This window comes from Prionailurus viverrinus, chromosome D3 (assembly GCF_022837055.1).
Source record: "Prionailurus viverrinus isolate Anna chromosome D3, UM_Priviv_1.0, whole genome shotgun sequence".
NCBI lineage: Eukaryota > Metazoa > Chordata > Mammalia > Carnivora > Felidae > Prionailurus > Prionailurus viverrinus.
Genome location: NC_062572.1, coordinates 21,574,386 through 21,700,722, shown reverse-complemented (window position 1 = coordinate 21,700,722; position 126,337 = coordinate 21,574,386). Strand labels below are relative to the sequence as shown.

General features: G+C 46.2%; 2 long non-coding RNA genes and 8 gene segments (V, D, J or C); 9 read left to right on the top strand and 1 right to left on the bottom strand.

Annotated features, from left to right (window-relative positions):
- Positions 1 to 4,119: 4,119 nt before the first annotated feature.
- On the top strand, positions 4,120 to 4,733 carry LOC125148959 (immunoglobulin lambda variable 5-37-like). The segment is given in 2 exon segments: positions 4,120 to 4,253; positions 4,375 to 4,733. Coding segments are annotated over 2 exon segments (390 nt in total).
- Positions 4,734 to 14,960: 10,227 nt separating this feature from the next.
- LOC125149380 (immunoglobulin lambda variable 1-40-like) lies at positions 14,961 to 15,609 on the top strand. The segment is given in 2 exon segments: positions 14,961 to 15,070; positions 15,182 to 15,609. Coding segments are annotated over 2 exon segments (486 nt in total).
- An 11,001-nt stretch (positions 15,610 to 26,610) lies between these two features.
- On the top strand, positions 26,611 to 28,113 carry LOC125149377 (probable non-functional immunoglobulin lambda variable 1-50). The segment is given in 2 exon segments: positions 26,611 to 26,668; positions 27,755 to 28,113. Coding segments are annotated over 2 exon segments (417 nt in total).
- A 4,180-nt stretch (positions 28,114 to 32,293) lies between these two features.
- On the top strand, positions 32,294 to 32,589 carry LOC125148971 (uncharacterized). Its single transcript, XR_007145747.1, has 2 exons — positions 32,294 to 32,367; positions 32,489 to 32,589. It is a non-coding gene; the product is annotated as an uncharacterized LOC125148971 (long non-coding RNA).
- Positions 32,590 to 44,701: 12,112 nt separating this feature from the next.
- Positions 44,702 to 45,343, top strand: LOC125149376 (probable non-functional immunoglobulin lambda variable 1-50). The segment is given in 2 exon segments: positions 44,702 to 44,729; positions 45,006 to 45,343. Coding segments are annotated over 2 exon segments (366 nt in total).
- A 5,052-nt stretch (positions 45,344 to 50,395) lies between these two features.
- Positions 50,396 to 70,020, top strand: LOC125149373 (immunoglobulin lambda variable 5-37-like). The segment is given in 4 exon segments: positions 50,396 to 50,557; positions 50,679 to 50,999; positions 64,921 to 64,926; positions 70,007 to 70,020. Coding segments are annotated over 4 exon segments (387 nt in total).
- A 44-nt stretch (positions 70,021 to 70,064) lies between these two features.
- Positions 70,065 to 70,663, top strand: LOC125148942 (immunoglobulin lambda variable 1-40-like). The segment is given in 2 exon segments: positions 70,065 to 70,217; positions 70,329 to 70,663. Coding segments are annotated over 2 exon segments (447 nt in total).
- Positions 70,664 to 79,996: 9,333 nt separating this feature from the next.
- LOC125148994 (uncharacterized) lies at positions 79,997 to 92,331 on the bottom strand. Its single transcript, XR_007145772.1, has 3 exons — positions 92,318 to 92,331; positions 84,625 to 84,627; positions 79,997 to 80,131 (listed from the first exon to the last, which is right to left on the bottom strand). It is a non-coding gene; the product is annotated as an uncharacterized LOC125148994 (long non-coding RNA).
- A 10,167-nt stretch (positions 92,332 to 102,498) lies between these two features.
- Positions 102,499 to 103,626, top strand: LOC125148945 (probable non-functional immunoglobulin lambda variable 1-50). The segment is given in 2 exon segments: positions 102,499 to 102,641; positions 102,763 to 103,626. Coding segments are annotated over 2 exon segments (450 nt in total).
- A 4,506-nt stretch (positions 103,627 to 108,132) lies between these two features.
- On the top strand, positions 108,133 to 108,687 carry LOC125148958 (probable non-functional immunoglobulin lambda variable 5-48). The segment is given in 2 exon segments: positions 108,133 to 108,228; positions 108,320 to 108,687. Coding segments are annotated over 2 exon segments (399 nt in total).
- Positions 108,688 to 126,337: the final 17,650 nt, after the last annotated feature.

Here is a 126,337-nt window from a genome sequence, read left to right as displayed (position 1 = left end):
ATTTACTGAATAGTTTTAAGATTTAACCAGTACTGACCACACTTAAAATTCCTTTCCAGGTCTTTCCCAAAATCCTACTACAGCTTTCTCTTAAACATTTAGATCTCGATCTAAGGATTCTTTGAATAACCGGACTCATGTTAGGACAAAATTATTTTTCTTTTCCTTCAACACAAAATGTATTCCCTGTCTTCATACTTTTTCCCCTCAAAAAACATATGTCTTACTTTCCTGGAGCACGTAGTTGTTTTCCTTTAGGTTTTTAGTAGCCTAAGTTATATTTATTAGAATTCCTAACTCTAGAGACCTTAGTTTTCTAGTGAAAATGAAATAGGAAGCAACTGTGAACTGTTTGCTATGCCAGTATTCTTTAGATTAGCAAATTTATGAGTACCTTTCACAATTTCTAGAAACATAATAAAATATTTAAATAAATAACAACCCAAGTTTATTAATGGACCCACATTTATCTTTATAGTTTTTCTGTACTAAGACAAAAGTAGATAAACAGATGGTTCATACTTAAATGTTTTATTATTTTATCTTATTTACCTTACAAAACATAAAGAACTATAATTGTTAGGAAGCAATTAGTAGCAATTAGTAGATTAAACGCAATCCCTATCAAATGCCCACATGCCTATTTTGCACTCTAAGAAAAGATGATCTTAAATTTCTGTGGAATTGCAGGGACTTAGAACACCCAAAAAATCCTGAAGAAGAACACATTTTCAGGACTGACAATTCTAGTTTTCAAAACTCACTGGGGCACCTGCGTGGCTCAGTTGGTTGGGCATCCAACTTCTGCTCAGGTCGTATTCTCACGTGAGTTCGAGCCCCACATTGGGCTCTGTGCTGAAAGCTCGGAGCCTGGAGTCTGCTTCGGATTCTGTGTGTCCCTGTGTCTCCGCTCCTCCCCTGCTCGCACTCTGTGTCCATCTCTCTCTCTCTCAAAAATATATAAACATTAAAAAAATTTTTTTTTAGATTTCAAAACTCACTAAAACTTACTTATGAAGCTATAGTCAACATGAATGTGGTACCTGCCTAAGGATAGACATAGGGATAAGTAAAACATATCTCAGAGGCCAGAAATGAATCATTCATCTATGGTCAATTGATTTTCAAAAGGATGCTCAGAGAATGTACTCTGAAAAAAAAAGTTCTCTCCAACCAATGGTGCTGGGCCAACTAGATATCCACACACAAAAGTATGAAGTTAGACTCTTACCACATACTATAAACAAAAATGGATGTAAAATGGATCAAAGATCTTAATTTTAGAGCTAAAACTATAAAGATCTTAGAAGAAAACAAGAAGGAAATCCCCATGATTTTTGAGCTTGGCAAGAGATTCTTCACATAGGATATCATAAGAAACACCCAAAAAAGGGGGAGGGATGATCATCAATTGGGCTTCTCAAAAGTTCCTATTTTTGTACACCCAAAGATACTATCAAGAAAGAAAATGCAACCCTAAGTACAACCGCATTTCCCAGAGGCCACTGAAGGAGATAAGAAATGCCTGGGACAGCCTAGCTCTAGCCATGGGTTCTCAGTAGGACTGGGACCACCATGGTGTAACCTCTTGTCCTTGTGTTCTCTTCTTACCTCACAGGTAAGGACGGTCCTCGGTGACCCAAAGCAGCCTCTGAGCCTATGTCCACACCTTTGGATCAGACCTCCAAGCAGCTTCACCTCCATCCCTGCCCCATCACCCATGAGTGTCTGTGTTTGCAAGTTCTTTCTGCCAGCTTGTGCTGACTCAGACACCCTCCTTCTCCGCATCTCTGAAGAATCAAATAGACTCATTTTCACCCTGAGAAATGACATCATTGTTGTTTTAAGAAATATGCATAATGGTGCCAGTAGAAGCCATGGAACCCTCCGTGATATCTCCTGTGATTCAAGGCAGGGTCAAATATCACACCAGAGATCCCGGTGCCCTGTCATTTTCTGGATCCAAAGATGTTTTGACCAATGCATCTGTTCTGACGTCTCTGGAATCTCTTGTGCAAGGAAGTGACTCTTAGTGTCATATATGCCAAGATAGTACCAATGCTTACACAGTGCTTTAGATCCATAGGGAAGTGAGAGAAATTCTCCCTCCACTCTCTAGACCTGGTGGCATCCCCTGTCAAGAGGTTCCAGGAGTGACTTTTGTTGTCAGATCTTCCAAAAGATTATTTGTTGTCCGGGAATAAGATGATCTGAGAGTGCCATATCCCTTCCTTCTGTTATATCTTCAGAGTGATCCTTATTCACCCTGTGTTCATATTTTCGAAGGCAAACTAGCTTGTTCAGAGTTACAAATGACTCAATGAAGAAGAGCCTGGCTGTCTCAGTGGTTAGAGCATGCAACTCTTGACCTTGGGTTCGTGAGTTCAAGTCCCACTTTAGGTACAGATGTCACTTAAAAATAAACTGTTGAGGGTCACCTGGGTGGCTCAGTTGGTGGAGCATCCAACTCTTTGATTTCAGCTCAGGTCATGATCCCAGGGTGTTGGGATCGAGTCCTGTGTCAGACTCCACACTCACTTTCTCCCTTTTTCCTGTGATAGAGCTCTGCTGAACTCCTGAATTCCCTGGTGCTGGGCAGTGCCTTCCCAATGAGCAGATCTGAACAGATCCCTTAACAAGGAAGATAGACAAAATGACTATTACACATGCAAAGTGATTTCCAACTTCATGTGTCATTGTGGTATTACAAATTGAACAAGGACGTACCAGAGCCTCCCATGACCATGGCTAAAGTTCAATACAGTGACAGCACCAATACTACCGAGGATGTGGGGCAGCAGGAACTTTCATTCACTGCTGGTGGGAGTGCGAAAAGCCCCATCACTTGGGAAGATTCCTTGGCAGTGTCTTCCACGGCAAACAAAGCCATAATGATATAATGCAAAAAGAACAGTCCTACGGATTACTCTATATGAGGTTCTTGTGTGCAACTAGAATATGCACCTAAATGTTTGTTGCTGTTTTATTTATGATTGCCAAGACCCCAACGTGATCAATGCACCCTTTAGAATGGATAAACAATATCTGTATGTCCACACATGCCATAGGATGCAGGAGAAAGAAATGAGTTATAAGGCCACAAAACACATGGATGAAACTTCCATGCATATGTGTTAGTGTCAGAATCCACCATGAAGAGTCTGCAACAGTGAGTAGGGGGGATGAGGGGCAGGGATCCAGGCCCCAGCTCCAGGCCCTGGGTCGCTGTGCATCCCGTGTCCACCAGACAGCACTGGTGCTCCCCCAATCCCTCAGCTGGTAGGTTCCCTCTCCTTGTGTCTAGCAGGTGCTCTTGATGATTTGCACAGACAGGATTTTAAATCTCCCCGAACACGGAGGTGAAGTCGCAAGATGTCCTTGCAGTGGTCCCTGCTGGATGCCCAGCCCTGCTCTGTCCCCACACCTGCAGCACCCCCATCAGGGTTTGCTGTGTCTTGTCTCCCCTGCTCTGGAGGGACCCAGCATGCCCACATTACCTGTCCTCCTGCGTGAGTGTGTGTCCCCTAGGTGAGCTCCTGTCCACATCCGGCACCCAGAGCCAGCATGCATCGTCGGAGCTGTTCCATTGGGATAGATGGTTTCTCTTCCCTCTCCCGTGTATCTTGTCCTCAGCTCCATAGTGGTTCACAGGTTGTACTGAGTCAGGACTGCATGTGTCCCTCTCATCAGACCCCATCCATGAAGGATGCCTGATGTAGAGCAGGACCTTTCTCTTTCCCTGGAGGGTCACTCTCAGGTGGTGGAAACACAGGCACCAGGGAAGCCTGCTTTGGGAAAGGAGACGTTCACCCAGACACCAGCAGGGGGCACGGTGACAAGGTCACCCTTTCTACAGGAAGGGGGCTCCCTGCTGAGTAGCCCTCCAGAGTAGAAAGCCCCAGGGCTGAAACCCTTGTTTCCAGTGGGGACAGGGCAGGTGTCTTCTCTGTTCCTAGCGGAGTCCCTGAACCTGGGCCTGTATGTGGTCCCAGCAGCTGCTTCTTCCAGGCCCACCCAGGGGGAAACTAGTGCATCACACAGTCTTCCTGTCAAGGGGCTGCAGACCTCTAAGTGCACAGGAGTGAGCAGCAGAGGTGTGTCCCATTTGCATGAGCAGCCCCTCCTTTTGAGCTCTGTGGACTGGGGATAAGACAGGCCCAGGGCAGCCCAGCCCCGGCTCTGTGGTCTAGGAAGGGCGTGTGTCACCATGGCCTGGATCCCCGTCCTCGTCGTGCTCCTCTGCCACTGCACAGGTAGGGACAAGACCCAGTGTCCCAGGGTGGGCCAGCAGCCAGAGTGAAACCCCTGTGGCTCAGCTCCCTAATCCCATGTGCTCTGTTCCTTCTCTTCCCTCTGCTGTGTCTGTGTTTGCAGGTTCCTTGTCCCAGCCTGTCGTGACTCAGCCAGCCTCTCTCTCTGCATCTCTGGGAACAACAGCCAGACTCACCTGCACCCTGAGCAGGGACATCAATGTTGGAAGCTATAGCATATACTGGTACCAACAGAATCCAGGGAGCCCTCCCCGGTATCTCCTGTACTACTACTCAGACTCAGATAAGCACCAGGGCCCTGGGGTCCCCAGACGCTTCTCCGGGTCCAAAGATGCCTCCGCCAATGCAGGGCTTCTGCTCATCTCTGGGCTGCAGCCTGAGGACGAGGCTGACTATTACTGTGCAATCTGGCCTAGTAGTGCTGGTCACTGTGACACAGACACATGAGGAAGTGGGACAAATACCCAGCCTGCTTAGACCACTGTAGTCTGAGTCTCTGAAGTCTAATGTAAATTGAATGCACAATTACTATACTTGGGTGTAGCTACTGGATCTGAATGTCCTTCTTCCCAGTTTCCTATCAAACCTGTGTGAACTCTACGAAAAAAAGAAAAAAAAAAGGAAAGAAAAATGACAACAACAATAAAGCAAACCAAAGACAACAAAAAAGTTATAATGATGCAGAAATTTTGCCTAGTGGTTCACACGTAAAAATTAGAGCCTGTGGATTTCGCTTTTTTTCTCTTCACAAGGATCCATCAACTTGCCTTAGTTTTCTGATCAGAGTCTACAGACCGTGCCCACAGCAGACAGTCCTCCACAGCATGGCCTGTGTTCCTCCAGGGGTGAGAGCAGAGGCCCTCCCTTCCCTCCAGGCTCCTGTGCTCAGGGCTGACTGAGTAGCTCTGTGTCCCAGCGAGGAGACACTAAGGAATCACAGACACACAGCTGGCCTGGCCCACTGGCTGGGTACCTGCCATTCATTTGTGATGTCAGGAGAGGGTGACTGCCCCTGGGAGAAACTGTGTGTGCCAGTCAGCAAACTTCTCAGTGGGGCTTGTGAGGGACAGGTGGGAGTGCCACCAGTGCAGCAAAATTTTTAGTCTGCTTGGGTGATTACACCGACGTGACTTCCCTACAGCTGACACCATCAGGGCCCATGGGCAGCATGTGGCTGGTTTCTGGAGCCCAGAAGAATGGACTGTGTCTTCCTCTCCTCTCCTGCCGCATCGGGGTTGTCCGTGATCCATGCAGTAGAGGGGCTGCGGGGCACTATGTTGTATAAAGGAAGTCGATCCCATGAGCCCTTCCAGGAGAATGTCTTGTCATATGTGACAACATGGACGAACCTGCGGGACATGACCCTAAGAGAAATAAGGCCTACACAGAAAGGCAAATGCTTTTTTATCTCATTTATATGTGGAACCTACAGGAAAAAGATAATAAAATCTCTGTCAATTTTTAGTGATGAGGATGAGTTAGAATAGGGTAACACATATAAAGATGGGAAAGAGGTTGGTGTGAGTGGAACTTCTTTAACATAAGATGGATTTTCAGCTAGTAATTTTTAATTATGAAAATACACACAACAGGAAATTTACTCTTTTCATCACTTTCTTGTGCAATTCAGGGATACGAAATATATTCGTCATGTTGGGTGACCATCACGACTCTCCATTTCTCAAAGCTTTTTATCATCCCAAACAGTAACTGTGCACCCAGGAAGGGAGTGGGTCAGCTGGGTGTACAGAGAAGCCAGGGCCCCAGGAGCTCAAGCCAATGCAGGAAGCAGCAGAGGGCAGAGGGCAGCTCCCATGGGGGCTCTTTGCGGATGTGGTCGGACCCAGGTGGGAGCGTTCGTTAGGCTGTGCTTCTTACCCTGGAATGACCACGTGGGTGCACGCTGCAGCCCATGGCATGGGGATCCGTGTGCCTGCTGCAGGGGGTCCAGAAACTCCAGCTTTCTTTCCCAAAGTGTGTCAGGGAACATCCGTGAGAACTGAGGACCTCCTATGAGGCATCTGCTATATAATTCATGCTTATTCTTCTCTGAATTCCCTGCAAAATCCATGTGTGCTCTCCTCCAGAGACTGAGGAAAGGCCTCATTCTCAGTCTACATTCTCTGTGCTTGTCAAGGGGAACTTGCACTTATTTCTGACCTTTTTATTTATATTATTTGGGTATTCTTAGGTTTATTTATTTATTTTGAGAGAGAGAGAGAGAGAGAGGAAGGAGCAGAGAGAGAGGGAGTGAGAATCCATAGTAGGCTCAGAACCCGGCTCAGGGCTCAATCACAGAAGTGGAGATCATGACCTGAACTGAAATCAAGAGTCTGACACCCAACCGACTGAGCCACCCTATGTCTGGCCTTTTCAATCTGTACCATTGATATATGTGTCTGTTTGGGGACTGATACCATACCAATTATAGGTAATGTAGAAAATGCAAAGTGTGATAGATGATAGAGACATAGAATATACTCACATGATCTATAGCCATGCACCGTCATTGATCTACCTCATCGAGGTCAGTGCAGAGGGTAATGGGGACTGGCCCGCCAGAATGGTAAGTGAGATGAGAAAACTGAACTGTCCCCCCAGGTCTCCCAAAAAAGGTTGTGGAAGGGCGTGCATGCTCTCCGCTCTTGTGCTCACTGGGCGGAAACATCATCCCCCAGTGGTCGATGACTCTTGGCCCCAACAACACAAGTCTCTAAGTAGTGGGAGGAGTCCAGGGTGATTCATGCTGAGGAGGCCCTGTGTGTGCATCAAGGACTGAGGTGTGGTGGCACCTGCAGAAGCCCTGAGGGAGGAGAAGATCTGGCCCTGTGTGGGAGTGGACAGTATGCCAGGCTGACTGAAGTCCTTAGTGCCCTGGTGTCTCTCTCACAGCTCCAGGATGTCCCTTCCAGTCATGGGTGCGGCTGGACACTGAGACAGCAGGGGGCGCTGTAGGCCTATGCCTGAGTGGTGTCTGCGTGAGGAGGGGTCCCAGCTGAGCACCCAGGCCTGGAGCCCTGCCTGGTGCCCCCTGCAAAATTGTGCCTAGAGGAGTTTCCCTAGTCCCACCCACCCCACACTCAGCTGTCACCACATTCAGTCCCAGGGGAGGGAGAGATTTGCATGAAGGCTTCCTCTCTCTCTTCCAGGAAGGGAGAGGATAAGAGAGGCTTTGTGCAGGTCTCTCCCTTGAGGGCTCAGGACCACAGCCTGGAGTATCTCCACCCTGGCCTGGACCCTTCCCCTCCTCACCTTCCTTGCTCTCTGCTCAGGTTACTGGCTGTGGAAAGCTGAAGAATTGCTTTCGGGGGACCCCTAAGTTGCTTGTTTCCCCCATTTTGAGAACACACTGTGAGTAATAACCTGATACTGACCTGTGTCTCCACTGCTCTGTTGCTGGGTCCCGGGCACTGTCTGTGTTGACACAGGAAGCCTCTTTATCAGGGTCTGTGGGCTAGAAGGTCACCCTCACTCTCACTGGAATCAGCAACAATGTTGGGTCGTATTATGTGGGCTGGTACCCACAGATTCCCCACCGTGTCCCCAAAGCTGAGATGCTCAGAAGCACTAGGCCCTCCGGGATCCCAGCTGCGTTCTCGAGAACAGGGCCTCTCTGATCATCTCGGGCCTGCGGCCTGAGGACGAGGCTGGTCATTACTGACACAGTGCTCTAAGCCCGTGGGCAAATGATACAGCAACGTGCCCCAGTTTCCCATGGTCAGTGCCAGTGACAAATAAACAGGGAGACCGAGGACACCCCGGAGGGTCTGAGGGTCTGACTCTCTGAGCACAGAACAACTATGAAGAGTCAGTGACAGTAGCTTCATCTCATGTTGTTTTCTTCTAAAAATAAGACAAATCTCTTAAGATAATTTACAGGCATAAAGTGCAGTGATTTAAATGGTACGATTCAGTGGTCTGTAGTATGTTTCCTGAGTTTGGCAAACATCATCAGGATCAAATTGACAACATTTCCATCACCTGCAGAAAAACCCCTGACCCCCGAGCAGTGAGTCCATGGCCCCCCTGCATCAGCCCTTTGGAGCCAAAAATTCCTTTCTGTCTGCAGTGATTTTCCTGTTGTGCACATTTCACAGGTGCTGAATCACAGACCACGTGCCCCCGGAAGCACACCTTTCAGTGGTATCAGCGTGTGCATTGTTGTAGGAACATCACAGGCACCATGTTTAAATACAGGGAACGTTTCATCGTTTCATCTAGAGACGTGTTCATCTTGTGCCGAGGACACGCGGATCTATCTAGATGGCTGCAATTTTAATAGAGGCTGTCGAAATAACATAATTATTTTCCAGGATGGTGTGTAATCACAGATTCTTTTTTAAAAGTTTATTTTCCGATGAATATTGTCCCCCATTGTCATTTTTTATTTTGTAGATTTCTGCATGCTGAAATTTTCTTCAATAATTTAGCCGGTGTTGTTTATTATTATGAAAAATAATATTATGTGTTACGGTCCATATTTCAAGTTTTTGTCTCATACATTTTCTCTTTCCTCGTGGTGGGGTGTGGGCTCTGTGGCCTTTCTCTTTTTCCCATTCTCTCATCCCGGCAGACTGTACATGTCTCCTCCCCCTCTTTTTCCTTAGTGAGATGTTTCCAGAGCGTCCTTCCTGACTTGGCTTTCTCACCCATCTGCCCACAGCACTGCATCTGAGACCTCCCGTTTCACTATTGCTCGCCCTGGATGCCCGTCTTGTGGTCAGGGCTTGGGTCTCTCAACTTGCTGTCCTGTGTCTTCACTCTCAGGGGCTTTTTCCAGTGATGGTGGTTCAGACCCACGGCTAGCTTTCCCCTTCTGTCACCCCAGCCTTTTCGGGAACTGACTTCTCTTTCCACTGACTCTCATGATTTGTGGTGTGAGCTTGGGAGTGAGGCCACCAGGGATTCTGGGCTGGTTTTGTGTTCATTTATCATTGATTTTCACTTCCAGGTTGGAGAAGTTGATACATAATAAGTCTCATGTGGATATTACTTCAGCTACTCAGAATTTTTCATGAAAAATATTAAGTCTAAACTGATAACAATAAAAGGAGACCTCCCTTAACAACACATACCTTTAAAATTATTTCATTTTTTTCTAACTTACTTTGATATAAAGGGTGAAAATGAGCAGACAAAGATAATTTTAAGAAAACTGTTCCTCAATATTTTCTGAAATTTCTTATTAATAGACTTAAATGTCACTAAAACCACAGGTAGAGAATAGAGAGAAGGCAGGTTTCCAAGTTAAGGGATGAAATATATTACTTAGAAGTGTTGGAGCTCCTTTGAGTTCTCTCCTTGGTGAGGTACAGGCAGAGGCTTCAGCAGATGCTGTCACACAAAGGAAACTTTATTTGCCACAGATAAGGGGATCAGGGACAAGAATTACCAAAGCTGTGTCTCCCTGAGTGGAGGCAAGTGGGTTCCTTTCAATCAGGGCTAGGATGGATACCCAAAAAAGGGAGTTTTGTCATCTTATGCAAGAGTGGGCATGAGGTTGTGCAGGAATATGGAGAACAGGAGCTTGTGTCCCCATCATGTGGTAGGTTAATGAAGCTTGTCCTCCTCCTAGGGCAGAGACTTAACGTTATAAAGAGGCAGAGGTCCCTGGAGGACACTCCCTGGTCCATCTGCACTGGTGAAGCTGTTGAAGGAGATAAAACTGGTCTAAGCTCCCAGGCTCTTTCTGCTGTTTGCATCTGCAATAGATGAACTTCCTGTGAAAAGAAGGGGTGTCAGTGGGGGTCCTGCTGGTGACTGTTTTAACCTCATTACCCTGTGGGGCAAGTTTTCAATCCTGCAAAAACAACTCAAGCATGTGCTTTAGGTCAAAGTTTACTTTTGTTCCTGCACTGGGACTTTTCCTCTGGTCATTGTCTCTGAAGCACTCAGGCTATTTCCTGGCCTGGTGGAGACTGGTAGTTTGGCATCCCCTTTGTTCTCCTCAAACCCTGAACTTCTGACCTTGTTGCATTTCTGTTTTCTTTTCCTCCCAGGAAGGTGCTCAGTATGGGTGTTGGGCAAGTAGAACCTGCAGGGCACAGACCACATAAAATAGCTGGGGGCCTCAAATGAGTGCTCTTGGGGCAGGAAAGCTGTCTCCTCTTTATATACAGAGATTGTTTTCCCACCTGGGGACCCTTCAGTTCTGCTTTTAGACGGCTCAGGGTATTTAGTTTAAAAACATTGTGCTTGGGGCGCCTGGGTGGCGCAGTTGGTTAATCGTCCGACTCAGCCAGGTCACGATCTCGCGGTCCGTGAGTTCGAGCCCCGCGTCGGGCTCTGGGCTGATGGCTCAGAGCCTGGAGCCTGTTTCCGATTCTGTGTCTCCCTCTGTCTCTGCCCCTCCCCCGTTCATGCTCTGTCTCTCTCTGTCCCAAAAATAAATAAATGTTGAAAAAAAAAATTAAAAAAAAATAAAAATAAAAACATTGTGCTAACAAGTGGCCCTGGATGGCTTAGTCAGTTAAATGTCTGACCTCAGCTCAAGTCATGATCTCCTGGTTTGTGATTTCAATTCCCAAGTCCACCTGTCTGCTGTCAGCAAGGAGCCAGCCTAGGGGCTAAAGCAGACAGGGGAAACAACCTCAGGGTTAACAAGGCACCTTTTCTTTTGTTAACAGTCTTTGCTCTGGGCTGCTTTGCCTGCATTGTAGAGGTCTGTAGCTCAATTTACCTCTTTACCTAACTTGGTCCTTTCCTCCAGTGAAAGCAGTTTTTCTGCTATAGTACTAAGTTCGAGAGTGCTTCTGCCTTGAACGTCTAATCTTGCTTACCTCATATACCTTTGTATGGGGAGCCTTTGTGCCTGTTCTTATTTTAGGCCTTTTCCCCTTCCTCTCTACTGTGGGGGTTCTGCACCCCTTTCTATTCTGGGGTGCCTTTACATCCCCCTAGTCTTGGGGTGCCAATCTGTTTTGCCCAAATTCAGTTGTGAGCATCCTATGGCTTTGTATTTCTTTATGTCATATTAACCCATTGGTGTAAGCCCAGGGAACTCCTAAGCTCATCCCCCATAGTGAACATCATCTTTTGTCGTCAATAAGGAAACAAAACACGAGCCTGCTAACAATTAGTGGGTGATGCCATGAAACTTATCTTCTAGCTTCTACTTTCCAGTGTGGATTCTGGATGGAAGATATTTTCTCACTTCAAGGAGACTGAGAAAGTCTGTGCACTGTAGATACAGACAGCCCTAACAATGGACGACAGACAGGAATGTGAGAAATGAAGGATCACAGGGTGTCTGACTTGGGATGCCCCAAAGAGCAGCAGGGTCAGTCATCATGGCCATGTGCACCTGCAGCCAGGCAGCTGGGGGCTCAGCTGCAGCGGGAGCAGTATTTGGATTTGATGGGGTGAGTGGTTAGTAAGGCGGGTGGGATTAAACCTTGAGGGGTATGTGGGATGGATTGTGATCATGCTAATGATGACCCAGGATTTTAAGAAAGTGAGGAGGGATAGGGAGTCTAAGGAAGTGAAGAAACCAGCAGGAGAAGGGCGAGAGAAAATGCCATTTTTTCCATGTCGTAAGTATCCTCTCACCCACCCTCATATTGGACAAGAGGGAGTGGTATCTGTCTCACCAGGCCTCCTGCCTTGTCTCCTTGTCACCAATGTAGAAGTAGAAATAAACCAGTCGTGATAAAAGTCAAAGTATTAAATGACAGATGAGGGGCCCCTGGGTGGCTCCATCACTTAAATATCTGAATTCGGTTCAGGTCAAGATCTCATGGCTACCGAGTTCAAGTGCCATGTCGGGCTCTCTGCTGACACCTCGGAGCCTCCAGCCTGATTCCCATTCTGTCTCCCTCTCTCTCTGCCCTTCCCCCACTTGGGTTCTGTCTTTCTCTCTCTCAAATATATATAAACTTTTTTAAAATTATTTATTTATTTATTTTTTATTTTTTTATATATATATGAAATTTATTGACCAATTGGTTTCCATACAACACCCAGTGCTCATCCCAAAACGTGCCCTCCTCAGTACCCATCACCCACCCTTCCCTCCCTCCCACCCCCTATCAACCCTCAGTTTGTTCTCAGACAAATATATATAAACTTTTAAAAAAGTAAAAAAGAAAGACAGATGAAAGCATCTCCCTCACTCTCTCAGGTAGGTTTAATTCTCTTCCACTTCCTGCACAGCTTAAAACCTATTTGTGCTCATGGAAAAGAAAGAATGAATATATGAATGAGAGTGATAAAAGTTTTCAGAGAACTAACTATAAGGAGTACATCTTCAGTTTGGTAAAGAGAACTATCAAACACTTTCCCTTCGTTGAACACACAGAGATGGAGCACTGAAAGATTTCCCACCACGGGTAGGGAGCAAGGCCACCATGTCCTATCTCAACACTGCTGTTTCACATAGGACTGGATGTGCTCGTCAGAACCATAAGGCAAGACAAACAATGAGAGGCATACAGATGAAGAAGAGCAAGAGACAGTTGCCCCAATTCCAGGTGAGAGAATGATCTCCACGAAAACTACAAAGGAAGCTACAATTAATTATGCAAATATATAAATTCAAAGAGTAATAAATAATTTTGGAAACATTTTAGAATAAAGATCAACATAGAAATATCATATAGATGTGTATATACTAGCAATAAACCAGTGAAAATAATTTTTAAAAAACCCTTAAAACCACTCGATGCAGTGTTTAGGGGCATGTTTATTAATACAGGTATAGGCCACAGGTGCTGAAATCTGGACAATGCTGGTAAATGTAATCAGAGTGGACCTAAAACAATGGAAAGATAAGTTCTGTTCATGGATTAGAAGACTCATTATCGTAAATATGCCAGTTCTTCCCAAATTGTATAAAAGTGTAATTCAGTTCCTGTCCTTGCAAGTCAGAGTGGTATGGATAGAGGATAGACCCATTGGCCAAGATAACAGAACATACAACCCAGAAATGGGCCCACAGAACTAAGGATAAACAATTTTTTTTTTACAAAGTGAAGAAGCCTTTCCGAGGAGAAAGGATGGACTTTAGGAGAAATGGCCACAGAACAATTGGATATCCTGAGAGAGAAATGAATCATACATAAAACTCATTTTATATATATTAAAAAATCACTAAAAGGATTATAGAAATAACTGTAAACATAAAGCTGTAAACATAAAAGGAGAAAATATTCAGGATCTAGGGTTTCTATAAAAAAGTGTAGACAAGACACTGTCAGGATAACCCATGAAAAAACAAAAAAAGAAAAACAAAAAATGACACTTGTTAAACACGACTTCATCAAATATAAATTCATTGTATTGTCTTTTCTTCTTAAGGTAGTAAGCCAAGGATATTACCTAAAAATATAGAAGATTAACATAATACTCAATTTAACGGACAGTAGCTGGAATCCATTGCTTTAACGCACAGGAGTTTTCAAACATTCACGAGATAGACATATTCTCAATTGTAGGCCAGAAGAGGGACATGAGGTCTGGAGTATCTTCTGCAAAGAACTGGCAATTTACCATTTAATTGAGGTAAATGCCTCCAAATCCTATGGACTAGGGCTTGTTTGGAGACTGAAAAATGCTACATTGATCACGGGCAACACTAGAGGATCATTATCCAAGATTCAGCTCAATGATGTGTGAATAAACAGAAGTGAGGAAACCCGCTGGGCTCTCAGGGTTGTGGGACACAGTGGGGTGTGTGCCTTTCAGCCAGGAGGGGGCGCTGTGGGACTGCCCTGTGGTCCCTACACAGGGCCTCAGTGGGGACCATTCACTAAAAGGAACCTGGGACTGGGGACTGGGCCCTGTACTTCCTGAGGGAGACTCAGCAGCTGCGTCCCTTCTGGTGTGGCAGAGTCCCCACTTGAGCAAGGACATGTGTGTTGTCTCAACAGGTGCTTCCTTGCAGGGGTCTCCCCAGGGGTGAAGCCAACCTCCATCGTCCCCAGTATGTGATGTGAGGTGGCAAGAGTGACAGCTGAACAAAGATTTTCAGTGTGGAACCCTGTAGGAATGCACACGAGGGATGTGGGCTTCTACCCACGACCTGGAGAAAAGGTGTCCCTGTGTCCTCAGTGCTGAGGGAGCTTCTGGGAAAGGAAAACTCTCAGACCAGAGAGGAAGCAGGGAAGGGGGAAGAAATCGGCCTCCTGCACAGAACTGGCCATGTGTCAATGTGGACCCATCGCTCTGTGGCCCTGATCCTCATCTGTGTGGTTGTACAAGAGTCACCACGTCAGTCCTGCCCCGTCAATAATAGCCAAGAGCGCTGTGGACAGACTCACTATGCAGAGCCAGAGGAGAGCACAGTGTGTCCTCAGGGGATCGGAGGCCACACAGGGGACACCTGTCCTGTCCCGAAGGAAGGGGATGGTGGACAGAGCAGTGGGAAGGCAGGAACTCTGATGAGATCTGCTCACCATGTCACATATGCTGTGTCTGGGCCTGGACACCAGGGGGTGGTCGTCACCTGCTTCTGAGAGTCGGCCATGATTAGAGCTGGGACCAGTATGTGGACAAGCCTGTGCCCTCTGCTCAGGACTCCAAACTGTGACCTCCCGTCTCCTGGCATGGCCCCAGAGACCACCTCCCCGTCCAACCCACCTGACATCCTCAGGCAGAGGGACTTGACCCAGGGTCAGTGAAGTGTCAGAGAGCTGCTGGTCTGATTTGCATGGATGGGCCCTCCCTCTCTCAGAGGATGAAAAGGGGAAGGAAGGGATTAGAGGAGATCTGCTCAGCTGTGGATCCACAGAAGGCAGGGTCGGTGATGACCTCCACCATGGCCTGGTGCCGTCTTCTCCTCACCCTCCTCATCTACTGCACAGGTGACTAGATGAGGGAACAGAGGAAGTGGTCCAGGGAGCACACGTGGGTCTTGGATTCTCCTCTGGTCTCTAGACCCCAGCATCATGCTCTCTTTGTCTCTCCCCTTCCAGGTTCCTGGGCCCAGTCTGAGCTGACTCAGCCGCCCTCAGTGTCTGGGGGCCTGGGCCAGACGGTCACCATCTCCTGCGCTGGAAGTGCCAACAACATACGTATTGTTGGTGTGAACTGGTACCAACAGTTTCCAGGAAAAGCCCCTAAACTCCTCATCTCCGCTTATAGCAATCAACCCTCAGGGGTTTCTGGTCGATTTTCTGGCTCCACGTCTGGCAACACAGGCTCCTTGACCATCACTGGGCTCCAGGCCGAGGACGAGGCTGATTATTACTGCACGTCTGCTGACCCTATTCAAAGTGCTGACACAGTGCTCCAGGCCCGTGGGGAAGTGAGACAAAAACCTGCTGTCCCCACACTGATGCACTTTCCTTGTTCAGCCCCCACCTTCTGCCAACACAGCTGCTTCCCTAAAACGGATGTCTGAAACCCAAACCAGTGAACTTTCTCTTGAGTATGTGTCCTTGTCCTCTCAATTCAGACACCAAACCCTGTCCTTGTAGGAGCACATTTTCTGTTTTATGCAAACTGAGAAGAAATTCCTGGATGCTGGGGCCGGTTGCCCTGGGGACAGAGTCCTTGAGGATTGTGCCTGCCTGCTGGGGCTGCCATAACATCATACCACCCACTGGGTGAGCAAATCAAGATATTTATTTTCTCACAGTTTTGGAGGCTAAATGTCCAAGTTCAAGGTGGTGCCAAGTTTGATGTCCCCTGAGGTCTCTCTCCTTGTCTTGCAAGTGGTTACTTTCGTCCCGGGTCCTCACGTGGCATTTCCACGTTTGCTCACCCATGCTGTGTACCTCTTCTATAAACTCTATGAAGTCACAGTGTGGGTTTCATATAGGAATCTCCGGGGATACAGTTCAGTCCATATTAAAGCACCAGGACAGAACCAGCGACACAGAGCGTAGCTGTGCCTGACTGAGGATAGTCAACAGTCCACATGCTCTACATGCGTGGCATTGAGAGAACCCTCACTACATGACCTTTGTGGGCTTGGAGCTCAGATCACAGTACAGAAATGACAGGGAGGGTCCCCATGCTCAGAGGGCTGACACCGTCTTGGGCAAGAAAGAGGACACATAAGCCAAACGTACTGTGTCTCACACTGACTTCCCACATGGGGAAAATGTGTCTGCAGTCCCAGGTAATGTCCACACAGCATAACATCTGGATGACAGAGACTGGCCATTATGGACCCACTGGTAAGAAACCCCAGCTTTCAGGATGACTGGATCAAACCACCCCACCCTCTGCCCTGACACCATCATGGCAACAGGGAAAGGGGCACCTATTGCTTTGGGTAACACAGTGACTGTCTGGTGGGACCTGGACTCACTGACTAGCCATGTAGTTGGGAGATTTGGGGTCCAGGTAGAAGAAAATGATGGAAGCTTTGCCAAAGAAGTCCCAGCCACCTGAATCATCTTCCTTCCATCCTCCGTGTTGTTCAGGTCGTAGCACGGACTATGGACAATCTGCACAGGGGACCCAGGCCAGGGTCTTTATGTCTCATAAAACTACAGCTCAGCCCCCAGACCATTCTGATGCCCTTGCATCAGATCAACCCAGCCCAACACACCCTCAGAGGCACGAGGTTCTGGCCTGAAATGCAAACAGTCCCATGAAGAGTAGAAAGCAGAAAACATATTCCTACTCTGATGGCCTCTTATTCCCAGAGGTTGTTAGAAGGTACAAAGTTTTCCAGAAACCTTAATGGTGACTGTTTCCAGACCGCCATGCACCTGAGACCTTTTCTTTTGCTTTCACTCTGTCGGGTGAAGAACAGACTCAGGGGCCAGTACAAGAACCACTCCTTTTTTTCCACACACTCCATATGGGACTACTCCTGCTCTCAGGCTCCCTCAGTCACCTCTGTGTCATTGCTGAATGCCCTCACTTCCCAGGGTCCTGGTCACAGGGAGTCAGATCACTGTTTGTCTGATTCCAATTCCACTGTGACTCTGCCTCTGAAAGACACAAAGCTTACTATTAAGAGTCAGAAGGGGCGCCTGGGTGGCTCAGTTGGTTAAGCGTCCAACTCTTGGTTTTGGCTCAGGTCATGATCTCATGGTTCATGAGTTCAAGCCCCATGTCAAGCTCTGTGCTGACAGCATGGAGCCTGCCAGGGATTCTGTCTCTCTCTCTCTCTCTACCCCTCCCCTGCTCTCTTTCTCTCTCTCAAAAATAAATAAATTAACATTAAAAGAAGTTAAAAAAAAAGAGTCAGAAATGAACTCTCTGTTTTTCCCACACTTGGAACACTCTTTGCCAGTGTCCCTCCTGAATGTTCTTTCTCTATTCATTAATGTCATGTTATATCTCCAGGTCTAGGGTCATTTCTTTTCCCAAATTTCACTCTTCCCTTTTTCCTTCCTCCCCTTTCATTAATTAGTTCATGAACCTATACCGTCATCTCCTGTCTGTTGCCACAGTAATGTGGGGTGCATTGCAGGAAAAACACAGGGTCATTAAAGAAGAGTTTACTTCCTAGGAATCACTCTAGGACGTAAGAGAAGTCATTCATTTTAAAGAATTTGTTAATGTGTATTTATTTTTTGAGAGAGAGACAGAGAGAGAGGGAGAGCATGAACAAGGGAGGGGCAGACAGAGGGAGACACAGAATCTGAAGCCGGTTCCAGGCTCTGAGCTGTCAACACAGAACCTGAAGCGGGGCTCAAAGTCATGAACAGTGAGTGTGACCTGAGGGAAAGTCGGACACTTAACCTATTGAGCCAGGCAGAAGCCCCAGGAAAAGTCATTCTTCCCTTAAAGATTTCAGCCTCAAGTGACTTTTTTTACATGTCCAATATTATTTTATGTATTTTTTTATTTTTCTAAAATATGAAATTTATGGTCAAATTGGTTTCCATACAACATCCAGTGCCCATCCCAACATGTTCCCTCCTCAATACCCATCACCCACCCTCTCCTCCCTCTCACTTCCATCAACCCTCAGTTTGTACTCAATTTTTAAGAGTCTCTTATGTTTTGGCTCCCTCCCTATCTAACCTCTTTTTATTTCTTCCCCTCCGCATGGTCTTCTGTTAAGTTTCTCAGGATCCACCTAAGAATAAAAACATATGGTATCTATCCTTCTCTGCATGACTTATTTCACTTAGCATAACACTCTCCAGTTCCATCCACATTGCTACAAAGGCCATAATTCATTCTTTCTCATTGCCACATCATATTCCATTGCGTATATAAACCACAATTTCTTTATCCATCCATCAGTTGATGGACATTTAAGCTCTTCCCATGATTTGGCTATTGTTGAACGTGCTGCTATAAACATTGGGGTACAAGTGCCCCTAAGCATCAGCACTCCTGTATCCCTTGGGTAAATTCCTAGCAGTGGTATTGCAGGGTCATAGGGTCGATCTATTTTTAATTTTTTGAGGAACCCCCACACTGTTTTCCAGAGTGGCTGCACCAGTTTTCATTCCCACCAACAGTGCAAGAGGGTTCCCGTTTCTCCACATCCTCTCCAGCATCTATAGTCTCCTGATCAGTTCATTTTAGCCACTCTGACTGGTGTGAGGTGGTATCTCAGTGTGGTTTTGATTTGCATTTCCCTGATGAGGAGCGACGTTGAGCATCTTTCCATGTGCCTGTTGGCCATCTGGATGTCTTCTTTAGAGAAGTGTCTATTCATGTTTTCTGCCCATTTCTTCACTGGGTTATTTGTTTTTTGGGTGTGGATTTTGGTGAGCTCTTTATAGATTTTGGATACTAGCCCTTTGTTCGATATGTCATTTGCAAATATCTTTTCCCATTCCATTGGTTGCCTTTTAGTTTTGTTGATTGTTTCCTTTGCTGTGCAGAAGTTTTATATGTTGATAAGGTCCCAACAGTTCATTTTTGCCTTTAATTCCCTTGCCTTGTGTATGTGTCAAGTAAGAAATTGCTGCGGCTGAGGTCAGAGAGGTCTTTTCCTGCTTTCTCCTCTAGGGTTTTGATGGTTTCCTGTCTCACAGTCAGGTCCTTTATCCATTTTGAGTTTGTTTTTGTGAATGGTGTAAGAAAGTGGTTTAGTTTCCTCCTTCTGCACGTTGCTGTCCATTTCTCCCAGCATTTGTTAAAGAGACTGTCTTTTTTCCAGTGGATATTCTTTCCTGCTTTGTCAAAGATCAGTTGGCCATACTTTTGTGGGTCTAATTCTGGGGTTTCTATTCTATTCCATTGGTCTGTCTGTTTTTGTGCCAATACCATGCTGTCTTGATGATTACAGCTTTGTAGTAGAGGCTAAAGTCTGGGATTGTGATGTCTTTCGCTTTGGTCTTCTTCACAATTACTTTGGCTATTCAGGCCTTTTGTGGTTCCATACAAATTATAGGATTGCTTGTTCTAGCTTCGAGAAGAATGCTGGTGCAATTTTGATTGGGATTGCATTCAATGTGTAGATAGCTTTGGGTAGTATTGACATTTAACAATATTTATTCTTCCAGTCCCTGAGCACAGAATGTTTTTCCATTTCTTTATATCTTCTTCAATTTCCTTCATAAGCTTTCTATAGTTTTCAGCATACAGATCTTTTACATCTTTGGTTAAGTTTATTCCTAGGTATTTTATGCTTCTTGTTGCAATTGTGAAGGGGATCAGTTTCTTTTTTTGTCTTTCTGTTGCTTCATTATTAGTGTCTGACAATGCAACTGATTTCTGTACATTGATTTTGTATCCTGCGAGTGTCCTGAATTCCTGTATCACTTCTAGCAGACTTTTGGTGGAGCCTATCGGATTTTGCATGTATAATATCATGTCATCTGCAAAAAGTGAAAGCTTGACTTCATCTTTGCCAGTTTTGATGCCTCTGATTTCCTTTTGTTGTCTGATTGCTGATGCTAGCACTTCCAACACTATGCTAAACAACAACAGTGAGAGTGGACATCCTTGTCACGTTCCTGATGTCAGGGAGAAAGCTCTCAGTTTTTCCCCATTGAGGATGATATTAGCTGTGGGCTTTTCATAAATGGCTTTTATGATGTTTAGGGTACGTTCCTTCTATCCGACATTCTCGAGGGTTTTTGTTAGGAAAGGATGCTGAATTTTGTCAAATGCTTTTTCTGCATCGATTGACAGGATCATATGGTTCTTATTTTTTCTTTTATTAATGTGATGTATCCCATTGATTGATTTCTGAATGTTGAACCAGCCCTGCGGCCCAGGAATGAATCCCACTTGATCCTAGTGTATAATTCTTTTTATATGCTGTTGAATTCGATTGGCTAGTATCTTGTTGACAATTTCTGCATCCATATTCATCAGGGATATTGGCCTGTAGTTCTCTTTTTTGTTGGGTCTCTGTCTGGTTTAGGAATCCAAGTAATGCTGGCTTCATAGAATGAGTCTGGAACTTTTCCTTCCCTTTCTATTTTTTGGAATTGCTTGAGAAGGATAGGTATTATCTCTGCTTTAAATGTCTGGTAGAATTCCCCTGGGAAGCCATCGCCTCCTGGACTCTTATTTATTGGGAGATTTTTGATAAGTGATACAATTTCTTCACTGGTTACGGGTCTGTTAAATGTTCTATTTCTTCCCTTTGAGTTTTGGAAGTGTGTGGGTGCTTAGGAATTTGTCCATTTCTTCCAGGTTGCCCAGTTTGTTGGCATATAATTTTTCATAGTATTCCCTGATAATTGCTTGTATTCCTGAGGGATTGGTTGTCATAATTCCACTTTCATTTATGATTGTATCTATTTGGGCCATCTCCCTTTTCTTTTTGAGAATCCTGGCTAGAGGCTTATCAATTTTGTTTATTTTTTCAAAAAAAACCAACTCTTGGTTTCATTGATCTGCTCTACAGTTCTTTAAGATTCTGTATGGTTTATTTCTGTTCTGATCTTTATTATTTCTCTTCTTCTGCTGGGTTTGGGGTGTCTTTGTTGTTCTGCTTCTATTTCCCTTAGGTGTGCTGTTAGATTTTGTATTTGGGATTTTTCTTGTTTCTGGAGATAGGCCTGGATTGCAATGTATTTTCCTCTCAAGACTGCCTTTGCTGCATCCCAAAGCGTTTGGATTGTTGCATTTTCATTTTCATTTGCTTCCATATATTTTTAAATTTCTTCTCTAATTGCCTGGTTGACCCACTCATTCTTTAGTAGGGTGATCTTTAACCTCCATGCTTTTGGAGGTTTTCCAGACTTTTTCCTGTGGTGGATTTCAAGCTTCATAGCATTATAGTCTGACAGTATGCATGGTATGATCTGAATTCTTTTATACTTATGAAGGGCCATTTTGTGACCCAGTATGTGATCTTGGAGAATGATCCATGTGCAGTTGAGCAGAAAGTGTATTCTGTTGCTTTGGGATGTAGAGTTCTAAATATATTTGTTGAGTCCATCTGGTCTAATGTGTCATTCAGTGCCCTTGTTTCTTTATTGATCCTGTGTCTAGATGATCTATCCATTATTGTAAGGGGGGTAATAAAGTCCCCTGCAATTGCCACATTGTTATCAATAAGGTTGCTTGGGGCGCTTGGGTAGCTCAGTCGGTTAAGCGTCCGACTTCAGCTCAGGTCATGATCTCGCGGTCTGTGAGTTCAAGCCCCGCGTCAGGTTCTGTGCTGACCACTCAGAGCCTGGAGCCTGTTTCGGATTCTGTGTCTCCCTCTCTCTCTGACCCTCCCCCATTCATGCTCTGTCTCTCTCTGTCTCAAAAATAAATAAAGTTAAAAAATATATAAGTTTGCTTATGTTTGTGATGAATTGTTTTATATATTTGAGGGCTCCCGTCTTCAGTGCATGGCCATTTATAATTGTTAGCTCTTCCTGATGGAGAGACCCTGTAATTGTTATATAATACCCTTCTTCATCTCTTGTTACAGCCTTTAATTTAAAGTCTAGTTTGTCTGATATAAGCATGGCTACTCCAGCTTTCTTTTGACTTCCAGTGGCATGATAGATAGTTCTCCATCCATTCACTTTCAATCTGAAGGTGTCCTCAGGTCTAAAATAAGTTTCTTGTAGACAGAAAATAGATGGCTCTTGTTTTTTTATCCATTCTGATACCCTATGTCTTTTGGTTGGAGCATTTAGTCCATTTACATTCAATCTCATTACAGAAAGATATGGGTTTAGAGTCATTGTGATATCTGTAGGTTTCATGCTTGGAGAGATTTGTCTGGTACTTTGTGTGTCCTTGCAACATTTCTCTCACAGAATCCCCCTTAGGATCTCTTGTAGGGCTGGTTTAGTGGTGATGAATTCCTTCATCTTTTGTTTGTTTGGGAAGACCTTTGTCTCTCCTCGTCTGAACGACAGACTTGCTGGATAAAGGATTCTCAGCTGTATATTTTTTCTATTCATCACATTGCAGATTTCCTGCCATTTCTTTCTGGCCTGCCAAGGTTCAGTAGATAGATCCGTCAGTAGTCTTATCAGACTCCCTTTATATGTTAGAGTGTGTTTATCCCTAGCTGCTTTCAGAATTTTGTCTTTATCCTTGTATTTTGCCAGTTTCACTATGATATGTTGTGCAGAAGATCGATTCAAGTTACGTCTGAAGGGAGTTCTCTGTGCCTCTTGGATTTCAGTGCCTCTTTCCTCCCCAGATCAGGGAAGTTCTCAGCTATGTTTTGTTCAAGTACACCTTCAGCCCCTTTCTCTCTCTTTTCCTCTTCTGGAATTCCTATTATACGGAGATTGTTGTGTTTCATTGCACCACTTCTTCTCTAATTCTCCCCTTCACACTCCTGGATTTTTTTTTTTATCTCTCTTTTTCTCAGCTTCCTCTTTTTCCATAATTTTATCTTTTAATTCACCTATTCTCTCCTGTGCCTCTTCATTCTGAATGTGGTCACCTGCATATTACTTTGCACCTCATTTATAGCACTTTTTAGCTCCTCATGACTGGTTCTTAGTCCCTTGATCTCTGGAGCAATAGATTCTCTGCTGTCCTGTATACCTTTTTCAAGCCCAGCAATTAATTTTATGACTATTATTTTAAATTCATGTTTCGTTATATGGCTGAAACAGTTTTTGATCAATTTGTTAGCTGTCGCTTCTTTTGAGGAGAGTTCTTCCATTTCATCATTTGGATAGTCCCTGGTGTGGTGTGGAACTCCAGGGCTCTTCCTCTGTGCTGTCTGGAGTAACTTGTGTTGGTGGGCGGGGCCGCAGTCAGACCTGATGTCTGCCCCCAGCCCACCGCTGGGGCCACAGTCAGACTGATGTGTACCTTATCTGCTCTTCTCCCAGGGACAGGACTCACTGTGGAGTGGTGTGGCCCCTGACTGGGCTACTTGCACACTGCCAGGCTAGCGGTGCTGCTTAGATGAGATCTGGTGTATTAGCCCGGGTGCATCGAAAAGTGCACCAGGGTGGAAGGGCCAGGCTCAGCTCGGTTTGCTCTCTGTGGTCCCCTGCAGGAGGGGCCCTGCAGCACCAGGAGGGAAGCAGGCAGACTCATCAAAGGGATGGATCCACAGAGGCACAGCGTTGGGTGTTTGCGCGGTGCAAGCAAGTTTGGTGACAGGAACTGGTTCCATTAGGGAGTTCGGCTGGGGATGGGAGAGGGAGATGTCGGTGGCCAGAGCCTTTGTTCTCCAGAAGCTGAACTCTGTCTGCCAGGGCTCAACAACTCTCCCTCGTGGTGTCTTCCTGCCCTCCCCACTGTCTGAGAGCAGGGATGTTGACTTTTAACATTCCAGATGTCAAGTCCCGCTGGCTGTCAGAACTCACGGAATCCGGCCCCTCCAATCTGCAAGCCAGACTCGGGGGATCTGTCTTGCTGGGTGGGCTGGCTGCCCCTCCACCGCCCCAGCTCCCTCCCACCAGTTCGTGTAGGGCACCCTGCCTCTCCACCCTTCCTACCCTCTTCCATGGGCCTCTTGTCTATGCTTGACTCCAGAGAGTCCATTCTGCTAGCCTTCTGGTGGTTTTCTGGGTTATTTAGGCAGATGTGGGGGGAATCTAAGTGATCAGCAGGACGCGGTGAGCCCAGCATCCTCCTACGTGGCCATCTTCTCTGATTGGCCTGCCTACGTGTATAAAATTCTAAAGATTCTACCAAAAAAACTGTCAGAACCGACAAATAAATTCAGTAACGTCACAGGATACAAAATCAATGTACAGAACTCTGTTGCATTTCTATACACTGATAATGAAGCCACAGGAAGAGAAATTAAGAAATCAATCTCATTGAAGATTGAACCAAGAATAATAAGATACCCAAAAATAAACTTAACCGAAGGGGTGAAAGACTTTTACTATGAAAACTATAAAGGATTGATGAAAAAAATTGAAGATGACACAAGAAATGAACAAACATCCCTGCTCATGGATTGGTAGAACAAATATTGTTAAATTATTTATACTACCCAAATCAATCTACAGATTTAAGTATTCCTATCAAAATGCCCAAAGCCATTTTCATAGAACTAGAACAAACAGTCCTAAAATTTGTATGGAATCACAAAGGTTCCCAAATAGTGAAACAGTCTTGAAAAAGAAAACCAAAACTCGAGGTATCACCATTCCATATTTCCATTCATATTAGAAAACTATAGTAATCGAAGCCGTATGGTAATGACACAAAAACAGACCAAAAAAATGAAACAGAATAGAAATCCCAGAAATAAGCCCAGGATTATATGACCAATCAATGTCTGACAAAGGAGACAAGAATACAGAATGGGAAAAAGACAGTCTTGTCCACAAATGGTAGTGGGAAATCTGGAGAGCTACATGTAAAGAGTGAAACCAGACCACTTTCTTCCCCCATACATAAAAATGAACTCCAAGTGGACTAAAGACCTAAATGTGAGGCTTGAAACCATAACAATTCTAGAGAGAACAGGCAGTTATCTCTCTGACATTGGCTGTAGCAACATTATTGTAGGGGTATCTCCTCAGGCAAGGGAAATCAAAGAAAAAATAAACTATTGGGACTACATCAAAATAAAAAGCTTCTGCAGAATGAAGAAAGAAATCGACAGAACTAGAAGGAAACCTGTTGAATGAGATTGGTCAAGGCCACTAACTTTTCCAAAGGAACCCTACATGCACTAGCTGACTCATGGGTGGTTCCATGATTTTTCCCTCTGACCCGCTCTCAGAATGTAAAAGGCCTTCCCAGTCCCAGACTCACCATAACAGGGGATGAGCTCATTGCCGCTGTATTACAAGAAAAGTTCTCCCTTTTAACCTTTATTCATTTTTCCTCTTGAGCAGCTGGTGACCCTGTGAGGGCCCCCCATCATCTCTGTGGACAACGTCTCCATTACAGTTACTGCTGCTCAGAAAGTGATGGGGACGAGGAGAGTCTGATACTTACAAGCATGTAGGCTGGAGAATGGCTCTTCCATCGACCCTGAAGCTCTGTTCAGGGTGTTTTGAGAGCCCTTAGGTACAAGAAGGAGGTTCACCATCCGTGAGGGGGAGTAAAGACTCCATTTGGATACATGTCTTCTTATTTCAGGGAAGTCACAAAATACATGTGACATATGTTTGCATCCAACAAAGCATTGCAATAAGGAGGAAATTCGTGGCATAGTCTTCTTTATACATATTCTTTTCTACTGCAAATGGAAGGTGATTTAAGGAGAGAACTATTTGGGTTTTTTTTTTTTAATTTAAAAGATAAGACTTCTCAATAGTAAGGAAACAATGTGAATCTAAAAACTGCAGATTATTTCAACAAAGGTGATATTCACGTGATATAAATAAACTTGAGAAGAGCTGTTCAACATCATATGTCAGTAAGAAATTGCACAAAAACACAGCAATGACATAGTATTACATACCCATTAGAATGGCCAAAATCAAAACCACAGATGACACCAACGTCTGGCCAGGAAGTGGAGCAATGGAACTCTATTTCATTGGTGAGGGGAATTCAAGATGGTACAGCTACTTTGGAAAAGATTTTGACAATTTCTTTTAAAACTGAAGATTCTATGAGTTGTTGCCATTTTCAACAAACATGGATGGAACTAGAGGTTAGTATGCTAAGCGAAATTAGTCAGAGAAAGACCAGTATAATATGACTTCACTCATATGTGGAATTTAAGATATAAAACAGATGAACACAAGGGAAGGGAAGCAAACATAATATAAAAACAGTGAGGTGTACAAAACATAAGAGGCTCTTAAATATAGAGAACAACCTGAGGGTTGCTGGAGGTGTTGTGGGAGGTGGGATAGGCCAAATGGACAAGGGGCATTAAGAAGACATTTGTGGGGATGAGCATGGCCTGATTTATATAGGGATGAACCACTGGATCCTACTCCCCAAATCATGATTATTGCTAACTAACTTGGATGTAAATAAAAAAAATTTTTTTACACCCAAAAAACAAAAACCAAACAAACCTTGTCTTTGTCTTACTTTAAAATCCAGGGATCATGCATCTTTGCATTTACCTAAAGGAGTTAAATACAATGTGTACAAAAAAACCCTGCACAAGTATGTTGACAGTGGCTTTATGCATAACTGTCCACACCTGGCAGCAGCCAATCGCAATGCCTTTCAGGAGGTGACAGGTGAGTAAACCCCAACGATAGAATATTGATCAGAGCTACAAAGATATGAGGCACCAAGACATAAAAAGACACAGAGGACATTTTGTTGCACGTTGCTAAATGAAAGCAGCCAACGTGTAATGGCTGCACGCTGTGTGACTCCAAGCATGTAACATTCTCCAAAAAGACAAATCTATTTAGACGATAAAAGAATCAGTGGTTGCAAGGGGTTGAGCATAGGGAGGGATGCACAGCTGGAGCACAGAGGTTTTTTGTGGGAGTAGAAGTTTTCTTTGTGGTTCTAAAATGGACATATATCAGTGTATAGCTCTTGAACCTATTGAGTGAACAACCTCAAGAGTGAGCTTTGCTGTTGTAAATATAGACTTTGGGTGACAATGACTTGTCAGTGTGGGTTCATGGTGTATAACAAGTGACCACACTCGGGATAGAGTTGGATGATAGGAAAGACAAGGTGGTGAAGGGGGTTGGTGTATTTGGGAACTCTGGAAATTCTACTAAATTCTTCTGTGACAATAAATCATAAAGTCTATTGATGTTTCTAAGTATTCGGTGGGCAAGACCAAATATATGGGCATGTCTGGGTCTCGGGCAGCAGGGGGCGCTGTGTCCTGTCTCTGAGCCTTGTGTGCTGTGATATCAGCTGGAAGCCACCTGACTCTGGTTCTCTCTGTGGCTTAGCCTCTGGGTGCTCACAGGCCCTTGGGGAGCCCCAGGTCAGGCCCCACAGTTTTCGTTCCATCTCCTCCTGGGGTGAGATTTCCAGACAAGGGTCAGGTTCAGGGTTCAGGCTGGGGCTAGCCAGCCAGGGGGAGGGGGCTGGTTTGCATGAAGGGTCTCTCCCTCCCCTTGGGCTGCTGGAGGCAATAAGACAGACTCTGGGAGCCGGGCTGAGGGACATTGAGGACACACTGCTGAGCAGGGGTCTCCACCATGGCCTGGGCTCGTCTCCTGCTCACACTGCTGGCTCACTGCACAGGTGGCTAGAGGTTGGGATCAGGGCTGGAGATGAGAGGACTGAGGAACCATGTATGGGCCCTGTCCACTGACCTCACTCTCACCCCGTGTCTCTCTTCTGACTTGCAGGGTCCTGGGCCCAGTTGGTGGTGACTCAGCCATCTGCAGTGTCCAAGCCTGTGAATAAGAGTGTTACCATCTCCTGCACTGGAAGCAGCAGCAACGTTGGGGCTGGAGGTGTGTCCTGGTACCAGCAGCTCCCAGGCAGTGTCCCCAACGTTGTCATCTATGGTAGCAGTGCTCGGCCAGCGGGGGTCCCGTCCAGACTCTCAGCCTCCAGGTCAGGGAACGTGGCCTCCCTGAGCATCTCTAGCCTCCAGGCTGAGGATGAGGCTGATTATAACTGCTCAGTGTGGAACCACAGTCTCAAAGCTCACACACTGCTCCAGGCCTGTGGGGAAGGGAGACCCACACCTGCTGTCCCCTGAGCAATGGGACTTCCTGTGCAGCTCACACCCCTTGGCCGACACAGCTGCTTCTTTGTTCATTTCCTCCAAAAGTGGAGTCTGAGTCCAAGGCTATGGAATTTTGTCTACAAAAGTGTCCTTGTTCTCCCAAATTGTGCCCGTAAACTCAGCCCTACTCTGGAAAACATTGTCTGATTTTCTTCCATTGGGCAGGATTTACTGGACACCTGGGGGCAGGCTGTCCTGGGAATTGAGTCCGCGTTGGGTCAGAAGCAGGCAGATTCCATGTGTTCCTGATCAGGATAGATTACTGTACAGAGATCAGTCCCTCTGTACTGTACAGAGGATCAGTCCCTCCACACCCTCTGGTGAACACCAAGTATGTGCCAGGCATGACCCTTGGGCTTAGATACAGCGTGAGTGCGCTAGGGACAATCTCCGTCCTCATGTTGCTGAAAATGTCCTGGGAGAGAAAAAGGACAAAGAAGTATGAATAACAACACAAATAAGATGTTTCTGGAGAGTGAACAAGGGTGAGGCAATGAGTTAGACCTGGAACATTGGAGGGGTTGACAGGAAATCCCCGAAAATGACGTGCTGTGATGACGTCTCAGTGCTACATAGATGATCAAGGAGCCAGAGGGGAGCGTGAGGAGGGATCAGGCAGAGTCTGTTGACTGCGTCCCCGTCAGACCCCTCCACCTCAGGTCAGGGGTCCAGGCTCGGGTCCTGCTGGAAGAGCTGTGCTGAGAGGTGGGTCCCAGGGAGCCACCTCTGTCTTTCTGACAAGGCAGAGCTGCCTCTTTCCATCCCTTCTCCTGTGGTCTTTGTTGATGGACTCCCCCATTCCCACAAGCAGTAGACAGGAGAGGAATCCAGGGGAGGGCCCGGGGGTCTGACCCTGCCCAGTAAAGTGGGGTCAGAGGAAGAAGCAGCGCCCCAGCCTTCCCAAGCCGTGGGGTGTGGCTGGTCCAGGCTTCTGTCTGCCTGCTATGCCAGCCGCAGGACACATCATTCCTCAGGGGCCAGGTCTCTGGTCACCCTGTCCTCCACTCATGTAAACCCATGAGGGAGGGTCAGGATCTGGGGAGGCTGCTGTAGCGAACGGAGGGGTGGGTGCGGATGAGAAGGTTGCAGCCCAGTGATGGGCCCTGAGGTGAGGGATCTCCCCCAGTAGTGAGGAGGGGGCCGTGGAAGTGGCAGGAGTCAAGAGGGCCTTCCCTTCCCCCAGGCGCGATACTCACATTGCCTTTCACATGCTTTGTAACCTGTAATGCAGCAAAAAGGGGTGCTGTGGGCACGTGTATGAAGCACACGGGTGAGCCCAGAGCTGTGGACCCAGCACCTGGCAGCCATCAGGAACAGCTCAGTAACGAGGGTCCAGACAACCACAGGCCTCTAACTGGGGTGCCAGTTTTGTCACAGAGGACAGGATGTTTTTGGGGTGTGAAGGTATGTGGGATAGAATGGAATAATCCATGTGGTTTTGGCCAGCAATCAGGGACAGAAGTCAGTGCCACCAGGGGGCCAGCCATCAGTGTGATCGTTAGAGGATACTCACCTGATAGGACCTGGGGCTCATCACCACCCAGGCTGCCTGTGCCCTTAGGTTAGCTCCTCTCTTCTTCCTCTGGCTCATTCCACCTGTGAAATCCCAGGGCACGGGAGCTGGACAGACGTACAGCAAGGGCATACCTGAGTGCAGCAACTCCACCCACATGGGAAGTTCTGGATAGAAGGAGACTTACAGGAACCCAGTCTCCGTAACAGAGCTTTAGAGGTCAGAGTCTGCATGTCCATCATGACCTGGGCCCCTCTCGTCCTCACCTCCTTTCCTCCCCACACAGCTGAGAGCCAGACTCACCCAAGGTGGGTGGGAGATCTGCCAGCTCTGCTCCAAACCCTCACTCTCATTCACAGTGGACTCCTTCTCTTTTCAAAGTCCCCTGTGTCCCTTTAGAGTGTCTGTGGGTCAGGCAGGGCTGACACGGCCACCGTCAGTGATCAAGGTCCTAGAACGATGGCCAAGTTCTCTTATACTGGACACAGTAACATTGCTGGCAATGAGGCAGAAGCTTGGCTTCAGCAACACCTGAGCCATGTTCTCAAACTTCATTTCAATGGAAGAACAAACATCTAGCCCTCTGGGGTCTCCACAGAGTTTCTGGATGCAGGGCAAGCAGCCTGGCTTCCCTGAACATCCCTGGTTCCGGCTGAGGGGGAGGCTGTTTATTTCCGGTCAGCGTGGAAAAGCAGCCTTGGAGTTGCACAGTGCCTCAGGCCAGTTGGGAAGCGACACCCCAACCCTGAGCTTCCAGGTGTCACCCATCACCTGAAGACCGTGTCACTGGCCGATGAAGAGACAAGAGCTGGGTTTCCGCTGACAATCGTGTGGAATTGGAAGGCATTCCAATTGGATTGGAAGACATAATAATGTGAGGAAAAAAGGATGCATCTGCAGCATTAGCAAGTGCATGGGAAGTATCATTACGGATCTATTTGGCCTTTGTGAATATATGTACATTCACGTGCTTTCCCAAAGGGGAAACAAAGATTTCAGGGTTAAGTAAATGGGTACTTATTTTTCAGGTCTTTCTGCTCCATTTGGAGATGCTGAATTCGTGTGTTCGGCTCGTCCATCTCTCTTCCCTCCAGGAGACATGTTCACCAGGGTCACCAGCCCCCACCCTCCCCTGTTTCTTGGGCCTTGGCACATGTTCTGCCCTCTGACCCAGGGCTATCTCCCTTCTGCAGGGACATCGGTTGGGTCACCTTACAAGATCCCACCTTACATACCACAGCTGTGCTCAGACCTCTGTGTCCTGATTCCCGTGCACACCGCACATGCACCTGGGCAGTATCCCCGTCTGTATGTCCTTGGGGCACCCCGTGTGTCCTTCCAGGTACCACATGCAGTGTCTGACAACAGGAGACACAGTTGCAGCTCCAGGGATACAGTTGACAGAGGTGGCCTTTTGCGATAAATCATAGTCTTCACTGAGGTGCTCTGCCCTGAACACCTGCTCTCTTGGGCTGAGCCTGATGGTCAGAAATCCCAGGGAGAGTCTCTGTCCCTGTGGACAGCTCATCCCCCAACCATCTACGGGCTCCACTCAGCGCTTGGTCAGGACACTGATTTTGTGACATAGCCTCAGTGCTGCTCTCACGGAGCTCGAGCCTCATGGGGACAACAGACACAAACCCCCTGTGCTGTCAGGGGTGGGCTGTCACTCCCTCAGTCACTGCAGTGGTACCTTTATCCAGGCTGCACTCTGAAGGAAAGTCTTGTGTCCCAAACCAGAGCCACAGGGGCTGTGATCTCAAGAACAAAGCCTGACTTTTCTCCACCTCTCCATCACTCAGATGAGATAGCTTTGACAGAATCTTCGGGGTCCAGGTGGCCTGGGGTACTAGAAATTCATTCATCTCGTCACGGGTTGTTGAATGAATAATTGCTCTATACACAACATGCTGGACACAAATTGCGGGGATTGTAGCTGTTCCCACTGCAGAGAGTGGTCAGCCCCAAATCCTTTTGCCTTAGAAGCTCTGTCTTTTGGTAATTTTATGAGTATTATTGTTCTGAGTGCCTAAGTAGAGACCCCTCAAAGGGTTTCATTGGGCATCATGTTGACCTTTCCTACCTGGAAGACTAGACCCACAATATAAATAAGTGCTTTAGAAAAAGGATATAAACCCCTCTTATACTGAGAACAGAACAAATTCCTGCACAGCAGGACCTTTCTCTTTCCCAGGAGGGTCAATCTCAGGTTATGGAAATACAGGCATCAGGGAAGCCAGCGGTGGGAAAGGAGAGGTTCACCCAGAGACCAGCAGGGGGCACTGTGACACTGTGTCTGGGGCTTTCTGCAGTACAGGGGCATCCAGCTGGGCAGTCCTCCACTGACAGAAAGCAAGGACTGGGCCCCTTGCATCCAGTGGGGCCAGGGCAGGTGTGTCCAGGACCTGAAGGACCTGGAGGAGTTCCTGGACCTGGGCCTGTGTGTGGTCCCCGCAGCTGCTGCTTCCAGGCCCACCCAGGGGAACCCAGTGCATCAGGAAGTCCTCGTGTCCAAGGGCCACAGACCCTGTGTGTGCACATGGAGAAGAGGCAGGTGTGGGTCCCATTTGCATGAGCAGCCCCTCCTCTGTGACCCTGTGGACAGGGGATAAGACAGGCCAGGGGCAATCCAGCCCTAGCTCTGGGCCTAAGAAGGGGGTGTGTCACCATGGCCTGGATCCCCATCCTCCTCCTGCTCCTCTGTCACTGCGTAGGTATGGACAGGATCCAGGGCACCAGGGTGGCCCCGCAGCCAGAGTCAAATCCCTGTGGCTCAGCTCCCCAATCTCATGTACCCTGTCCCTTGTCTTCCCTCTGCTGTGTCTGTGTTTGCAGGTTCCCTGTCCCAGCCTGTCGTGACTCAGCCAGCCTCCTTCTCTGCATCTCTGGGAGCCACAGCCAGACTCACCTGCACCCTGAGCAGGGACATCAATGTTGGAGGCTACTACATATACTGGTACCAACAGAATCCAGGGAGTCCTCCCCGGTATCTCCTGTACTACTACTCAGACTCAGGTAAGGACCAGGGCCCTGGGGTCCCAGCCGCTTCTCTGGGTCCAAAGATGCCTCGGCCAATGCAGGGCTTCTGCTCATCTCTGGGCTGCAGTCTGAGGACGAGGCTATTACTGTGCTATATATCAAGGCAGTGGGAGCAGCTATCGTTACTCACAGTGATTCAGATAAGCAGGAAGTGAGACAAAAACCCCTGCATCTCTTTTATTGAGAAGCTTCAGTGGAGGCTTGTGTATGGGACACCACTGTGGGAACACCTGTCTTTGAGGAGGAAGGAGTGACACAGTGTTATTGCCTGAGACAGCACAGGCATCCTAGGAGTGCACACAGGTGAGGGCATAGAGCCCAGTACACATGCCCCAGGGTCTACAATAGGTAGACCCTTTGTGATTCTACAAACCCAGTTGGAGGTTTTAGTCACATTCGGTTTGCAGAAATGACTGAGTTTAGATGTCCTAGCTGAAGCCCAGAGGGTATCTGTGTCCTGCTAAAGGGTCAATCAGGGATCATAAAAAAAAGTCTACGGTTTGATTGAACGACCTTCCTCCCCCTGGGACTGGGCAACATAAGGATGGTTTTCCTGGAAAGAAACCTGGTCATGGCTATGCTGCCTTCTTTCTCTTTTAGGACCTGTGGCTTCAATACGCATATGTCTAATTGTTGCCCCTTCCCCCCTCCAATTTAATCCACTTTTGAACTTTGTGTCCTCCAGAATGCAAGACTTCCATATATGAATGATGGTTCAACAAGGATTCCAGCCCGGGGCACCAGAGGATCCGCTCCTCCGAAATCCCATGGACCAGGCCACCAAGGAATTTCACTCAAATCACCCGTCAGCATGATAGTATAATAACATGCTCTGGTCTATAACTGCACATAACCCCAGACGGACAGACAAGTTTATGTATAGACAGCACACCCCCACTGTTCAACATGAGCCGCTACTGAAGATGAGACCTCTGCCCAAATGGCAAGGATTTGTCATTGTTGATCTAGCAAGCAGGAACACGGAGGCCAGTTTTAGGCAACAGGCTTGAGCAATGGTCACCTGGGTATGGTAGAAGGTCCCACAGTGACGAGTGGGCTGGATGCAAACAGGCCCGTTAGACAAGTCACCTCAAAATATCTATAAGCCCTAGCTGACTCCTACCCAGACAAGGTACCAAAAAAGGGAAAAAAAAAGCCAAATATTTCACACCTCCTTACCTTCCCCTCTTGACCACAGCCCCCACCACTGCCTCCTGGGAGACCATCTCTGCTTTGCTGTCCTGCCTGCTGCTCCCTTACAGTGTATTCCCTAAACTTCTATCTCCTTTGCTCTGCTTGGGTGAATTCTTTCACCACGCATGCTGCTGGCCTACACCTGATTGGGTTGCCCAACAATCCAAAGTTTACTCCTAAATTAGTCTAAGAAAGCAAAAACCTTTGTTGCACACGTGGTAAGGAGGCTGTAGTGAAAATGGCGTCCCCAGTCTCACGGGTAATTATGACACAAAGGTGCCACAGGCCCACTAAACTGGGACACTGGGCTGGTGCTCCTGGAATAGACTTTCCAGCACAAACAAACTTGAAGGTTGAGGTGACAGATGTTTCCTAGGGTCTGGAAACTCTCATGACTAACTCCCCCAACAGCAGGCCCATCTGGACCAAGAGAGAGACAGAGGCATAGACAGACAGAGGGAAAATGTTCTCCAGTCTGTTTGGTTCGGCAAAAAGTTGCACCCAAAAAGGTACATTTTCCAGATTGTGAACACCAGGCAGAATATGCTCACTAGTCATAAAGCCAAGATATTAAGGTCATACAAGATGAAAGAGAAATCCACATCTGTTTATAATAACAATAATGATAATAATAATTATTATTATTAGTTTATTCTGGCTAGGCCTTGGTTTCTTGCAGCCACACTAACCCCTTGGAAGGATGTGGCATGGGGTTGGGAACTGAGGGGTGCTTTACAGTATACCTTCTTTCATGGAAGTTTTCCTCAGATTGACAGATTACCTAGTATCAATCTAATTTATTCTGCGACCAATTTATACTAACACATGTGTCTTCTTGAAGTGCTGAGTGCTCTAAATGCTTTGAAGACCTAAGCTATGGGGAACTAGATGGCTCAGTTGGTTAAGCATTCCCACGTTGGCTCAGGTGATGATCTCATGGTTCATGGGTTTGACCCCATATCGGGCTCTGTAATGACAGCTGAGAGCCTGGCGCCTGCTTCCAATTCTGTGTCTCCATCTCTCTCTGCCCCTCCCCTGCTCACACTCTGTCTCTCTCTCTCAAAATAAATAAATAAACACAGACAGTGTACAGGTGGGGAATGGACAGAAGCCTGGGACAAAGGAGAGGTGACAGGGTGCTCATCCAAGAGGGTGTGAAATTTTTCTGCTCAGGAGACTAGAGAGTAGGATGCAGCCATTTTAGCCTGTAGCAGACCCACAATTACCCACCCCAGTGAGCGAAGCAGCACCACCAAATGGAGATTGGAGCCATTACACAGAGCCCTATCCATCTGCAACCTCTGGGCACATCCCCCAGAACAAGGCAAACCCCTTCCATGGGCTGAATCTGGGGACCATATTGTGATACAAAGTTTCAGTTCTAGGAGAAACTGGATCTAGCTTCTTTCAATTTCATTTTGTTTGCTTGTTCGTTTGTTCTTTTGTTTGCTCCAGTTTTTGTTGTTGTTTTTATTTCTTTTCTTTCTTGGATAAAAAAAGAGCAAAACTTTTTACTCTATTTTATTTTCTTCATTTTGTATAATTTTATTTTTTTAAAAATATTGTAAATTTGTAAGCTGTTTTTCTTTTCTCTTTTTTCTCTTTTCCATCAAAGATCTCTCCTCAAGCAGACCAAGACACATCTAGCATCTAGCTTCCTTTTTTTGCTTATTTTTAAAAATTTGTTTAATTTTAATTTTTAATTTTAATTTATTATTATTTTTTCGCCAAAGTGACAAGATGGAGAAATTCACCCCAAAAGAATATAAAAGGAGAAATGTTGTGGAGGAATATAATCAACACAGATATAAGTCAGATGTCTAAATTAGAATTTAAAACCATGATTATAAGTATTCTAGCTGAGATTGAAAAAAACATAGTAGACCCCTGAGAATCCCTTTATGCAGAGACAAAAGAACTAAAATCTAGTCAAGCCCAAGTTGTAAATGCTGTAACTGAGATGCAATCTCGAATGGATGCCATGACAGTGAGGATGGATGAAACAGAGCACAATCAGTGTTACGGAAGATAAAATTATGGAAAATAATGATGCCGAAAAAAAAAGAGAAAAACAAAGGCAAAAGATCACAATACAGGATTTAGAGAACTCAGGGACTTACTAAGAGGAATACGTTCATATCATGGGTGTCCCAGAAGATGAAGAGAGAGAAAAAGGGGAGAAAATATATGTGAGCAAATTGTAGCTGAAAAGTTCCCAATCAGGGAAGGTACAGACATCAAAATCCAAAAGGACAGAGAGCACAAATTAGATTCAACAAATAATGGGCATTACCAAGGCATATCATAGGTAAGTTCACAAAATACACAGAAAAACTGAGAGTCATGAAAGCAGCATGGTGGAAAAGGCCCTTAACCTCTAAGGGAAGACAGATCAAGGTCGCAGCAGATCTGTCCACAGAAATTTGGAAGGCCAGAAAGGAGTGTCAGGATATACTCAATGGGCTGAATGGGAAAAATATGTAGCCAAGAATCTTTCCTCCAGGAAGGCTGTCATTCAGAATGTAAGGAGAGATAAAGAGTTAACAGGGAAACAGAAGCTAAAGGAATTTGTGACCACTAAACAAATCCTGCAAGAAATTTTAAGGGGGAGACTCAGAATGGAGAAGACTCCAGGGTGCCCAGCCTCTTCGCTGGATCTAAAGATGCCTCGGCCAAGTCAGGGCTTCTGCTCCTCTCTGGGTCGCAGCCTGGGGACGAGGATGACTATTACTGTGCTACAGCTCATGGCAGTGGGAGCGGCTTTCATTGCTCACAGCATCTCAGATAGCGAGCAAGCGAGAGAAAATACCTGTGCACAAAGATCATGATTCCCAGCATCTTTTCAGTATGAAACTTACCTGGAGACACATGCAGATGGGATTCTTCTGCAGAAAGATCTTTCCTTGAACAGGGAAAATAGAAATGCTCATGTTTGAATGGAATGTGAGAAAAATTGGGCATCCCGGGAAGACACTGACAGTTGACATAACAGAGGCCAACCGCACGTCCCCACGGGGTCTGGAGAAGATGCACAGGAATAAATACTGTGTCTGCACCTGAACGTGCTGCCCAGCAAACATTCATCCACACATCAGTGTCACCATGTGGTCCTTAAAGGGCTTTGTGTCACTACTGATGTACGCACAGGTGATATATGGATAATAACCCTAGTCATAGTCAAAGTACCCTCTGTCTGAACCAGCTACATGTGAATCTGGACCAGATCCTGAAGACTCTCCCTGGCAACACCCCCCAAACCCTCCCTCCTCTTTTCCCGTCTCTTCCCGTGTCCCTCAGACCTTCAGTCTCTCCCTCTGGCTCTTCAGGTCTGACATCCATCTCCATATTAGGATTTCAGAGGAAACTAGAAGTGATCTTGCTGTAGTTTCCTATTTCCAGGGTCCATCCCTCAGGAGGAAAATGGACAGAACATACAGCTGCATGTAGTCCCCTCACATTCCCTTCTTGTTCTCAGACAACTGGTGAGTCCCCTGTCCCTCTGTCAACCCCTTTGGATCAGACCCCCAAGCAGCTTCACCTCCATCCCTGCCCCATTACACAGGAGTGTCTGTGTTTGGAAGAAGCAAACCTCTCCCAGCCGGTGCTGACCCACATCTGCACCCTGAGAAGTGACACCATATATAGGCACTGGCAGAAGGCAAAGAGCCATCCCTGGTTTCTGCTGAGATTCAAATCAGAGTCAGATGCACTCCAGGGATCTTGGGTCTCCTATCATTTTCCGGATCTGAAGATGCTTTGACCAGTACAGGTTTTCTGATATCTCTGGACTCCATCATGAGGACAAGCTATTACTGTCTTATATGCCACGATAGTGCTAATGCTTATGTAGTGCATCAGTCCCATTGGGAAGTGAAACAAAATCTCCCTTCACCCTCTGGGTCTGGTGACGTTACCCTTCAGGTGGCTCAGGGGGTGACTTCTGTGCTCAGAACTTCAACAGACCTTCCGTTGTCTGAGAGACAGATGATGTGACACTGTCATATCCTTTCCTTCAGTTATATTTTTACACTGACGACCCATTCCCACCATGTGCATGTTTTCAAAGGCAAACTTTGTTGTTCAGATTTAAAAAAAATATTCAGTGGAGATGTCCTAGAAGAAAAGGTGTTGATTCGCAATCAGCTCTAGGGCTCTGTCGCAGATGGTTTGGGTCTGATTGCTTCAATACTGGGCTTCAGGTTGCAAAAACAGAACGAGGAGAGAAATGGTAGTCTATAGAGAGGCAATAAACCATCAATATATAAAAATAAAAGCAGTTCCATTTATAGTGATATAATTATGCAATTCTTAAGGATGTATTTTGGAAAAATTGAAAGCCTTGTATATGGAAAACTACAAAGCATCGTAAGAGAAATTAGAGAAAACTGGAATGAATGAATAGATATTCCTTGCTTGTGGATCAATATGCTGAATTGGGTTAAGGTAAGAATTCTTTCTTTTTTTTAAGTTTGTTTGTTTTTGAGAGAGAGAGAGAAAGAAAGAGGGGAAGAGAGAGAGAAACCCAAGCAGACTCTGCACTGTCAGCACAGAACCTTCTGATGGGCTCGATGCCATGAACCGTGAGACCACAACGTGTGCAGAAATCATGAATAGTATGCTGTGCCACCCGGGTGCCCCAGAAATCATTCTTTCTAAAATTGTCATTCAGTAGCTGGTGTCAATAGCACCCTAGTTCAAAACAGAAAAAAAATGGAATATGTCACGCAAATAAGCAGAAAACTATTTCAAAGAAAATATTAAAAAAACAGTATTCAGTTATCTACATGTATCACAAGAAATACACACAACAATGAAATGGGGTGTATTGTGGGAATGGAAGGCCAGTTTTATAATAAAAAATCAGTCAATGTAATCTCCAGTATTAACAGGCCAAATAAGAAAAAAACCTGGGGCACCAATTTGGCTCAGTTAAGCATAGGACTCTTGATTTCAGCTCAGGTCATGATCTCAGGGTTCCTGAGGTCAAGTGCTCCATGGGGCTCCATGCTGACAACATGGAACCTGCTTGAGATCCTTTCTCTCCTCTTCTCTCTCCCCCTCCCCAGCTCAAGCTATCATTCTCTCTCTAAATAAATATTTTTTTCAACGTTTATTTATTTTTGGGACAGAGAGAGACAGAGCATGAACAGGGGAGGGGCAGAGAGAGAGGGAGACACAGAATGGGAAACAGGCTCCAGGCTCTGAGCCATCAGCCCAGAGCCCGTCGCGGGGCTCGAAATCACGGACCGCGAGATCGTGACCTGGTTGAAGTCGGACGCTTAACCGACTGCGCCACCCAGGCGCCCCCTCTCTCTAAATAAATAAATAAATGAATACACTGAATTTTAAAAATTATTTTTAAAAAACCTGGTCTTATCAATCAATACAGAAAAAGCATTTCACACAATGCAAAACCTATTCATGACAAAGAATGAGAATGAATGAATGAATGAATGAAAAAGACAACATTTCTCAGAGAATGAAAATAGAGGAGCACATCCTCAACTTGATAAAGAAAATGATGAAACACCACAGCTAACACACACTGAGGTGAAGCTCTGAAAGCTTTTCCCCGAGGGTGGCAACCAAGGTCATCATGTCCAGTCTCAACACTGCTGTTAGCCATAGGACTGGATGTGCCTGACCAAACCATAAGGCACGTCAAACAATGAGAGGCATACAGACTAAGGAGAACAAGAGCCAATTGTCCCTATTTTCAGGCCAGAGGATGATATAGGGGAAAAATTCAAAGGGAGCTATGAATATGTATGTAAATATATGAATTCAAAGGGTAATAAGCAATTTCGGGAAGGTGGCGGAACAGAAGATCAACGTAGAAAGATCATTTAGTTGCGTCTATACGAGCAATAAACTTGTGAAAAACAAGGTAAAAATAACACTTCAAACCACTCCATGATGAAGTATTTCGGTGAATATTTAACAAAACATGTACAGGACATGGATGCTGAAATCTCGACAATGCTGGGAATGTAATCAAAGTGGATCCAAAAACGTGGAGGGATATGTTGTGTTTAAGGATTAGAAGAGTCAATATAGTAGAGATGACAATTCTTCCCAATTTGTAGAGAAGTGTAATTCAATTTCTATCACAAGACAGAGTGGTGTGGATGGAAGGTAGACACAGTGGCCAAAGTAACAGAACAGAAAACTCAGAACCAAACTCACAAAAGCATGGATAAGAAATACTTATGGATACTTATGGATAAGAAAACCTTATTGACAAGGTTGCAGAAGCCTTTCAGAGGAGGAAGGATGGCCTTTGAACAAATGTCCACAGAACCACTGGATGTCCATCGAGAGAAATGAAGCTCACCGAAAACTCTCACTTCATAAAAAAATTCACTAAAAGGATTATTGACATACTGTAAAGTATACAGTTGTAAACATAAAAATGGAAAAAGTCATCAGGCTCTAGGGTTTGTATAAACATGTTTAGATAAGACCCCATTAGCACAAGCCATAAAAAAACTGATCCATTGGACTTCATCAAAGATAAATTCATTGTTTTCCCTTTCCTTGATAAATCACTTAGCCACTAAATGAGCTAAAAAATCGCAGATTAAAACAAAACCCAATTTATTGGACACTCGTTGGCATCCATCGCTACAATGCATAGGAGCTGAAAAACATTCCCAAGGTTTACAGATGCTACATTGCACACCAGTGCAGGGATGTGATGTCTGCAGCATCTTCTGCCAGATGTCAACAACTTACCACTAACGGGAGGTAATGTTTGCAACTCACAGAGAACAGGACTCCTTCTGAGAGTGCAAAACACTGCAGTCATCAAGGGCAGTATTATGGGATCACGTTGGCCATGATTCAGCTCAAGGATGTGTGAACAAAAGGAGCTGAGGAAACCAGCTGGGCTCTCAGGGCTGTTGGACACAGTGAGGTATGTGCCTGTCAGCCAAGAGGGGGCGCTGAGGGAGTACCCTGTGGTGTCTTCACAACTGCTCAGAGCCAGGGCCTGGGGACTGGGCTCTGTGCTCCCTGATGGGAAGTTGGCACGTGTGTCCCTTCTGGTGTGGCAAGGTCCCCCGAGCAGGGACCTGTGCGTTGCGCATGCAGGTGCTTCCTCCCAGGGTTCTCCCCAGTGGTGAAGCCAACCTCCATAGTCCCCAGGGTGTGTCCTTCAGCTGGGCTGAAGCACCAGGGCTCAGGGAGGGGCTGGGCAGTCACTAGATGGGCTCATTTGCATTGACAGCTCCTCCTGCAGCAAGGGTGGAGGAGAAAAGGAGGCCTGGGGCAGCCCAGCCCAGTGTGGGTACTAGGGTCTATGTCACCATGGCTTAGACTCTTCTAGTCCTCATGCTTGTGTCTCAATGGACAGGTAGGGGCTTGCCTCAGGGACACAGGGGGATCTCAAAGGGTGCTTGCCATGCTCAGCATCCTGGGACATTTTCCTTGCATTTCTGGTTCCATCACTGACGAGTGTCTGAGTTTGCAGGTTCCCTGTCCCAGCCTGTGCTGACCCAGCCGTCCTCCCTGTCTGCATCTCCGGGAACAACAGCCAGACTCACCTGCACCCTGAGCAGTGGCTACAACGTTGGCGGCTACCACATATACTGGTACCAGCAGAAACAAGGGACCTCTCCCCGGTATCTACTGAGGTTCTACTCAGACTCAAATAAGCACCAGGGCCCTGGGGTCCCCAGCCACTTCTCCGGGTCCAAAGATGCCTCGGCCAATGCAGGGCTTCTGCTCATCTCTGGGCCACAGCCTGAGGACGAGGCTGACTATTACTGTGCTACAGGTTATGGAAGTGGGAGCAGCTTTGGTTACTCACAGTGTCTCAGATAGCGAGGAAGTGAGACCAAAACCCCTGGGTCCACAGACCTTGTCTCCGAGCCTCTTTTATTGAGAAGCTTCTGTGGAGGCTCCTGTAGGGGAGAGTCCTCTATAGTGAGACCTGTCCTTGAGGAGGTTGAAGTGACACACAAGAAATTTAATAGAGAACATATGAGAATCAACAGAGACCTAGAAAGTCAAAAGACACGTAGAGAAAATGAGATCTATGTTTTTCTGAATTACATGGACGAGGTAGGGGTCTAGTATTCAATGCAAAGAAATGCACATCACTGAGAGAAAAGAATAGAGTAGATGTTGGGAAAACAATGTGTGCAGGGCCCCTGGGAAATGATGGGACACAGAGGACTGTGACCAAACAGGCCTTGCTGGCCACCCCTCCCCCCACCACGGTCTCCCCCACCATGTCCATATCCTAGTGCAGTTGTCTGTGGTGCCAGCTGGCTTCCCAGAGCAGGTGCTCACACTGAATTTTTTATTCAGTTGAAGAGACATGAAGAACTTCTCCTGTGTGTGTGGACCTTGACTGCTTTTTAACTCAAAATAATCTTCATCCCAGGGAGCCTGGGTGGCTCAGTCATTAAGTGTCTATTTCTGTTCGGGTCATGGTCTCCTGGTTCGTGGGATTGAGCCCTGCATGGGGCTTTGGGCTGACAGCTCGGAGCCTGGAAGCTTCTTCAGGTTCTGTGTCTCCCTCTCTCTCTGCCCCTCCCCCACAAATGCTCTGTTGCTCTGTCTCAAAAGTAAATAAACACACGAACGTTTGTTAAAAATAATAAATAAAAAAACTTCATGCCCAGTGGCTCATCGAGGGGAGGCCTGCTCTTGTGTCCTGTAGTTCCAGTAAGAATTTGCTATGGCCGAGGTCAAAGTTTGCTGTCTGCGTGCTTCTCTTGGATTTTGACGGTTCCCTGTCTCACCTGTGGGTCTTTCATCCATGTTGAGTTTATTTTTGTATATGGTGTAAGAAAGTGGTGCAGTCGTTCTTCTGCACGTTGCTGTCCAGTTTACTCCACACCATTTGTTGAAGACACTGTCTTCTTCCCATTGGATATTCTTTCCTGCTTTGTCCAGCATGAGCTAGTGTATAGTGTCCTGGACTTGACACTTTCCAAGTTCCTCTGTCTCCCCAGGAGTCATTGTCAACCTGTGCTCACCCAGACTTCATCAGCGTCACAATCGAGGAAACAGAATCCCCATGAGCAGGAAACCCAGTGACAGCGAGTGTCACTGGAGTCCCATCAGCAGGGCAGGACTTGCTTTGAACACCTGCTCTCCTGGGGTGAGGCTGAAGCTCAGGGATCCGTGGGTGAGTCTCTGTCCCCATGGGCGGCTGAGCCCCCAACCGTGTCTGGGCTCCAGGTAGCGCATGAAGCTGATCAGCGCATTGATTCTGGGACAGCAGCCTCAGTGCTGCTCCCTTGGAGCTCAAGGCCCACGGGGACACGAGGCACACTCTGCATCCTCTCAGGGCTGGACTGTCACCCCCAGACACTCCAGTGACACCTCCAGCCAGGATAGGCCTCTGCTGAAACGTCTGTCTCAACTCAGGGCTACAGGGCCTGTGACCTCAGAGACACAGTGCCCCTTATCTCCACCTCAGCTGGTGTCAATATGGGATCTTTGAAAGAGTTTTCTGGGTCAAATTGGCCTTAGCTAGTGGAAAATCATTCCTCTAATCAGCGGCGGCTGACTGAGCAATTTTTCTATCCTGAACACAGTGAACACAAGACACAGTGACCATTGCTTTACCCACCCGGAGAGGAATCTGACCCCTCATTATTCCATGCAGCAAACTCTGTGTTTGTTCATTCCACCAGAGAGATCAGTGTGAGGTTCACTGGAACAGGCTCCTCATGGCGTTTCCCAGGGCACCATGTTGGGCTTTCCTACTTTACCTGTTAGAGCAGACCTAATATGCAAAATCTTTATTAAAATAATAATAAGAATAGTAATAACAATAATGAATCAAGTGATTTAAGCAAGGTATTGGCCCCTCTTCAACCAAGAACTAAATGTCACGAATTTTCCATTATGTTTTCACGCATTTGGCAACCACTATTTTAAATCATATTCTGTCTGCAAGAAACATGGGTCCGGGGAAACACACTCGCAATTGAATCTGTACCTTCCCATTGAAACTGTCACTGAGTTTAAATCATTCTTTCGGAGCTGAGTTTTTGGAACAAATGACACACATTCATTTTAAGGTAACCGTTGTCTAATAGGTGATTTACACATGAAGTCTGCCAACAGGTCCCTGTCAGAACACCTGCAGCTGTCACTCCTTCCCTCCTAGAACTCCCTGCAGGTTTGCCCTTTGTGCTCTGAGGTCAATGCCACACACAGCCTCTCTTGGCAGAGCTCTTGCAGAGTTGGGTCTATGTGCTTGCAGAACAGATAATAGGAGGGAATCCGTGCCCACAGTGTGCGGAGGACTGTTTGTAAGCTGGTGGAAATGGTGACAGATGACCGAGGCTTTTAGGGCTTAACCCTTCTAGGAACAAACGAGGGCTTCTACACAACCCGGAAAGGAGTGCTCCCCAACTCCTCAGGGCTGTGTGAACAGGTGTGGAAGGGGAGTTCCGGAGACCAGGGAGGAATCCCATAAGAGGAACGGCCAGCCTCCTGGACGGAAGGGAACACCTGTCCATGGAGACCTGTCACTGTTCTGAGCTTGATCATGATCCCAAAGGAGTGTGTCCCAGAGATTCCAGCTCAGTCTTGACCCATGAACGAGCAAGGGAGCAGTGGGGAGGCTGGAGCTGTCTCTCTGATGGGCACTGGTCACCATGTCACACAATGGTGTGTCTGTGACTGGACACTAGGGGTCACTCAGGGCCTGGTTCTGAGGGGTCAGGGTTATTGAGACTTGAATCTGCCACCTGGCACTGCCTTTGCCTTCTGCTCAGGGCTCCCATCTGGGACCTCCCCACCCCCTGGCCCCACACAGCCCCTGCCCTGCCCACCCCTGACCTCCTCAAGATGAGGGACCAACCGGGGCCTGTGAAAGGTCAGAGAGCTGGGGGTCTCATGCATGTATGGGTCCTCCCTCTCTCAGAGGTTGAAGAGGGGAAGGAGAGGTTAGGGAAGGTCTGCTCAGCTGTGGGGTCACAGAGGGCAGGAGCAGTCATGAGGAACGGGCCTCCACCATGGCCTGGGTCTCTCTCTTCCTCATCGTACTTGCTCACTGCACAGGTGACTGGATGCAGAGACAGGGGAAGGGGTCCTGCTTCCTCCTCTTGTCTCTAGACCCTAGCCTCATCCTCTCTGTCTCTTCTTCTTCCAGGGTCCTTGGCCCAGTCTGGGCTGACTCAGCAGCCATCTTCAGTGTCTGGGTCCCTGGGCCAGACACTCACCATTTCCTGCACTGGAAGCCCAGCCAACATTGGGGCTGGTTATTGTGTGTTTTGGTACCCACAGCTCCCAGGAATGACCCCTAAAGCCATTCTCCACGAGAACACTTGGCCTTTGGGGGTCCCAGACCAGTTCTCTGGCTCTGGATCTGGCAACACAGGCTCCTTGACCATCACTGGGCTCCAGGAGGACGACGAGGCTGATGATCACGGCTCACCGTGGGACAAGAAACTCATTGCTTATGCAGTGCCCAGTCCTTTGGGGAAGTGAGACAAAAATCTGCTGTTTCCCCAGCAACAGGGCTCTTCTCACAGCCTCCTCCCTTTGGCCAAGTCAGCTGCTTCCTTCGTTTGGTGTAAACTGTGGTGTGAGAACAACGTCAAGGAACTTTGGTTAGCAAATGATCCATATTCTATTAACCTCAGGCCCCCAAGCCTGTCCCCGGCTGGAACACGTTGTAGGAGATTCTCCTACTGGGGAGAAATTCCTGGGTGTCAGGGGCCAGCTGCCCTGGGGACAGAGTCCGTGACAGGTCAGGACAGAGCCAAGAACAAAGAGTCCAGGTGTGTCTGAGTGTTGATACAGTGCTGCCCAGATAATGTGCATCCATAGCACTTCCTGAACACCTAGTGTGTGTCACAAATGACTCTAGGGATGTGGGTCCCATGTGGACGTGACAGAAAGGGTCCCCATGTTCAGGGAGTCGACAGTGTCTGGGAGAAGAAAGAGGACACAGAAGCTAAACATGTTGTAAAGGAAGGTTGTCAAAAGTCCTCTCCATGAATATCCTTGACGATGAAACACATTGCAGGAGCATGGGAGTAACATGGTCACTGTGCATGAGAAGCCTTAAAAGTGTTCATGGCCAAAGACGTGAGTAGAGTTCATTACGATGCAATTGACAAGAAAATGTGTTTATTCCTGTGACACACAACACAAACACATTTTAAAGGTAAGTAGAGAACGTTACCTAGTTATAAGCAACATGTAAGACTTCTGAAATATATAAATAATTTGTTTTCAATGAATGACATTTCTGATAAACATAGAAAGTATTTTGGTAAAACAGAGTGCTTGTATTCTAGGCAGATAAGGTTAAAAGTGAATAAACCTTTTGTTTCCATTTTTAATAAGAGCAGACCAATAGTTCAAGAAAATTTTGAACTTTACCCCAGAGAAAACACAATTCTAATGTTTCATCCATGCATTTTGATATGAAACCTCATTTATTTACTGAATATTTTTAAAATTTAACCAGTACTGACCACACTTAAAATTCCTTTCCAGGTTTCTTTCCAAAATCCTACTACAGCTTTCTCTTATACATTTAGATCTCGATCTAAGGATTCTTTGAATAACCGGACTCATGTTAGGACAAAATTATTTTTCTTTTCCTTCAACACAAAATGTATTCCCTTTCTTCATACTTTTTCCCCTCAAAAAACACATGTCTTACTTTCCTGGAGCACGTAGTTGTTTTCCTTATTGTTTTTAGTAGCCTAAGTTATATTTATTAGAATTCCTAACTCTAGAGAACTTAGTTTTCTAGTGAAAATGAAATAGGAAGCAACTGTGAACTGTTTGGTATGCCAGTATTCTTTAGATTAGCAAATTTATGACTACCTTTCACAATTTCTAGAAACATAATATTTATATAAATAACAACCCAAAATACTAATGGACCCACATTTATCTTTATAGTTTTTCTGTACTAAGACAAAAGTAGATAAGCAGATGGTTCATACTTAAATGTTTTATTATTTTATCTTATTTACCTTACAAAACATAAAGAACTACAATTGTTAGGAAGCTATACTCTCCGTAGCAATTAGTAGATTAAATGCAATCCCTATCAAATGCCCACATGCCTATTTTGCACTCTAAGAAAAGATGATCTTAAATTTCTGTGGAATTGCAAGGACTCAGAATATCCAAAAAATCCTGAAGGAAAACACATTTTCAGGACTGACAATTCTGGTTTTCAAAACTCACTGGGGCACCTGCGTGGCTCAGTTGGTTGGGCATCCAACTTCTGCTCAGGTCATGTTCTCACATGAGTTTGAGCCCCACATTGGGCTCTGTGCTGAAAGCTCGGAGCCTGGAGCCTGCTTCGGATTCTGTGTGTCCCTGTCTCTCTGCTCCTCCCCTGCTCGCACTCTGTGTCCATCTCTTTCTCTCTCAAAAATATATAACATTAAAAAAATTTTTTTTAGATTTCAAAACTCACTAAATCTCACTTATGAAGCTATAGTCAACATGAATGTGGTACCTGCCTAAAGATAGACATAGGGATAAGTAAAACATATATCAGAGGCCAGAAATGAATCATTCATATATGGTCAATTGATTTTCAAAAGGATTCTCAGAGAATGTACTCTGAAAAAAAAAGTTCTCTCCAACCAATGGTGCTGGGCCAACTAGATATCCACACACAAAAGTATGAAGTTAGACTCTTACCACATACTATAAACAGAAATGGATGTAAAATGGATCAAAGATCAAAATTTTAGAGCTAAAACTAAAAAGATCTTGGAAGAAAACAAGAAGGAAATCCCCATGAGTTTTGAGCTTGGCAAGAGATTCTTCACATAGGTTATCATAAGAAACACCCAAAAAAGGGGGGGGGGGATGATCATCAATTGGGCTTCTCAAATGTTACTATTTTTGTACACCCAAAGATACTATCAAGAAAGAAAATGCAACCCTAAGTACAACCACATCTCCCAGAGGCCACTGAAGGAGATAAGAAATGCTTGGGACAGCCTAGCTCCAGCCATGGGTTCTCAGTAGGACTGGGACCACCATGGTGTAAACTCTTCTCCTTGCGTTCTCTTCTTACCACACAGGTAAGGACGGTCCTCGGTGACCCAAAGCAGCCTCTGAGCCTATGTCCACACCTTTGGATCAGACCTCCAAGCAGCTTCACCTCCATCCCTGCCCCATCACCCATGAGTGTCTGTGTTTGCAAGTTCTTTCTGCCAGCTTGTGCTGACTCAGACACCCTCCTTCTCCGTATCTCTGAAGAATTAAATAGACTCATTTTCACCCTGAGAAGTGGCATCATTGTTGTTTTAAGAAATATGCATAATGGTGCCAGTAGAAGCCATGGAACCCTCGGTGGATTCTCCTGCGATTCAAGACAGGGTCAAATACCACACCAGAGATCCCAGTGCCCTGTCGTTTTCTGGATCCAAAGATGTTTTGACCAATGCATCTGTTCTGACGTCTCTGGAATCTCGTGTGCAAGGAAGTGACTCTTAGTGTCATATATGCCAAGATAGTACCAACGCTTACACAGTGCTTTAGATCCATAGGGAAGTGAGATAAAATCTCCCTCCACTCTCTAGACCTGGTGGCATCCCCTGTCAAGAGGTTCCAGGAGTGACTTTTGTTGTCAGATCTTCCAAAAGATTATTTGTTGTCTGGGAATAAGATGATCTGAGAGTGCCATATCCCTTCCTTCAGTTATATTTTCAGAGTGATCCTTGTTCACCCTGTGGTCATATTTTTGAAGGCAAACTAGCTTGTTCAGAGTTACAAATGACTCAGTGGAGGAGAGCCTGGCTGTCTCAGTGGTTAGAGCATGCAACTCTTGACCTTGGGTTCGTGGGTTCAAGCCCCACTTTAGGTACAGAGGTTACTTAAAAACAAACTGTTTAGGGTCACCTGGGTGGCTCAGTTGATTGAGCGTCCAACTCTTTGATTTCAGCTCAGGTCATGATCCCAGGGTGTTGGGATCGAGTCCTGTGTCAGACTCCACACTCACTTTCTCCCTTTTTCCTGTGATAGAGCTCTGCTGAACTCCTGAATTCCCTGGTGCTGGGCAGTGCCTTCCCAATGAACAGATCTGAACAGATCCCTTAACAAGGAAGATAGACAAAATGACTATTATACATGGAAAGTGATTTCCAACTTCATATGTTATTGTGGTATTACAAATTGAACAAGGACGTACCAGAGGCCTCCCATGACCATGGATAAAGTTCAATACATTGACAGCACCAATAGTACCGAGGATGTGGGGCAGCAGGAACTCTCATTCACTGCTGGTGGGAGTGCGAAAAGCCCCATCACTTGGGAAGATTCCTTGGCAGTGTCTTCCACGGCAAACAAAGCCTTAAGGATATAATGCAAAAAGAACAGTCCTACGGATTACTCTAAATGAGGTTCTTGTGTGCAAAAGAGAATATGCACCTAAATGTTTGTTGCTGTCTTATTTAGGATTGCCAAGACCCCAAAGTGACCAACGCATCCTTTAGAATGAGTAAACAATATCTGTATTCCACACATGGAATAGGACGCAGGAGAAAGACATGAGTTATCAGGCCACAAAACACATGGATGAAACTTCCATGCATATGTGTTAGTGTCAGAATCCACCGTGAAGAGTCTGCAACAGTGAGCAGGGGGGATGAGGGGCAGGGACCCAGGCCCCAGCTCCAGGCCCTGGGTCACTGTGCATCCCGTGTCCACCAGAGTGTGCAGGTGCTCCCCCAATCCCTCAGCTGGCAGGTTCCCTCTCCTTGTGTCTAGCAGGTGCTCTTGATGATTTTCAGAGACAGGATTGCAAGTCTCCCAGAACACGGAGGTGAGGTGGCAAGATGGCCTTGCAGTGGTCCCTGCTGGATGCCCAGCCCTGCTCTGTCCCCACACCTGCAGCACCCTCATCAGGGTTTGCTGTGTCTTGTCTCCCCTGCTCTGGAGGGATGCGGCATGCCCACATTACCTGTACTCCTGCGTGAGTGTGTGCCCCCTAGGTGAGCTCCTGTCCACATCCGGCACCCAGAGTCAGCATGCATCGTCTGAACTGTACCATTGGGACAGATGGTTTCTATTCCCTCTTCCGTGTGTCTTGTCCTCAGCTCCATAGTGGTTCACAGGTTGTACTGAGTCAGGACTGCATGTGTCCCTCTCATCAGACCCCATCCATGGAGGATGCCTGATGTAGAGCAGGACCTTTCTCTTTCCCTGGAGGGTCACTCTCAGGTGGTGGAAACACAGGCACCAGGGAAGCCTGCATTGGGAAAGGAGAGGTTCACCCAGACACCAGCAGGGGGCACGGTGACAAGGTCTGTGGCTTTCTACAGGAAGGGGGCTCCCTGCTGAGTAGCCCTCCAGAGTAGAAAGCCCCAGGGCTGGACCCCTCGTTTCCAGTGGGGACAGGGCAGGTGTCTTCTCTGTTCCTAGCGGAGTCCCTGAACCTGGGCCTGTATGTGGTCCCAGCAGCTGCTTCTTCCAGGCCCACCCAGGGGGAAACTAGTGCATCACACAGTCTTCCTGTCAAGGGGCTGCAGACCTCTAAGTGCACAGGAGAGAGCAGCAGGGGTGGGTCCCATTTGCATGAGCAGCCCCTCCTTTTGAGCTCTGTGGACTGGGGATAAGAGAGGCCCAGGGCAGCCCAGCCCCGGCTCTGTGGTCTAGGAAGGGCGTGTGTCACCATGGCCTGGATCCCCGTCCTCGTCGTGCTCCTCTGCCACTGCACAGGTAGGGACAGGACCCAGTGTCCCAGGGTGGGCCTGCAGCCAGAGTGAAACCCCTGTGTCTCAGCTCCCTAATCCCACATGCGCTGTTCCTTCTCTTCCCTCTGCTGTGTCTGTGTTTGCAGGTTCCCTGTCCCAGCGTGTCGTGACTCAGCCAGCCTCCCTCTCTGCATCTCTGGGAACAACAGCCAGACTCACCTGCACTCTGAGCAGGGACATCAATGTTGGAAGCTATAGCATATACTGGTACCAACAGAATCCAGGGAGCCCTCCCCGGTATCTCCTGTACTACTACTCAGACTCCAGTACACAGTTGGGACCTGGGGTCCCCACCCGCTTCTCTGGATCCAAAGATGCCTCGGCCAATGCAGGGCTTCTGCTCATCTCTGGGCTGCAGCCTGAGGACGAGGCTGACTATTACTGTGCAATCGGGCACAGTAGTGCTGGTCACAGTGACACAGACACATGGGGAAGTGGGACAAATACCCAGCCTGCTTAGACCACTGTAGTCTGAGTCTCTGAAGTCTAATGTAAATTGAATGCACAATTACTATACTTGGGTGTAGCTACTGGATCTGAATGTCCTTCTTCCCAGTTTCCTATCAAACCTGTGTAAACTCTACGAAAAAAAGAAAAAAAAAGGAAAGAAAAATGACAACAACAATAAAGCAAACCAAAGACAACAAAAAAGTTATAATGATGCAGAAATTTTGCCTAGTGGTTCACACGTAAAAATTAGAGCCTGTGGATTTCGCTTTTTTTCTCTTCACAAGGATCCATCAACTTGCCTTAGTTTTCTGATCAGAGTCTACAGACCGTGCCCACAGCAGACAGTCCTCCACAGCATGGCCTGTGTTCCTCCAGGGGTGAGAGCAGAGGCCCTCCCTTCCCTCCAGGCTCCTGTGCTCAGGGCTGACTGAGTAGCTCTGTGTCCCAGCGAGGAGACACTAAGGAATCACAGACACACAGCTGGCCTGGCCCACTGGCTGGGTACCTGCCGTTCATTTGTGATGTCAGGAGAGGGTGACTGCCCCTGGGAGAAACTGTGTGTGCCAGTCAGCAAACTTCTCAGTGGGGCTTGTGAGGGACAGGTGGGAGTGCCACCAGTGCAGCAAAATTTTTAGTCTGCTTGGGAGATTTCACCAACGTGACTTCCCTACAGCTGACACCATCGGGGCCCATGGGCAGCATGTGGCTGGTTTCTGGAGCCCAGAAGAATGGACTGTGTCTTCCTCTCCTCTCCTGCCGCATCGGGGTTGTCCGTGATCCATGCAGTAGAGGGGCTGAGGGGCACTATGTTGCATAAAGTCGATCCCATGAGCCCTTCCAGGAGAATGTCTTGTCATATGTGACAACATGGACAAACCTGCGGGACATGACCCTAACAGAAATAAGGCCTACACAGAAAGGCAAATGCTTTTTTATCTCATTTATATGTGGAACCTACAGGAAAAAGATAATAAAATCTCTGTCAATTTTTAGTGATGAGGATGAGTTAGAATAAGGTAACACATATAAAGATGGGAAAGAGATTGGTGTGAGTGCAACTTCCTTAACATAAGTGGGATTTTCATCTAGTAATTTTTAATTATGAAAATACACACAACAGGAAATTTACTCTTTTCATTACTTTCTTGTGCAATTCAGAGATATGAAATATATTCGCCATGTTGGGTGACCATCAAGACTCTCCATTTCTCAAAGCTTTTTATCATCCCAAACAGTAACTGTGCACCCAGGAAGGGAATGGGTCACCTGGGTGTACAGAGAAGCCAGAGCCCCAGGAGCCCATGCCAATGCAGGAAGCAGCAGAGGGCAGAGGGCAGCTCCCTTGGGGCTCTTTGCTGATGTGGCCTGACCCAGGTGGGAGTGTCGTTAGACTGTGCTTCTTACCCCGGAATGACCATGTGGGTGCACGCTGCAGCCCATGGCACGGGGATCCGTGTGCCCGCTGCAGGGGGTCCAGAAACTCCAGCTTTCTTTCCCAAAGTGTGTCAGGGAACATCCTTGAGAACTGAGGACCTCCTATGAGGCATCTGCTATATGATTCATGCTTATTCTTGTCTGAATTCCCTGCAAAATCCATGTGTGCTCTCCTCCAGAGTCTGAGGAAAGGCCTCATTTACAGTCTACATTCTCTGTGCTTGTCAAGCGGAACTTGCATTTATTTCTGGTCTTTTTATTTATATTATTTGGGTATTCTTAGGTTAATTTACTTATTTTGAGAGAGAGAGAGAGAGAGAGAGAGAGAGAGAGTTAGGAAGGAGCAGAGAGAGAGGGAGACAGAATCCCAAGGAGGCTCAGAACCCGGCTCAGGGCTCAATCACAGAAGTGGAGATCATGACCCGAACTGAAATCAAGAGTCTGACACCCAACCGACTGAGCCACCCTATTTCTGGCCTTTTGAATCTGTACCATTGATATATGTGTCTGCTTGGGGACTGATACCATACCAATTATAGGTAATGTAGAAAATGCAAAGTTTGATAGATGATAGAGAGATAGAATATACTCACGTGATCTATAGCCATGCACTGTCATTGATCTACCTCATCCAGTTCAGTGCAGAGGTAATGGGGACTGGCCCGCCAGAATGGGAAGTGAGATGAGAAAACTGAACTGTCCCCCCAGGTCTCCCGAAAAAGGTTGTGGAGGGGCGTGCATGCTCTCCACTCTTGTGCTCACTGGGCGGAAACATCATCCCCCAGTGGTCGATGACTCTTGGCCCCAACAACACAAGTCTCTAAGTAGTGGGAGGAGCCCAGGGTGATTCATGCTGAGGAGGCCCTGTGTGTGCAGCAAGGACTGAGGTGTGGTGGCACCTACAGAAGCCCTGAGGGAGGAGAAGATCTGGCCCTGTGTGGGGGTGGACAGTATGCCAGGCTGACTGAAGTCCTTAGTGCCCTGGTGTCTCTCTCACAGCTCCAGGATGTCCCTTCCAGTCATGGGTGCGGCTGGACACTGAGACAGCAGGGGGCGCTGTAGGCCTGTGCCTGAGTGGTGTCTGTGTGGGGAGGGGTCCCAGCTGAGCACCCAGGCCTGGAGCTCTGCCTTGTGCCCCCTGCAAAATTGTGCCTAGAGGAGTTTCCCTAGTCCCACCCACCCCACACTCAGCTGTCACCACATTCAGTCCCAGGGGAGGGAGAGATTTGCATGAAGCCTTCCTCTCTCTCTTCCAGGAAGGGAGAGGATAAGAGAGGCTTTGTGCAGGTCTCTCCCTTGAGGGCTCAGGACCACAGCCTGGAGTATCTCCACCCTGGCCTGGACCCTTCCCCTCCTCACCTTCCTTGCTCTCTGCTCAGGTTACTGGCTGTGGAAAGCTGAAGAATTGCTTTCGGGGGACCCCTAAGTTGCTTGTTTCCCCCATTTTGAGAACACACTGTGAGTAATAACCTGATACTGACCTGTGTCTCCACTGCTCTGTTGCTGGGTCCCGGGCACTGTCTGTGTTGACACAGGAAGCCTCTTTATCAGGGTCTGTGGGCTAGAAGGTCACCCTCACTCTCACTGGAATCAGCAACAATGTTGGGTCGTATTATGTGGGCTGGTACCCACAGATTCCCCACCGTGTCCCCAAAGCTGAGATGCTCAGAAGCACTAGGCCCTCCGGGATCCCAGCTGCGTTCTCGAGAACAGGGCCTCTCTGATCATCTCGGGCCTGCGGCCTGAGGACGAAGCTGGTCATTACTGACACAGTGCTCTAAGCCCGTGGGCAAATGATACAGCAACGTGCCCCAGTTTCCCATGGTCACTGCCAATGACAAATAAACAGGGAGACCGAGGACACCCCGGAGGGTCTGAGGGTCTGACTCTCTCAGCACAGAACAACTATGAAGAGTCAGTGACAGTAGCTTCGTCTTGTGTTGTTTTCTTCTAAAAATAAGACAAATCTCTTAAGATAATTTACAGGCATAAAGTGCAGTCATTTAAATGGTACGATTCAGTGGTCTGTAGTATGTTTCCTGCGTTTGGCAAACATCATCAGGATCAAATTGACAACATTTCCATCACCTGCAGAAAAACCCCTGACCCCTGAGCAGTGAGTCCATGGCCCCCCTGCATCAGCCCTTTGGAGCCAAAAATTCCTTTCTGTCTGCAGTGATTTTCCTGTTGTGCACATTTCACAGGTGCCGAATCACACCACGTGCCCCCGGAAGCGCACCTTTCAGTGGCATCAGCGTGTGCATTGTTGTAGGAACATCACAGGCACCATGTTTAAATACAGGGAACGTTTCATCGTTTCATCTAGAGACGTGTTCATCTTGTGCCGAGGACACGCGGATCTATCTACATGGCTGCAATTTTAATAGAGGCTGTCCAAATAACATAATTATTTTCCAGGATGGTGTGTAATCACAGATTCTTCTTTAAAAGTTTATTTTCCGATGAATATTGTCCCCCATTGTCATTTTTTATTTTGTAGATTTCTTCATGCTGAAATTTTGTTCAATAATTTAGCTGGTGTTGTTTATTATTATGAAAAATAATATGTGTTACGGTCCATATTTCAAGTTTTTGTCTCATACATTTTTCCTTTCCTTGTGGTGGGGTGTGGGCTCTCTGGCCTTTCTCTTTTTCCCATTCCCTCATGCCCGGCAGACTGTACATGTCTCCTCCCCCTCTTTTTCCTTAGTGAGATGTTTCCAGAGCGTCCTTCCTGACTTGGCTTTCTCACCCATCTGCCCACAGCACTGCATCTGAGACCTCCCGTTTCACTATTGCTGGCCCTGGATGCCCGTCCTGGGGTCAGGGCTTGGGTCTCTCCACTTGCTGTCCTGTGTCTTCACTCTCAGGGGCTTTTTCGAGTGATGGTGGTTCAGACCCATGGCTAGCTTTCCCCTTCTGTCACCCCAGCCTTCTCGGGAACTGACTTCTCTTTCCACTGACGCTCATGATTTGTGGTGTGAGCCTGGGAGCGAGGCCACCAGGGATTCTGGGCTGGTTTTGTGTTCATTTATCATTGATTTTCACTTCCAGGTTGGAGAAGTTGATACATAATAAGTCTCATGTGGATATTACTTAAGCTACTCAGAATTTTTCATGAAAAATATTGTGAAGTCTAAACTGAGAACAATAAAAGGACACCTTCCTTAACAATACATACCTTTAAAATTATTTCATTTTTTTCTAACTTACTTTGAGATAAAGAATGAAAATGAGCAGACAAAGATAATTTTAAGAAAACGATTGCTTAATATTTGTCTGAAATTTCTTGTTAATAGACTTGAAGGTCACTAAAACCACAGGTAGAGAGTAGAGAGAAGAAGGCAGGTTTCCAAGTTAAGGGATGAAATATATTACTTAGAAGTGTTGGAGCTACTTTGAGTTCACTCCTTGGTGAGGTACAGGCAGAGGCTTCAGCAGATGCTGTCACACAAAGGAAACTTTATTTGCCACAGATAAGGGGATCAGGGACAAGAATTATCAAAGCTGTGACTCCCTGAGTGGAGGCGAGTGGGTTCCTTTCGTTCGGGGTTAGGATGGATACCCAGAAAAGGGAGTTTTGTCATCTTATGCAAGAGTGGGCATGAGGTTGTGTAGGAATGTGGAGAATAGGAGCTTGTGTCCCCATCATGTGGTAGGTTAATGAAGCTTGTCCTCCTCCTAGGGCAGAGGCTTAACGTTATAAAGAGGCAGAGGTCCCTGGAGGACACTCCCTGGTCCATCTGCACTGGTGGAGCTGTTGCAGGAGATAAAACTGGTCTAGGCTCCCACGCTCTTTCTGCTGTTTGTCTCTGAAATACTGGAACATTCCTGTGAAAAAGAAGGGTTGTCAGCGGGGGTCCTGCTGGTGACTGTTTTAACTTCATTAACATGTGGGGCAAGGTTTCAATTCTGCAAAAACAACTCAAGTGCGTGCTTTAGGTCAAAGTTTACTTTTGTTCCTGTACTGGGACTTTTCCTCTGGTCATTGTCTCTGAAGCACTCAGGCTATTTCCTGGCCTGGTGGAGACTGGTATGTTGGCATCTCCTTTGTTCTCCTCAAACCCTGAACTCCTGACCTTGTTGCATTTCTGTTTTCTTTTCCTCCCAGGATAGTGCTCAGTATGGGTGCTGTGCACGTAGAACCTGCAGGGCACAGACCACAGAAAATAGCTGGGAGCTTCAAATGAGTGCTCTTGGGGCAGGAAAGCTGTCTCCTCTTTATATACAGAGATTGTTTTCCCACCTGGGGACCCCTTTAGTACTGCTTTCAGATGGCTTAGGGTATTTAGTTTAAAAACATGGTGCTAACAAGCGGCCCTGGGCGGCTTAGTCAGTTAAATGTCTGACCTCAGCTCAAGTCATGATCTCCTGGTTTGTGATTTCAATTCCCAAGTCCACCTGTCTGCAAGGAGCCAGCCTAGGGGCTAAAGCAGACAGGGGAAACAACCTCAGGGTTAACAAGGCACCTTTTCTTTTGTTAACCATCTCTGCTCTGGGCTGCTTTGCCTGCAGTGTAGAGGTCTGTAGCTCAATTTACCTCTTTACCTAACTTGGTCCTTTCCTCCAGTGAAAGCAGTTTTTCTGCTATAGTACTAAGTTGGAGAGTGCTTCTGTCCTGAATGCCTAATCTTGCTTACCTCATATACCTTTGTATGGGGAGCCTTTGTGCCTGATCTTATTTTAGGCCTTTTCCGCTTCCTCTCTACTGTGGGGGTTCTGTACCCCTTTCTATTCTGGGGTGCCCTTACATCCCCTTAGTCTTGGGGTGCCAATCTGGTTTGCCCAAATTCACTTGTGAGCATCCTATGGTTTTGTATTTCTTTATGTCATATTAACCCGTTGGTGTAAGCCCAGGGGACTCCTAAGCTCATCCCCCACAGTGAACATCATCTTTTGTCGTCAATAAGGAAACAAAACACGAGCCTGTTAACAATTAGTGGGTGATGCCATGAAACTTATCTTCTAGCTTCTACTTTCCAGTGTGGATTCTGGATGGAAGATATTTTCTCACTTCAAGGAGACTGAGGAAGTCTGTGCACTGTAGATACGGACATCCCTAACAACGGACGACAGACAGGAATGTGAGAAATGAAGGATCACAGGGTGTCTGACTTGGGATGCCCCAAAGAGCAGCAGGGTCAGTCATCATGGCCATGTGCACCTGCAGCCAGGCAGCTGGGGGCTCAGCTGCAGAGGGAGCAGTATTTGGATTTGATGGGGTGGGTGGTTAGTAAGGCGGGTGGGATTAAACCTTGAGGGGTATGTGGGATGGATTGTGATCATGCTAATGATGACCCAGGATTTTAAGAAAGTGAGGAGGGATAGGGAGTCTAAGGAAGTGAAGAAACCAGCAGGAGAAGGGCGAGAGAAAATGCCATTTTTTCCATGTCATAAGTATCCTCTCACCCACCCTCATATTGGACAAGAGGGAGTGGTATCTCTCTCAGCAGGCTTCCTTCCTTGTCTCCTTGTCACCAAAGTAGAAGTAGAAATAAACCAGTTGTGATAAAAGTCAAAGTATTAAATGACAGATGAGGGGTCCCTGGGTGGCTCCGTCATTTAAATATCTGACTTGGGTTCAGGTCATGATCTCATGGCTACCGAGTTCAAGTGCCATGTCGGGCTCTCTGCTGACACCTCGGAGCCTCCAGCCTGATTCCCATTCTGTCTCCCTCTCTCTCTGCCCTTCCCCCACTTGGGTTCTGTCTTTTTCTCTCTCAAATATATATAAACTTTTAAAAAATTAAAAAAGAAAGACAGATGAAAGCATCTCCCTCACTCTCTCAGGTAGGTTTAATTCTCTTCCACTTCCTGCACAGCTTAAAACCTATTTGGCTCATGGAAAAGAAAGAATGAATATATGAATGAGAGTGATAAAAGTTTTCAGAGAACCAACTATAAGGAGTACATCTTCAGTTTGGTAAAGAGAACTATAAAACACTTTCCCTTCATTGAACACACGGAGATGGAGCACTGAAAGCTTTCCCACCACGGGTAGGGAGCAAGGCCACCATGTCCTATCTCAACACTGCTGTTCCATAGGACTGGATGTGCCCGTCAGAACCATAATGCAAGACAAACAATGAGAGGCATACAGATGAAGAAGAGCATGAGACAGTTGCCCAATTCCAGGTGAGAGAATGATCTGCACGAAAACTACAAAGGAAGCAACAATTAATTATGCAAATATATAAATTCAAAGAGTAATAAATAATTTTGGAAACATTTTAGAATAAAGACATCATGGAAATATCATATAGATGTGTATATACTAGCAATAAACTGGTGAAAATAATTTTTAAAAAACCCTTAAAACCTATTTGGGTCATCTCTCTTTTCTTTTTGAGAAGCCTGGCTAGAGACTTATCAATTTTGTTTATTTTTCAAAAAAACCAACTCTTGGTTTCGTTGATCTGCTCTACAGTTCTTTTAGATTCTGTATCATTTATTTCTGTTTTGATCTTTATTATTTCTCTTCTTCTGCTGGGTTTGGGGTGTCTTTGCTGTTCTGCTTCTATTTCCCCTAGGTGTGCTGTTAGATTTTGTATTTGGGAGTTTTCTTGTTTCTGGAGATAGGCCTGGATTGCAATGTATTTTCCTCTCAAGACTGCCTTTGCTGCATCCCAAAGCGTTTGGATTGTTGCATTTTCATTTTCATTTGCTTCCATATATTTTTTGATATCCTCTCTAATTGCCTGGTTGACCCATTCATTCTTTAGTAGGTTGTTCTTTAACCTCCATGCTTTTGGAGGTTTTCCAGACTTTTTCTTGTGGTGGATTTCAAGCTTCATAGCATTGTGGTCTGAAAGTATGCATGGTATGATCTGAATTCTTTTATACTTATGAAGGGCCATTTTGTGACCCAGTATGTGATAGATCTTGGAGAATGTTCCATGTGCACTCGAGAAGAAAGTATATTCTGTTGCTTTGGGATACAGAGTTCTAAATATATCTGTCAAGTCCATCTGATCCAATGTGTCATTCAGCGCCCTTGTTCCTTTATTTATCCTGTGCCTAGATGATCTATCCATTGTTGTAAGTGGAGTATTAAAGTCCCCTGCAATTACCACATTCTTATCAATTAGGTTGCTTATGTTTGTGATGAATTGTTTTATATATTTGGGGGCTCCCGTATTCAGCGCATAGACATTTATAATTGTTAGCTCTTCCTGATGTATACACTCTGTAATTATAATATAATGCCCTTCTTCATCTCTTGTTACATCCTTTAATTTAAAGTCTAGTTTGTCTGATATAAGCATGGCTACTCCAGCTTTCTTTTGACTTCCAGCAGCATGATAGTTCTCCATCGCTTCACTTTCGATCTGAAGGTGTCCTCAGGTCTAAAATGAGACTCTTGTAGACAGCAAATAGATGGCCCTTGTTTTTTTATCCATTCTGACACCCTATGTCTTTTGGTTGGAGCATTTAGTCCATTTACATTCAATGTCATTATAGAAACATAAGGGTGTAGAGTCATTGTGATGTCTGTAGGTTTCATGCTTGGAGTGATGTGTCTGGTACTTTGTGGTCCTTGCTACATTTCACTCACAGAATCCCCCTTAGGATCTCTTGTAGGGCTGGTTTAATGGTGATGAATTCCTCCAGTTTTTGTTTGTTTGGGAAAACCTTTATCTCTCCTTCTATTCTGAATGACAGACTTGCTGGATAAAGGATTCTCAGCTGCATATTTTTTCTGTTCATCACATTGAAGATTCCCTGCCATTCCTTTCTGGCCTGCCAAGGTTCAGTAGATAGATCCGTCACTAGTCTTATCGGTCTGCATTGATATGTTAGGGTGTGTTTATCCTTAGCTGCTTTCAGAATTTTCTGTTTATCCTTGTATTTTGCCAGTTTCACTAGGATACATCAGGCAGAAGATCGATTCAAATTACGTCTGAAGGGAGTTCTCTGTGCCTCTCGTATTTTAATGCCTTTTTCCTTCCCCAGATCAGGGAAGTTCTCAGCTATGTTTTGTTCAAGTACCCCTTCAGCCCCTTTCTCTCTCTCTTCCTCTTCTGGAATTCCTATTATATGGATATTGTTGTGTTTCATTGCATCACTTAGTTCTCTAATTCTCCCCTCATACTCTTGGATTTTTTTATCTCTCTTTTTCTCAGCTTCCTCTTTTTCCATAATTTTATCTTCTAATTCACCTACTCTCCTCTGCCACTTCAATCCGGGCTGTGGTCGCTTCCATTTTATTTTGCAACTCATTTATGGAATTTTTTAACTCCTCATGACTGTTTCTTAGTCCCTCGATATCTGTAGCAATAGATTCTCTGCTGTCCTCTTTGCTTCTTTCAAGCCCTGCGATTAATTTTATGACTATTATTTTAAATTCATGTTCTGTTATATTGCTTAAATCGTTTTTGATCAATTCTTTAGCTGCCGCTCCTTCCTGGAGTTTCTTTTGAGGAGAATTCTTCCATTTTGTCATTTTGGATAGTCTGTGGGGTGGCACAGAACTGCAGGCCACTTTCCCTGTACTGTCTGGAGGAACTTGTGTTGGTGGGCGGGGCCACAGTCACACCCGATGTCTGTTCCTAGTCAACCGCTGGCATCACAGTCAGACTGGAGTGTACCTTATCTTCCCCTCTTCTTAGGGCAGGACTCACTGTGGAGTGGTGTGGCCCCCGTCTGGGCCACTTGCACACTGCCAGGCTTGCGGTGCTGCTTGTATGGGATCTGGTGTATTAGCCAGGGTGGATCCTCAAGGTGCACCAGGGAGGGAAGGGCAGGCTCAGCTCAGTTTGCTGTCGGTGATCCCCTGCGGGAGGGGCCCTGCAGCACCAGGAGGGAAGCAGGCAGACCCACCCAAGGGATGGACCCACAGAAGCACAGCGTTGGGTGTTTGCGCGGTGCAAGCAAGTTCGGTGACGGCAAGTGGTTCCCATTGGGAGTTCGGCTGAGGATGGGAGAGGGAGATGGCGCTGGCCAGAGCATTTGTTCCCTGAGAGCTGAGCTCTGTCTTCTGGGGCTCAACACCTCTCCCTCCCGGTGTCCTTTTGCCCTCTTGCTCTCCGAGCAGGGCTGTTGACTTTTAACATTCCAGATGTCAAGTCCCGCTGGCTGTCAGAACTCACAGAATCCGGCCCCTCCGCTTTTGCAAGCCATACTTGGGGGCTCTGCCTTGCCTGGCACACTGCCCCCCCTCTGCCCCGGATCCCTCTCACCAGTCCGTGTAGTTCACACCACCTCTCCGCCCTTCCTACCCTCTTCCATGGGCCACTTGTGTACGCTTGACTCTGGAGAGTCCATTCTGCTAGTCTTCTGCTGGTTTTATGGGTTATTGAGCAGATGTGGGTGCAATGTAAGTGATCAGCAGGACGCGGTGAGCTGAGCATCTTCCTACGCAGCCAGCTTCTCTGAAGAACCTGCCTGTATATATAAAATTCTAAATATTCCACCAAAAACTTGTCAGAACCAAGAAATAAATTCCGTAAAGTCACAGTATATAAAATCAATGTACAGAACTCTGTTGCATTTCTATACAGTGATAATGAAGCCACAGAAAGAGAAATCAAGAAATCAATCACATTGAAAATTGAACCAGGAATAATAAGATACCCAAGAAGAAATTTAACCAAAGGGGGAAAGACTGTTACTATGAAAACTATAAAGCATTGATGAAAGAAATTGTAGATGACACAAGAAATGAACAAACATCCCTGCTCGTGGATTGGTAGAACAAATATTGTTAAAATGTTTATATTACCCAAATCGATCTATAGATTGAAGGCAATTCCTATCAAAATGCCAAAAGCCTTTTTCACAGAACTAGAACAAACAGTCCTAAAATTTGTATGGAACCTCAAAAGTTCCCAAATAGTGAAACAGTCTTGAAAAAGAAAACCGAAACTGGAGGTATCACCATTCCAGATTTCCATTTATATTAGAACACTGTAGTAATTGAAACCGTATGGTACTGGCACAAAACAAGACAAAAAAAAATAAATGAAACAGAATAGAAAACCCAGAAATAAGCCCAAGATAATATGACCAATCAATGACAAAGTAGGCAAGAATAAGCAATGGGAAAAAGACAGTCTTGTCAACAAATGGTGCTGGGAAAACTGGACAGCTACATGTAAAAGAATGAAACCAGACCACTTTCTTTCACCATACACAAAAATGAACACAAAGTGGATTAAAGACCTAAATGTGACGCCTGAAACCATAATAATTCTAGAGAGAACAGTCAGTTATCTCTCTGACTTTGGCCGTAGCAACATTATTCTGGGGATATCTCCTCAGGCAAGGGAAATCAAAGAAAAAAATACAGTATTGAGACTACATCAAAATAAAAAGCTTCTGCAGAGTGAAGAAAAAAATCGACAGAACTAGAAGGAAACCTGTTGAATGGGATTAGTCAACGTCACTAACTTTTGCAAAGGAAGCCTGCATGCAATGGCGGACTGATTCATGGTTCCATCATTTTTCCCTCTGACCCCCTCTCAGAATGTAAAAGGCCTTCCCAGTCCCAGGCTCACCATAAAAGGGGTGAACTTGTTGCCCCTGTATTACAACAAAAGTTCTCCCTCTTCACCTTTATTCATTTTTCCTCTTAGGCAGCTGGTGACCCTGTGAGGGCCCCCCATATTCTCTGTGGACAACATCTCCATTTCAGTGACTGCTGGTCAGAAAGTGATGGGGACGAGGAGAGTCTGATACTTATAAGAATGTAGGCTGGAGAATGACTCCTCCATCTACTCTTAAACTCTGTTCAGGGTGTTTTGAGAGTCCTTCGGTAGATGTTCATCATCCGTGAAGATGTTCACCATCCGTGATGGGGAGTAAGACTCCCTTTGGATACATCTCTTCTTATTTCAGGGAATTCACAAAATACATATGACATATATTTGCATCTAACAAACGATTGCAATAACGATGAAATGTAGGCCATAGACTTCTTTATACATATTCCTTTCTACTGCAAATGGAAGGTGATTTAAGGAGAGAACTATTTGTTTGTTTTTAATTTAAAAGATAAGACTTCTCAATAGTAAAGAAAGAATCTCAATTTTAAAAATGCAGATTATCTCAACAAAGGTGATATTCATGTGATATAAATAATCTTGAGAAAAGCTGTTCAACATCATATGTCAGTAAGAAATTGCACAAAACACAGCAATGACATAGTGTTACATACCCATTAGAATGGTCAAAATCAAAACCACAGATGACACCAATGTCTGTCCAGGATGTGGAGCAACAGAACTCTATTTCATTGGTGAGGGGAATTCAGGATGGTACAGCTACTTTGGAAAAGATTTTGGCAATTTATTTTAAAACTGAACATTCTCTAAATTCTTGTCATTTGCAACAAACGTGGATGGAAGTAGAGGGTAGTATGCTAAGCAAAATTAGCCAGAGAATCACCAATATAATATGATTTCACTCATATGGGGAATATAAGATACAAAACAGATGAACACAAGGGAAGGGAAGCTAAAATAATATAAAAACAGGGAGGGAGACAAAAAATAAGAGGCTCTTAATGATAGAGAACAACCTGACGGTTGCTGGAGGTGTTGTGGCAGGGGGGATAGGCTAAATGGACAAGGGGCATTAAGAAGACATTTGTTGGGATGAGCACGGCCTGTTCTATATAGGGATGAACCACTGGATCCTACTCCCGAAATCATGATTATTGCTAACTAACTTGGATGTAATGAAAAAAAAAATTTTTAAACCCAAAAAACAAAAACCAAACAAACAAACCCCCGGATCATTGTCTTGCTTTAAAATCCAGGGATCATGCATCTTTGCACATACCTAAAGGAGTTAAAAACAATGTGTACAAAAAAACCCTGCACAAGTATGTTGACAGTGACTCTATCCATAACTGTCCACACCTGGCAGCAGCCAATCACAATGCCTTTCAGGAGGTGACAGGTGAGTAAACCCCAACGATAGAATATTGATCAGAGCTACAAAGATATGAGGCACCAAGACATAAAAAGACACAGAAAACATTTTGTTGCACGTTGCTAAATGAAAGCAGCCAACCTGTAATGGCTGCACGCTGTGTGACTCCAAGCATGTAACATTCTCCAAAGGACAAATCTATTTAGACAATAAAAGCATCAGTGGTTGCAAGGGGTTGAGCATAGGGAGGGATGCACAGCTGGAGCACAGAGGTTTTTGTGGCAGTGAAAGTGCTCTGTATGATTCTAAAATGGACATATATCAGTATATAGCTCTTGACCTATTGAATGAACAATGTCAAGAGTCAGCTTTGCTGTTGTAAATATAGACTTTGGGTGACAATGACTTGTCAGTGTGGGTTCATGGTGTATAAGAAGTGACCACACTCATGCTAGAGTTGGATGATGGGAAAGACAAGGTGGTGGAGGGGGTTGGTGTATTTGGGAACTCTGGAAATTCTACTAAATTCTTCTGTGACAATAAATCATAAAGTATATTGATGTTTTTAAGTATTCTGTGGGCAAGACCAAACATATGGGCATGTCTGGGTCTCGGGCAGCAGGGGGCACTGTGGCCTGTCTCTGAGCCTTGTGTGCTGTGATCCCAACTGGGAGCCACCTGCCTCTGGTTGTCACAGTGGCTTAGCCTCTGGGTGCTCACAGGTCTTTGGGGAGCCCCAGGTCAGGCCCCACAGCTTTCACTCCTTCCCCTCCTGGGGTGAGATTTCCAGACAAGGGTCAGGTTCAGGGTTCAGGCTGTGGCTGGCCAGTCAGGGGGAGGGGGCTGGTTTGCATGAAGTGTTTCTCCCTCCCCGTGGGCTGCTGGAGGCAATAAGAGAGACTCTGGGAGCCCACCTGAGGGACATTGAGGACACACTGCTGAGCAGGGGTCTCCACCATGGCCTGGGCTCCTCTCTTGCTCACACTGCTGGCTCACTGCACAGGTGGCTGGAAGCTGGGATCAGGGCTGGAGACGAGAGGACTGTGGAACCATGTATGGGCCCTGTCCACTGACCTCTCTCTCACCCCGTGTCTCTCTTCTGACTTGCAGGGTCCGGGGCCCAGTCGGTGGTGACTCAGCCATCTGCAGTGTCCAAGCCTGTAAATAAGACTGTTACCATCTCCTGCACTGGAAGCAGCAGCAATGTTGGGGCTGGAGGTGTGTCCTGGTACCGGCAGCTCCCACGCAGTGTCCCCAACGTTGTCATCTATGACAACAAGCAGTGCTCGGCCTGTGGGGGTCCCGTCCAGACTCTCAGGCCAGGTCAGGGAACGTGGCCTCCCTGAGCATCTCTAGCCTCCAGGCTGAGGATGAGGCTGATTATTACTGCTCAGTGAGGGACCACAGTCTCAAAGCTCACACACTGCTCCAGGCCTGTGGGGAAGGGAGACCCAAACCTGCTGTCCCCTCAGCAATGGGACTTCCTGTGCAGCTCACACCCCTTGGCCGACACAGCTGCTTCTTTGTTCATGTCTTCTAATAGTGGAGTCTTAGACAAGGCTAAGGAATTTCGTCTAGAAATAGTGTCCTTGTTCTCTCAAATTGTGCCCGTAAACCCAGCCCGACTCTGCAAAACATTGTCTGATTTTCTTCTGTTGGGCAGGAGTTACTGCACACCTGGGGGCAGGCTGTCCTGGTAATTGAGTCCCCGTTGGGTCAGAAGCAGGCAGATTCCATATGTTCCTGATCAGGATAGATGACTGTACAGAGATCAGTCCCTCCACACCCTCTGGTGAACACCAAGTATGTGCCAGGCATGACCCTTGGGCTTAGATACAGCGTGAGTGTGCTAGGGACAATCTATGTCCTCATGTTGCTGAAAATGTCCTGGGAGAGAAAGAGGACAAAGAAGTATGAATAGCAACACATAAGATGTTTCTGGAGAGTGAACAAGGGTGAGGCAGTGAGGTGGACCTGGAACATTGGAGGCATTGACAGGAAACCCTGAATCTGATGTGCTGTGATGATGTCTCAGTGCTGCATAGATGATCAAGGAGCCAGAGGGGAGCGTGAGGAGGGGACCAGGCAGAGGCTGTTGACTGTGTCCCCATCAGACCCCTCTTCCTCAGGTCAGGGGTCCAGGCTCGGGTCCTGCTGGAAGAGCTGTGCTGAGAGGTGGGTCCCAGGGAGCCACCTCTGTCTTTTTGACAAGGCAGAGCTGCCTCTTTCCAATCCCTTCCCCTGTGGTCCTTTTTGATGGACTCCCCCACTCCCACAAGCAGTAGACAGGAGAGGTATCCAGGTGAGGGCCCGGGGGTATGACCCTGCTCAGTAAACTGGGGTCAGAGGGAGAAGGAACGCCCCAGCCTTCCCAAATCATGGGATATGGCCGGTCCAGGCTTCTGTCTGCCTGCTGTGCCAGCCGAGGACACATCATTCCTCAGGGGCTAGGTCTCTGGTCACCCTGTCCTCTACTCATGTAAACCCATGAGGGAGGGTCAGGATCTGGGGAGGCTGCTGTAGCAAACGGAGGGGTGGGTGCAGGTGAGAAGGTTGCAGCCCAGTGATGGGCCCTGAGGTGAGGGATCTCCCCCAGTAGTGAGGAGGGGGCCGTGGAAGTCAAGAGGGCCTTCCCTTCCCCCAGGCGCGATGCTCACCTTGCCTTTCACGTGCTTTGTCACCTGAAACGGGGCCAGAAAGGGGTGCTGTGAGCATGTGTATGAAGCACATTGGTGAGCCCAGAGCTGTGGACCCAGCACCTGGCAGCCATCAGGAACAGCTCAGTAACGAGGGTCCAGACAACCACAGGCCTCTAACTGGGGTGCCAGTTTTGTCACAGAAGATAGGATGTATTCAGAGTGTGAAGGTATGTGGGACAGATGGAATAATCCATGTGGTTTTGGCCAGCAATCAGGGACAGCAGAGGCCCACCCCAGGGGCCCCTGGGTGGCTCCGTCAGTTAAATATTTGACTTCGGTTCAGATCATGATCTCATGGCTACTGAGTTCAAGTCCAATGTCGGGCTCTCTGCTGACAACTCGGAGCCTGCAGCCTGCTTCCCATTCTGTCTCCCTCTCTCACTGCCCTTCCCCCACTTGGGTTCCATCTGTCTCTCTCTCAAATATGTATAAACATTAAAAAAATTAAAAATCAAAGACCGATGAAAGCGTCTCCCTCACTCTCTCAGGTAGGATGAATTCTCTTCCACTTCCTGCACAGCTCAAGACCTATTTGTGCTCATGGAAAAGAATGAATGAGTATATGAATGAGAGTGATAAAAGTTTTCAGAGAACAAAATATAGAAGAGTACATCTTCAGTTTGGTAAAGAAAACTATAAAACACCTTCCCTTCGGTGAACACACAGAGAGATGAAGCACTGAAAGCTTTCCCACCTCGGGTAGGGAGCAAGGCCTCCATGTGCTATCTCAACACTGCTGTTCCACATAGGACTGGATATGTCTGTCAGAACCATAAGGTAAGACAAACAATGAGAGGCATTCCGATGAGGAAGAACAAGAGACAATTGTCCCATTTCAGGTGAGAGAATGACCTACAGGAAAACTACAAAGGAAGCTACAATTGAGTATGCAAATATATAAATTCAAAGAGTCATAAATAATTTTGGAAACATTTTAGAATAAAGATCAACATAGAAAGATCATATAGATGTGTATATACTAGCAATAAACAGGTGAAAATAATAAAAAAAACCTTAAAACCACTCGATGAACTATTTAGGGGCATATTTCACAAAACAAGTATAGGCCACAGGTGCTGAAATCTGGACAATGCTGGTAAATGTAATCAAAGTGGATCTAAAACAAGGAAAGATAAGTTCTGTTCATGGATTACAAGACTCATTATAGTAAATATGCCAGTTCTTCCCAAATTGGATAAAAGTGTAATTCAGTTCCTGTCCTAGCAAGTGAGGGTGGTATGGATAGAGGATAGACACATTGGCCAAGATAACAGAACATAAAACCCAGAAACGGACCCACAGAATGAAGGATAAACACTTTTTTTCTTTTACAAAGTAGAAGAAGCCTTTCCGAGGAGAAAGGATGGACTTTTGGACAAATGGCCACAGAACAATTGGATATCCTGAGAGAGAAATGAATCATACTTAAAACTCACTTTATATCTATTAAAAAATTACTAAAAGTATAATAGAAATAACTGTAAACATAAAGCTGTAAACATAAAAGGAGAAAATATTCAGGATCTTGGGTTTGATAAAAACGTTTAGACAAGACATTGTCAGGATAACACATTAAAAAACAAAAGAAAAACAAAAAATGACACTTGTTAAATACGACTTCATCAAATATAAATTCACTGTATTGCCTTTTCTTCTTAAGGTAGTAAGCCAAGGAAATTACCTAAAAATATAGAAGATTAACATAATACTCAATTTAATGGACAGTAGCTGGAATCCATTGCTTTAATGCACAGGAGTTTTCAAACATTCACGAGATAGACATATTCTCAATTGTAAGCCAGAGGAGGGACATGAGGTCTGGAGTATCTTCTGCAAAGAACTGGCAATTTACCATTTAATTGAGGTAAATGCCTCCAAATCCTATGGACTAGGGCTTGTTTGGAGAGCGAAAAATGCTACGATGATCATGGGCAGCACTACAGGGTCACATTATCCAAGATTCAGCTCAATGATGTGTGAATAAACAGAAGTGAGGAAACCCGCTGGGCTCTCAGGGCTGTGAAAACACAGTGGGGTGTGTGCCCTTCAGCCAGGAGGGGGCGCTGTGGGGCTGCCATGGTGTCCCTACACAGGGGCTCAGTGAGGACCATACAGGAAAAGGAATCTGGGACTGGGGACTGGGCCCTGTACTTCCTGAGGGAGACTCAGCAGCTGTGACCCTTCTGGTGTGGAAGAGTCCCCACTTGAACAAGGACATGCGTGTTGTCTCAACAGGTGCTTCCTTGCAAGGGTCTCCCCAGTGGTGAAGCCAACCTCCATTGTCCCCAGTATGTGATGTGAGGTGGCAAGAGTGACAGCTGACAAAGATTTTCAGTGTGGAACCCTGTAGGAATGCACACGAAGGATGTGGGCTTCTACCCACAACCTGGACAAAAGGTCTCCCTGTGTCCTCAGTGCTGAGGGAGCTTCTGGGAAAGGAGAACTCTGGGACCAGAGAGGAAGCAGGGAAGGGGGAAGAAATCGGCCTCCTGCACAGAACTGGCCATGTGTCAATGTGGACCCATCGCTCTGTGACCCTGATCCTCATCTGTGTGGTTGTACAAGAGTCACCACGTCAGTCCTGCCCCATCAATAATAGCCAAAGGCGCTGTGGACAGACTCACTATGCGGAGCCAGAGGAGAGCACAGTGTGTCCTCAGGGGATCGGAGGCCACACAGGGGACACCTGTCCTGTCCCGAAGGAAGGGGATGGTGGACAGAACAGTGGGAAGGCAGGAACTCTGATGAGATCTGCTCACCATGTCACATATGCTGTGTCTGGGCCTGGACACCAGGGGGTGGTCGTCACCTGCTTCTGAGGGTCGGCCATGATTAGAGCTGGGACCTGAACCTGGACAATGCCTGTGCCCTCTGCTCAGGACTCCAAACTGTGACCTCCCCTCTCCTGGCATGGCCCCAGAGACCACCTCCCTGTCCAACCCACCTGACATCCTCAGGCAGAGGGACTTGACCCAGGGTCAGTGAAGTGTCAGAGAGCTGCTGGTCTGATTTGCATGGATGGGCCCTCCCTCTCTCAGAGGATGAAAAGGGGAAGGAAGGGATTAGAGGAGATCTGCTCAGCTGTGGATCCACAGAAGGCAGGGTCGGTGATGTCCTCCACCATGGCCTGGTTCCCTCTTCTCCTCGCCCTCCTCATCTACTGCACAGGTGACTAGATGAGGGAACAGAGGAAGTGGTCCAGGGAGGACACGTGGGCCTTGGATTCTCCTCTGGTCTCTAGATCCCAGCATCATGCTCTCTTTGTCTCTCCCCTTCCAGGTTCCTGGGCCCAGTCTGAGCTGACTCAGCCGCCCTCAGTGTCTGGAGCCCTGGGCCAGACGGTCACCATCTCCTGTGCTGGAAGTGCCAACAACATTGGTAGAATTAATGTGAACTGGTACCAACAGCTTCCAGGAAAGGCCCCTAAACTCCTCATCTATGGTAATAACAGACGACCGTCAAGTGTCACTGACAGATTTTCTGGCTCCAAGTCTGGCACCACAGGCTCCTTGACCATCACTGGGCTCCAGGCTGAAGACGAGGCTGATTATTACTGCCAGTCTCTTGACATTACTCAAGGTGCTGACACAGTGCTCTAGGCCTGTGGGGAAGTGAGACAAAAATCTGCTGTTCCCACAGCAATGGGACTTCCTGTTCAGCCCTGACCTTTTGGCCAAGTCAAGTGCTTCTTTGTTTGTTTCGTACAAACTAGGGTCTGAGACCCTCCACAACCCATATGTCTACAAAGTCTTTCCACATTCTTTGCAATTCCTCCTTGAAGCCTGTCTTTCAGATCAATATACTGTGTGATTTTCTCAAACTGAGCACAAATTTCTGGGTGCCAGGGGCAGACTGCCCTGAGGACAGGGTCCATGACAGGTCACAGCAGAAACAGGAACACAAATCCAGCTCTGTCTGAGTCAGGACACATCGGGAGTGTCCGCTATGTGTCCTGGTAACAAAAGCTCCCACTAATTGCCCCTAAATCCTCATCTATTAGGATAGTTGGATCCATTGTGGATCCTGATTCCCTCTTTGGCTCCATGTCTAGCAACTCTGGCTTCCAGATCTTCCCTGGGCTGAGGGCGGAGGGCTGAGGGCTGAAGAGGAGGCTTCTGGTCCCTGCCCCTATTGGGACAGCATCGTGGGCTCACACAGAGTCCCAGGCCCATGAGAACTGAAAGCAGAACCCTTCTCATCTGCTGGAAGGGTGAGGCACCATCAGCTGCTCAGGTTCAGCCTGTGACTTCTGCTTCTGATGCTCCTGCTGCTGCCACCATGGGCCCTGGTGCAGGCAGCAGCACCACCTGGGAGTGAGGGCTCCTCCTTCCCTTCTGTCCCCAACGTCACTCACAGCAGCCCCTTCCTAGACAAAGGGTCTCAAAGGACACAGAAAGCTCATTCGTCCATCACGTTGAGACACAAGGTCTCTAAGTTCATGGACTGAGGGTCGTAGGTCCAGTGTTCTCAGCTCCCACCTGACTTCTGAGGAAGCCAGGGTCTCCATCCTTGGCCAATTACCTATTTCTAGAAGTTTCCGGACCTATGTAATCCTCTTATTAGTCTTCAGTAGAAAGAACTGTTTTTTTGGCTCTTTGGGATGACTTCTTCTCTCACTGCAGCACCAGCCCCAGAGTATATATGACTAAATCACATTTTTTTTTTGCCTTTTGAAATGAATCCCTGTCCATTCCCATCAATGCTGAGAACCAATTAGTGATTTTCTTATTCACTTGCAGTGCCTACTACTTACAGAAAGATGTTGAATAGTAATGGTGTTTAGGTCACATTAGCCTTTTCATCTTGTAGAAATGTCCTCCCCACCCCCATCTCATTACCTAATTTTCTGGGTGTGGGACTGAGTTCTCTGTGTGTGGAAGACTCTGTGTTATCACAGAGTCTGTGAATGTGACAAATGAAACTATGATCTCTGAGGGCCGTTACTGTATTTTGTGTATTGTGTTAGTGTATTATTTATTTCTTTATTCGTCTATTTGCATCTAATTTAGTTAGCATATAGTCCAATAATAATTTCAGGAGTAGATTCCAGTGATTCATCCCCTATGTATAACACCCAGTGCTCATCCCAAGTGTCTTCCTTAATGCCTCTTACCCATTTAGCCCACAACCCCCCCACAACCCCGCCAGCAACCCTCAGTTTGTTCTCTATATGTAAGAGTCTCTTATGTTTTGTCTCCCTCTTTGTTTTTATGTTATTTTTGCTATCCTTCCCTTATGTTCATCTGGTTTGTATCTTAAGTTGCTCATATGAGTGAAGTCATAGGATGTTTCTCTTTCTCTGACTGGCTAATTTCACTTAGCATAATATCCTCCAGTTCCATCCCCGTAGTTGAAATGGCAAGATTTCTTTCTTTTGATTGCTGAGTAATTCTCCATTATATATATATATATATATATATATATATATATATATATGTATATATATATATATATATATATATATATATATATATACCACATCTTCTTTTTCCATTCATCTGTCAATGAACATTTGGACTCTTTCCATACTTTGGCTATTGTCGATAGTGCTGCTAGAAACATTGGGGTGCCTGTGCCCCTTTGAAACAGCACACTTGTATCCCTTAACAAATACCTAGTAGTGCAATTTCTGGATTGTAGGGTAGTAGTTTTTTTTCTGTTTTCCCACTCACTTTTTTAAAAAATATAACTTATTGTCAAATTGGTTTGCATACAACACTCAGTGCTCATCCCAACAAGTACCCTCCTCAATGCCCATCATCCATGGGTAGTTCCATTTTTAGTTTTTTGAGGAACCTCCATACTGTTTTTGAGAGTGACTGAACCAGTTTGCATTCCCACCAGCAGTGCAAGTGAGATCCTTTTTCTCCGCATCCTTGGCAATATCTGTTTTTGCCTGAGTTGTTAATGTTAGCCCTTCTGACTGGTGTGAGATGGTATCTCATTGTGTTTGTATTTCTTTGATGTATATCTTTGATGATGGGTGATGTAGAAATTTTTTCATGTGTCTTTTACCATTGGGATGTCCTCTTTGGAAAAGTGTCTATTCATGTCTTTTGCCCATTTCTTCACTGGAATATTTGTTTTTTGGGGGGATGGTTTGGTGTTTGAGGGTATATGGGAAAGGCTGGGACAATCCTGTTTGTCCCCTGCCAGCAGGGACACCATTCAGGGCCTCTAGGGTTTCAGGCATCAGTGTGCTCACTAGATGATGCTTACCTGCCAGGACCTGGGGATTATCACCACCCAGACCACCTCTATCGCTGTATTAGTTCATTAAAGCCTCCTCTGTGTGCTCCCACTTGTGAAAGCCCTGGGCATGGAAGCTGGACAGACAGACAGAAAGGGTTCACTTGAGTGCAGCCACTCCACTCCCATGGCAGTTTCTGGAGCTATAAATATACTATGGGGAGCTCAGTCTGCACAATAGAGCTGGGTATCTACCATGACCTGGGCTTCTCTACTACTCACCCTCCCCACTCTCTGCACAGGTGAAGGCAGGCCTTACCCAGGACAAGTGGGAGATCCCCCCACCCTGATCCGGGAGATCCGGGGTCACTGCCCCACACCTTGCACAGGGCTCTTCACCCAGTCAAGTGGGACAAGACCTCTCTCTGCTGCCCTTGTTCCACCCATCTTGTCTCTGTTACTTAGTGTCACCAGCACTAGTCAGAGTCAGCGACTAGTCCTCACTGAGGAGATCTCTGCCATCACGGCCAAGCAACACAGGCCTACCTAAGGCCATGACGGCCATCTGGATATTCAAGAATGACCACTTGTCCTTTGCCATCAATGCTAAGTAATAACCATTGATTTTGGCTTTTTAATTACATTTTCTAGCTATTGAGGAATAATTTGAAAATAAAAGAAGTGAAGATCTCCTTTACCTGTTCTTGATCTTTGTGGAAATCGTCTCCTCACTACTGCAAGTACTAAGATGTGAGCCTCAGGACTACATCATCCGTGTGCACGAGAGTGTGTGTTTTACCATATTATACATGTATCTGTTTGTATTTTTATGTGGGTTTTATTAGGATATGGTGTTAAATCTAGTGAAAACCCTTTTGAGACTAATTGGGGCAATATGGTCATATCTCTTGATGTAATAATATGGTGTGTAATATAAAACTCTTTCTTATTATGTAACCCAATTTGTATCATTGGAATCAATCACACTTAATGATACAATCAGTTTGTAAATATGGTATTGAGGCCTCCTTGTCAATATTTTGTACCCAATATTTCTGTCAATAGTTCATGATACTGTTCTACTATTTTCCTTTTTGTGAAAAGTATTTTGAAAGTGTATTTATGAGTTTTATAATATTTTTAAAAGAAGTAAGAAATATTCAATACCGTGTTATATTATGAAAAAATATGAAGCATATAAATTGGAATCATCTAAATTCTGAGGTTTTGTTAGATGTCCCTTGTGAAAACATCTGTACCTAATGTATTTCTGTGGAGTGGTTCTGTAATAACATTTTCCATTTTTATATTGAAATTGGTCTATTCAGTCAATGTATTTCTAGCGCAGCCAATTTTGTAACTTCTAAGAAACTATGTATTTAATGTATTCTTACTAAGATGTACCACTTACAGGTTTTTAATATTCATTTTCCATTTTTCCATGTGAGATTAACAGGATGCGCTGTGGGACAGCCCTGTGGTCCCTACACAGCTGATCAGTGAGGACCAATCACTCAAAGGAGACCAGACCTGGAGGCTTTGTGTTGTCGCAGCAGATGCTACCTCCCAGGGCTCCCCGGACAGGAGTTCCACCCCCATCCTCCGCAGTGTGTGGTGTGAGCTGAGCTCCAGCACCAGGGCTGAGGGAGGGGCTGGGTAGGCACTGGATGGACCTCATTGGAGGTTCTCATTGGACCTCATGCACAGCCCCTCCTGTGGCAGAGGGTGGAGGAGAAAAGGAGGCCTGGGGTGGCCCAGCCCAGTGTGGGGACCAGGGTTCTGTCACCATGGCCTGGGCACTGCTCCTCCTCCTACTCCTCCTTCACTGCACAGGTAGGGACAGGCCTTATGGACACGGGGTGCTCCCCACAACACCCCCCTCTGCTCAGAATCCTGAATTTTGGTTTCCATTTCTAGCCAAATCTGCAAAGGATGTGTGTGTTTTCTGGTTCCCTGTCCCAGCCTGTGCTCACTCAGCCACCCTCCCTCTCTGCATCTCTGGGAACAACAGCCAGACTCACCTGCACCCTGAGCAGTGGCTATAGTGTTGGCAGCTACCATATATACTGGTACCAGCAGAAACTAGGGACCTTTCCTAGGTATCTACTGAGATTCTACTCAGACTCAGATAAGCACCAGGGCCCTGGGGTCCCCAGCCACTTCTTTGGGTCCAAAGATGCCTCGGCCAATGCAGGGCTTCTGCTCATCTCTGGGCCACAGCCTGAGGACAAGGCTGACTCTTCCTGTGCTACAGCTCATGGCAGTGGGAGCAGCTTTGGCTACTCACAGTGACTCAGATATGGAGAAAGTGAGACAAAAACCCCTGGGTCCACAGATCTTGTGTCTGAGCCTCTGTTATTGGGAAGCTTCTGTGGAGGCTCCTATAGGGGAGACACCTCTGTGGTGAGAGCTGTCCTTGAGGAGGAAGGACAGACACACAGATGATGCTCTTGCCTGAGACAGCACACGTGTCCCAGGAGCCCATGAGAATCAGGGAATGGAGCCCAACTGCACATGCCCCCGGGTCTGGAGAAACTTAGTAAGAACAACTATTTTACGACCAAAATCTCTGTCTCTCCCTCTAGTTATATCTCGTTTACTACTCACAGAATACTTCACTTCACACACTCATGTTCATCAATTATATGTTTTGTATCTGTTTTCCCACATCTAGAAATTCTTTGGGACACACAGTGAATGTCCTACAATTTAACTGAATTTAAGGCTTAGTTTGACTGCTTGGAGATAGTCTCAGATGCACAGTTGAAGGGCTCAGCACCAGGAGGCTGCTCCCCATTTTGATGCCAACAAAACTAGTAGATTGCCTGCACCCTCTGTCCAATGTGGCTACACGTCGAAGGTTCCCACGACTCCCTCCTCAGATCCATTAAGTTGCCAGATCAACTCACAGAACTCAGGGAGACACTGACTCCTTTTGTCAGCTCATTAAAGATATGATGAAGGGGACAAGTGAACAAGTACTGAAGAGACCCCTAGTGTCAAGTCTGGGAGCGTCTCAAGCACCAGAGCTTCGGTCCCCGTGCAGTTGAGGTGCATCTGATCTGGGAGTGGATGTGTTCGCCAAACCAGAAACTCTTCAAACACTTTACTTTGGGATTTTATTGAGGATTTGGGTAGACGTGATTGGACATTAACTGCACTGTCAGTCTTCCCTCCCTGTCTCAAGTATGAGGGGGTGAATATTCACAGGCTCTGATCAAGGCTTGGTCTTTCTGGGGACCAGGCCCATCCAGGAGCCATCCAGGAGCCCACCCAGAGTCACATCATTAGAACTAAGACGCTTCTAGTGCTCTTGTCACTTAAGAAATGGCAAGAATTTCAGAAACTCTGTGTCAGGATCCAGGGCACAGAGACTCCTATATAGTTTCTAAGATCACACAGTAGTATTGTCTCAACTGGACAAGGTGAACTAGATAGGCATGTTCATCCACAAATCTCAGGCCAGAAACTGTGACTCTTGTGTTACTGACGACACACTAAACTCAATATGTTAATAAGCACCTTGGTCATAGACACAATTTTCTCTTTCACCATCTGACAAGAAGTGAGTCACAACTTCTTCAGACTCACCTCATCCCCTCCGCCTCCCAACACAGGTTCCTCTTCTCCCTTCTGCTCCTGCCTCCTTCAGGCCTTCAGTCTCTCCCCATGGATCTTCAGGTCTGAACCTCATCTCTATGTTAGGATTTCAGAGAGAAGTAAAATCTTACAGTAATTTCCACTCTCTAGGGTTCATCTCTAGGGAGGAGAAGTCACAGATATTGGACTGGCAGGAAATCCCCTCATCATCTGATTCTTGCTCTCATCTCATGCGGGGGTCACTGCTTCAGTCTTTCCAGTGACACCTGCACCAATCTGTATCTCTGCTGAAAATTCTTCTGTCCCACCCAAGGGCCACAGTGACAGTGACCTCAGGGGCACAGTTCCCCTTATTGCCATCTCTCCACCAGTCACATATGGAATCTTTGACAGAAAGTTTTCAGCCCAGTTGGCCTCAGATAATAGAAATTCATTCTTCTACTCATGGATGTCTGAATGAGCTTTTTTTCTATCCTGAATATGCTGGACACAAAGAACAGAGGTAGAGCTGTGTTCACCCCAGAGACAAGTCTGATCCCAAATCGCTCTTTCCTGGAAGCTCCCTCAGTGCTTGGTAATTGCATCACAGAGATGGTTCTGAAGTTCATAGAAATAGGTCCCTCATGGGATTTCACTGGACATCATGTCGGGCTCTCCTACCTGCAGAAAAATTCCACCATGCTATACTAATGACAAAGAAAACATGATTTTTGAAAAACTTTAACGACTTCTATTCGACCTCCAGGAGAAAGCATCCCTTCTACATTGTTCCTACAATTTCTATCTCTTTTTCTCTGTAGTAAATACAGATCTGTGAAAAGTATCCTAGTGATTGTATCTGCATTTTCATAAGAACATTCTCATTGAGTTTCAATCAATGTTACTGAGAGAAGTTCTTTACACAGAAGCATACACCCATTTATTTTTTAAAATTATTTTGTTGTATTTTTTTCAATATGAAATTTTCTGTCAAATTGGTTTCCATACAACACCCAGTGCTCATCCCAGCAGGTGCCCTTCTCAATGCCCATCGCCCACACTCACCTTCCTCCCACCCCCCCATCAACCCTCAGTTTATTCTCAGTTTTTCAGAGTCTCTTATGGTTTGGCTCTCTCCCTTGAGTTCTCTCCCTCAAACTTTTTTTTTTCTTCTCCTCCCTCATGGTCTTCTGTTAAGTTTCTCAGGATCCACATAAGAGTGAACACATATGATATCTGCCTTTTTCTGACTGACCTATTTCACTTTGCCTAATACCCTCCAGTTCCATCCACATTGCTGCAAATGGCCAGATTTCATTCTTTCTCATTGCCAAGTAATATTTCATTGTATACTTAAACCACATCTTCTTTATCCATTCAGTACTTGGTGGATATTTAGGCTCTTTCCGTAATTTGGCCCTTGTTGAAAGCGCTGCTATAAACATTGGGGTACAAGTGCCCCTAAGCATCAGCACTCCTGTATCCCTTGGGTAAATTCTTAGCAGTGCTATTGCTGGGTCATAGGGTAGATCTATTTTTAATTTTTTGAGGAACCTCCCCACTGTTTTCCAGAGTGGCTGCACCAGTTTGCAACCCTCAGTGCAAGACGGTTCCCATGTCTCCACATCCTCTCCAGCATCTATAGTCTCCTGATTGGTTCATTTCAGCCACTCTGACTGGTGTGAGGTGGTATCTCAGTGTGGTTTTGATTTGTATTTCCCTGATGAGGAGCGACGTTGAGCATCTTTCCATGTGCCTGTTGGCCATCTGGATGTCTTTGTTAGAGAAGTGTCTGTGTATGTTGTCCATTTCTAAAGTGCACACTTGGCTAAGTGGTGACTAATACATAAACTGTGTCATTGGATCCCTGTCAGAGCACCTGCTGCGGTCACTCCTTCCCTCTTGGAACTTCCTGCAGGTTTGTCCTTGGGCTCTGGGTTCAGTGCCACACACAGGACCCCTGCAGACTTGTGTCTGTGTGCTGGGGGACAGATCCTGGGAGGGAATTACTAACCACAGTGTGTGGAGAACTGTTGTCTCAAATAAGCAGACATAGTGACAGATGGCAAAGATTTTTAGTGGACAGTGCCCCTAGGAATACACAGAGTTGTTCCTTCCCACAGCACTGAGGACAGAAGGAGAGCTTCTGTTCAGGCTGTGGGAACCTCAGAGCAGGAGAGATCTGGAAACCAGGGAGGAAGCAGATAATAGGAAAGAACACAGAATCTTACACAGAAGGGGCCACGTGTCCTTTGGTACTCGTCACAGCTCCGGACATGATTCTGATCTAAGTGGCATTTTTTAGAAATAGCACCTCAGTCCTGACCAATGAAACATACAGGGAAACATGGCCTGGCTTTTCTAGAGGAGTCTTAAAAGAGCAGAAAGTCTGGTTTGAGGATATGGGACGCTACCCAGAAGGATACCTGGCCTGGCCCTAGGAAAGGGGCAGTGGACAAAGCAATGGGGGACAAGAGCTCCTTTTATGGGCTCTGGTTACCATTTTGCACAATGATGTTTCTGAGTCTGGACACAAGGGGGCTCACAGTGCCCATTTCTGAGGGTTCAGGGGTGATGAGACCTGAGACCTGTCACCTGCACTGCCTGTGCCCTCTGCTGAGACTCATAACTGTGACTTCCGCACAGCCTGGCCCCACACAGCCATTCCTCTGCCCACCCCCTGGCATCCACAGGCAGAGGCACCTGACTCGGGTCCAGTGAGGGCTCAGAGAGCTGGGGAATCATTTGCATGGACAGGCCCTCCCTCTCTCAGTGGATAAAAAAGGGAGACATTAGGGGAGGTCTGCTCAGCTGTGGGGGCACAGAAGACAGGACTGGTGATGGTCTCCACCATGTCCTGGTCTACTGTCCTTCTCACCCTCTTCACTCACTGCACAGGTGATTGGATGTGGGGACAGGCGAAGGGGCTCTGGGGGGACACGTGGGCCTTGCTTCCACCCTCTTGTGTCCAGACCCCTGCTTTACCCTGTTTGTATCTCTTCATTTTCCAGGGTCTTGGGCCCAGTCTGTACTGACTCAGCCACCCTCGGTGTCAGGCTCCTTGGGCCAGAGGGTCACCATCTCCTGCACTGGAAGCAGCTCCCACATCAGTAACAATTTTGTGAGCTGGTACCAACAACTCCCAGGCACAACCCCCAAAACCATAATCCTTTGGGATGATAGCAGACCCTCGGGGGTCCCTGAACGATTCTCTGGCTCCAAGTCTGGCAGCACAGGCACCCTGACCATCACTGGGCTCCAGGCTGAGGACGAGGCTGATTATTATTGCTCAGCATGGGATGATAGTCTGAGAGCTCACACAGAGCTCCAGGCCCGTGGGGAAGTGAGACAAAAACCTGCTGTCCCCACAGTGATGCGCTTTCCTTGTGCAGCCCCCACCTTCTGCCAACACAGCTGCTTCCCTAAAACGGAGGTCTGAAACCCAAACCAGTGAACTTTCTCTTGAGTGTGTGTCCTTGTCCTCTCAATTCAGACACCAAACCCTGTCCCTGTAGGAGCACATTTTCTGTTTTATGCAACCTGAGCAGAAATTCCTGGATGATGGGACAGGTTGCCCTGGGGACAGAGTCCTTGAGGATTGTGCCTGCCTGCTGGGGCTGCCATAACATAATACCACCCACTGGGTGAGCAAATCAAAAGATATTTATTTTCTCACAGTGTTGGAGGCTAAATGTCCAAGTTCAAGGTGGGGGCAGGTTTGATGTCCCCTGAGGTCTCTCTCCTTGGCTTGCAAATGGTTACATTCGTCCTGGGTCCTCACGTGGCATTTCCACGTGTGCTCACCCATGCTGTGTCCACCACTTCTATAAAGTCTATGAAGTCACAATGTGGGTTTCCATATCGGAATCTACGGGGACACAGTTCAGTCCATATCAAAGCACCAGGACAGAACCAGCGACACAGACATAGCTGTGCCTGACTGAGGATAGTCAACCGTTCACATGCTCTACATGCGTGGCATTGAGAGAACCCTCACTACATGACCTATGTGGGCTCGAGGCTCAGATCACAGTACAGAAATGACAGGGAGGGTCCCCATGCTCACAGAGCTGACACCGTCTTGGGCAAGAAAGAGGACACATAAGCCAAATGTATTGTGTCGCACACTGACTTCCCACATGGGGAAAATGTGTCTGCAGTCCCAGGTAATGTCCACACAACATAACATCTGGATGACAGAGACTGGCCCTTACGGACCCACTGGTAATAAACCCCAGATTTGAGGATGACTGGATCAAACCACCCCACCCTCTGCCTTGACAGCATCATGGCAACCGAGGAAGGGACACCTATTGCTTTGGGTAACACAGTGACTGTCTGGTGGGACCTGGACTCACTGACTAACTGTGTAGTTGGGAGAGTTGGGGTCCAGGTAGAAGAAAATGATGGAAGCTTCGCCAAAGAAGTCCCAGCCACTTGTAGCATCTTTCCTCCATCCTCCGTGTTGTTCAGGTCAGAGCATGGACTATGGATAATCTGCACAGGAGACACAGGCCAGGGTCTCTATGTCTCACAAAACTACAGCTCAGCCCCCAGACCATTCTGATGCCCCTGCATCAGATCAACTCCAGCCCCACACACCCTCAGAGGCATGAGGTTCTGACCTGCAATGCAAACAGTCCCATGAGAAGTAGAAAGCAGAAAACATATTCCTACTCTGATGGCCTCCTATTTCCAGAGGTTTTTAGAAGGTAAACGTTTTCTAGAAACCTTAATGGTGACTATTTCTAGACCACCATGCACCTGAGACCTTTTCTTTTGCTCTCACTCTGTCGGGTGAGGAACAGACTCAGGGGCCAGTATAGGAAGCACTCTTTTGTCCACACGGTCCATATGGGGCTGCTTCTGCTCTCAGGCTCCCTCAATCACCTCTGTGTCATTGCTGAGTGTTTCCACCTCACAGGGTCCTGGTCACAGGGAGTCAGATCACTGTCTGCCTGTTTCCAATGCCACTGTGACTCTGCCTCTGAAAGACACAAAGCTTACTATTAAGAGTCACAAATGAAGTCTCCTGGTTTTCCCACACTTGGAACTCTCTTTGTCAGTGTCCCACCTGAATGTTCTTTCTCTATTCATTAATGTCATGTTACATCTCCAGGCCTAGGGTCATTTCTTTTCCCAAATTCCACTCTTACCCTTATCCCTCCTCCCCTTTGACTCATCAGTTCATGAACCTATACCGTCATCTCCTGTCTGTCGCCACAGTAATGTGGGGTGCATTTCAGGAAAAACACAGGGTCATTAAAGAAGGGTTTACTTCCTAGGAATCACTCCAGGGTGTAAGAGAAGTCATTCATGTTTTACAGAATATTTTAATGTTTATTTATTTATTGAGAGAGAGACAGACAGCATGAACAAAGGAGGGGCAGAGAGAGGGAGACACAGAATCTGAAGCAGGTTCCAGGCTCTGAGCTGTCAGCGCAGAGCCTGATGTGGGGCTCAAACTCATGAACCATGAGAGTGTGACCTGAGCTAAGGTCGGACGCTTAACCAACTGAACCAGCCAGGAGCCCCAAGAAAAGTCATTCTGCCCTTAAAGATTTCAAACTCAACTGACTTTTGTCTCTCATAAATATACTGGTTTCTCCTGACGGTTTTGAGGGTGGATTCTCAGACTGTGGTGACCCAGGAGCTTTCACTGGCAGGGTCTCCAGGACGGATGGCCACACTTACCTGTGCCTTTCGGTCTGGATCTGTCTCTACCAGACAACCACCCACCCACTTGGGGCCCATGATGGCTTCTTCAGGTCCATCTCTAGGAACAAAGCCACCCTCACATCTCAGGGGGCCCAGCCTGAAGATGAAGCTGTCACTGCATGCTGTATATGGATAGTGGCATCCCACAAGGATCTAAATCTATGGGATATTACAACCAGAACCTCCTCATGGGCTCAGACTGGCTCAGCCCTTAGGGGCAGGGGAGAAAATTATGGTGGGGGGAGTAGTCAACACCACCAAGGAAAGGAGGCTCCCTGGTTCCATACTTGTGTCCAGCGGTTCATGACCATGTGCCCCCATCCCCCTTGTGTCAGGGTGAGTCCATTTCCCAGTATCACGCTACAAGATTGTGCTTCCTTCTTTCTTCTCTGCCTGTAGTGATGGAGAGGGCATCCACCTCCCAAGTGTATGAACCAGCAGTGAGTCCCTGAGACCTCACTGCTCCCTGTGACATACTTCTTATTCAAATAGCATTAACAGCCATGGTCTCATTTATTAATTTGATTACAGAGACCAAATTAATATTGAATATTTCTTCATCTGAAAAGACAGGAGCTGGATCCACAGCACATGCCAGATGCTTCTAGTCTGTGTGCAATGAAGATCGTGAAGGAGAGAAACAGGTGGGGGAGTTCGTGTGTTACTGTTGTCTGAGCTACCCACACTTTTCACCTCTTCAGCTTTGGAGCATAATTTAATTTTCTGTGACAGGATATGCCTTTTTAATGGTGCAAAGTAAAAACTTCTCAAAACCTAATAGTCACACTATGGTAGAATAAAAAATTACTTACTCATTTGGGAAGGATTTTATATCTGAGAAAGCAATCAATGTATGTCAGGAACTTGGGTCACCCCAAGTGCATGGGTGTTTGAGGACTAACAGTGAGCAGGCTGTCTGAACTGACCTCAACATCATTTCTACCCAGAGCTGCAGTTTGACCAGTGGGCATAGGAGGTGATGTGGGCCTCCCTCGGGTCAGGACAGTGGGGTCCATCTGTTGTGTAATCCCCCAAATTTGCCAGGGTTGGGGCGTTGGTGTCCATGCGGGCCTGTGGGGTCTCAGCAGCTGTGTCCCCTCTGGTTGGGCAAAGCGTCCTGCTCTCAGGTCTGTGGAAGATCCCAGCAGCTGCTTTTTCCTTGGCACCTCTCATGGGACAAACTCTGAGACTCTCCCTCGGACTCGAGTCTATCTAAGAACTAAGCTCGGACTTCAGCTCATGCTCAGGACGGAGCAGATTGTCTAACAGGAAAAAGTTCATGTGAGCAGTGCTCCCCTTTCAGGCCACCGGAGAAGACAAAAGAGGCCTGGTCACCCAGCCCCAGCTTGGATCTCAGGACAGCAGTGTCCCCATCACCTGGTCTGCTGTCCTCCTCATGCTGCCCTCTCACTGGTCACACAGGAACAAGCCTCAGAGACCTGAGCTTGGCCCTGCGACAATCAGGTGATGGGAAGGATTAGACAAGAACATGATTGTCAGGCAGGGATGCTGGTGTCGGATCACCGGGGAAGGAGCTGGAGTGGGAAGAAGAACCCGCACGCCTAAGTCTAAATCATGACAGGAGACAAGGGAGAAAGGAGCAGGTAAGGAGTGTCTGGGACCAGAGGTCTGAGCATGTCAGCAGGGATGACGAAGGTCCTGGGGCCTGGGGACATTAGAGAAGTCTGCCTCCCCCAGGTAAGGCCTGGCTCAGAAACCTCTGAGCTCATGCTTGCCTGGAGCTGCCCAGGGGCAGTGGGTCTGTCAGTCACCTGGTGTCCTCCCTGCAGGGTCTCCTGGGGTGGGGGTCACCGAAGTCTGCACCTCCAGGGCCACCGCCACCATTTGCTGTGTGCCATCCCCAGGACAGGGGCCGTGCCCTCCTCCCTCTGCATCCTCTTCCATCTGGACCGCAATTAAGTCACAGCTAAGGTATCTGAGGACATTAGAGTCTTTGTCCCCTGCAGGTCCCTGCAGGCACAGAGACAACTACCTCTGCCCCCAGCTGCATGCTGGGAGGGAATACTTTTTGGGAGATTCGCACCTCTTAACATTTGGCATTTCTTGGAACATAAAATAGTCCTCAAACTCTCTGTACCCATTGGACCATCTCCAGCATGTTTGTTTCCCCGGTTCCTTCTGCTCCAGTGACTGGGCCCTGTCCTTGACCCCATTATATTCCCACTGCCTGACACATGTGGACATTCCATGTAAATCTTTTTATAGAGTGAACAAGACGTGTGGGTGACTCAGTTGGTTCAGCATCTGACTCTTGATTTTGGCTCAGGTCCTGATCCCAGGGTTGTGGGATTGAGCCCCATGTTGGGTTTTCCCTGAGCATGGAGCTTGCTTAAGATTCTCTCCTCCCTCGGCCCCTCTCCCCCACTCCCATGTGCTCTCTGTCTCTAAAATAAAACACATTAAAAAATGAGTAAGTGAGTGAATGAAGGAATGAATGGATGGATGGATGATGCAGACTAAGTCCTCAAGCAGGGAGTTAATATAATGCCCGCACCCTTCCTACAGGGAAGGAAAGGTGTCCCTCATCCCTGGTTGTCTGTGATGTTTCCACACCTCGTCACATGTCATACCATGGAAGTCATATGACAAGTGACAACAGACCCATCACCTGCCCTCCACCTGCTCTCTCACCTGACGTCACCTGTGTCAATCAAGGCATGCCTGTCTCTGTGGGCATCACCCTCCCTTCACCTGACACTCTGGACCATCCCTCTTTCCCCAAAGCCAGGGGCCCAATAAGTCCACTCCCTGTGTCCCACCTGGGGACAAGTACCATTTCTCCCTTCCTTGTTTCCTTTGCTGTCATCCTCCTCCAGCTGACCCCCAATGTCCCCTTGTAGGCCTCCCTGTGTGAAATTCTGTACGAAAATTGGAGATAAATCTCTCATGAGCAGTACTGACCAGAGGCGCAGCCATGATTAAAAATCTCCCAGCACATGGAGAGGAAGTCGCAGGATGGCTTCGCAGTGGTCCCGCTGGACTCGCTGCCCTGCACTGTCCCCACACCTGTTGCAGCCTCCGCAGAGTTTACTGTGTCCTATCTGCCTGGCTCTGGAAGGGCCCAGATTTTCACAATCTGTGTGTCCTCCTCTGTGAAGGTTTGTGACCGCTCAGCAAGTTCCTGTTCACACTCATCACCCAGAGTCAGCCCGCCTCGTCTGAGCCCCCTGTGGGGGCAGATCCCTTCTGCTCTCTGTTCCCTGTGTCTTGTCATCAGCTGCACAGGGAATCGTAGGCTGTCGGTCAGGACTGCGCCTGTCCCTCCCTCTACAGCCCCACACAGGGAAGAACCCCGATCAGGGCAAGTGCGCCAGGACTGCACCTCAATCCTCCCTGGAGGGTTTTTCTCACGTGGTGGAAACAGGCATGGGGGAAGCAGGTGAAGGAGAGCTTTGGAAGTAATGGGAAAAAATGAGTCGTTTGCCCAGAGAGCAGCAGGGGGTGCTGTGAGACCAGGTCTGGGGGTCTCTTTGCATGAGCAGCCTCTCCTCCGTGAGGCCTGTGGACAGGGGATAAGAGAGACCCGGGGCAGCCCAGCCCCAGCAATGTGGTCTAAGGAGGGGCTGTGTCACCATGGTCTGGACCCCTGTCCTCCTTGTGTTCCTTTGTCACTGCACAGGTAGGGACAGGACCCAGTCCCCCAAGGTGGGCGGGCCTCCAGCCTGAGTCAAATCCCTCTGGCCCAGGTCCCTAAGCAACAGCTGCTTGTCTGTTCTCTTCATTCTGATGCATCTGTGTTTGCAGGTTCCTTGTCCCAGCCTGTGGTGACCCAGCCACCGTTCCTGTCTGCATTTCCTGAAACACCTGCCAGACTCACCTGCTCTCACCCTGACCAGTGGCTTCAGTGTTGGCAGCTACCACATATACTGGTACCAGCAGAAACTGGGGAGCCCTCCCTCCCTATCTGCGTAGGTTCTACTCACATTTAAATAAGCACCAGGGCTCTGGGGTCCCCAGCCGCTTCTCTGGATCCAAAGATGCCTCGGCCAATGCAGGGCTTCTGCCCATCTCTGGGCTCCAGGCTGAGGACGAGGCTGACTCTTACTGTGTAATAGAAGGTAGCAGCGGGAGCAGCTATGCTTACGCACAGTGTCTCAGATAATGAGGAAAATTGGACAAAATCCAATTGGTCTACAGACCTTGTGTCTGAGCCTCATTTCGTTGATAAACTTACCTGGAGACCTACAGTGGGGACCCTTCTATGGAAAGATCTCTCCATGAACAAAAGAAGGACAAACACACATGCTATGCCTGTAAAGTGACACAGCCCAGGATGTCCTAGGAAGACGCTGATGGATGAGGACGTATCAGAACACAACCGCACGTCCCCATGGGGTCTGGAGAAGATGAACAGGAATGAAAACTGTGTTTCAAATGAACCTGCTGCCCAGCAAACATTCACCAGTGTCGTCACTCCCCCAGACATTCCGGTAACCCCTCAGCCAGGATGGACCTCTTTTGGAAAATCTGTTCCAAGGGAGGGCCGCAGGGCCTGTGACCTCAGGGACACAGCGTCCCTTATCTCCACCTCACCTAGATTCACATGTGGGATCTTTGACAGAAACTTCTGGGTCAAGTTGGCCTTGGGGAATAGAAATTCATTCCTCTAGTCATGGGTGGGTGAATGGACGATTTATGCTGAACATACTGGACACAAAGAAGAGAATCCAGACCTGTGCACACCTCAGAGATGAGTCTGACCCCTCCTCAGTCCATCTTGGAAGTTGTGTTTAGTCATTCCATCATGGAGACGGCTCTGTAGTTCAGACAAACAGGCTCCTCGTGGTGTTCCCCTGGACACCATGTTGGGCCCTCCTCCTACTTGCAGGACAAGACCAACTATATAAAATTCATGTTGATGATGATGATGATGATGATGGTGATGGTGATGGTGATGATGACGATACATCAAATAATTTAGAAACACCCCTATTCAACCGAGAACTAGATGACACTTACTTTCCATCATTTTGCCATCTATTTTTTCAAGCACTATTTCAGTCCATATTGTCTCAGCAATAAGCACGAACCTGTGAAAATACACTGGTGATTGTACCTACATCTTCACAATGACAATGTCAGTCAATTTAAATCATTCTTACGGGGCTGAATTCTGTGTAAAATCACCCACATTCATTTTGAGGTAGCAGTTGTCCAAGTGGTGACGGACACATAAAGTCTGCGACGAGGTCCCCGTCAGAACACCCGCAGCTGTCACTCCTTCCCTCCTGGAGCTTCCTGCAGGTTTGCCCTTCGTGCTCTGAGGTCAGGGCCACACTCGGGCTCCTGCAGTCTTGGGTCTGTGTGCTGGGGGGACAGATCGTAGGAGAGAAGCACTAAGCACAGTGTGTGGAGAACTGTTGTTTCACGGAGGTGGAAGTAGTGACAGGTGAAAAAGATGGTCAGTGTGTAACCCCCCTCGGGGGTCCCAGATCGATTTTCTGGCTCCAAGTCTGGCAGCACAGGCTCCTTGACCATCACTGGGCTCCAGGCTGAGGATGAGGCAGATTATTACTGCCAGACCATTCACTTAACTGTCAGTGATTACACAATGTTCCAGGCTCATGGGGAAGTGAAACAAAAACCTGCTGTCCTCACAGAAATGGGACTTGCTGTGTAGCCCTGACATTTTGGCCCCATCAGCTGTTTCTTTGTTTGATATCAACTGAGGTCTGTCACCCGCCTCAAAGAATTTGTCTACAAATCTTTCCACATTCTCTCAAATTTCTCCTTGAAGCCTGTCCTGGGGAGCAAGATATTTTCTGATTTTCTCAAACTGAGCGCAAATTCCTGGGCGCCAGAAACAGGCCACCCTGAGGACAGTGACCATGTCACATTAGGGCAGAAACAGGGTCACAAAATCCAGAGTATCTATGGCTGATTCATACACGTGGGTCTTTTGAAATGAGTCCCTGTCCATTCCCATCAGTGCTGAGATCTAGCCAGTGATTTTTGTTATTCACTTGCTATTTGTTATTCACTTTGTTAATACTTACTTGCAGAAGGATGTTGAGTTATAATGGTGTTTAGGTCACATTAGCCTGTTCACCTTGCAGAAATGTCCTCCCCTCCACCACCCCATTATTTAATTCCCTGGTTGTGGGAGTGAGTTCTATATGTCTAGGAGGGAATGTGCTATCACAATATAAATGTTTCTATCTGTTTCCCTTTTATGTGGTTTTTATTAGGACTTTGCTTTCAATTTTTCAAAGAATCTTTCAAGGTCTACTGAGACCATGGGATTTTCATCTGTTTATTTACTAATATGATGCCTTATCTTAGAAGATTTATTAATACGGAATCCCACTCTATATTTGCAATAAATCACATATAGTCACTTTATATGACTATTTTAGTCTGATAATGGATTCTCACTATTGATATCTTATTTAGAACATTTGCATCAATATTTCATAATATTCTACAATTTTCCTTTTTCTGTACTTTTAAAACAAAATTTAATTTTACTTTATGACAGAGGGAGAGACAGAGCGTGAGCACGAGAGGGGCAAATAGAGGGAGACAGAGTCTGAAGCAGGCTCCAGGCTCTGACCTGTCAGGTCAGAGCGGGATGTGGGGCTCAAACTCAAGAGCCAAGCCTTGAGATCATGACCTCAGCCAAAGTCAGACACTCAACAAAGTGAGCCACCCAGGCACCCCCCTTTTTCAGTATTTTATATATCAAGTGTATGTATTTCTTTCTATAAGAATATATATATGTACATATATATATACATATATATATATATATATAGAGAGAGAGAGAGAGAGAGAGAAGTGCAAACAAATGAAACTATGAGCTCTGAAAGTTGTTAGTGTATTTTGTGCAGTTAACCACATCTTATGCCTTTTTATGGAATATTTCCTAATAATATTGTCTTTTTTTTTAAAGGAAATTGGTCTCTTTATTCATTTTTTAATGGAACTGTTTTAATGGTCTGTTTATTCATTTTTTTAATGGAATATTCATTTTTTTACTTCTTAAATTATGTTTTTATTTATTATTAAAAGAGGTTGACAGTATGATTTTTTCCACTTTTTATTTTTGTGCACATGCCATTTCCCATTTGCATACTTGTGTATTATTCACTTCCATGCAAAAGTTAGTAAGTGGGTTGTTCTGCATTTAAAAACTTGATTTTGAAGTACTAATTAGATTCAAATACACGTTATGATTTTGTGGACACCAGGGGGCGCTGTGACCTGACAAGAGAGCAGAGACTGATGCCCACCTCTCTTACACATGGGAAAAGCCCGAGCCTGCTTCAATAGGCCTGGGAGCAACGACCCCTTCCCCAAGTATGATTCTCCTGCACTGTGACCCCTCTAATCCCATGGAAAAACCGGGTGCTGATCTTCCTTCAGCCCATAGGAAACCCAGATCATCTCTTCCTTTCCCTTGACTAGAACCATCATCAGCCCAGAGTGATGCAGGGGCCAGACATGCCCCATATCTGCATGAATGACTCCATTCCCAAGAACGAAGGGAAAGAAGGAGAGAAATCCTGTCCTCAGTCCCCATGGTGGCCCTCAGGAGGCTGTACTGTCATATTTCCTGTATGGCTCCATGTTAATTTGCAAAATACAATGCATATGAGAACACTACTTGCTACCCAAGTGCAGCTCAGAGAGAAGTTCCTGCCCTCACTTGCAGAACGTGGTTTCCCCACCCCCCAGCCCTACCCCATGCAGGATTCCAGAACTGCCATCTGCTCCTACTCTGGAATCCAGAGCAGCAGGAGCTGCAAAGTCAGCCCAATTACGGTCCCTGCCCAGGTGACCAAATGTCAGGGAGGGCAGGTGAGGGCGGGACTCTTCCGATGGGAAGAGAGGCTGTAGGTTGTCCCGAGAGGAATCAGGAGGTGGAAATCTCCCAAAATGGGAGACACAGGTGAGTGACCGATGACAGCTTGTTCAGCTCACAGGGGCGTCTCTGACCTGAGAGTGGCCTGAGCTGTGACTGGATCAATCTTCCTACAGGTTCTCTGTGCCTGTCCATCTTCCTTATGCTCTCAGACATTCATTCCGCCACATTCTGCAGGTTCCTCAGACACTCCTCTGTGGAGGGGCAGGGGCTCTGTGTGGGGAAACTGCAATGAACCAGGCAGGGGGGGTCCTTTCTCTCTGCTTTAGATATTCTCCTAATCCCCCCCCTTCACTTCCTTGCTTCACCTTCTCTCCTCTCCAGGGCATCCACCAAATCTTTGAGCTCCTTCCCATCTCATGATTGACTCATTTCCCCTCACTCTCATCACCTGTCATTCCCAGAGGTGGGACAGGCCCACACATCCTAGGAAGGACTGATGGTTTTTGGCAACCTCCTTCCCTACGGATTCATATAGATGGTCCCCATGAGCCCTAAACATAAATGACCCTCTGGTGAACATCCTTGAATGTTTGTCCGTGTATGTGTCATATGCTATTGATACCTATATACACTTGACATTAACACACATGTCAAATACTATCTTGTATTTGAAAACATGCACTTTATGGTTACTGGTCTTTTACTATAGAGGACGAATACTTAATGATTTCTATAACTTGTTAAAGGGTATTTAAAAATGCCTCAGTAATGTAGCAATGAATCGATAAAATAAAAGTATAATTACCAGGGAATAATTTATAATCAGAAACTTATAGGTTATTAACTGCACAATCCCTGTGTAAATATAAAAGAAAATATGAATAATTGGAGTGGAATATGTTTTTTGTCTCCACCTTCAAATAATCCAACAGTCCAAGGTGGGTGTCAAAGCTAGAGGGCTTCTTTTAGATGATGTTGACCTAAGAGAAGAGGAATAAGGGTTCAGAGAGGAGGTGTGGAGAGATGCTGGAGGCTGGAGGAAGGAGTGAGAACTGGTCAGCCAGCAGAGAGGTGCTGGGTGCTGGGAGATCTGGTGTCCTCTCCCAGGGGCCAAACCCTGAAGAATCAGAGTTCTGGAAGCAGAGCTCTCCTCTCAGTCCTGACGGAACCACTGGGGCAGGAACACAGAGACGGCTCCTTCCTGACCCTTTGTGTTACTCCCTCATTGTACCAGTCAGAGATTAGCTGGTGCTTATGAAATATATGTTTCACAAATAACTATACAAGTTCTGAAATATATAAATGAGTTATTATTTCCCAAATTAAAAAAAAAATCTTTGTGCTTTTCTGTTTCCCTATAAGAAACAGAGGCAGCACAGGATCCACTTAGTTCTTAAAGCCGTCCTATGCTCAGAGTTTGCCCTGTGAGATCGCTCATTTCATGGTCAGGCACGCAGAACTCCCCTCTCATACTCCCTCCTGCTTCATTATTGTTCCTACTGCTCCAAAATGGGGAGCAGACTCTATCATCACCCCTGACAAACCTGGGTCTGTCTAAGAACTCCTACAGGAGTTCACATAGTAATTCCCTACAACACTTGGGTGGTTTTCTCTACGCCTACAAGAAGCCCCAAAGGACATTTAAAACCAATTCCATGTAGGATAGCATCAAAAAGAATAATAATCATTTTAGGAGGCAAAATAAACAAGTAGCAAGAGACTTGCAAACTGAAACCTGCAAAAGATTGCTGAAAATATTAAAAAGATTAAATACGTGAGAGAACACTGTGACCGTGGATTGGTGACTTAATATGGTGAAGGTGTAACCAACAAGGTCCAGATCCATCTCGATATTCAGTGCCATCGTGCCATGAGCTTGCTGCCCCCAGTTTAATCCCTCAATATCTACTGCTCACTCCTTCTGGTTCCTTTGTTGGGAAGATGTTGGGTATACATCTATTCTGCGGACCCAGATCTTAGACACCCAACCCCCATGAATTACACATAGAGTAATAGGTCATGAGTGTTTGCGGTCCAGGAGAGATAGAAAAACCCCTCAGAAGGAAGGAGGCCTCCATTTATAGTAATGTTCTGTTTATACCTATCCTCATACTGATGAAAATTACAAAATGGGGGTGACTGGGTGACTCAGTCGGTTAAGCGTCTGACTGCAACTTAGGTCATGATCTAGCAGTCTGTGAGTTCAAGCCCCACACTGGGCTCTGTGTTGACAGCTCAGAGCCTGAAGCTGCTTTGGATTCTGAGTCTCCCTCTCTCTCTGCCTCTCCCCCACTCTTTCTTTCTCTCTCTCTCTCAAAAATAAATAAATATTAAAAAAAATTTAATTACAAAACTGATATATGAAGTATATCAGAGTGTCAAATATATAAGCACTTGCCAGGCTAAATTTCAAGGGAAAACGTGAATGCTGAAAAATAAGGAGCAAAAGACACATTTCCCTGACAGCATCCTGTCCTCATGGCAAAGACAGGCATCAAAAGTCCTTGCAGTGTGGGCTGAAGGGATCTATCAGGAGAATCTAAACCCCCCACCGCAACAAAGGTTACACTAGAGGACAAGTCCAAGAGAACTATTATGAGTTTGAACCATCTTGGTACTCTGAGAACTTTAAGGCTTTCATTAAGTGTAAGATGACACTAGACTGGTTTTGACCCCAGGCACCTGGAAGGGCAAACTCCAATGTCAGGTAATACCTGGTAGCGTTAGCACTGTGCAATCAATACACCATGTATTTAACCACACGGAGGTCGTCGGTGACCCAGAAAAATTGCAACCATTCCTAAAATAGACAGAGGGCATCTCTTCATCCTACTGCATTTGGGAATGAAGGCATCCTAGATCCAATTGCAAAAGTCTGGACATCATTCCAAGAGTGCTATGAAGTTTCAGAACGACTGGACGATTTGGTGTCTAAGCCCAGCAGGTGGCACTGTGGGACCGGTCCTATGAGGACAAGCTTCTAGAGCTGACCGACTAGGGAACTACTCTAATAATTCTCGCACACTCATCAGGCAGTGTCCCCCGGCAGTGTGACTCTGCAGCCCCTGTGCCCCTGGAGCCACATGAGCCCTCAGCTCTGACTCACTCCCTCACTCCATGTTTCATCCTCCAACCCCATGGAGTCAATGCCCAGGTGGTGTTCAGGTAGGGACAGTCAATCCCACACCTGGAGAAGTTCGCACAATGAACAAATCACCTGCCATGCTACCTGCGTCTAGGGTAAAAGACCCTTGGGGAGGGGAGGATGGGACTTCTCTGTCCTGTCCTGAGTCCTCTCCTCACCTCCTGCCTCACAGACAAGGAGATCCCTTTAGGGCTGAAGAGAAAAGATGCTGGGGTGGTGGAGGGTGGGGGTGGGGGAGCATTTGCACTCCTTTGTTCCCGTCATCACTGCATGGCAGTCATCACCCCCATTCTTTCTGTCACCTTATAGCTTCTAGCTTTCCTTCAAGGGTCTCTGTCAGACTGTGCTACTTTGTCATCCAGGGCATCTGGGTCCTTGATGGGGTAAAAAGAAATATATATATATATACATATATATATATGATATTTATTATAAATAAATATTACATATTACAAACGCATGTATAATATATAAGCAATATATAAACACATTTTAAATATGTGTAATACGTTATATTGAATTATTACATGTGTAAATGTATTATATAACTATTAAATATAGGTATCTTGTATGATATAAAACACTATAGATTACATATACACATGATACGTATGTTCCATGTTGCAATTTATATATCACATATTATAATTTATATATTTAAGTAATAGAACTTAGAGAGACAGGGAGAGGAAAATGAAGCTGTTGTCTCGGAACTAAGCAGAGTTCTTTCCACCCACAGTGAAATTTAGAGACTCTGCCAGGTGTGTGGTCTCACAGAGGAAACTGGATTTGCAGCAAAATAATGAGATCACGAGGAATAACTTGCAAAGCCTTGAGTCTCAGAGCAGGAGTGAGCGGGTTCTTTTTATTCAGTCATCGGGATCGATATTCAGAAAGGGGACTTTGTCACCCTGCGAAAGGTGGCCTCGTGTCGCACGGGCACACTTCGAAAACAGGACCGTGCCTGCATCCTAGGTTATGTCCGTGCAGCTTGCGCTCCTCCTCGTGTGGAGACTGACATTATAAGGAAGCAGAAGTAACGTCCCGCGAGGGGAAGGGGCCAGGGGCCTGCTCCCAGAGCCAGTATAAACTGGAGGAGGTTTGGGCTCCTGACCTGGGGGAAGGAATGCAGGGCCTTGCTTCCTCTGACACAGCACTGGGAGTTTGCCCTCTGCCGTGTGGTCTCTGATGTGGTGAAGCACTTTCCTGGCCTGGTGGAGATTGTTAACCTTTGTATTCCCTTTGTTCCCTTAAAAACCCTTGATTACTGATGTGTTGTTGCATTTATTTGTAACTCTGACTCATGTTAAAAGCCACTAGGGATTAGCTGGATCTTTCTGTCCCTTCCAACTTCGTGAGGGACTCCAGGGCCCTGGGTTCTTCTCCCACATCCAGTTTTTAAATCCTTCTTTGCTCTACTGACTCCAGGCCTTCCCAGCAGGAAAGGAGTCTTCTCACCCGTGGTGCCTTGAACCTATCTGAGAGTTTCTTGGGTTGACTCAGGGCTCCCTTCACGGTCAGGGATCCTGGCTGATTACTGTGACTCCACCATTTATTAGGATGAATATATAATCAATTCATTAGTTTTCAAACTGCTATGATTTCAGTTGCTATTTCTAAGCAATATGATATTGGTCATTTACTTCTATATTACATGGTGACTAATGGAAGCTGATTTTGTATTTTTCAGGTGTGTCAATTACTCTTTTTAATTCTTCCCCTTTGTCTGAAGTTTTAGATACTCCTTATCTTCAAATTTGATGCATATACAATTGCATACTTTTCCCCAGTGTATCAAAGAATGTTTTGATAAAGAAGCACTAACTGATTGAGTAGGAACCTTTGTGTGATATAAGTTGGACTGCCAAACACAGACAATGAGAAAGGCAAAGAGTAAATGCAAATTATATGAAACAGACAACGTACCAGCGATTCTGAAATGAATAAAAATCAGATTTTCTTTCACACTGTGATGAGCGCTGATCTGACATGTGTGGACAATACTTACATGTGTATTTAAGGAATGAATGAGTGAACGAGCGAATGAATGAATGATGCAGACTAAGCTGCCAGTCAAGCAGTTACTGTGACACCCCCATCCTTCCTATGGGGGAGGAAAGGCATCCCTCATGCCTGGTTGTGATGTTTCCACAACTCTCCACATGTCACACCATGGTTGCCAAGGGACACGGGGACAACAGACCCCATCACCCTGCCTCCCACCTGGTTCCCGTCTCACCTCACCTGTATCAGTCAGGGCATCCCCGTATCTGTGGGCATCACCCTCCCTCCTGACCTGACACTCTGGACCATCCCTCCATCTCCCACAGCCCAGGGTCCAGTCAGTCACCTCACTGTGTCCCACCTGGGGACATCTTTCTCATCTTTCTGTTCTCATGTTTCTCCAGTTGACCCCCAGTGACTCCTTCCAGGTCTTCTTATTCCAAGTTCAGTCCTAGGACTTGCTGTGGAGGTAGGTCTCTAACGACCAGCATTGCAGAGGCACAGCTGGAATTAAAAGTACCAGAAATATGGAGATGAGGTCACAGGATGGCCCAGCAGTGTTCCCTACTAGACCCAGAGGTTTATTTCAGTCTCCACACATGCAGCAGCCTCATCAGAGTTTGCTGTGCCCTGTCTGCCTGGCTCTGGAAGGGCCCAGCATTCTGACATAGTGTGTCCTCCTCGGTGAAGGTGTGTGTCCCCTCAGCGAGCCCAGTTCACATTCGGCTCCCAGAGTCAGCCTGCCTCCTCTGAGCCCTGCCATGTGGACAGATCCCCCCTGCTCTCTGTTGCCTGTGTCTTATCCCTAGCTTCACAGAAGTTCACAGGCTCCACTGGGTCAGGACTGCACGTGTTCCTCCTGGTAGACATTCCTCCCATCCATGGAGGAAACGTGATCAGGGGCAGCACAGGAGGACCTCTGTCCTTCTCTGGAGCACTGCACACACATGGTGGAAACTCAGGCATCAGGGAAGCAGGTGAAGGGGAAGATTGGGCAAGAAGGAGAGCTTCTCCCAGAGACCAGCAGGAGGTGATGTGACATCGTGTCTGGGGGTTTCTGCAGGAAAGGGGCTTCGAGCTGGCAGCCCTCTGATGACAGGAGGCCCTGGGGCTGGGCCCCTCCTTCCAGTGGGGACAGGGCAAGTGTGTCCTGTCTAGGCCTGGACCAGTCCCTGAACCTGGGCCTGAGTGTGATTTCCTCCAGGCCCACCCAGGGGGAAACTAGTGCATGAGGAAGTCTCCCTGTCCAAGGGCCACAGACCTGTGAGTGCACAGGAGGGAGAGGCAGAGGGGGGTCATATTTGCATGAGCAGCCCCTCCTCGGTGAGGCCTGCGGGGAGAGGACAGGAGAGACTATGGGCAGCCCAGCCCTAGCACTGTGGCTAAAGTAGGGGCTGTGTCACCATGGTCTGGACCCCTGTCTTTCTCCTGTTCATCTGTCACTGCACAGATAAAGATAGGCCTCAGTCCACAGGGTGGGTCCATAGCCTGAGTCAAATCCCTCTGACTCAGCTCCCCAATCACATGCACCCTGTCCCTTCTCTTCATTCTGCTGTGTCTGTGTTTGCAGGTTCCCTGTCCCAGCCTGTGCTGACCCAGCCGACCTCCCTGTCTGCATCTCAGGGAACAACAGCCAGACTCACCTGCACCCTGAGCAGTGGCTTCAGTGTTGGTGGTCAAAACATGTACTGGTACCAGCAGAAGGCAGGGAGCCATCCCTGGTATTTCCTGTAATACTTAGACTTAGAAAAGCAGCTGGGACCTAGGGTCCCCAGTCGTGTCTCTGGATCCAAAGATGCCTCCACTAACACAGCAATTTTGCTCATCTCTGGGCTGCAGCCTGAAGACGAGGCTGAGAGTTTCTGTGGTACAGATGACATCGGTGTGAGCGGCTACCGTTACTTACGGTGTCACAGATAACGAGGAAGTGAGACAAAACCCCTGGCTCCTTGTCCCTGGTCCTCTTCGTTGGGAAGCTTCTGTGGAACTCACTGTCAAGTGTAGGACAGTGGTGTTTATCACAGTGACAGAGACACATGAGGAGGTGGATGAAACCCTGAGGTCTTAGGTTCCAAGATGTGAAACAATTATTGAGATGATTAGTACTTTTTTTTTTTTATTTAAAAAAAATTTTTTTTCAACGTTTATTTATTTTTGGGACAGAGAGAGACAGAGCATGAACGGGGGAGGGGCAGAGAGAGAGGGACACACAGAATCGGAAACAGGCTCCAGGCTCTGAGCCATCAGCCCAGAGCCTGACACGGGGCTCGAACTCCCAGACCGTGAGATCGTGACCTGGCTGAAGTCGGACGCTTAACCGACTGCGCCACCCAGGCGCCCCGAGATGATTAGTACCTTTACTAGCAAAATAGCAATAGAACATATTCCCGGGGTTTCTGGCATGAAATCTGTAACTCTTGCCTTTTCTTACACACAGTACCCATGGAGCCTCTAAAAAATCAAACAAAATGTATATTAATACTAATAAATGTTAACATCACTACTATATTTTCAGCTTGCAAAACATGGGTAGAGCAGAACATGAAATCCATCCAGATGACGGCACACACGATCATACTATGTTTTATGAAACTTTACATTGACATGTATATTTTCAAGACAGAGGGTGACCTGCACTTATCCCAGCCCCTGGGGTGTGCTTTTGCCTCCAAATAAGAAAGCCAACTAAATAGATAGACCTTATGGTGAGCCTCTCCTCCATGGTAAAGATTTCACCAAAAAGCAGTGTTTGTTTACCAAACCTGGAGTTTAGCAACTGCATTCTCTGAATGTACAGCATTTATTTTTGTATTTATTTTCTTTTTTTTTTCTATTTATTTCTTTATTGGAGAATTTTTTAAAATTTTTTAAAATTTATTGTCAAGTTAGCTAGCATGCAGTGTATACAGTGTGCTTTTGGTTTTGGGGGTAGTTTCCCATGATTCGTCGCTTACATACAACCCCCAGTGGTCCCTAACACAGTAGCTCAGTGAGGCCCATTCATCCAAAGAAGATACAGAGCTGGGACTGGCCCCAGTGCTCCCTGATGGGGACTCAGCAGTTGAGTTCCCTCCGGTCTGACTGAGTCCCCTGAGCAGAGACTGTATATTGTTTGCTTTGGTTTGTCTTTCCAAAGAATACATTCCTTTATTAAAGGTACCCAATTACATTGTTTGGTTAAATTATCCTCATACACTTATAGAATGTCTTTTTTTTTTTTTTACAGTTTCAGTAATGTCTGTCTTATGTATTTATTTTTAACATACTTTATTGTCAGAGACTTTATATTGTCACTGAATACCCTTCATCTCCCCAGGGTTGAAGCCAACCTCCATCCTCTTTAGTGTGTGAAGTGAGCTGAGCTCCAGCACCAGGGTTCATGGACAGGCTTAGCAGTCACTGGATGGGCCCCATTTACATGGATAGCCCTTTCTGTGGCAGAGAGTGGAGGAGAAAAGGAGGCCTGGGGAGCCCCAGCCCAGTGTGGAGACCAGGGTCTGTGTCATCATGGCCTGGACTCCAATCCTTCTAGTGCTCTCCTCTAAGTGCACAGGTAGGGACAGGTCTTGGGGATGCAGGGTAGCCCTCCAGCCTACATCAGTCTCTCAGTCTCAGACAGTGGGAAACTTTACCCTTGTCCCAGGCAGTGCTGACCCACCCACTCTCTCTCTCTCTCGGCATCTGTGAGAACAATAACCAGGCTCACCTGCACCTTGGGCACTGGCTTCAGAGTTGGTAGCTATGGCATAAGCTGGTTTCATTAGAAACCAAGGAGCCTGGTAAGTCTTGTGTTATTACTCAGAATCAAGGAGTTCAGATCTGCATTTCCCAGCTGCTTATCTGGATCCAAAGATGCTTCAGCCAATGCAGGGATTCTGCTCACCTGTGGGCTGCAGCCTGAGGACGGGGCTGACTCTTACGGTGCTCTATGTCATGGCAGTGGGAGCAGCCACCATTACTCACAGTGTCTCAGATAACGAGGAAGTGAGACAAGAACTCTTGGTCCCCCAGACCTTGTTTCTGAATCTCTTTTCAGTGAGAAGCTCATGTAGAGACACATGTAGGAGGGATCATCTGCAGAAACATCTGTCCTTGAAAAGGCAAAAGAGGGACACTCGTGTTTGAATGTAAAGTGAGAGGAAATTGGGCATCCCAGGAAGACACTGACAGATGAGGTAACAGAGCCCAACCGCACGTCCCCACGAGGTCTGGAGAAGATGCACAGGAGTAAATACTGTGCCTGCACCTGAACGTGCTGCCCAGCCAACATTCATCCACACATTAGTTCCACCACCTTATTCCATAGACTGTGACCTTGTGTCAGTACGGATGCATCCACGGCTGATATAGTGACAATAACCCTGGTCAGAAACACAGTCTCCTCTCTCTGAACAAGGTAGACATGAACTTGGACCAGATTCTACAGACTCTCCATGACAACAGCCCCCACACCCTCCCACCTCTTCCCCCCTCTGCTCCTTTGTCCCTCAGGCTTCAGTCCCTCTGGCTCTTCAGGTCTGACTTCTGTCTCCAAGTTAGGATTTCAGAAAAAGCTGGGAATGATCTTGCTGCAGTTTCCCATTCCTGGGACCCATCTCTAGGGAGGAGAATGAGCAGATAATAGAGCTGCATGAAACCCCTCATATTCTCCTTCCTGCTGTCACTCAACAAGACTTCTGATCCAGGGAAGTGTTAACAGGTCTGCTCTCCAATGAATCCTCACTGACTAAATAATTCCTCCCCCAGGGAACTGGTATTTGAGATATCTGCCTTTAAATGCAAGGTCTATGACCCTGGAGAAGGGCAAATATCTCTCAGGATGTGGAGAAGGAATAAGAGGGATGTAAGGCCACCTGGTTTCATTTTAGGTCACACACCCAGACACACACACACACACATACACACACACACACACACACACACACACACACAACCTTCTCCTTTCTCTAAGGGTATAGTGTCCTGGATTCTGTAGTTTCCAGGTGTCTCTGTCCCTCCAGAAGTCAGGGTCAAACTCTGCTTACCCAGCCATCCTCAGTGTCAGATTCTCCATCACTAGAAAACAACAGGGACATTGAGGGTGACTGGGGCCCTGTCACCAGGGCAGCCAGGACATGTTCTGGACACCTGATCTCCTGGGACGAGGCTGTTGCTCAGGAATCCCAGGGCAAGTGTCTGTCCCCATCAACAGCTCAGTCCCCAACCATCTCTGGGCTCCAGTCAGTGCTTGAGGCTGATCAGTACATTGATTCTGGGAGCAGCAGCCTGAGTTCTGCTCCCATAGAGCTCAAGGCTCATCGGGATGTGAGTCACAGCCTCACCTAGTTCTCAGAGCTGGGCTGTTGCTCCCTCCGTCACCCCAGTGATACCTACAAACAGGCTGACCTCTGCTGAAATGTCTTCTTCCCAAACCCAGGGCCTCAGGGCCTGTGATGCCAAGGACAGAGGCCCCCTTGTCTCCGCCTCTCCACTATTCAGGTGTGGGACCTTCGACAGAAACTTCTGGGTCCAGGTGAACTTGGATAATAGGGACTCATTCCTCTAGTCATGGGCGGTTGCATGAATAAATGCTCTGCCCTGAACATGCTAGACACAAGGTAGAGGGGCTACAGCTGTGCCCACCCAAGAGACAAATCTGACCCCAACGGCTCATCCCTTGAAGCTCTGTGTTTGATAATCCCATCACTGAAATGGCTCTGAAGCTCATAGGAACAGGCCCCTCTTGGGGTTTTACTGGGCACCGCGTCAGTCTTTCCTACCTGCAGGGCCAAATCAATGATTAAAAAAAAAACAAACTCAAGAGAAAAACATCAAATGAGTTCACAAAATGTTTATGGAACTCTATTAAATGAGAACAGGGGTCATTCCTTCTCCTTTGTTTTTCCACCGAATTTTTAAACCATAATTTCCATCCATATTCTCCCTGCGAAAAGCACAGATCTGTGAACAATGTACTAGTGATTCACGAGGGCGTTATCTTTGAGTTTTAATCAATCCTATTGAGACGAATTTCATGTAAAAGAACACTCATCCATTTTTAGGTGCCAAGTTGGCTAAGTGGTGACAAATACATAAACTGTGTCACTGGATCACTGTCAGAGCATCTGCAGCTGTCACGTTCCCACCTGGATCTTCCCACATATTTTCCCCTTGTGCCCTAAAGGCCAATGCCACACACAACCTCTCCTGGCAGGGATCCTGCAGACTTGTGTCTGTGTGCTGGGAAAAGGAATCCTAGGAGGAACCATTGCCCATAGTGTGTGGAGAACTGTTATGTCAAACAGGTGGAAGTAGTGACAGATGACAAAGATGTTCAGTGTGTAACCCCTCTAGGGTTACACACGAGGGCTTCTGCTCATACAATGCAGAGAATTGCTACCAGTCTCCTCGGTGTTGTGGGAACCTCAGGGTAATGAGACTTCTGTAAAGGGGGGAACAATCACACCACAGGAAACACCTAACACAATGCACAATGGGGACATGTATCCGTGGGGACTAGTCACTGATCTGGACATGATCCTGATCTAAGAGGAGTTTGTATAAAGCCCCATGAACAGCCAGGGAGCCCTAGACACATTCAGCCTGAGGAGTCTGAGTAGAGGCTAGTCTCCCCTGAGATGATGGGAGGCCATATTAAGGGGACATTTGGTCTGGCCCTAATGCAGGGGACAGGAATCAGAGCAATGGGGAGGCATGAGCTATTTCTGTGCCCTCTCCTCACCATGCACACTATGATGGGTCTGGGTCTTGACACCAGGGGGCGCACCGGTCCTGTTTCTGAGGGGTAAAGGATGATCAGAGCTGTGACTGCAGAACTGGCACTGACTGTGCCCTCTGCTCAGGGCTCAAAACTGGGACCTCCCCAGACCCTGATTCTACACAGCCCCTGCCATCCCCACCCCTCCTGACATCATCGGTCAGAGGCCTTTGACCCAGGGCCAGTGAGGGGTCAGAGAGCTGGGAGTCTCATTTGCATGGAAGGGCCCTCCCTCTCTCAGAGGATGAAGAGGGGAAGGGAGAGATTAGGGGAGGCTCTGCTCAGCTGTGGGGCCACAGAAGGCAGGATCGGTGCTGACCTCCACCATGGCCTGGTCCTTTCTCCTCCTCACCCTCCTCGCTCACTGCACAGGTGACTGAATGTGGGGACAGGGGAAAGGGACACACTTTCCTGGGAGGACAGAATGGGCCCTGCTTCTTCCTCTTGTCTCTAGACCATATCATCACCCTCTCTGTGTCTCTCCCCCTTCCAGGGTCCTGGGCTCAGTCTGTGCTGACTCAGCCGCCCTCAGTGTCTGGGACCCTGGGCCAGAGGGTCACCATCTCCTGCACTGGAAGCAGCTCCAACATCGGGCGTGGTAATTATGTGAGCTGGTACCAACAACTCTCAGGAACAGCTCCCAAACTCCTCATCTATCGTAATAGCAATCGACCCTCGGGTGTCCCAGATCGATTTTCTGGCTCCAAGTCTGGCAGCACAGGCTCCTTGACCATCACTGGGCTGCAGGCTGAGGACGAGGCTGATTATTACTGCTCAGCGTGGGACAGCAGTCTCAGTGCTCACACAGTGCTCCAGACCTGTGGGGAAGTGACACAAAAACCTAGTTACTCATTTGTGAAGAGCGTGAATAACCCAGCAGCTGCGTGCTCAGCTTAGTCTGTAAGTTCTGCTTATTCTTTGGCTGATGCCCTGCGCCCCGGTCCATCCAGTTGCACCCCATAGGAGTGAGGCTCCTCCTCTCCCTTCTGTCCTCAAGGTCACTCAGATTAGTTCATTCATAGACAGATGGTCGCTATGGTACCAGAAAGTCCTTGTCCTCATGAACTATGACAATTTACTTCCATGCTAGTTTATATTCATTTGTTGTCTTCTGATCTTTCAATGAGTGAAACATCTTCTCCGTTCTGAGCCTCTCGATGGGGCCTCAGCACTGTCCCTGCTCTACTAGATGGGCATGTCAACTCTCTCGGCATCTGGTATCATTTTGCTTAGCTTTAACCAGATGACCAGTTTTGCTTATATGCTGATATTTGCGGGGAATACAGGAAACTTGCCGAACTGCAAATTGAAAAGGTGAAATAAAAACAATCTGCCCAGAGCAAATCCTGAATGTGAATGTCTGTAGAAGCTTTCTTCATAACCATCACATGTAAAAGCAATGAAAACTCTGCACACGGATGTTTATACCAGCTTTTTACATAATCTCCAAGACTTCACGTGACACAGATTTCCTCCAGTAGGCTGTACATTGTACACTGGGAACTTAGCCAGCTTTAAAACAAATGACCTCTGACGTCACAGTAACATACACCAATTGTAAATACATATTTCTCCAGAAAGGAGAACATTTAAAGTGCTGCATAACACAATTGTAATTGGATTACATTTTAGAAAAGGCACGACTCTGGAGTGTTTGAAGGTCAGTGATCACAGGAGGCGGAGGAAGGAGCAGGAGGGTGAATGTGTGAAGCACGGCATTGCATTTATGGTGGTGACACTCTCGTACGGGACACCGTGATGGCAGCCACACCGTACTGCTGTGTTGTCACAGATCACTATACTCTGCAGCACAATAACAGCACCTTAGGGCATGCATGTAAAGTCATCTAGGAAGTCTGGGGTCTCTAATAGGGTGCACAGTGTGACATCATCCAATCTACTGCTACAAGGGCATGAACCTGCTTCGCCGAAGGGGCGGGGCGAAAAGGTGCTGACCTGAGGGACTTTGAAAAGGAGGGGAGCCTGTATGTTCAGAGACAAAAGAAACCACATGTAAGGCCCATACTCCAGTTGATGGAGTTGTATCCCATGGGCTGAGTAGTCAATAATCGTGATGTGTCTGGGCTGTGCACTGGAATTGAACAATGAAGTCAATGGTTGCAGATGGTAGGAGGCAGTGTTCTCTCTTCAGGAATGGATGCTAATGTTTTATGGGGGTCTTAGTTTGTCCATAACCAAAGTGGTGGCCATACCCACCCTTGTGGTTCTTATTATGCCTACGAGGTATTCTTCAGCTACAACCATCAGGAATCTTTGAAAAATACGGGTTTATTACTTACAAGACCTGGAAACTACACAGCACACTTGGGGCTACAGACTGAGGTCCTGGGCAGAGAAAGAGAAGAAGAAGTGGGGGTGGGAAGCAGTGACCAGAATGAAGTGCCCCTTCCCCTGGGAGCTGAGGGGGTTGAGAAATATCCTGTAGGTCTGCCTCCCTGTGGTTGGAGGTCCTGGAGATGTGCAGGTGGGGTGAGAGGTTCCGGTTCTTCAACCCCACTTCATAATGCCCACTGTCCCAGGCATTTCAGTCTGATCTTTGATGCTCCACCCTCACGGACTCTCATGACCTGTCCCGAACTCACCCTTGAGTCTACAGGTCTGCAAACATCACCACCAATCATATTTTCACTGTCACCAGCCCTCCCTGGGCATCAACCTGGGAAAGACAAACCTACACCCGGCTCACCAGAAGGTAGGACATCATTAATACATACATGCCACACGAATGATGAAGGGACTGGGTACCAGAGCCAGCCTGGACTTAGGGACTCATGGGGGATCCTCTCACCCATTCTGTACAGGGGTATGGTACCTTGGGTTCTGTCCCAGGCTCCTGTCCCTCTTACATATCCACACCTGGATGGAGACTGCTCACCACGCCTGGACACCAGCCTCAAGCATAGTCACTGCTTGCTGCCACCAAGGTCAGGGTCCACCATTTATGAGCTTGAAATTCACTATTTCTACTTGTTTCCCAGATCTTCAACTAGTTTCTTAATCGAGAACCATCTCCTTATCTAATGCTTGCCTGCAGTCAAAGGAAGCACCATCTGACGGGTCCATCAGAGCAGGAACCCCCAGTTCACACTATCCTCTTCCTGCTTCTCTCCCCGAGTTCCTTCTGCCTCACAATCCTGAGTGTCTCCTATGAGCACAGCCTCCTGTGTCTCTACCTCCTGTTCTCCTGTCTCAGTTGCTCTCCCTGGACCACATAGTTTCTTAGGTCTTGCCCTGCCATGTCCACCCTCTAACCCCTGGTCCACAAAGTCACCAGATGGCTTCTCCACTCTGTGAAGTCACATCCCATCATGGTTAGAGCATCTTCATGCCCTGTTTTGATTTTCCCTTCTGTGAGCTCATGTAGAGAACACAGTCATCCCTTTCTTTCTCCTGAGATGTAGGAAATGACAACACAGATACATGTAATGTGAGAGTAGTTGGAACCCATTGCTTTAATGTACAAGAACTCTGGAACACTGAACATGAAGGTAACGTGCTAAATCTCTCAAAGTTCATACATCAGTGAAAGCCATACTGATGATGGAGTGTTTGGATTTGTTTTATGTTCAGGAAGGGAGGAGGATGAGGGACAAAGAAAGGTGGAAGAGTCAGCAAAGTGAGACCTTGTGGTTGGACATGGATGCAGGCTATTCTTTACACTTTTGTTTATTGTTTTTCAACTTGAACAGGGCCATGATCTATATCTATATCTACATCTATATCTATATCTATATCTATATCTATAATCTATTTATCTATCTATCTATCTATCTATCATCTATCTTTCCATCTCTAGCTTTTTTCTTATGAGGGATGATGTATGCATATCCTGCTATAAAGTTCTACTCAGAGTTGCCAAAATATGTGTTTCATCCATGAAGTCAGGTTATCTCGCATCTCCTCCCAACAAGCTGAGGAAGAGGCAGCTTGGAGACCTTGGAGGAGATGGGAATTCAGGATTTTAAGTAATAGGAAAGAAGGGAAGTTGGAAGTAGAGATCAAGGGGTGTGGCTGTTCAGGGAGTGGAGAAGTGGGGGAGCCAGACCATAATGAACACCTTGGGTAGGAAAGACTTTGGGTTTTATGCCAACAGCACTGAAGGACCTGTCTGAGTTCGATGAGGAAGAGCCCTCTGACTGCCTTGAGACAAACTGTCTTAAGGATGTGGGTGTTTCTGGTCACAGAAATTTACTAAAAAGAGCTTTGAGTCGAGAAGTGTGGGAATCATTTGCACAGTGCAAGTTGAGGTGGATCCATGGTGCAATGAGAAAGTGAGGGTTTATGGAAGCAAATGCTCAGACATTGAACACATCTGAAAACCATTAAAGTCTCACCTTTAACCTCTATTAAACTAAGACAATGTGTAATAAAATACAGGTAGGGAATTTTCTTTTAATATAAGGAAATGTTATGACACCAAAACAAACTCCTGACAAGAGATACATGACACAGATATGCAGAACCTACAAATTTGGGGAATATAAAGTCAACTCCTAAGATTAAAAAGTATGGGACACTCTCCACTGGTAAATGTGAAGCTAACCAAAGCTATTGTATGTATGTATGTATGTATTTATCTACTGATCAATACATCAAATGTAATTATTAGCAACACATTCAATTCAATTTTTTGAGATGTTGGCTGAATTATCCTCTTTGGAATATGTCACTAGGTGAGTGTATTCCTACAAAATTCTCTTTCTATTCCTTTCCTGGGAACAACCTCTACAATTTCTTCCAAGCAGCTCAATTGTCCCCTCTTCTGTGACACCTGACCTGATGCACACCTGGGTCATTCAGCTTTGTCTAGAACATCCTGTAATTAATTATATATGCACATATTTGCACATCCCATGGACCAGGGCTTCTCCTGGAGGGAGAAGTTACAATAATTAAACACAAGGATCAGAATCATGGTACAGGTAAAGTACTGTTTAAGCCACTTACCTTCTAGGACACATTTACATTAGTACCTGTCTTTGCTGCTAAAAGAAATCTGAGGAAGATTTTCAGTTTTACAAAGGAAGAAGAACCAAAATAGCATCCAGCCTTTGTTTTGCAGGAAGCCTCTACAGAGACAGGGCACAATCAAGCAGCATCAGGGGTGCCATCTAGCTCCTCTCCTGAGAACTGCACACACAGCATCTCAGCACCAGGGTGCCAGAGCTTTGAACTGTGTACGTTATGTGCTCTTACTCTCCATACATTTTGTGCATCTGAGAACAAGATGTGTCCATAGGTATTAGAGAAGCCTAGGAAAGGTTGCTTTTTGAGTCTGGAAACATGCAACCAATTGTCCATATAAATTAATGTTAATGGCTTCTTTGCCTTCTGCCGTTTGTGGCTAAGGTTCTTAGGGGTGATGTACTTTCAGATAGCAGGGGGAACGTGTGCTAAGGATTGGACGATGGATGTGTGCAAAGACAGGGACCTGGTGAGCTGCAGAAACCAGCTGGGCTCTCGGGGCTTTGAGACACAGTGAGTGCTGTACCCTGTGACCAGGAGGGGTGCTGTGGGACTGTCTTGTGCTTCCTACAAAGCTGCTAGCGAGGACCATTCAGTCAAGGGCACCTGACCGGGGGACTGAGCCCTGTGCTCCTGGTGGGGACTCAGCAGTTGCGTCCTCTCTGGCCTGGCAGAGTCCCCTGAGGAGGGACCTGTGTGTTGTTTCAGCAGGTGCTTCCTCCCAGGGATCTCCCCAGGGATGAAGCCAACCTCCATCCTCCTCAGTGTGTGGTGTCTGGCCGGTTCCTGCATCAGGGCCGAGGGAGGGGCTGGGAAGTCACCAGATGTGCCTCATTTGCATGAACAGCCCTCCTCTGGTAGATAGTGGAGGAGAAAAGGAGGCCTCGGGCAGCCCTGCCAGCTGTGGGGACCAGGATCTGTATCACCATGGCCTGGACTCCTGTCCTCCTCATGCTCCTCTCCCATTGTGCAGGTGGGGAAAGGCCTCACAGAAACTGGGCAGCCCTCAAAATCACTCCTCCTGAAGTCGGAATCTTGAGAAATTTCTCCCTGTTTCTTTGCAGGTTCCCTGTCCCAGCCTGTGCTGACCCAGCCGCCCTCCCTGTCTGCATCTCCGGGAACAACAGCCAGACTCACCTGCACCCTGAGCAGCGGGTTCAGTGTTGGAGGCTACTACATAAATTGGTTCCAGCAGAAGCCAGGGAGCCCTCCCCGGTATCTCCTGTACTACTACTCAGACTCAGATAAGCACCAGGGCCCCGGGGTCCCCAGCCGCTTCTCCGGGTCCAAAGATGCCTCGGCCAATGCGGGGCTTCTGCTCATCTCTGGGCTGCAGCCTGAGGACGAAGCTGACTATTACTGTTCTACAGATCATGGCAGTGGGAGCAGCTACCTTTACTCACAGTGTCACAGATAACGAGGAAGTGAGACAAAAACCCCTGAACTCACAGACCTTGCCTCTGAGTCTCTTTTATTGAGAAGCTTCTGTGAAGGCTCCTGTAGGGGAGACACCTCTGTGGTGAGACCTGTCCTTAAGGAGGAAGGAGTGACACACAGATGATGCTCTTGTGTGAAGACACAAGATGATCACAGATGTCACAAGAGCACACGCAGGTGAGGGAATAGAGCCCAACTTCCCATGACCCAGAGTCTGTGGAAAATTTAAAAAGTATAAATATTCAATAATTGTAGGTATACGTAGAGGCTTTGGCCACCACCATCATGATTAAATTGACAACATTTCCATCACCTTTAGAGGAAACCCTGACCCAACAGCAGCGGGGCCATTGTCCCTCTGCACTCAGCCCTTTGGAGCCAATAATTCCTTCCTGTCTGTAGTGATTTCCCTACTGAGCACATTCCCCGGGTGCCGAATCACAGAACATGTACCATTGTAAGCGCTCCATTCACTGGCATCATTGTAGGAGCATCACCACCACCATCTGGAAATACACGGAAGGCTTCACTTACTTGCTTGTCACCCTTGTGCGAAGGCCATGCTAGCTTCTGTATGGCTCCAATTTTAATGCACAGGCTGTCAAAATGATCATTGTTTATTTTTCCATAGTGGCCTATAAGATAATTAGGAATTATTAAAAATTTCGATTTTTAAAAAAAAATTATTCTCCGATGTCTATTATTTTCTTGTCACTTTTTATTTTGCACATTTGTGCACACAAACGTTTTGCTCAATATTTTGGCCGGTTGTTCTATTGGGTTATGAAAAAGAATATTATGTGTTAATTAATTTTTCTAGTTTTTGTCTCATATGTTTTTGCTTTACTTGTGGTGGGGAGGTGGACTGTGTCTCCTTTCCCTTTTTTTCTACTCCCTGTGTCTGGAAGATGCTAAATGCCTCCTTCCCCCAATTTTACCTCCACTGAGATATTCACAGAGCTCCCCTCCCAACTTTCTCACCCCATCTGCTCACAGTTCTGCATCTGAGACGTCCTGTCTCCCTCCTGCTCGTCCTGGATGCCAGTTGTGTGGTCAGGGCTCAGGTCTCCACACAGGCTGTCCTGTGTCTTCACACTCAAGGGACTTTCTTCCTCTGGTGGTGGTTCATGCCTGCTGCTAGCTCTCCCCTTCCGTCTCCCACAGCCTTTTCTGGAACTGACTTCTCTTTCCACTGAAGCTCATGTCTTGTGGTGTGAGCATGGGAGTGAGGCTGCCAGGATTCAGTCATTAGTGCCGCATTTATTTATTCATTTATTTTCACTAACAGGTTGTGAGAAGTTGGTACATAACCTGTCTTATGTTAACAGGATGTAAGTCTTGCGTAGTTTCCTGTCATCTTAATTGTGTTGGTGTTTTTAAGAGCTTTAATGGGTATTTTGGTTTTTCTGGGTGGGTATCACTTCAGCTACCCAGAATTGTTTTTGAAAAACTCATTTATGTAAAAAAAATCATAATAAATCATGATTTCCTTTGAAAATAGATACTTTCTAAATTAATTACTATGGTTTTTTTTAGTTTTTTTTAACATTTATTCATTTTTGAAAGGCAGAGAGAGACAGAGCGCGAATGGGGGAGGGGCAGAGAGAGAGGGAGACACAGAGACAGAAGCAGGCTCCAGGCTCTGAGCTGCCAGCACAGAGCCCGACGCGGGGCTCGAACTCACGGACCATGAGATCATGACCCGAGCCGAAGTCGGCCACTCAACCGACTGAGCCACCCAGGCACCCTTACTGTGTTTTATTTTTTACTTGGATCTAACATTGCTATAAAAGGCAGAAGTGATGAAAGATAATTGCTATCACAATTTTTACTTAATATTTCTCCACCGTTTCTTATTAATACATTCAATAAATATAGCTAAAACCACAGGTAAACAATAGGGAGAAAGAGTCAGCTTTTGTACTTAAGAATGAAATATATCATGTAGAGGTGTCTGGGAACTACCGCGAGTTCCTTCCTTGGTGAGTCACAGGGAGAGGCTCCACCAGATGCTGTCACACAAAGTAAATTTGATCTGTGGCAAATAAGGAAATCAGGGGAGATAACTTCCAAAGCTGTGATTCCCTGAGTTGGGGTGAGTGGGTTCCTTTCTTTCATTCAAGGTTAGAATGAATGCTCAGTAAGGTGACTTTTGTCATCCCATGTAAGGGTGGGCATAAGGTTGTGCAGAGGTACTGCGAACATAAACTTGTGTTTGCACCCTGTGGTACGTTAGTGAAGCTTGTCCTCCTCCTAGGGCAGAGACTTAACATTATAAAGAGGCAGAGGTCCCTGGAGGACACTCCCTGGTCCATCTGCACTGGTGGAGCTGTTGCAGGAGATAAAACTGGTCTAGGCTCCCAGGCTCTTCCTGCTGTTTGCCTCTGAAATTCGCGAACATTCCTGTGAAAAAGAAGGGGTGTCAGTGGGGGTCCCGCTGGTGACTGTTTTAGCCTCACTAACCTGTGGGGCAAGGTTTCAATCCTGCAAAAACAATTCAAGCATGTGTTTTAGGTCAAAGTTTACTTTTGTTCCTGCACTGGGACTTTTCCCTCTGGGTCATTGTCTCTGAAGCACTCAGGCTATTTCCTGGCCTGGTGGAGACTAGTAGTTCCCATCCCCTTTGTTCTCCTAAAACCCTGAACTCCTGACCTTGTTGCATTTCTTTTTTCTTTTCCTCCCTGGAAAGGGCTCAGTTTGTGTGCTGGGCAAGTAGAACCTGCAGGGCACAGACCACAGAAAATAGCTGGGGGCCTCAAATGAGTGCTCTTGGGGCAGGAAAGCTGTCTCCTCTTTATATTCTTTCTTCCCTGGGGACCCCTACTTTCTGCTTACAGATGCCTCAGGGTATTTAGTTTAAAAATATTGCACTCATGGGGCACCTGGGTGGCGCAGTCGGTTAAGCGTCCGACTTCAGCCAGGTCACGATCTTGCGGTCCATGAGTTCGAGCCCCGCGTCGGGCTCTGGGCTGATGGCTCAGAGCCTGGAGCCTGTTTCCGATTCTGAGTCTCCCTCTCTCTCTGCCCCTCCCCCGTTCATGCTCTGTCTCTCTCTGTCCCCAAAATAAATAAACGTTGAAAAAAAAAATTAAAAAAAAATAAATAAAAATAAAAATATTGCACTCACTAAAGTCATGAGAAATATGTAAAATGAAGTTTCTATTATTTCAACAATAATTTAAATAACAATGATACTTTTAATATGCTAAACATAATGAAAATTGTTCTTAAATACTACCAACAAAGTAAAAATGCTAATACTATCAGACAGAGAACTGGTTCCTAAACTCAGATTCTGCTAGTGCCACTGGAAAGTCAATACTTGAGAGACAAGGGATGGTTGGAAAGGAATGTGTGCTTTACTCAGGAAGCCAGCAACCTGGGAAGATGGCGAACAAATGTCTCAGACACCTTCTTCCCCATCCAGGAGAAGCCCTATAGTTTTATAGGGGAAGGTGCAGGAAATGGTGTGGGCTCCGTGTAGGAGAAACAAGTGTGCAATCGGCTAATCCTATACGGACATGACCCTGAACAGACTTGCTGGCATCATTTGCAGCTGTTTCAAATGTGGTCAGGTCTTCTCCTCTGGAAAAGTTCGTTCTTTCATTACTCAAGGCCAGTGGTATGCAAATTTCAAGGAAATTAGGTTAATTCTGCTAAAGACCAAGGGACTTAGGTCAGCGAACAAGGAGTGTATAAATTTGAAGCAAGTTCATCCTTAAGACCGGTGGGAGTGCTGTTACACTAAGAGATTGTATCCTGAGATTGTATGCAATCTGCATATTAAAGGACAATGTAAAATTCCCTGAAGAATGTGAAAGCATATTTGAAAAAAATTGTGAACATCTTATTTGTGTCATCAACAAGAAAACAAAAGATAAGCATTGTTAACAGTTAGTAGGTGATCCCATGCAACTTATCTTCTAGCTTCTATTTTCCAGTTGGGAGTCGGGATGGAAGATCCTTTCTAACTTCAAGGGAACTGAAGAACGTCTGACCATACATTGCAGACAGGGAAAAACGTAAGACTGGATTATAGAGAGAGACGTGAGAGATGAATTATCACACAGTGTCTGAAGTAGGGACGCCCTAGAGTAAGTCTCCTAAATTCACAGCGGGAGCAGTCAGCATGGCCACGTGCACCTGCAGCCACAGTCAGCTGGGGGATTCAACTGGGGAAGAAGGAGCATGGTGGATTCCACGGAGGCGGGTGATTAGTGAGGTGAGTGGGACTAACCCTAGAGGGGTGTATGGAATGGACTGTGACGATGATAATGCTGACCCGTGATTTTATGTCTGTAAGTGAGGAGGAACAGGGAGTATAAATAAGGAAGTGAAGGAACCAGCAGGGTAAGGGGGAGAGAAAATGCCATTTCTTCCATGTCATGATTATCCCCTCACCCTGACTCCTGCCTTGTCACCTTGATTTCAAAGTAGAAGTAGAAATAAATCAGTTGTGATAACAGCCTAAGTATTAAAATGTCAGATGATAGCAGGCTCCCTCACGTTCTCAGGTAGGTTTGATTTTCTTCCACTTCCTCATTATTGAATGTGGTTTCCCCGGTTCTTCTAATTCCACACGTCCTCCACCAGTGAGTCCACTCCCCTCCTGATATCCCCACCCACCCCATTTGTTGATTCGCTACAAGCATTCATGGATGGCCCCCACCTTCTATTGCCAAATATTGACCTGAACCATTTTTATCTACACGTAATTCCTTATATACTCCAAGTTTTTGAAAAAGAGGAAATTGAATCAATTCTATAGAAGTTATGAAACCAAATGACTGCATTCACATCATCATCCAATAGAGACTCCATGTGTCATCAGTACTTCTCCATCCCTCATCCCCAGAGGCCTTGCTGGTTACCTCTCCTGGATGATCTCACTAATGATTATATTTTGATTCATTCCCTCCTCCTGATTTCCCCATGTAACATTTCCTCCAAAACTCTCATGGTCTCTGTTCTCCCTCAAGCCTGCATGCTCTCCAACCAACTTCCTTCCTTCCTTCCTTCTTCATGGTCAGATACCACAGACTTGTATATTCCTCCCACAGGCTCTGCTGTCTTGTGACCTTGGGCATCATCACCCACTATATCTTCCTTCACCCAGGACACTCCTCCATCTAGATTCTTTCCAAACCACACCCAGACCCCCACTTCTAGGAACCTCATCCACAGAAACTTCTGCATGTTGGAAATAAACACATAGAGGATTGTCACTTAGCAAAGTTGTAAAAGAAAAAAAAGACTCACCATGTATTTCTATCCATTGAAGTCCATTGTGACACTGAGAATCTATTCAAATGAGTGAGGTAGGTGTATTGTGGACTTTAAAAGATGCCCTCATTGTATACTTGGTAAATGTAGAAGAAGACAGAAAATATATATACACATATACATGTATATATGTATATATGTGTATGCATACATATATATGTGTGTGTATATATATATATATATACATATATACATAATATCACTTAAGCACACTTGTGTAGAGATGGCATGCATTTGATAAAATATATATTTATTTAAGAATGAGGGGAAAGTCTGAAAAGATACCCATATGAAACTGTTTATTTGAGATAGCTGTAAAGGTAGCTGAATGGAATTAGCAAGAAAAAAACTTTAAAATCTGCATATACACCAATATAGTGTTTGGATGTGCTGTTTTGTGTCATATTATGTTTGTTTTGTATGTACCATTCTGAGTACTTAGGTCAAAAATATGTTTTGTTTTGTTTTGTTTTGTTTTGTTTTGTTTTGTTTTGTTACAGAGTGCTCAGTAACTGCAACCTGAGGCCCAGGTTGGTTTAAATGACTTTACCACTGGAGTTCAAAATCTGCATATTGGGAGTCACTGACTCATTAATATCATAAATCATATAAGATTTGAAGACATCAATTTAAACATGAAAAGATTTTATGCAAAGAGAAGTACACTTTTGTAGAGAATTCAAAAACGAGTCCAAATAGAAGTTTTCAGAAAAAAAGATTGCAAGAACATTGAGGACAATAGTCTGGGAACGTATAAGTAGCTGCATGAATTTAAAATGTTGGAGAAAAGCAGAAACATAGAAAGTTAATGGTTTTTCTCTTAGTCGTTTTACTTTTAGCTTTGTTGTAGAATAGTGTATACATAAATACTGCCTATTGAATACATACATATTTTTTAATGTTTCTTTTTTATGTTTATATTTATGTTGAGAGGGACAGAGAGAGAGAGAGAGAGAGAGAGAGAGAGAGAGAGAAGGAATACCACGCAAGCACAAAGCTAGACATCGGCCCTGATCCCACGAACCATGAGATCATGACCTGAACGAAAACCAAGAGTCTTTGCTCAATTGACTGTCACCCACGTGCCCCTTTACATTTTTTCTTTTAAGTTTATTTATTTATTTTGAGAGAGAGAGAGAGAGAGAGAGAGAGAATACCAAGCAGTCTTTCCACTGACAGTTCAGGGCCCGATATAGGGCTTGAACTCAAGAACTGCAAGATCATGATCTGAACTGAGGTTGGTTGCTTAACCAACTGAGCCACCCAGGCGCCCCTGAATATATACATCTTGATGAGTTTGGACATATGGGTCACCTGTGATACTATCAACACAATCTACATACTACATTTATCCATCCCCTCAAAATATGTATATATGTCTTTTTGTTGTTGTTGCAAGAACACATGACCTGATCTATTTCCTTAACACATTCTAAAGTACAGAATGCCATATTGTTAACTAGAGATCCTATGTTGTATCACACATCTCTGGAGCCTATTTATCCTGCATAACTGAAACTTTCTACTCACTGAGCAACAGTTTTCCATTTCTGCTCTCTCAGTCCCAGGCAATCACTGTTCTATGCTTTTAATAAGAGTTTCCCTACTTAGAATATTCATATGAGTGGAACTACATAGGATTTGCCCATCAGTTACTGGCAGGCAGGCAGACAGAGAGAGAGAGAGAGAGAGAGACAGACAGACAGACAGACAGACTTGGGTTCCTACTCTCTTTCTATGGCCACCAACTTCCACCCTGGTAAGTACATTCCAGAGGGTAGAGACCAGAGAGAATGGTCTCACTGGTCAAAATCCAAGCTATTAAAATGTAGAATGATAAGAAAGAAAATGCTCATCATTTTTTTTTCTGGCTAAGCCTCTTGTAGCCACACTAATATCTAGGAGAGATAGACCATGGGGCTGGGGACTCTGTGGGGCTTCATAGTTACTTCATTGCATGGAAGTCTTCTTGAGGTTGGTGAATGACCTAGTATCAGTCTAACGTGTTCCCTGAACAACTTAGCCCATGAACTGAGTTTTTGGAAGTGAACATTTTAACAGCTTTTAAGTGCTTGACCTGTGCCACTAATTTTGCACTTTGGCTTCCAAGATGTCCCTTAGCAACAGTCTGTAACCCACATCAGATTTTATCCAAACTGACCCCAGTCTGAGGAGAACCGTGGACTCACCAATCTGTGGGACTGACTCCAGCAGAAATCTTCTAGGGCCTATGTTTGCTGTCTGTCCCATAGTAATTTCTTTTTAGGGCATAGGACACTAAAGACACAAAGGAAAACAAAGATCATCTCTGGGAAGAAATGGATCAATAACTAAAATTTGCTTTGTTGTATTTTTACTAAGATTTGCTGACCCAAGGAACTAACGCCACAATATTTTCTTCCGCTAATTGAAATGTAGAGAGAAAAATGTCCTCCTACTACTCTTGCTCCATTGGACTCTGCAGACACAGATTGTGTGGGGCTCACATGGTAAGAAATCACCTTTGCTGACTGTATGTCACATGTCCCAGGATGTCAGCTGCTGCATCAGATTTCATCAAGTTCACATGTCCTGCCCTCTCTGACATCCGTCATGGAGGAAGAAGTTCCTAGGGACTAAAAATCAAATCAACATGGGAAAGATTAATAGGGCATTAATCAAATTTAGTTTCATACTGATGGGGAATCCACATACACCTGAAATTTCAAAGACAGTCATACAACAGAAAGCTTCTCGGACATCCTGAGGAAAGGACAGGGATAGGGGTCTGGGGACACAATTGGAAATGAGACCGTCAGCAGGAAGGTGTGAAGAGAAGTATGGAAAAGAAAGATTGCACTGTTATGCAGATATGTTTCTTAGGTACAGAGAAATCTCTGTTAACAGCTCTGTTCTTGATTCAAGCAGGCGGTAGAGGGAGGAATAAAGAGCTTTTACTTTGGATTGATTGAATTGTGAACACTTTTAACTGAAAATAAGTTTCATGCCAAAGATGCCCATCTTGGGACAGCCTGCCCTTGGCCCCACATCGTCAACTTGACTGTGGTGATGGCTTCATGTGTCTATACTCCTCTTAAAATGTATCAAGTTGAGGGGCGCCTGGGTGGCGCAGTCGGTTAAGCGTCCGACTTCAGCCAGGTCACGATCTCGCGGTCCGTGAGTTCGAGCCCCGCGTCGGGCTCTGGGCTGATGGCTCGGAGCCCGGAGCCTGTTTCCGATTCTGTGTCTCCCTCTCTCTCTGCCCCTCCCCCGTTCATGCTCTGTCTCTCTCTGTCCCAAAAATAAATTAAAAACGTTGAAAAAAAATTTAAAAAAAAAAAAAAAAAAAAAAAAAAATAAAATGTATCAAGTTGAAAAGTTTAAGTATGTATAGTTGATTCTAAGTCACTTGTAGTTCAATAAAACCGTTGTAAACAGTTTCAAATCTCTTCAAAATGAAAATGTCTTTCTTACTATCTGTCCGTGAACACCCTCACAGTCCAGACATCTCCATGCAGTGGTCACCCCATAGCATTTGTCTTCCTGTCATCAGTGTCTGTGGCTAATGTATCTGTACCTTCTGTTACTGCTGCTAAGAACCCTGCTCTCCTTCCAGGAATTTGTTTCTTTCTTTGCCCTGCAGCAGGACATGCAGCCTGCATCAGACCAAGTCACCAGAGGCCCCTCATGTGTCTGTGCTGAAGAAGAGGCTCAAGCATTTGCCCCCAGGCTTACCCCTTCCCACCTCCCTGTGTTCCCACTCACCCTGCACAGGGTTGTATTCCCACATATCTTCCTCCTGGAATTCTAAGAGTTCCCATAATGGAAAAGGGTGTTTATTAATATCAGTTACCTGGGGACAGATCCGGTGCGGTTGCCCGTGGGTATCTGAGAACAGACAGTGATCATGTTGTCAGTCCAGTGTCCTCAACACATTACATCCACTGAGAGAGTGATATTTGGCCAGTGGGCAGCACGGGACACCGTCGGTCTTTCCCTCATGTCTGCACTGGTGGTGACTTCTGTGTAATTCTCCCAAATCACCCAAACACCCATGGCTGTGTTATCTGTGCCTGTGTCTGGTGATGGGGACTCAACGGCTGTCCCTCCTCTAGGCTGGGCAGAGTCTTCTGCTCACAGGTTTGTGGAAGGTCCCAGCAGCTGCTTCCTCCTTAGTCACTCTCAGGGGACACACTGTGAGACTCACCCATCAGTCCCCTATGTCTAAAACCTGAGTCCATACCTGAGCTGGTTCTCAGAGTGAAGCAGAGTTCACCAGCAAGGGAAACAAACTTGGAGGAACAGCTCCTCCTCCCAGAGACCAATGAAAGGCATCAAAGATGCCTGGGTCAGCCCAGCTCCAGCCTCGGAGTCTTTGCAAGGCTGTGTCCATCATTGTGTGGACTCTTCTCCTTCTTGTGCTCCCCTCTTGCTGCATATGTAAGAACTAAACTCAGACATCTGGGGCATCTCCGAGGCTAGGTCAACCGCTTTGGATCACACCCACAAGCAGCTTTACCTCCATCCCTACCCCATTACCATGAAGGTCTGTGTTTGCAGATTCCCACCACAGCCTGTGCTGACTCAGCCACCCTCTTCTGGGTGTCCCTGGAAGAATCTGCCGGACTCATCTGGCCCTGAGAAGCGACACCATTGTTGGCAAAAAATTTAAAAATTAAAAAAAAAAAACATACTGGCACAAGCAGAAGCCAGAGATCCCTCCCTAGTTTCTCCTGAGATTCCACTCAGGATCCTATATACATCAGGGATCCTGGGTCCCCTGTCATTTTCTGAATCCAAAGATGCTTTGATCAATTAAGTTATTCCAATATGTCTGGACTCTAGAATGAGGACAAAGTAAAAACAAGGTGACTATTATGGTCATATATGCCAAGATAGTGCTAATGCTTACGCAGTGCTTTAGATCCATAGGAAAGTGAGACAGAATCTCCCTCCATTCTCGGGGCCTGGTGACATCACCCCTTAGGTGGTTCAGGAGTGATTTCTGTTGTTATCAGATTTTCAACAGACTCTTTGTTGTCCTGAAATGAGATGATTTAACAGTGTCATACCCCTTCCTTCAGTTAATTTTTTAGATTCATAACCTATTCTTACCTTGTTCATGTTTTCAAAGGCAAACTACATTGCTGAAAGGTAAAAATTACTCTGTGGAGATGTTACAGGACAAAAGTTGTTGATTCCAACTCTGGATCTAGGGGTGGATCATAGATAGTTTTTGGTCTGATTGCTTCAAATCTGGGCTTCGGGTTACAAAAACAGCATATGGAAACAAATGGTGGTCTACATAGAGGCAGTAAACTATCAACATATAAAAATAAAATCTGGGGCACCTGGGTGGCTCACTTGGTTAAGCATGAGACTTCAGCTCAGGTCGTGATCTCAAGGTCCCTGAGCTGGAGCCTCGCCTCTCACTGTGCCCTCTCTCTCTCTCAAAGAAAAAAATTAGTAAGTAAAATCAATGCCATTTATAATGACATACTTATGAAATTCTTAAGGATATATTTTAGAAAAAATGGAAATCTTGTATATGGAAAATTACAAAACATTTCAGAGAAATTAGAGAAAAGTTGAATAAATGAATGGATATTCCTTGCTTGTGGATTAATATGATGAATTTGGCTAAGGTAAGGATTCTTCCCAAAATTTTCTGTCAGTAGTTGGTGTCAATAGCTCCCAGGCAGAAAACAAACAAAAAAGGGAGTATCTTTCACAAATAGAGACACAAAAATTCCAAAGAAAATACTAGAAACAGTATTCAATCACATATATATCTACATATACATATATATATATATATATATATATATATATCTCCTATATTAACAGGCTAAAGGAGAGAAACCCTGATCTTACCAACCATTACAGAAAAACATTTTGCACAATTCATTATAATGGACAAGAATAAATGAATAAATGAATGCAAATGATAAAAGTTCTCAGAGAATGAAAAATAGGGGAGTACAGTTTCATGATAAAGAAAGCTGTAACACACCTGCAGCTAACACACATGGACGTGAAGCACTAAAAGCTTTCCCCAGGGTAGGGACCAAGGCCATCATGTCCAATCTCAACACTGCTGCTCGACATAGGACTGGATGTGCCTGAAAGAACCATAAGACAAGAAAAATAGTGAGAGACATGCAGATAATTGTCCCATTATCAGGTGAGAGAATTACCTAAGGAAAAATGCCTAGGAAGCTACAAATATGATCATAAATATATACATTTAAAGAGTAACAAAGAATTTTGGGAATGTTGAAGAATACAAGAGCCACATAGAAAGATCATTTAGATGTGCATACACTAACAATAAGAACGTGACAAGTAATTTAAAAGAACACTTAAAACCACTCAATGATGATGTATTTGGGTGCATATTTAAAAAAATATGTACAGGCCATTGGTGCTGAAATCTGGACAATCCTGGGAAGTGTACTCAAAGTAGATCTAAAACAGTGGAGAGATATGTTGTGTTCAAGGATTAGAAGATGAAACCTACTAAAGGTGAAAATTCTTCCCAAATTCTATAAAAGTGTAAGTCAATTCCTATCACAACAATACAGATTGCTATGGATGGAGGGTAGATACATTGGCCAATGTAACAGAACAGAAAACCCAGAAACAAACTCATAAAAGTATGGATAAGTATTTTTGACAAAATTGCAGAAGACTTCCAGAGGAGAAAGGATGGCATTTTGGATAAATGGCCACAGAACAATTGGATATCCATAGAAGGGAATTAATCTTACCTAAAACTCTCTCTTTATAAAACAAAATCACTAGGGACCCCTGGGTGGCTCAGTCGGTTAAACTTCCAATTCTTCTTTCAGTTCAGGTCATGTCCTTATGGTTTGTGGGATGGAGCCCCACCTCAGACCCCGCACTGACAGCACAGAGCCTGCTTGGGATTCCCTCTGTCCCTCTCTCTCTCTCCCCCTCCCCCTCTGGAGCGCGCTCTCTCTCTCTCAAAGTAAATAAAGAAACTTGAAAATAAAAAAGAAAAAAGAAAAAAAAATAAAATTCAATAAATGGATTATAGACCTAACCGTAAAATATAAAGTTATAAACATTAAAAAATGGAGAAAATCTTCAGGATCCTAAGGTTTAGACAAGACCCCATCAGCAAAAATCATAATAAAAAACTGATCAGTTGGCTTTCACCAAAGATAAATTCATTGTTTTTCCTTCACTTTGTAAATTAGTAAGTCAATAAAATTAGCTACAAAATGGATTAAAATAAAACTCAATTTATTGGACAGTAGTCGGAATTCATTGATATAATGCACAGAAGTTGTAAAACATTCACAAGATGGGCATATTCTAAATTGTATACCAATACAGTGGTATGATGTCTACAGTATTTTCTGTCAGACACCAACAATTTACCACTTAATTGTGGTAAATGTTTGCATCTCACATTAGAAGGATTCATTCTGAGAGTGAAAATCACTGCAGTAACCATAGACGTGCTATGAGATCACATTATCCATGATTCAGATCACTGATGTGTGAATAGACAGAGACCTGGTGAGCTTAGGAAACCAGCTGGGCTCTCAGGGCTGTGGGACACAGTGAGGTGTGTGCTCTTCAGCCAGCAGGGGGCATTGTGGAACTGCCCTGTGATCTCTACACAGAGGCTCAGTGATGATCTTGAACTCAAAGGAGGCCCGGGCCTGGGGACTGAGCCCTGTGCCCCTGATAGGGACTCAGCTGCTGTGTCCTCTCAGGCCTGACAGAATCCCCTGAGCAGGGACATGTGGGTTGTCTCAGCAGGTGCTTCCTCCTAGTGTTCTCCCCAGGGGTGAAGCCAACCCTCATCCTCCCCAGTGTGTGATGTGAGCTGAGCTCCAGCACCAGGGCTCAGCGAGGGGCTGGGCAGTCACTGGATGGACCACATTTGCATGGACAGCCCTCCTGTTGCAGAGGGTGGAGGAGAAACGGAGGCCAGGGGCAGCTCACCCCACTGTGGGGACCAGAGGCTGTGTCACCATGGCCTGGACTCCTCTCCTCTTCATGCTCCTGTCTCACTGCACAGGTAGGGACTGGCCTCAGGGACACAAGGTAGCCCCAAATGACTCTTCCCATGCTCAGCATTTTAAGAAATTTTTTTCCCACTTTTTCCAGTTTTAGTCCCATCACTTATGAGTGTTTCTGTTTACAGGTTCCCGGTCCCTCCCTATGCTGACCCAGCCACTCTCCCTCAATGCATCTCCTAGAACAGCCAGAATCAAATGCACCTGAGCAGTGACATCAGTGTTGGTGGTTATAGCATATACTGGTACCAGCAGAAGCCAGGAAGCCCTCCCCGGTGTCTGCTGAAGGTTCTACTCAGACACAGATAAACACCAGGGCTCCAGGATCGCTAGCCGCTTCTCTGGATCTGATGATGCCTCGGCCAGCACAGGGCTTCTGCTCACCTCTGGGCTGCAGCCTGAGAACGAGGCTGACTATTACTGTGCAAACTGGCACAGTGGTGCTGTTCACAGTGACACAGACACATGGGAAAATGGGACAAATACCTCAGCCTGCTCAGACCCCTGGTCTCTGACTCTCTTTCCGTTTAAAATAACTGGAGGGGCGCCTGGGTGGCTCAGCCGATTTAGTGTCTGACTCTTGATCTCAGCTCACATCATGACTCCTGGTTAGTGAGATTGAGTCCCAAGTCAAGCTCTGCACTGACAGCATTTAGCCTGTTTGGGATTCTCTCTCTCCCTCTCTCTGCCCCTCCCCCACTCATGCTCCTGCTCTCTCCCTCCAGATAAATAAATAAACTTAAAAAAATAACTGGAAGGCACACTGACTGTACTTGGAAATAGCTTCTAGATCACAATGTCCTTCTTCCCACTTTCCTATTCAACCTCTTTGTAGTCTCAGGAAAACAACAACAACAACAAAATACAAGCAACAACAACAAAAAAACCATGATGATGCAAAGACTTTGGTGATCCAAGTGTAAAAATCAGAACCTGTTGAGCTGGCTTTTTTTCTCTTTACAAAGGCAAGTCAACTTTCCTTAGTTTTCTCGGTCAGAGTCTGCGGACCGTTGGACAGTCCTCCACAGAATGGATTCTGTTCCTCCAGGAGTCAGAGCAGAGACCCTCCCTTCCCTCTAGGCTCCTGTGCTCAGGGCTGGCTGAGTAGCTCTGTGTGCCAAGCACAAAGTACTAAGATTGGTGCTGAGTAAGGACTAAGAAGAGGAGGAATCCCAGGCACAGGGCTGGCCTGGCACCGAGGATAGCTACCTGCCCTTCAGTTGTGATATCAGGCGATGGTGCTTAGCCCTGGGAGGAGCTTTGGGTGTCAGGTTAGCAAACCTCCCAGTGGGGCTTGTGAGGGTAAGGAGGAGGCTCAACCACTGCTACAAAATTCTGAGCCTGTTCTCGGGAAGGTGGGTGAAGTGGATCCCACAGATGTGAGTTTCCCCCAGCTGCCCCCATCACGCCCTGGGGCACCTTGTGGCTGGTTTCCTGAGCTCACAGACCCTGATTGTGAGCTCCTTTCCTGCTGCATCGGTTCTCATCGGTGATCCATGCAGTAGAAAGGCTGTGGGGCATCGTGAGAAAGATCTCCCCCATCTGTGCACAAAGGAAGATGTTACCCTAAGAGAAATAAGTCCTACAAAAAAGGCAAATGCTGCATGATCTCATTTATATGTAGAATCTACAGGAGAAAATAGTTTTAAAAATTACTGTAAAATTTTACTGATGATGATGAGTTAGAATAGGGTAACATATAAGCGTGGGGAGGATATTTGCATGAAGACAGCTTCTTAAATATATTTTATTTTCAACTCATAATGTATAATTATGAAAATAAACAACAAAATTTACTATTTTAATCACACTTTAAAGTACAGTTCAGAGGCACTAAGCATCTGCACAGTGAGTGTTTTGTAACCATCATGACTTTCCGTTTCCAGAACTTTTTCATTATTCCCAGCACTCAGCAGGGGAATGGGTAACCTGGATATGACAGAGGAGCCAGGGCTCCAGAAGTCCATGCCAATGCAAGAAGCAGCAGAGAGAAGAAGGCACCTCCCTTGGGGGCTCTTGGCAGGTGTGCCTGGCTCATGGGAAAGCATTCTTTGGGCTGTGCTTCTTACCCCAGATTAACCATGTGGATGCATGCTGCCCTCAATGCACGGGGATCAATGTGTCCCATTACAGGGGGTCCAGCACTTCCAGCTTTTTCTCCCAAAGTGTGTCAAGACACTTCAGTGAGAACCTGAGAATTTGGGTCATCTTCTGTATGAGTCATGCATATTCTTATCTGAATCCCCACCAAACTCCATGTCAGCTGTCTTCCAGAGACGTCACAAAGGCCCTGTTTTCAGCTCCCTTGCTCCCTGGTGATCAAGGGGAAATTGCATTACTTTCTGGTCTTTTTATTCTGTGGCATCTCTCTATGTGTACCTTTCTAGGTCACTACCATACTGTTTTCATTATTATAGCTTTGTTGTATAATTTAAAGGAAGAAGTATGTTGCCTCCACCTTAGTTCTTCTTTCTCAAGATTGCTTTGGCAGTTTGAGGTCTTTTCTGGCTCTATAAAATTCAGGGTTTTGGGGTTGGTTTTTTTTTTTTTTTGCTATTTCTGTGAAAAATGTCATAGGAATTTTCATAGGAATTGCCTTGAATCTATAGATTGTTTTGGGTAGCATGGACATATTAAGGTTATTTTTGTTGTGGAAAACACTGGATTTAGGAATTACCTGGAGGTTGTGTGTGAGGCATAAGCATGTGTCTAAGATGACACCTGTGTCTGTGGTTAAGAATTTAGATGGATGATGACGGCCCAAAGGAAAGAAGAGATACATGTTTAGCCATAGAGTAAAAAAGGAGATATTTGTATTTTTTTCTTGTTTTCTTTGCTGATGTATTTTTTAATTCAAAATTGTTTGCCGAGCACCAACTAAGTATTATCAGCAAGCTCCAGATAGTGCTGCAAGGAGCAAAAAAAATTGTGAAGGTGATGGACACATGTTGGGTTTTTATCTGACTCACTATGAAAGACAGTGATCAGATGTGTTATGTGAAGTTCAAAGGGAAGCATTAATCATTTGTAGGAATAGGAAATCCAGTTCTATGTTGAGAGTTGTTGCAGTATATATACATTTATGTAACCATATCATATTTTATAACTTGTGTAGAGGTGGGTGGACAGAGTGACAGACTGTCTGAAGTCCAGAGATTCCCTCTCTGCTCAGCTCCAGGATGTCCCTCCCAGTCATAGGTGAGTCTGGAGACTGAGACAGCAGGGGGCACTGTGGGCCTGCCCTTGAGGGCCTACGTGGGGGAGGGATCTCAACTGAGCACCCAGGCCTGGAACCCTGCCTTGTGCCCTGTGCTCTGTGCTCACTGGGGCCCTGGGGAGGCTACCTAGTCCCACCCAACACTCAGCTGTCACCAAATTCAGCCCCAGAGACCCCAGCGGAAAGAGTGATTTGCATGAAGGCTTCCTCGCTGCCTTCCCAAGAGGGGAGAGGATAAGAGAGGCTGTACCAGAACCACATCAAATGCTTTTATTTCTGGCTGGACTTTTTATACTTCACATTTTGGTAAATTATTATTTTTTTTAATTTACATCCAAGTTAGTTAGCATATAGTGCAACAATGATTTCAGGGGTAGATTCCTTAATGCCCCTTGCCCATTTAGCCCATCCCCCTTCCCACAACCCCTCCAGTAACCCTCTGTTTCTTCTCCGTATTTAAGAGTCTCTTATGTTTTGTCCCCTCCCTGTTTTTATATATTTTTTTGCTTCCCTTCCCTTGTGTTCATCTGTTTTGTATATTAAAATCCTCATATGAGTGAAATTATATGATATTTGTCTTTCTCTGACTGACTAATTTCGTTGAGCATAGTACCCTCTAATTCCATCCACATGGTTGCAAATGGCAAGATTACATTCTTTTTGATTGCCGAGTAATACTCCATTGTATATACATACCACATCTTCTTTATCCATTCATCTGTTGATGGACATTTGGGCTTTTTCCATACTTTGGCTATTGTTGATAGTGCTGCTATAAACATGGGGGTGCATGTGCCCCTTCGAAACAGCACACCTGTATCCCTTGGACAAATACCTAGTAGTGCAATTGCTGGGTCGTAGGGCAGTTCTATTTTTAATTTTTTGAGGAACCTCCATACTGTTTTCCAGAGCGGCTGCACTACTGTGCAGTTTGCATTCCCATGTTGTGCTTCTTTAATGTGTCACTGATACAATAAATAAATTAGGTAATGATGGTAGATTAAAACACAAACAAATCGATATGAGCGTATTTAGAACCCATGGCTTTAATACACAGGAGAAGGAACCCTATCTGTGAACCAGACACTGATGCGTGGAGATAGACAGGGACC